General features: G+C 41.7%; 1 protein-coding gene across 2 annotated transcripts; it reads right to left on the bottom strand.

Moving 5' to 3' along the window:
• Positions 1–33,351: 33,351 nt before the first annotated feature.
• NDFIP1 (Nedd4 family interacting protein 1) lies at positions 33,352–89,701 on the bottom strand. 2 transcript variants are annotated; one of them, XM_049648519.1, is made up of 8 exons: positions 89,445–89,701; positions 57,957–58,044; positions 53,024–53,154; positions 48,588–48,675; positions 47,574–47,698; positions 45,524–45,590; positions 42,513–42,618; positions 33,352–34,983 (listed from the first exon to the last, which is right to left on the bottom strand). In XM_049648519.1, the coding sequence occupies exons 1-7, from the start codon at positions 89,505–89,507 to the stop codon at positions 42,515–42,517; spliced, it is 666 nt and encodes a 221-aa protein (XP_049504476.1). In that variant the 5' UTR covers positions 89,508–89,701; the 3' UTR covers positions 33,352–34,983; positions 42,513–42,514. The 2 variants fall into 2 exon arrangements, with proteins under 2 accessions (XP_049504476.1, XP_049504475.1); XM_049648518.1 differs by lacking the exon at positions 89,445–89,701 and adding an exon at positions 67,477–67,868.
• Positions 89,702–143,494: the final 53,793 nt, after the last annotated feature.

Here is a 143,494-nt window from a genome sequence, read left to right as displayed (position 1 = left end):
GCTCACCAGTGCTGCGAAAGCCTTTCACAGGGAGGTGGCAAGCAGTAGAGCTGCTGAATGAGGCCCTGAATCAGAGTCCTCGAGTACGGTATTGGCCCCCTCCTGATCTCCCAACCATCACCCTGTTTCTTTGATGGTGCTGTAAGCGCAGTCCCAAACTGAACTGTCAAGTATAAAGGAGAACAAAAAATAAAAAGATGCTCAGCACCACTCACAGAAAAAACAAGGTATGATTTTTCACTCATCAGATTAACAAAGATGAAAATAGCTGATGATAATCCAACACCAGTGAGTATATGGAGAAATGATCACTCTTGTTCCGCACTGAGGAGGGGAACTTTGAAAAATGAAGGCAATTTTGCAGTAGCCACCCAGATCATAAGTGTGCACGGTCCTTCTAGGAATTAACCTACAAAAACACTTCCACCTGTTTACAAAGCTGTATGAAGAACAAGGACACACACACATGTACACACGTGTGGTAGCCAGTCTCCAAAAATGGCCTCCAGCAATTCCTACCCTCCCTGAAGAGGCACACAGGCTGCTCCCACTTCAAAAGGTAGAGCTGGTCTCCCACCGCCTTGAATTTGCACTTGCCCTGTGACTGGATTTGATCAACAGAATATGGCAGAAGTGACATTCTGGAACCTAGCCCCATGCTGTGAGAAACCCAAGCCGGGTGGAAAGACGAGTCAGAGGAGAGCCAACGTGTTCCTGGTGACAGCCAGCCAGCACCAAAGGCCAGCCACTCAACTGCCAGACCCTCTAGCTTTGTCAATGCTACACAAGGCAGAAGAACCACTCGATCCAGGGAAAAATGAGAAATAATAAATTGTTGTTTTAAGCCACTAAGTTTTAAGGGCTTTGTTCCTCAGCAATAAGAGAAATAATATTCACGGCCACCTTGTATGAAATAGAGACCAAGTGGAAATAACTTCAAAGGCTATCAATAGGCGAATGGTCACAAAAGTTATAGTCCAGCCACTCCAGGAATGCTGTGCAGCCATCAAGAAGAAAACTGAGACAATTCTGAATGTAACACAGAAAAAAGCCCCCAAATGGGGGGAAAAAAAAGCTTAATGGAAAAAAAAAAAGCAAATTTCACAATATGCCTTGTATAATTTTATATAAAACATGTATTATTTAGGTAAATGCATATACACCAAAATATCAATTGTAGTTACTTCTGGGGAGAACCACAGGTTTGACGGCAAAGGAGGATGTAAAACTTCCACTTTTTGATTTCTGCATTAATTTCTTTTTTTGGAATGAGCATGTATTCATGTATTCATTTCATAACCTAATAAAAGATGAAAAACGTACTTTTAAGCTTTTTCAACCCAGTCCATTGACGTCCTGAGAATTTAGGAGGAGCCCAGGTTCATGCTAGCTGTCATTTCACTGGGTACCTATGATAAACCAGGCAACCCATGTATTATATTATCTCTAAATTTCCAAACAACCCAGGCAGGTGGGCATTATTTTTCTTATTTCAGAAATGTGGACACACAGGTTCAGAAACAACAGGCAGCTTTCCAAGTGTCACTCAAGTGAATGGCAGAACCGGTGTTTGGACCTAGGTGGATCCCACTCTAAAGCCTGTGTACCTTTTCAGGGAAGACTGGGTTCTACTCCAAGGAGTTGAAGGTCTCACTGAGGAAAAGAACTCACACATTTAAGAGCACTCATGGACCCAAGTTCAAATTCCAGCTTCACTGCTGACCAGCTGTGAGGCCATGGACAAGTGACAGCCTCCTGTGTCTCATTCAACCTTCAAACAAGCATCTATTGAGTACCTCCTGGGTACGAGGTACTGCTCAGTCCAGGCCTCCAGCACTTCAGAAGGGAAACCCCTGCCCTCATGGAGCTTGCGGTATAATAAGGGAGCCAGATACAAAACGAGTTACTAATAAATACATAATGTGACCACAGAGAGTGATAAAAGCTAAGAAAAGGAAATCAAGAAACGCCTCAATATCCAGGTCTATAAAATGGGATACCAAAGGTACCAACTTCACAGGACTCTTGTGCTCAATCAATAAAACATTTCATTTAAGATGCTTATTGCCAAGCTGAATGCATAGTGATTTGCAATAAATGGGAATTACTTATTATTATTTAATATTATATGTTTAATCATGTATGCACAGGTTGTGATAAAGGCCACATGACAAATATGTGTTAAATGAATGTAACAAAGATGCAACCAACTGGGCTAGAGCAGTCAGGGAGGCCTTCCCAGAGGAGGCATCTCAGAAGATTGTGCTCAAAAGTGGACCAAGCTTTGTTTGCAGAACAAATGCCTCCACCCTGCCCTGGAGGCTCTGGAGTGGCCAAGAAGACAGAGAGGCAAGGTGATCTGCCTGCCACTCTATTAATGTGGCTAGTTAGAGCCTTCTCACAGAGAGGAGCTGAGCCTCAGACACTTGGTGGGGGCTGACCACAGGACCTGCAGAGAAACCAGGCTGGGACTAAGCCTGCTGCTGCTGCCACTGTGAGGGCAGTGGGGGGTGGGGGCGCAGGAAGGCCTGGGGGAGCACCGTATTATTTGTTATGGGGTGAAGAGGAAGCTATAAGTGGTCCTCTGTCCTCCATTAACAGCAGGATGGAGTCAGGCTGGAGCCGCCGGCTGCGGAATCAGCCTTGTTTTTTAAACACACATGGCTGGGCCAGGCCTTTTAACCCCCAAACACCCCAGGGTTCCTGCAGGAAGAAAACAGTAGCCTTTGGTCTAGAAACTCTACAGCTGGGGTGTAGCTTAGGGCATTTCTGTTCAGCTCAGAAACAAACAGAAGATAAGACCATTATGATAAAAGGAACTGTACTTTTATAATGGATTATTCAAAGTCAGGGAGTCTGGGCTGGTTATAATTCTTTATACTTAAGACTACTCCCTGCACATCCTCAAAGCAAAGAGTGAATAATAAAAATGGATTACTTCTGTCTGCAAAGAAATACAAACTATTTTTTTAAGGCTATTTATTTGGGGGGGTGGGGGGTGGGGAGGTGCAGAGAGAGAAGAGAGAGAATTCCAAGCAGGCTCCATAGAGCCCGACATGGGGCTCGAACCCACGAACCATGAGATCATGACCTGAGCCAAAATCAAGAATTGGACACTCAACCGACTGAGCCATCCTGGCACCCCAACCTATTTTATTTCTACCACATCTAGTCTTCTAAGAGTGTCTCCCCACCTATCATCAAAATTTACACTCAAGTATGAGATCTAGAAGTGTTTTTAGCAAAGCCCCTCTGCACCCTCTGAACCTTACTCCCCCACCATATTCTACTGGAACTTTTTCTACAGCACTCTTCAGTGAAATGAGGAAGGGATTAGATCAGTGATTAACTTTTTTGAAAAATCCTGATACCTTGGGAAGCTCAAGAAGGCCTCAGACCCTTGCCCTAGAAAAATGCATGTGCCCAAACCACGGAGAATTGTGCAGCTTCAGAGGTCCCAAGACTCCCCAACCCCCCTACCACAAGCATATTCTAAGGCTCCAAGGATCAGGTTAGGATCAGGTTCTGTCCTTCCCAGATCAGGCAGACTGGTAAGCATCTTATTAGCTCCCTTTCTACAAGTGCTTTGATTCCATTCTATACCTGAGATAATCCTTAGCAATCAGAGGCTACTAACAACAACAAAAAACCCTCAGTGTCTCAGAGACGACCAGGAGAGTGCCAAAGCTCAGGTTAGCAGCATAAGAGATGTTACCATTAGGAAGATCAGGGCATTCAGCAGGCCCCTAGACAGCAGCTCTGAACCCCAACTCCCAGCTACGAGATGGGGAGGGGTCCCTGGGATTTCCTGGGGGCCCAAAAGGATTTCCATGTGCCTCAGAGACCCACTGCTAGGCTCAGGAGGAACCAATGAAGAGGCAGAGCTTCCCCAGTCCCCACTGCCCCCATCCTCTCCAGTGGCTTGGACTCCCACACTCCACGATACAGGTCTACAAACTTGTGCTGCTAAACAGAGGCAGCCCCGCCTCAGAGGGCTGGTTTGGTCCAATGTGGTTTGGTCCCCGAGGACTCAGAGAAATGGCAGAAAGTGAACATATAACATCCACCATGACTCCCATCCAGTCTTGACAAAGACCAAAGGTCTGGAGCTGCATTTCAGCCCAAACCGATCACAACCATGATGGGGAGGTGGTCTTTCCCAGAGCCTTCAGTCTTTATCAAATCAGCAGTCCATGCTACCTGCTCTCTCCCTGCTCCACAAAACCCATCCCAGACCTGCTAGAAAGCAGCACGCAAGGCAAAACCACTGCCCCAAAGGCAGCTCCTTCAGAAACCAAGGTGATCAGGACAAAGTAACTTATGTGAGGCAAGAAGATTAGGATCCAAGAGCCTTTGGTTGGGCTCAATGGGAGCAAGCCAACCCCAAAATGCAGGAATGATTACTAACAGACCATGTCCCAACCTTACACATGTTCCACATCCACAAACTGGAAAAAATGTCGAATTAAATATGAAACAGGAAATGGAGATAAAGAGCTATGCACACAAACACACATACACACACTCTTCTAGTTAGCACGCGGATGAAAGCCAGTGGTGGTGATTGTTAATTAGAAAGGAGGACTAATAGCCGCCTCCCAAGGCCAAGTCATTCATCTCTGAAGGACCAGGCCATAGTTAACCATTGCAGCTCCAAGGTGGAGTTCCTTGCTAGAAATGGCCCCAATGATAGCTCATCAGGGTTTTCTAAGCCTGGCTTGGTTAAGTGAAGAATCTTTAAGAAAGACAGGGAGGAAGGGGAGGGGAGGGGAGAGGGAAGGAAGGAGAGAAGAGGGGCAGGAAAAGGAAGAGGTAGATGGAGGTCAAGGGGAAAAGCCAGTTGACCCCTCCACCAGTGTATGGGCGAAGGCACTTGAAGCCTGAGAGAAAGGAGTCAACTCCTAGCTCTTCTATTTATCAGCTGTGTGACCATGGACTGGTCTCACCGGTTCCCTTGGTTTTAATTTTCCTTGTCTGAGAAATGCAGAAGATAGTATGAACTTGACAGAGTGGTAGCAAGGATTAAATGAGATAATGTATGAAAAGCACTACTTTGCCTGGAACATTATAAGTACTCAAAAATGATGGTGACTGCTACTGTTCAATTAGTTTTATTATTCTTTAGTCTCCGTAACCTGTCTGAGGCAGCCATTTCCTCCAATAACATACAAGGGGATGAGCTTCATTCTGCAGAGACTAACTTTAAAGTGTGGAGGTGGCAGCAGCAGGGAGTAAGCAGTTACTCATTTCATAAACAGTTTGAAACCCCCCACCCCCACCCCATCACCTGCACTGACGCACTGAATGGGAGAGTCCAGGAGGCTGTCCTTAAGGGAACAGCATGGGGTAGTGAGGGGATATCCCTTTCCATCACTGCCCTAAGGAGCATTTGATTTCAGCAAGGACAATACAGGTCCACGGTTTTCTACTTTCTCTTTCCAAGTCTTTGTGAGCCGGAAAATACGAGCCTGGTTCTTTCTAATGCAAAAAATATCACTTGAAGGTAATCAATCAGGAAAGAGCTCTTCAGATCTCCAAGACCACTTAAACAGCTAATGCTAGCTCGGAGAACAGTGCTAGGTGCTCAATAACTATCTGTTGAGTGGCCAAATGGATAAATGTGACCTGGTCCCTACAGTGGCTACTCTTGAGTCGCTCACACTCTAATGAAAGAGATAAAAAGAAAGAAATCGTCCCCCATAGCTTACCAAGTTTCCAAATAGAGGGTAACAACAAGCAGTTAAATTATGGCCTCCAAATACTTTTGTGAATTTATAAAGTTAGTTTTGGAAAGAACTGACTTGTTTTCTCCCCACTCTCTACCTCCCCATCACCATTAGCCACTATTCTTACTAAGACTTTGGATCCAAGACCTGATACATGGCAGGTTCACAATACACATTTGCGAAATAAAAAGTAATTCAATGCATTAGCCGATGTCAAGAGCCACACTGCTGGCCCAATGCAACTGTCAGAGAAAGATGGCAGCAGAGTCTTGAGCAAGGCAGCCACGTGAATTTTCTTCTCTTAGCATCCTGTTCCAGACAGTTTCCTCCTAAATGAGATCACAGGTTCAGACCTGCTTTGGGATTGCAGCATTGCTGACTCACTCCAGCGATTCGTGCCATATGTTTTAGAAAAGAACAATCCACTTTTATTAGTAGTAGAGCAGTGCCAATACTTTACATTATGTGAGCATTTATGTGCCAGACTCCGTGGTGAATGGTTTATATTCAATATACCCTTCAATTCTCACAACAAGCCTATGAAGTAGGTTATATTATTCCCACTCTCCAGATAAAGAAACTACGGCCGAGGGAAGTGAACTCACTTGCCCACAGCCACACAGCCAGTCTATGAGACGCTAGAAGGCTTTCTTTGCCCACCTCTCTGCACTGATCTCTACAAAGTCCACCAGCTCTCTATCCCACCCAATTCTGCCCATTCCTCAAACACTCTGACATCTGTTCAAGCATTTTCCTTGGCCTGGAAAGCCCTTCCTGTTTCACCCACCATGTAGAGGCCCTTCTCATCCTCTAAGACTATGCTCAAATGCTCTTCCTTTCTGAAGCCTCCCCCACCAGATCCCACAGCCAAGGCAGAACAATGGCTCCTTTCTCTGTGCCCTCAGATCAGACAGAACACCATGCTACAAACCCACTGCACTTTTGGGGCAGGTCAGGATGCAGGGCCACGGTACCTCCAGCACCTAGCATGGACACCTGCCTGCCACACAGCAAGAACACAACAAATGTCCCATAATTAGGTAAAATTAAGCCCATCGTTCCCCAAATAACAAAACAGAGAAGTAAACCCTCAACCCAGGGACATGTCCATTCTGGTCCCCTGTCTGCTTAGTAGGAAGCAGCTGACCAACAGGGTGGGGATGGGGCAGAAAGAAGACAAGAGTTAGACTGAGACTCCCCAAACAGCCCGGGCAGGGTCCAGGCACAGCATGAGCCAGCGGGCCTTGTGGCGTGTAAGGTGCCGGTCAAGCTCAGATGGTTAAATGTCATCTGGACCCTGGGTGGTCACCACCCAGCTCTGCCACTTCTGTGGGCTTCCTTCTCTCTGTAGGTTCTCCAGATCCCATTCCTTTTTTCACAAGGAAACCAAGGGAACAAGTTACCTACCGGGCTTGTCTTCAAGCCCAAGGGCTTTCTCCCAGTCTGAACAAAAGGCCATTCCCTTAAGAATCCTGGATTTTCTGATCTCTTATCAGGTAATTCTGAGCAGAGAGAAGGGGAGGAAGGTGAAGAACATCTTCCCATTGAAACACCTGTAAGTAGCTGGACACAGGACCTGTGAGGGAGGCAAGGGGATCTTCCTGGAGGGGCAGGGGGAAAGGTGGGGAGCTCTGCTTATTGCTTTCCAGCAGGAGAATGAATTAAGAGACTTCTGAAAGCTCTTTCAGACCCCTAATTATATGCTCTTTCTAGAGACTGTTATATATACCTGTGGTTCAGGGGGCCCTAAATTTATTGTCCAAACCAACTGGATGCTTTTTAAAATGAAAAAGGGTCAAACAGACATAAACTGGGTCTACCCCAGGCAAGCAGGGGTGCCTCATCTTTCAACCGACAGGGCTGAGGACAGGGAACACTTTCCAGAGTTCAAGTTTGCAAAACTTCAAACCTGAAATCACTGTTCAAACTTTTCCAACAGCAACGGTCACTTCTCAAAGAGATTTTAGCAAACCGCTTCTCTGAGTACATAGTAAGATACATAATAAATCATAATGTAATCTATCTTTTGCCTAATGTCTTCTGGTTTCTCCTGTAGATGCTAGGCACAGAGGGACATGCCTGGGGCCTCCTCGGCGTACAGCAGACGCTCCCAGAGGACAGGATGAGATAACACCAAATGGACTGTTCTACTGAATGGCTGCCAGAAGTACACCCCTTCTGAGGGGGAGGGGAAGGGCTGGGGGCAGGCAGGGCTTTTAATGAACTTTGCCAGGTGGGAAGGGGAAGGAGTCTAGCTAATGAACACCAGCTAGAGCCCCATTAGGGTGCCCCTCCACGCCCCAGGAAGGTGGAGCCGCCGTAGTAAGGAGGTGGTGCTTAATGTCCTTCCCCCAGCCCAGAATGTGAGCCCAGGCTCTGGGATCCCCCTTCTTCCTTCGCACTGGTCCTGCTGTGGGAGCACACTTCAGCCCAGGGTTCGGCTTCCAGGCATGGGGACACAGGGGCTGCCCACCAGCACTTGCTCCATTACTCGATGAGCCTAAGCAGATGCAAGGCTCCCCTTCTGTTAGGTGAGGGGGAATCTGGGATGGGGCCTCACAACAAACTTCTGCCGTATTTCTGCAACCCCTCTGTAACCGTGGGACATCAGGGACAAGAGACTCTTGGTGATCAAGAACGCTTGATCTCCCAGGATAGTTATTTCAGATGAGTGTGTGTGTGTGTGTGTGTGTGTGTGACAGACAGAGGGAGAGATCAGAGATCAAAGGATCAGATGCTGTGGGGAGTCCCTGGAGGCAAGCAGGTTTCTCCAAACTTCAGTCAGCTTTGCCTTGCACACACACCACCTGTACTCCTTTATCCCACATACTCCACCAAATCAAGTCCATTTTTAAACTTAAATATATAGTTTAGCCTTTACTAAAAATAAACACTGTAAAATAATGGATTTTATCAATATATTATTACATAAATAAGATAAAAACATTTAATGCGTGTGTATTTTTTTTTTTTAATTTTTTTTTAACGTTTATTTATTTTTGGGACAGAGAGAGACAGATCATGAACGGGGGAGGGGCAGAGAGAGAGGGAGACACAGAATCGGAAGCAGGCTCCAGGCTCTGAGCCATCAGCCCAGAGCCCGACGCGGGGCTCGAACTCACGAACCTCGAGATCGTGACCTGAGCCGAAGTCGGACGCTCAACCGACTGAGCCACCCAGGCGCCCCTAATGCGTGTGTATTTTAATACGTGACTTTTAAACTTTAAAAAACCTTTATCCACATACAGTAAAACCTTGGTTTGCAAGCATAATTCGTTCTGGAAACATGCTTGTAATCCAAAGCACTTGTGTATCAAAGCGAATTTCCCCATAAGAAATAACGGAAACTCAGATGATTCATTCCACAACCCCAAAATATTCATATAAAAATGATAACAATACTGTAGTATAATACAAAATAATAAAGAAAATACAAAATATAAAGAAAAATAAATCAAACTGCATTTACCTTTGAAAACTTTCGTGGCTGGTGTGATGGAGACGAAAGAGGAGGGTTATTGTGTAGGACAACTTTCACTATCACTAACGGAATCACTGCTGTCTACTGACTCAGTAGAGGCTTTTTCTGCATGGGGACCATTGTATTCGCTCTCACGGATGTTGACCACTGTCCGGTATCGATAAACTCTTGTCATATGCTGTATGTAATGTAACTGGCAATAAGGCAGAAGAAAGAGTCTATATCTGCAGGCAGCCTGACCTGGAATGAAGCGAAGCATTCCTAAGCTTCCTCTTGTATGGAAAAGCAAAGGACTGTCCATAGGTGCTTTGAAGTAAGAAAGGATACACTGGTGCCAATTGTGGGCACCTTCCAACGTTCTGAAAAATCACTAATTTCTGCCAAACACCACGGCCTGAGACCGAACATCTGAGCATAGGAGACAATCACCCACAATCCTGCAGAGAGAGAGAGAGAGAGAGAGAGAAACCATTGGCTCAGTTGTGATCATGTGATGTTAAGCATCACATACTACTCATATTGCAAGATGTCGCTCGTTTATCAAGTTAAAATTTATTAGAAATCTTTGCTCATCTTGCAGAACTCTCGCAGAACAAGTTACTCGCGATCCAAGGTTTTACTCTATCTCCTAAAATCACTTCACCATTTGGGAAAACACAGTTGTAAGGGAGCCAGTGATCTGACCCCAGGGCCCCAGCAAGTGAGAGGAGGGAGAGAGTGGTGGGTGGGAAGTATTTTTTCTCCTGACCCCCTCCCTGAAGAGTCATCTTGGGCTGGCCAGGCCCTTCCCTCAAAGCCACTGCTCCTGTCAGGGAGCTCCCCCATATACCATCCCTTATCAGATCTTGGTACCTGCTCCTTCTTTGCCCTTTTTTTTTTTTTTAATGTTTATTTACTTTTGAGAGAGAGAGAGAGAGAGAGAACATGCGTGGGGGAGGGACAGAGAGAAGGGGGTCAAAGGATCCAAAGCAGGCTCTGTGCTGACAGCAGCGAATCTGAGGCGGGGCTTGAACTCACAAACTGAGATCATGGACTGAGTCAAAGTTGGATGCTCAACTGACTGAGCCGCCCAGGCGCCCCTCCCTCTTTGCTTCTTGAGTCATGAGAGTGGTCAGGGCAGGCTGATGCTCAGCCAGAAGGCTGCTCTATCCTTGTGAGCTCCCCAACCCTGCCCGCACCGTTAAGAAATTCCTTGTATTAAACTCTCTGCGAACTATCCAGCCGAGTGTGCCATCTATTTTCTGTCAAGTCCTGACTCATATATATAAAATATCTCCTATAAAACATAAAACTATTACAAAGACTCCAAGAAGTCACAGGCAAAGCTTAAGAATAGACAATTCATATAGAATAAGCACAAAAAGTAGACAAAGGGTGGAGAAATATTCAAACTACCTAGCAATCTAAGGTATAGACATTAACAACTCTACAGAACCATGTTATGCCTTGTAGGTCAGCAGAGAGTAAAACACAAGCCAAGAGACCACCCAATGCTGGCAAGGTTTGGAAAAATTGCCACCTCATCCACCATTGGTAGCAATGAATGGTGTATGGTCCTTCTGGACAGCTGTTAAGTAAACTGTGTCAAATGCACAAAAAAAAAAAAAAAAAAGTTCAAATCTTTGAACGAGGTAAGCAACTGCTGGGAATTTTCCTAAGAAGGAAGTCACAAGAGGATACAAAGAAAACGGCACTGAAAATCTCACTTAAGCTTTTTTAGATAACAAAAATTAGAAACTGCCCGGATGAAACCCAAAGATATTAGTTAAATAAATTATGCTTTCTTCTTATTTCTGCAATGGAATATTATCTAGTCTTTAAAATTGTAAGTGTAAAGACTTCATGAAGGTGTTTATAACATGCATAAAGCCAAGCAAGAAAACATGAAAAATGTGCTTTGTGATTAACAGTATGTAGGACTACCAACACCCATAAGCAAAGACTAGATAGGAAGACATTTTTGAAACTGAAAATACTTTAAAGTGGTTAAAGAGATTATGGGCATATTTTTTCCTATGAAGACTTTTGTTGCCACCATAATATATTTAATACATTGCTAGTACATTATTAACAATTACATGTAAAGGGGAAGAATTAAAAATTCCAAAGTAACAAATACCTTGTGAATAATGACTATAGTCAGTCTCCTATCTTCTCTAAATTCCTGTGTCTCTTAATAACTGGTAACAGAACACCACGGTGTGGTGAATGGAGCACAAGCTTTGAGACACACGGAGCTGAGCCCCTGGATTGAAGAGCTGTGTAGTCCTGGCTAAGTTATGTGAACTCTCTGAGCTCTAATTTCCTTGTCTGAAATACAGAATGATAATATCTATTTTCCAGAGATTTTAAAGCCAAGTACCTAATACAGAATAAGTGTTCAGTAAATGATTCCTACCAGGCCAGACAATCTACTAGAGTTTATAAGTCTATTTGGGCTATCACTGTTCTCTACTCCACTTCCTATGTGTGAACGCTTCTCCCCCTCCCAAACTAAACAGCGAGTTTCTTAAGGGGCATCTCTTCTGGAGTTAGTCCAAGGATGAAACCCACGGACGATGCTCCATAAATATTAGGTAAATGACATTTACCATTTAGCCCATTGTTAACCATATGGAGCAAGGCAAAAATAAGTAGTAGAAATACTCAAACATTCAGGAAGAGGCTGGTGAAATCTATGATCTCCCACAAGCACAGAGCCAGGAGGAAGAACTCTTGAGAAATAATGACACTCTTCCCTCCAAAAGCCCTCCCAGCACATTCCAAAAATGGAACAAACACAGGATCTGGAAATGAGGCTTACTGCTCTCTCCACAGCTCCCCCTCCCTCCACCTCACCCAGGGAACTCTCCTGGAATGAGAAAAATTCCAAGTAGAGGGCTCCACTGCTGAGGAAGACCTCACGGCCTCACACATGGTGCTTCCGGCCTATTTCTGAAGAAAATAGGAAATAAGAAAATCTTGTGATCTTGAGGGATCACAAGAAAAAGCACAGGAAACAAAGGAAAAGAAACCCCCAACCATCAGTCACATTCATGCTTCAGCCTCCTGAAGATGAAACAATTTCAATTCCTCACTCTGAAATGAGTAAAGAAAAGCACAGAATTTTGCATTATCCCACCTTTCCAGGAGGAACTGAGTTTCAGGGAATCAGTCCCAGGCAAGGAGGGAGAACTCTTTACAAATTCTAGATAATAAATGTAGAAGGAACAAAAATTAGAAAATCATCTCTTTGCAGGGAACATCAGTGGATGCACTGGTTTGAGGGGAACTGGATATTCAACATGGCACCAAAATACTACCCCATGAATTGTTCGCTTGCAAGAGCATAGAAAAGCAAAGTGTTACTTGACACTGGCAGGATCAGGTAGGAGCCTGTTACCCCCAGATCAAGCTCTGCCCCAAGCATTAGAGGGACCCAAAGTGGGACTACCAGACAAGATGAACCCCCTGGTTTGGGGCAATAAAAGGGGTGCAGTGTGGCCACAGGAGAATCTAATCAATTCCTAGGTTTAACCTCCACTGATGGGAAATGTAGCTGATGGGAAGCAACTTGAAACAACACAAGTCAACAACCAGACCAACCCAGAAGGTGGGTTTACAGATAAGCTGCCTGGTTTCTTCAACAAGCCCATGTTATAAGGGTGAGAAGAAGTGAGAAGGAAAGTTCTAGAATAAAAATGTCTTAAAAGCCTTAACAAACAGATACAGTATGTGGTGCTGCTGTGAATAAGCCAGCTGTGAGAGATATTGTTAGGACAACTAGGGACATTTGAACATGGATTGGTATTAGATGATATTAAGGAATTAATGCAAATTTTATAGCTGTGATATACAGTGTTGAGGTTATTTAGGAATATATTCTGAATTCTTAGAGATGTATATGGAAACATTTAGGGAAATGTCATGATGTTTTTAATATACTTTAAATTTTTTTTTATTTTATGTTTATTTATTTTTGACAGAGAGCACAAGTAGGGGAGGGGCAGAGATAGGAGACACAGAATCCGAAGCAAGCTCCAGGCTCTGAGCTGTCAGCACAGAGCCCGACGCAGGGCTCGAACTCACAAACTGCAAGATCATGACCTGAGCCGAAGTTGGACGCTTAACCGACTGAGCCACCCAGGCACCCCTTAATATACTTTAAGATGTACCAGTTAAAAAAAAACAAACCTGGCAAATATAACCAAGTATTAATGACTGTTAAATTTAGGTGGTAAACTTATGTAAGGTACATAGAACATCTGAGTTCATAATGACAGAACCTAGAAGGGTGGTTACCAGGGCTGGGGGGAGGGGAAAATGGGGAGTTAGTGTATAATGAACACTGGGTTACGGTATGGGATGAAGAATATGCTCTGGGGGTGGAGGGTGCTGATGGTTACACAACACTGGGAATGTACCTGATGCCACTGAACTGTATACTTAAAATGGTTAAGGGGCGCCTGGGTGGCTCAGTCGGTTAAGCATCTGACTTGGGCTCAGGTCATGATCTCACCATTCGTGGGTATGAGCCCCACGTCAGGCTCTGTGCCGACAGCTCAGAGCCTGGAGCCTGCTTCGGATTCTGTGTCTCCCTCTCTCTCTGCCCCTCTCCCGCTCGTGCTCTCTCTCACAAAAATAAACAAACATTAAAAGAAATGGTCAAATTTTACCAATTTTATGTCCTATGTACTCTATCATAATCAAAAAGTTTTAATGTTGGGTGTTCATTCTACTACTTCTTTCCACCTTTTCATAACAAACTTTTCATAATAAATACTTTTTTAAAAAGACTACATAGCCCTCTGTGGCACAAAGTTACTTGGTCTTTCCTTTATTCTTAGTTATACACTAAGTCTTTCAAAAAGCCTGTAGGAGACCAAAGCACTTTTTAAAAACTCCTCCTTTTTTCCTTAAAAGTGAACCTGAAGGGGGCACCTGGGTGGCTCAGTCGGTTAAGCATCCAACTTCGGCTCAGGTCATGATCTCACAATTTGTGAGTTCGAGCCCCGCATCAGGTTCTGTCTGTGCTGACAGTTCAGAGCCTGTGTCTCCCTCTCTCTCTGCCCCTCACCCACTCACACACTGTCTCTGTCTCTCCAAAATGAATAAACGTTAAAAAAAAAAAAAAAAAAAGTGAACCTGAAAGACTAATGCCTTTCTGGACCTCCACAGAGTCCAGTTCAGAACAGAATGGAGAAGACCGGTTCTAGAAAGAGCTGTGCCTGATGAAAGAAGACAAAGGGAATCAGAAAAGCTGGAGTCCTGAGAAGGGCAGGCAGGATTCTAAAGCAGCTCCCCAGATACTGCGAGGTCAGCATCATCATCAACTCTTACAGGGAGGGGAAACAACCTCACAGAGATTAAGTAACTTGCTCAAAGCCACTCAGCTGATGTGCAATTCATTTTAAACCGGCATTTTATTTTTTTATTTTTTTTTTAATGTTTATTTATTTTTCAGAGAGAGAGAAACAGACAGAGCATGAGCAGGGAGGGCATAGAGAGAGGGAGACACAGAATCCAAAGCAGGCTCCAGGCTCTGAGCTGTCAGCACAGAGCCCAATACAGGGCTCGAACCCACAGACCATGAGATCATGACCTGAGCCAAAATCAGACATTTAACAGACTGAGCCACCCAAGCGCCCCTTAACAGGCATTTCAGAAATCAGAGCCTGAGTTAACAACTCTCTCCCCCAGCCCCAAGCTTTTCTGCCTCCTCCCCCCAAAAGAGGGTGGGGCTATAATATCCAAACCTCTCAGCCCCACCCCCATTCTTGTCACAGGGTTCAAGGCTGGTTGATCAATTTAAAGGCACTGACCACTACTTAACCATGAACTCTGAACTGAGTGAGGCTCACGCAAGGGTCACAGGAAGAAACCTGGTCTCTAGCCTAAAAGCACTTACAATCCATTTATGAAGGCAACACTAAGAATCATAAGTAGAAGAAATAACATATTACACAGTATGGCACCTGCACCAACACTATGTTTTGCATGAAGTTCCTCCTGCTACTGTATTCACACTGCACTGTGATAACATATTTTAAGAGGGTTCTCTATAGGGGTACCTGGGTCACTCAGTCAGTTAAGCGTCCGACCAGCTCGGGTCATGAACTCACGGTTTGTGACTTCAAGCCCCACAATGGGCTCTCTGCTGTCAGCAAAAAGCCCTCTCCAGATCCTCTGTCTCCCTCTCTCTCTGTCCCTCCCCTGCTTGTGCTCTCTCTCTCAAAAATAAACAAACATTTAAAAAAAAATTTAAAGACGGTTCTCTACCTCTGCAGTTTAGTGACTACAGGCTCCTGAAGATCAACATCTTGTTTTTATACACTAAACACCTACCGTGCTGCCCAGCACACAGAGGGTGTGGGCGATACCAAAAGCAGACGGGAAAGAGAGTGACTAGGTATGCAGAGGGAATCACCCCAATCGCCACCTTATCTGCACAGACCTACCCTTTCCTCCCGGTACCCCAATCATTGTGGAATCCCTCCCGGTGGCCTGGGTTCCCTCCAAATTCTGCCCAGCTGTGGCAGGGGGTACTATTACCCCTGACAGAGCCATGCACACAGACGCTAGGGCTCGCTGGAACCTGCTCTAACTGAAGGCCACCTCCAGCTCGTGGCCTGCCTAGCTGCTCTATCCTTAGGCAGGTGGGTACCTTATCAAGGCCAGTCGCTATTTACCCCAGCCCCTGGCTTCTAGCCAACCAATTTTCCTCTCAGGTGATGGGGACTCACCAGGCAGAAGGGATCCATTACTTACAGTCCAGCCCTTAGACCTGAGCAAGGGGACGATAGCACTAGGCGGCTCCCCAAATCAGGATAAAGCTTTGTGTGCATAGCAGTACTTCTAAGACTACCTCCTGGGTCAAGCCTGCTCCCTCAGCGAGTCCTCTGGGCTCTGGAAAGACAAGAGTGTGATACAAAGTTGGGTCACTTTCTTGGTATTCAGGTCCCAAGGACATGGGTTTCCCTAAGTGTCCCTGGTAGGTGGGTGGGCCAAATGGAGCCGTAGCAAAAGCAGCTGCTCCCAAGGAAATATCCACCCCAATGGCTGTGTCTCTGTGGGCTGGAATTTTTTTTCAATATGGGCAGGCTGCTCAGTGCCACGTTTTCCTGCCTCTTTCCCAAAGATGGCACTGAAAATGCATGATTTCCAGGCTTCAACGTGACTGTAATGACTCCACAGTTTTCTTCACTGTGTGCTATTCATTGACACAGTTTTTAGATCCTACAACATGCACATACTGCCAAGTACATTATGCCTTCCAAAGCCTTTTTTTCATGTTGGTCAATCGTAACAAAATGACTAGCGTCACAGGCAGAATTCGAAGGCTGAAAATTTTTTGAAAAGCACAAAACTGGAATCCCATCCTGGGGTGTTTTTTAAGCTGTACTCCAACTTCTTAGAACGCGTACTCAAGTTTTTGATTGAAGGTTCCGTATTTACACTCACTCAAGATATTCAAAATAGCACAATCTGAAACTGCACACTACCCCAAGATACTCAAGGCAAGCTCCTTCGTCCTACTTCCTGTTGTGACAAATTCATATAAAATCATGCTGACAAGGATGCTACCAGGCCTTGCCCTCTCCACCTCCCCCCAAACCCCCTACCCCAAAGCGGAGGTAGGTGCTGCTGAGCTCACCTAGTCACGCTCAAGCTAGCGGACACACCCGCCCTTTCAACCCCAGAACCAACAGTCAGGATGCTTCCACAACACAGCTTTATGAGGGGAGGGGAGGGGAGGGGAGGGGAGCGACGGGAACTGGGACACAGCCCAAACATCGAATAATAGGAGATGATTAACGTGTGGTGCTGTCAGGTGATGGAATACGATTCAGCCGCTTAAAATGATGTAACATGAGACGATGAAAAAGATGCTCAAGATAGATAGACCGAAACAAAAACCAGGCTAAAAATAGTTTGCACCGTGAAATGCGGTTTGAAAGTTTAAAAAAAAATCCTTTCCCATGCATATGTGTTTCTATATCTGACACCCACATACACATGCATGCACCAAAAACAGACTGGGAGAAGATGCACCAAGATGTTCGCAGGGGCAATCCCTGCGTGGTGGAATTAGGGGGGAAATACAGTACCTTGTTCTCGGTTTTTCTTATCAACAGTATCCTCAATAACGGCCATGCATTACATTTGGAAAGAGGAGGAAAGTAAACGTTAAGAACGGCCTCCTCTCCCGTCTCTCTCTGGCTGAGTCACACATCTTAGTAGAAATGAAGGCAGGCGGCACTACTACGCTTCCCCCGCTGTCTTTCCCCACGCTTGCGTGCGTGCATGCGTGCATGGGGGATGTGTGGGTGTGTGCGCGGGGAGGGGGGGGGTGTGCGTGCGTGCGCGCGTGGGGGTGGGCGTGCACGTGGGGTGGGCGTGCGTGCGTGCGCGCGTGGGGGTGGGCGTGCACGGGGGTGGACGTGCGCGTGTGCGTGCCACCAGCGCTCCTTTTCGGGGGCGGAATGTGTTTCTCGACAGCAGAGCAGGCTCGTCTCGGGGCCAGGATGGTCCTGGCAGGAGTCACTTTCTAACACGTCCCGACATGTGTTTCCAGTAACGCTGTTTGTGGCCGCTTTTTTCTCTTATCGCTCCTCCAGTGACCTTTGCTGGTTTACAGGCTTACTGGCTGGAGCCAGGTGGATTTGTTTGATTTTTGTTGATGGTTATTAGGAAGAGGAAGTGCCAGAAGGGATTACCTCAAGTTTAAACCTATTTCCAGCAGAGTCCCGGGGCCTTTAATTACACATCTCGGGTCTGTTTGGTAAAGAAGTGGTCAAAGATGTGCTTTTTATCTCCCTTGGAATCTCCTGCGACTGGCAGCATTCCATTTGTGCCTGGTGTTGCTGTAAACTCAAGCCACAAGCTCCTGGTGGGAGGAGGGGTGGGGGTGGAAAATGGAATATGAAGTTGAAAGCTGGCGAGGGACATTTTTAAAAGTACTCTACCTGGGAGTTCTTGGTCAGGCCCTGCCATTTTGGGGGGCAGACAGTAAAGGATGACTATTGCACCCCCAGGGAGCTGGAATTTTGTTTGGGGGACCAGAACTACTGCAGCTCCCACAGAAGTGTCCAGGGTCAGCTACTGCTGAACCACAAGGATGAGGACAGTCACAGTGCTAAATGCCCAGCCCAATCCAAGAGCAGACTTTTCTTTCTTGCTTGCAGATGTCTTTTCCCCACATATTGGTACTGAAATATTAACAGCTGGAATCAGCCCAGGCAGGCAATCACTGTGTCTGGAATGATCAAGATAGCAGATCAGCTGTGGGGTAGACCAGTGTCACTTTACTGCTACAGGTGGGTCTAGTCACAGAGATCTGTGGACCAGCTGTCCTTTCCCACTGATGTCTCCAAGCCAGTGAAAGAGAGCAGACTCCCGGAATCCTTCCCCCTCAAAGCATGAGTAGGCTGCCATCCTTTGTCTTGCTTGATGGTTAGAGAGATTGCCAAATTACAAAATTGCTAAAAGTCCAAGACTGGGAAGTTTAGCACATAAAGTGCAACTTTATTGGGGCAAAAAAAGTGTGGGTGCTAGGTTACTTAGGATCTTAGCCCATTTTGAGTATAAACAGTGAAGTCAGGAAGTTAGGAATTATTCTTTAGCTGCTTGTATTAAAGACACAGCAATGTAGGTCAAATGCATACAATTTCAGACAATAAGACTCCAAATCTCTCTTTAATTTATGCCCCAGAGGCAGTAGAATTTAGGAAGGAACATTGGGTTAGGCTGGAAATAGGAACAACTGGAGTTTAGTTAGAGGCCTCTTTCATCCTCGACTGGAACCCTTTACCACCCAAACTCTGCTCATGGCAAGGCCGTGTCTTCCATAACCCCCAGTATCCCTGCACATCCCTTCAGCAGGAGCACACAGTGATGGGGTCCAGATTCTTGCCCCAGTCCCTGGAATCCTTCAGCCCCCTCAAGGCTACCTAAGTAGTAGTCTTTTTCTTGGCCCTGTTGCTGTCTCATTAGAGCCCTGAAAGACAGAGTGTGGTCTCCACCAGAAGAGTGCCTTCCCTGGGGTTGCCCAGCCCCCTCCTGAGGTTCCCTGCACCACTCCCCATGAGGGGGGCCGGGGCCTGGATGGGAAGGCTGCCTGGGGTGGGGTTGTAGGAGTGATTTTAGTTTGCCCACAATTCTATGGCATAGAGACATGCACCTTTACATCTTACAGGGGTTGTTCAACATACAGTACCAAAACACTCACGGTGCCGTAGATAATGCAAGGTGGGACATAAAATCTTTCATTGTAATGGTTATGTACTTATTTTAGTGTGAACTCAAAGAAAAATGAGGTTGGCACAATGGATGGTTGTTTTGTGGATATCGTTCAGGATGAGGCTAAGTGATGATAAATTTAATAACATTTAATGTTTAATTAAATAGTAATTTAACAATATAGATGATATATAAATAGGACAAAATACATGAAGCATGCAAACAGCGTGAAGATGGCTGAAGTTTGGGATGATTCTTGCCAGTTAGAGTTAACCAATGAATGTGTGAAGCTCAGACATGTGTATTAAAACACTAGAGATAGCTGTCCACAGTGCTAAGAGCTCTGGAACCGGGAAGCCCAGGTTCAGATGGTAGCTATATCTTTAAGTTAGCTCTGTGACCTTGGACACATCACAACCCTTTAAGCCTCAGTTTCTTCATCTGTAAAATAAAAATAACAATTCTTATTTCAGGAGATTGTTCTGAGAATTAAATGAGGTAATACTTATAAAGCAGCTTGCAAAGCACTTGGCATAGAACAAGTTCCTGGGAGGAATGATTATAAATGGAAAGGACTCGTTTGTAAAGCAGGCTGCCCATATCTCTCTCCTGAAGATTGCCTTCCAAGAAAAAGCAGCCCAACTAGTACAGGAACATTTGGCCCTTTGGGTCATGGATCCACTCCCGGATAAATGTGCACGCATGCTTGCAAATGCCAAAACTACATACAATTGTAGGTATTCATAGTGGACACCTTCTATAACCACTCCCTCAGCTGACTACAAACCTGGGAAGCTAAAATGGAGAGCCAGGGTCACAAGATGCATCTCCACTACTTCTGCCCCAGGGAGGCCTGGAGTCATCCTAGCTTCTGCAGTCCTCCCGGTTCTCTAAAGCGAACTTCGGTTCCCTGTGGTACCACTTTTTTTTTTTTTTTTTTTCGACAATGGGGTGGGAAGAGAGAATCCCAAGCAGGCTCCACACTGTCAGTGCAGAACCTAATGCAGGGTTTGAATCCACGAACCATGAGATCATGACCTGAGTCGAGATCAAGAGCTGGATGCTTAACCGACTGACCCACCCAGGTGACCCTCTGATGCCTCTTAATACACAGACCACCACGCTTCATTCTCTCCATGGGCAGAATGCAGGTAAGGTCCAAGGACCCACACAAACCCCTGTATTCAGTCACTGACCTATTCTTGTTCCCCTTGTTGTACAGCCTGGCCTTGCAATTTTTAACTCAGTGCTGATGGAGCTGGGTAAACTCAAGTGACTAGCAAATGTACATGGAAAGCCATGGGCCCCGATAAGCTGCTGATACGGTGTGCCTGTGCTTCCGCCTGTTCTATTTAAACACTGATAGACCCTTTAGCAAACAAGAAACCTTTTGTGCTGAGCATCCACAACTGCCATCCAGAGTCCATTCTGCACATGGCCAAGGCTCAGAGCAGGCAGAATGGGGGGTAGGAAAGAGGCAGACTTTTGCTGCACTTTATCAAATAATGGCACACAGGCAAGACCACACTGATCTTCAATCCTGAGCTCCCAAATCTTTCTCCCTGCCCCCTGCCCCAACTCACAGAGACGTCTCAAAAAAGTGATATTGACAACATTTTTTCTTAGAAAATTTACTGCAGAACCTTCAAGCAGGACACATGGGCTGGTTCAAGCCATGACCCAAATAACATCCTACTTGTGAGAGAGGAATGACTCAGCTTACAAAGCAATGATGTGCAAACTGGAGAGTTTACCTGCATGCACTAATATAAACCAAAAAGGGAGTCAAGGTCAAGCCCAAAAAATTCCATGAAAATCAGAATGCTATGGACCCTGAGGACAGGGGTTGTTTCTAACAATCATTTGAGGCTTGGGTTATTTAGCAAACAGTTTGGAAAGTAATAGTTGAATTTGAATTTCTTTCTTGAAAATTAAGTAAGATTAGAACACTGCTCCTGCTTCTCAAAGTTTGGTTCTCCTGGCCCAGCAGTTTGAGCATCACCTGGAAGCTGGTTACAAATGCAGAATCTTGAGCCCCAGACTAGACTTCTGAAAACAGAATCTACATTTTAACAAGATTCCTAGGAATTCACATGCATGTTATAATTTTGAGAGGCACTGGACAAAGTATTTACCATAAAGCTCTATTAGAGGATAGCCAAAGATCAAGGTTGTTTCCCTTCACATTTGCAGTGGATCTTAACCTAAATATCGAGTCTAAAAAAGAATAAAGTTCAATTTTTTTAACTTCATTTAAAAAATTCATGGGAAAAATACTCTTCCCATGAAGGTTCACAGATGTACACATGAGAATCAGTGCCATTTTAAGAGGTTAAAGTACTCCAGATTTAGCCTTATTGACAGAAGGAAGATTTTTAAAAATCAGCATTGACATAGTTCCATAATGAACATGGATTACCTTTGGTGAGAAAAAAGGGAGAAGGGGGAAGAAGTATCAGTTAGTGGTCAAGAGTGTTTTGTTCTATCTGCTGTGTGATATTACGCAAGTTACTGGCTCCCTGAGCCAGCTCCCTCGGTGCAAAATGAGGATAATAAAATGGGGATTTTTTGTTGAATTTTTATAGTATTAAAAAGATATAATGCAGGGCGCCTGGGTGGCTCAGTCAGTTAAGGGTCCGACTTCAGCTCAGATCATGATCTTATGGTTCATAGGTTGGAGCCTTGCATCAGGCTCTACACTGACAGTGCAGAGCCTGCTTCGGATCCTCTGTCCCCCTCTTTCTCTCTGCCCCTCCCTCCCTCTCCTGCTTGCACACTCACTCTCTCTCCAAATAAGTAAACATTAAAAACAAAAAAAGATATAGGGGTGCCTGGGTGGCTCAGTCGGTTGAGCATCCAACTTCAGCTCAGGTCATAATCCCCCGGTCTGTGAGTTCAAGTCTTGCGTCGGGCTCCGTGATGACAACTCAAAGACTGGAGCCTGCTTAGATTCTGTGTCTCCCTCTCTCTCTGCCCACCACCCCCCTCAAAAATAAATAAACATGAAAAAAGAGATATAATGCATGAAAAGCACTATAACAGCATTTGGGCACTAAAGTGCTGAATAAAAGTAAACTGTTAATAGGAAATTAGTATCGAAATATTGTCTCAAGAGGTAATTTGCTTAGTTGGAGAGAATGAAGACCCCTGGATCTTGTCCTATCTCTCTAGCTCTAAGAGCCTGAAAAATCGTTTCATTTGAGCCATGGCTAGAAAGATTCATATCATCATCCAGGCCTGCCTCATTGGCTTAGAAGGAGAATAAATAACTCTCTGGTCCAAGCTGGGGAGTCTGAGGTCAACATTCAAAGACCAGAGGACATCTCAGGCAGGTGTGGAAGAGTAGATGTTCCATGTCTCCAGGCCAGAAGCCCCCCACTGCCACCTCCAATGAAGCCAAGTTGGCAGGCTAGGAGCTCTGGGGGAAGAGAAAGGAATAGTGTTAAAGAGTGGATCAAGAAGGAGGATAAAAAGAGGGGATAGAAGCAGATGCACTCATAGGAGGGACAGGTATCATATCACCATATGGAGTTCATGCTCCGACAGCATGACAGCTATGCTCCGACAGCATAAACCAAATTAGTCTTGGGCTTCCCACTTAAGAGCCCTAAGGTGCAAGTCAGCTAACCTCTCTGAGCCTCCCTTTTTTAAAGTATAAAATAAGGGGACACCTGGGTGGCTTAGTCGGTTAACTGTCCAACTTCGGCTCAGGTCATGATCTCACAGTACATGGGTTCGAGCCCCGTGTCGGGCTCTGTGCTGACAGCAGCCTGGAGCCTGCTTCGAATTCTGTGTCTCCCTCTCTCTGTGACCCTCCCTCTCATGCTCTCTTCCTCTCAAAAATAAATAAACACTAAAAAATAAATAAAGTATAAAATAAGGATAATAGTACTATCTACCTCAAAGGCAATTAAATGAGGTAATATGCATAAAGAATGAAGCAGCATATTTGACACATGGTAAATGCTCAATACATGGTACCCGTTACTGTCTATGATAGGCATCTGCAGCACAATAATGTACATATTTACTGTAAGTTTAATCCCTAGAGACAAAGAATTGGAAGTGAATTTCAGATGTATGAAGAACTTGATCTCTTTTAGACACCCTGTCAATGAAAGACAAAAAGCATACAGGAAGCCTTTACTATAGTTGCTGCAAAAGCCTAGTTATTGTCCTTATCAATGAAATAGTAGAAAGAATTAGAGGTTGGCTTAAAAACCACTATCATTGGGGCACCTGGCTGGCTCAGTCAGTTGAACATCGACTCTTGATTTTATCTCAGGTTATGATCTCATGGTTCATGGGATCAAGCCCCAGGTCAGTCTCTGCACTAACAGAGTGGAGCCTGCTTGGGATTCTCTCTCTCCCTCTCTTTCTGCCCCTCCCCTGCTCATATACACATGTGAGCTCTCTCTCTCAAAATAAATAGACTTAAAAAACACACACACGATAAAACACTATCATTTAGGATTCATTAGAACTCGCTGAAAAGTAGGAAAAGGCAAGAGAATCTCCAGGACAGCAAAAAGACTAAACAATTTTAATGCCTGACATACACAGAATGGCGTAATAAGCGACCTCATCTCAGTAGACTGTACTAGGCTAGGACTACACTATGTTAAAGTGATAAACTTACAAAAACCAGGCTGAAAAAGAACAAACAGTTAATTTGGCGGGGGGGGGGGGTAGAGGAGTAGAGGTGAATTTTAGACTTGTTGGCTAATTTTTGCAAAACTTTTTTTTAAAGTCTATTTTGAGAGAGAGAAAGAGCGCAAGTATACGCGAACAGGGCAGGGGCAGAGACAGAATTTCAACCAAGCTCACACCGTCAGCGCAGAGCCTGAAGCAGGGCTCAATCTCATGAACCGTGAGATCATGACCTGAGCCAAGATCAAGAGTCGAACACTTAACTGACTGAGCGGCCCAGGTGCCCCCAAATCAGGGTATTTTTGGAGACCCCTGTAAGATCAAGAGAGAAAAAAAAAAAAAACACAACTGTATGATGGTCCAACAGTTTCAGGCCAAGTGAGAGAGGAGTTGGGGTGTTCATGTAGGACAGTGGTTTTCCAGCCTTTTCTTTCAGCTGGAGAATCTTTCATAAACAAAATCTTATTGATACCCCAACTATGAAGCAGATAAAATAGTGCTTTTATTCAACTCATTTATATGTTCAATTTTAATTCTCCCTCCACTTAAGACTGTAAATAAGAGCACAGGTATCTACACCAGTTGAATACACATTTGAATAAAGGCATTTTATTCTATTTCTTAAGGATTAAAGATATTTTTAGAAGATAAAATCCCAATTAGAAGCTTGCAGGATCCCAGCGTTTCCTGGAAGGTAGTTCAGAAACATCAACAGGATTCTGCAGATTGGGGCTAGCCAACTGTCAGGTGCTTTCCATAGGGACCTCGAGCTCACCACACATTCCCGTGGAAGTCACTTCTGTTCCTGTAAAGCAAGGAAGAACATGGTGCAGAGGACACCTCGATGTCTTCTACCTAAAGACAAACCAAACTCACACAGAAGGGACATGGAGAGGTGAGCACATGGATCCTGTGACCAGGGCCATATCTGTGAGAAGCTCCCCAGATCCCAAATAAAAGGAGAAGACAGACAGGTTGTACGTGGGCAGGCCTGGGTTTACAGGGCGGAGTGAGGGAGGCACACACACACACAGGCCAGAAGCAACCACCCTGGGAGGGGGGCTCAGGAAGGAAAACAAAGCATAGGACTTTCTTGTTGGGTGGAGCAGTGCGATGGTCAGGAAGGCAGGGAGTAACAAGGCTGACGTGGCTGAGGCAAGATGCAGAGAAAAGGAGGGGAAAGGTGGCTATGGAGAAAATGGCCCTATCTATGGTCATACAAAAGAGATGTGTAGGAATTTAGAACCGGAAAAGGCCAAGAGAAGTAGTCCTCTAAGAAGTACTGGAAAGCTTGTTGGGGGAGGTGCAGGGAAGCAGGCAAAGAAGATATGTGAAGAGTGGGGAAAGTAGCAAAGAATTTAAGGCAAGTGCAGAAAGAAACAAGGAGGATAAGAGGTTCAAAGGACGCTTTGAAGACCGAAATCTACACAAAGATAGTGTATGGGAAATCTTGAAATACAAATGGCCAAAGAAAAAAGGAGGCCAGAATCTCAGCCTGTAGAACTCAGGAAAGGAAATGAGAATCAGAGTTTATTGGATTTATAGAGTGTTTTGATGTGACTGAGTGTTGAAAGATTATTTGCCAGGAGGAGGGAGGTTTTTGTTGCTTGGTGGTAAAGAACGCTCAATAATCCCTTTTATGGTAATCTGTGAGGATCAAATGAACATGTACACAAATATAAGGTCCTCCATAAACACAAGATGGTATTACCAGAAAAGCAAGGGTAAGTCATAGTCTCATTTGGGCAGCAGGAATTTAGGAGGAAAAGAGTGGTCTGATTTATCAGGGATGGGCTAATGACAGCCTTTAGGAAAGAAAGAATGAGGAAAGGCAGAACTTATGGAAGCCACGTGGTCCTGAGAAGGAAATGAATGCCCTTGGTTTGAATTATAGGTTTGGGTTTTTAACGTTCCGTCCTTGGACCCAGTGCTGTAGCTGGCTGAAGAGCTGCAGAGCTATCTTCTATGTGCTGGGCACTTTACCTACATTATCCTATTTAGAACTAAAAACAGGCCTGTGAGAAAATATTCTGGAACACAGGTTAGGAAAACAAAGCTTGGCTAAGGCAAGCGAATGACCTAGGTTGCACAGCTAGGAAATGGGGAGTGAGGGCTTAAGTCCCAGCTCAGTGCACTCAGGCCTACACCTCCCTTTGCAGCTGGTTTTCCAGGTCCCAGACTCACAGCACCCTGAGATGCACCCTCCTCCAACCTTGTTGGCTCTTTGGGCAGCTGTGGCTTCCCCAGGTGGCAATAATCTCTCTTTCCTTGAAGGGTATTTGGTTTTATGAAGATCTTTAGTGCCCTTCTGGTGAAAACGAAATTTGAGGCAGGTAACGTATAAACAGATTCTCCCACTGCTATGCGAGTAAGGCAGAGAAAATTATGGTGTTATTAAGATTCCTGGACAGGAGCCACTGTCTTGTGTCCTGCCCAGCCCTCACCGTTGGCCAGAACCTCCTTGCAACCAGGGGCTCTCTTCTACAAAGCTTGCATGTGCTATAGCCAGTGCAAGGTCATACACATCATAATCAGCTCGTAAATATTTATCAAATAAAGGCCTAAAACATCTGTATCCAAGAAGTCAGAGCACTTCAGCTATGCAAGATGACTAAGTCCTACCCATCTACTATATAGCGTAGTGCCCAGAGTTAACAGCCCTGTATTGTGCATTTAAAATTTTGCTAAGAAGGCAGATCTTGAGGTGCCTGGGTAACTCAGTCAGTTGAGTCTGATGCTTGGGTTTGGCCCACGTCATGATCTTGTGGCTTCGTGGGTTTGAGCCCCACATCAGGCTCTGCGCTGGCAGTGCGGAGCCTGCTTCGGATTCTCTCTTCCTCCCCAACTCATGCTCTCTCTCAAAATAAATAAGTAAACTTAAAAAAAATTTTTTTTTAAAAGGGAGATCTTTTTTGTAATCACCAAAAAATAAAAAAAGAAAGAACATAGATGGTGATAAAGAAAGCAAAAAGAAACTTTTGAAGGTGTTGGATGTTTATGGCATAGATTGACTTATCTCCAAACTCACGTTGTCTACATTAAATAAATATATATAGCTTTTTGGGGTGCCTGGGTGGCTCGGTCGGTTAAGCGTCCGACTTCGGCTCAGGTCATGATCTCGCGGTCAGTGAGTTCAAGCCCCGCGTCGGGCTCTGTGCTGACAGCTCAGAGCCTGGAGCCTGTTTCAGATTCTGTGTCTCCCTCTCTCTGTGACCTTCCCCCGTTCATGCTCTGTCTCTCTCTGTCTCAAAAATAAATAAACGTTAAAAAAAATTAAAAAAATATATATATATAGCTTTTTGTATGTCAGTCATATCTCAGTTAAGTGATTTAAAACTAAAAAGCCAAGGCACAAGGATTTATAATACATAAAAGTAGAACTTTGTTTTCCAAAGTAGTTTTATCAGTTTGGACACAGGTGATCATCTAAACTTCACCCATAAGTCTTTCTGAAGGGAATAAAGCCCTGTAGATGGAGGTAAAGCCAAGGCCATTTGGAATGTGAAGATGTGGGGCAGGTGTCTTGGCTTCTCTTCAGCTGTGTGATGTCACCCAAAGCAGTGCTCCACAAGGCCAGCTTGGATAAACTTATGACCTCTGCTTGGCACTGTGTTCCTAAAAATTTTATGGGAAGGTCACTAATAAACTAAGTGTGTAAATGCTTCACCATCTAGTTAAAAAATAATAGCCTAACCGCTACTGGGACTGACTTACACTACGTATTTTCTGCAGAACACATTTATTTACCTTTCCTTCTAAGAAAATACACCTGGCAATAAATCAAGGGCAGTAAAAGTATCCATGGCTTGCTATTAAAACTTGATATGTTTTAATGACAATTTTTAGCATACTGTTTTTGGATGGATCAGGTATTATTTGAAAATAAGTACCCAATGAGGAAATGATTGGAGACTGGCACCAAGATAAAAACACAATCATTTGTCCTCAGTGTCTGTACGCAGATTAAATTCTCTGACACTTCAATTATATCTCCTGCTGAAAGATCAGATTGCACTTAAAAATGGTCAATATACTTCTACCAATCAGTCACTTGTATAAAAATGCCGCTATGCAACACAGTTGTCTTTTTTTTTTTTTAATTTAAACTACTGTCTAGTGAATTCAGTTCATCATACTCTTACAAAAAGGCTACAGTGAGGGGGAAGAGAGTCTATGGAATTTCAGGGACTTTTTTCTTTCTTTTTTGAAAAGAAAACCTCTCAAGAGGGTATCCAACCACTTCTTGGAGACATAATCATATGTAAAGAAAAGTGACCCGAATAAAGGAGGAATTAAAAAAAAAATCCTTAGTCACTCTCTAAGTTTATTCTTCAATTTAGGCCAATCCTCTTTTATAGGAGGCTCCTAGCAATTAGCTGGCAATTTTATCCTGTGAGTCTAAAGGATTAAAGCAGGAGCAAAGAACAAAAGGAACCGATTTGCTACCCTCTTCTATCAGTCCTTTCTTAACAAGTCAGACTTCATTTCCTCTAGGGCCCTCCTTACCCACCTAATCTGCTTTCTTTCTTCCTCCCATAGTCCCTTAGGGGAAGGATTCGTAAAGGTAACATTTGCTAATACCACCTAAACAAAATTCCCTCAGAATATACAAAGGTTTGAAAAATGGCTTCAGAAACTTGAGGTTGCTTTTTGTTTTCTCATTTTGGAATTCTGAGCAAAGTGTAACTTATTTGATCCTAAAACCTATGTAGTAGCAGGTAATATGCCTCCCAAGTTAGGTTTACCAGAAGTTTAGACACACTCTTCTCCCTCTTGCAGACTATCTAGGACAATGCTCCCATAAGGTCACCACATTAAAAATAAGCATGGCCTTGAGAACAGCAGATGTGACATCTGTCCAACTTACTACTCCATCTGTCACTGACATAGGCCACATACAAACCTCTAGAGCTCTTGGGGATTTTAAGGGGCCCGCTAATCCATTCCTTTTCCTTTACCCTTAAACCATTTCAAACAGACAACAATCTACTTTATTTTAAGGACATCCGAGGAAGAGTCCACAATCATTCTTAGCCAAATTAATTCTAGCAATTAATTTCTCTATGGCTTTCCCAGTTGTTCTGCAAACATACTCCTTCCCACAGTCCTGCCATAAAACAGAGGAAAGTACTGTAGCCATGAGCTTTGAGAAGACCTACAGACCTATTTTGAAGACAAACTAATTCTGATCTTACCCAGCAAACAATGCCCTGAAAATATTCTAATGAAAAATTAACTCTTACTTTTAAGTGTAGGTAGGTACACAGCTCTACAAATTTCTTCTATTCAACCTTCTATGGAAAGTGAAGGCTCAAGATGAGTACTTACCCACCATGATCCTTATTTGGAAGCTCTGTGGTACTGCTTGCTGCAGGAACCAAGTCTGACTATTTACAATTCTACAAGATCGATGTTAGAGAAACAAAGTTTTGTTTCAATACCAAATCTAGGAAACTGCCAAATCACAGATGGGCTTGCGCCAAAAATGGGTGGGAGACCTACCTACAGATTAAACCCCATTTCACACATACAGCCTCAAGGAAAACATACAGAACAGCCCCAAAAAAGGTTTTTCTCATATACATGATATGTTCACAGATCCAGAGTTTGAGAGTCACTGAGTCAAACCTAGAAAAACATGGACTGCTAATTTTGCTTCTTTCGGCCACCAATATCCACTTTTTTAAAAACTACATGCTACCAAATGATGCTCGTAATAAAAGGGTTGGTAAAAATACTGATCCAAGAAATCAAGTGGCTCACTTACTAATAATCTGAAATTCCAATTAAAATATCAACTGGAAAGAAATCTTCAATGTAAAAATCGCTCAAGTTGATCATCAGAGAAGAAACGAACATGCCCAAATAACCAGAATGACATCTGAACTCAGTGACTGCCAAATACAGCCTGTGAAATGTCCCATCAAAATAAAGATGTGAAATCAGTAAGCAGATGGCAAAATTCTTTCTAAAACCTCATATAAGGGGACATTTAAGGCATTTCTAACTGTTGTACAAAAGAAAAGAAGGAGGTTTCATCAAGTGTAACTCTAGCCAAGTTATGATAATAGGTTGCTTCAATCCTCTACTTGGCTCAGGAAGTAAGTGGCTTAAATGGGGGAAGCAGCTCTCAGTAGGGGACATGAATGCAAACCCTAACTCTGCAAGGTGGAAAATCACTGCAGCTCTGGATGAATTTCAGAGAAGAATCAGGCTGTTTCATAGTCAGAGGGCAGCCCGTGCTTAGTTGTAGTTTAGCTGATAATGCTTTGTGTCAAGAAATCACCTTTTCTATTTGAGATTTGTCTTAGGTTTCTGACCCATTTTCTTGTTTCCCAGGCTTTCTCTACCACTCTTGAAACTCCCAGACAACTAATGAACAAGGACTACTGTCTCCTCAGAGCCTCAGCATTTATCTTTGTAAGACTTGAAGGACACCACTTTGGTGTCTATAAACCTGCAATCACACATGGATGGGGAAGTTTGTAAAACATTTCATTTCCCATATAAATGGTAAAAACTAATCACTTTTAGAACAGGAAGAACAACATACAAAGCAGGATTGGGAGAGGTCTGTTTCACACAAATGCATCTCAGTTTCTGACTTGGATGAAACTGGCATATATTTCATACATTTCATATATTCTATATTCAGGTTTAAGAGATTTGCCTTTCAGTTTACATCTTAGTAATTCACCAATTGAACTTAAGAGTTAAAACTCTCACCATCAGAAAACAATGCTTTTTGGTGACGAAAGACTTTTAAGTAAAAACAGGGTTTAAACCAAAACTTGAGTGATATATTCTACAAGTTTCAAATTCTAAAAATAACAGGAGGACTGGAAGGATCAAAATGCCATGCATTAGTTGGATTACTTTGAATTTAGAGACAGGGACACTGTCCTCAGGAGATCAAATCTCCATTCACAGATTTCCCATAAGAACAGGTCTTTCTATAAGGCCATCAAGCTGTAGGTGATACAATGAACTGAGTTATAAAATAGCCTCTTTTTAGATTAGAGATGATACAAAATCAGTTTCTCTAACTCTTTTCTTCCTGAAAACCTTTTACTCTCAACCTAAACCTGTTTTGCCCTCCAGGAATTCCTGGTGTATTTCTTTGAGATATTCTCCACTTAGTAGCAAAGCCTACAGAAAACCATGATTACTAAGAGGCTATCTCTCAAAGAACACTTCTTCTCTCTTTGTGGGCACTCTAAATGACTACAACCATACACATATACAAAGGTATACAGCTATACGCAAAAGCAAGAGTACTTCAATGTTGGTTTAACAAACACTCTCGCTCAATTCGCCTCATGTACCTTATAGACTACAAGTAGTATTTAGGCATTAAAAATATGCAAAACACAATTTTAAGAATGCACCAACCATCCATAGGAGCTTATCTGCATTTTGTTACGCCTCTCATCATTTCTTAAATCAAAGCCTAAAAATGTGAAAATCTAAATAGCTGAAAACAATAGCAGATTCTGAAAATTATTAAACTGCATCTTACAACTTACCTGTATCCATCACTGAGATTTCACCAAGAACCAGATTCAGGTAGGGCACAGGGGCCACAGCTTCCTGTTCATAAGATATTCCCGCACATTTTACAAGAACGTACATCTCTACGTCCAGCCTTGGCATGTCTGAAGTTAAAATTTGATTATTGGGATATAATGGAATCAGGGCCAAGTGCTTTTCCAGTATCTACCACATTAACCTTCAAGGTCGGACACAGAGAAGAGGTGGTAGGGTTGGATTCAAAACTAAAGAACACTCCATCTGTGGGGTACATTTCTGTTGATTCTGACCTCAGAATCTTGCCACCTCAGCAACCACTTAAACTGAATTTTCACTTCTCCTGGCCCTGAAATTCCCTTTCAGTAGTTATTTCTTCCTTTAAATATAAACAATTTATGGCTAAGTAAAGTATATTCTAGTAGGAGAATATAGTGAAGGTCAAAAGAAGTTTCCTATGTACCACGAATGACTCGTGGTGGGCCAGAGCCCAAGTCATACTTAACAAGAAAATGAACAAACAAAAAATTTTAAGTATTATCATTTACTTCCTTAAAAATCTTGTTTTCTTTAAAACTGTAAACAAAATTGACCCCGATAGTAAAGATATTCACTCATAATTTTTTAACAAGATTTTAATAACTTTTTATTCCCACACAAAGCAATCTAATTTTCTGAAAAAAAGAAACTGCTACACAGAATCCTTTAAACATAGTTTGTATAATTCCAAATGAACAGAAGTAAGAGGCATGAGGGACCTCTGTGGTCATAGGTAAGCCCTAGTTGTCCCTTAGTTCAGGATCAAGGGCAGTTTATTCCATCACCTTAGCCAAATAAATGGTTCCTCAGTATCCCCTTTCAAATAGTTCATATGAAAGGGTTATTCTTAATAATGAAACTACCGAAGGGAGACAGAAAAGAATGAGAGAGAAAAACGAAAATAGTACAGTATAAATATTTCCATCCTAATAGTTAAGGACTCTAGGTATCAAATGGTACCAACTTGACATGTCTGAAAAGACCTTAATATTTAGAACATTTAAAAGAAAAAGGAGAAATCATCCTTCTAAGTACTTTGAAAGCATGTCAAACTATAGATTTACATGTGACAAAGTCTTAAGGACCACCAAATATGTAGAAATAGAAATTCCAAATGTTTTAGTCCTTTGAATATACAAAACCAAATAAGGCACAAGGACCTAAAGATTAAACACAAAGCGAGTTTATAATGTTCCAGTTTATGTGGTTTAGAGACCTTCTATTTTGTCCTGTAAGATAATTTCAATAGTTCTCTCTTGCATGCATCCCGATTTATTATGATTGTTGGAGATATATTCATTCTTAAACTTAGAACACGATATAGGCTATAAAATTTTCCAAATTATACTGTTGGCATAATCTAATTCAAAATGTAAAAATCTTCAAAGAGATTCAAAGAGACTTTCATTAAAACCCCCTGCTTATCTACTGCAAAATATAACTTTTGAACAAGAATATATAACTATTGCAAATAACAAACAAGATGGAATGATCATTGAAATGTCCATCCAGGAGGCCCTCAATTCTCCTATTTAGCTCTCAAACAACCTACACTTCTATGCATTACATATTGACACCCCTAAACAGACTTCTGAGGCTGATCCCAGATATTTGCATGCAGGAGATAAAAGAACATTTGCAGCTGCCATACACGCTGGTGATCTGTGAGTTACATGACCATCTTGCTGCATGCTGCATTTGTTCTTTATATTTTATTTAGTAAGTGGAAGAAGGGGGGGGGACACATCAAATGGCTGACATTGTAAGAACCACGGGACTTTAAATTTAACACAACTGGGACAAGAATAGAAACGGAGGAATGAGGAGTCTTTCGCCTCAGCCGGGTTCTCATAGGGCTTAAACTAGTGGATAGTGCTCAAATGAGAAAAAGAGCAAAGGCAAGAAACATGCAGAAAATATTGGAAATAAACTATCTAGGATTAGGTCTAAAAAATGAAGCATAATTGGGAGTTCTGGAGTGATTTAAGATCTCTACAACTCCTCTGTATTTAGTCCATTATCTTTTGCAGAACCAATTTTCACATACATCTTTAGGAATGTACTGAGAGTAACAGAAGGGAACTTTTTGTGCTGAAAAAAAAAAGAAAAAGAAAAAAATTGGCTCCAAACCAATTTTTTTTTTTAATTTAATGAATGATTCTGCATGACTCTGTATGAATAAAGATTAGAAAAAAATTGCCTTGGCAATGAACAAATGCAAACCAAGAAATTAAACACTAATCTACAGCAGAAGTTGCTACACAAGAGACGTTTATTAATGTTCTGTTGTATTTACAGTTTTAACATAGCAAACCAAGGTGAATTACCACTTGGCAGAAAGCACATCATTCTACATTTATAACTCATCGGTTTCTGCTAACACATTATAAAAGCAAGTAGTACTACAGTATGTTAGGGATCATCTCAAAAGTTCCAAACTAATTCTTTCTTTGCTCCTTAGTATCTAATACCCTCCCTACTCCAGCCCTTGGCCTAATCATCAGGAGACAAAAAAGAAAGGAGGAAAGAAAGAAAGAAAGAAAGAAAGAAAGAAAGAAAGAAAGAAAGAGTGAGTAGGACTCTTAATAATAAAGTATCAACTGTAAAATGTAATTAAGCTGCAATTGTCCTTGTCCTTTTTATTTTATAGTGACAACACCTTTACAATTTCTTAGGTACATAACACAGAACAATAAGGTACTGCAAAATTTAGAATACAGACTATAAAAAATTAATGCTTATTATTCATCAATTAAGAACTTAACTTAATCCTGACGACACCTTAAATGCATTTTGCACTATGATTTTGCTTCCAGGTGTTCACAGTACAACTGAATAAATTTCTAGATTAATTTTAACAGCAAGTATGGATTATGCGTAGAAATGCAGTCATAACAAAAATCTGAACTTTTGAGAAAATCCCTTTTAAAATGGCCAGCATTATACATATCTTACACTAAAATACTTAATTCCAAGTTCATTTTGAGATGGAGGATGAATAAAGCAAGATTGCCCCCTACTGACTACAGGGACAAGGCTCATGCTATTTAAAATAACTACAAACAATAGATAAGGCATTATTAATACATCACATACTTGATTGCGAGAGCTTTTTCAAACATTAACCACTAATGATTCAAAGTTTATGGAATTTTGCATTAACTATTAAAATTTTACACCTAGGAACAAATAAAGAGAAATGATCTTTTTCAACAGTACTTTATTTTTTTAAAGCAGGTGATTATTCCTCTGTGTTCTGCATCTTGATTCACTTCCTGCAGGTGTTCTCTTGCTTCTTGAGAGAGAATTCATAAACGCAGGAAGGCCTTTGCCAGAAAACATCTGCCAGAGAAGGATATTGAATATTGAAACTCTAGTTAGCTTGTTATTTTGGCCAAGAGAAGGATGTAGTCACAAAAGAAGGCAGGATGTTTGCAGACACAAGTAGATTTTAACATAGCTTTAAGATTACTCTACACTGACATCATACTATTCAATAAACATTAACATTTCAGTTCTTAAAGTTACCAAGGACTCTAGAACTAGGAAGAACTTGAATGCTTTCTCTAAAGCCCACGAAGCCAGGGATCGATCTGTCTCTCCAAACGTCCTAACAACATAACGAAACGCAAGTAACACTTCCTTCATCCTGCACTTAACCTCCACAGCAATGACTGAAACTTGGGGACTAAGAGACGGTAGAATCCAAGTGCACAGGTAATTTTCCTAATACACCTGAAGCTCCTGTTTACCCTGCCAATTCTGCCAGATCTCACACAAGGAAGATTTCCACAAAGGACGCCAATGATGTCATGCTGTACTTAGAGCACTGCAAAGTTAAAGAATAACTGTAAACTCACAGGTATCACAGATACTTCTTTCAATCAATCAGACAAAAAAGTCAATGTATTGTGGGGCATATGTTTCTGAAAAAATTTGATAAAGAAACTAATTTTTTTAAATGTTTATTTTTGAGAGAGAGAGAGAGAGAGAGAGACATAGCGTGAGCCGGGGAGGGGCAAAGAGAGAGGGAGACACAGAATCTGAAGCAGGCTCCAGGCTCTGAGCTGTCAGCACAGAGCCCGACACGGGCTCGAACTCATGAACACAAGATCATGACCTGAGCTGAATGAAGTCAGGCACTTAATGGACAGAACCACCCAGGGACCCCAAAAAACTGATTTTTAAAAAGGAATATACATGACTGAAATAAACACTCTCAAAACAATGCCCATATACTGCATATTATTTTTAAGTTTATTTATTTATTTTGAGAGAGAGAACAAGAGGGAGAGCATGAGGGGAAGGACAGAGAGGGAGGGAGAGAGAGAATCCCAAGTAGGCTCTGGGCTGTTAACACAGAGCCTGACTCAGGGCTCTTGACCTGAGCCGAAATCAAGAGTCAGATGTTTGACTGAGCCACCCACGTGCCCCATATATTCTGTATTTTAAATGCAGTTTTCATACAATACTTTGAGGTATTTCTGTTTTGGCATAATTAATCATTTTGGTTTTCATGGAATTAACAGGAAAACGTACAAGTGACTCCCTATGTTAATGCAAAAAAAACCACACAACAACACTGAAGACACGCACACTACTTCATAAATATTTGAGAAACAACTGTGTGGTATCATGCACCAAGGGAGAGTTGGATGGGCTCATATGGAGACCCTTAGCTTACTTTTCTACCTGTCCAGGTTACTGTAAAAGCTAGAACTAGCCCTTTCTTTTCTATCTTTTCTGATTAGACTACTGCATAAATCTTTAAAAGGCTGACAAAATGCAGAGAAGCTACAACAGAGGAAATCAATATATGGTTTTTTAAACTGTTCATATTTTTCCAAATTCCAAATTCAGTTGGTATTCAAGTAAACCAGTAATAGTGACACAAGAACAACTTTTCTTTAGATTGAGAGACCTCAGAATGTACAGTGACAAAGACATGAGAACATAAGGAACTCTAAAAACCAAGCAGAAGCAAAAAGTGTATCAGCAGGCCTATGTCAAGTGGAGGTTTTTGCAATGAGGCTAGACTTACTACAATTTTAAGTAACTTCAGCTTTATTACTTTCCATTAACAGATGAAAAATGATGTAAGAGTTCCTATTCATTAAAACACTAGAATTTGCAAGAACATATGATATAGTCCAGGTAACGATCTGACCACTTGCCTTAGATCATGCTGCTTCCACAGAGGTTGATTAGATCCCTCAAAGTCAGAACCACCCAACAAACAATAAAATTCCACTAAAGGAGTCTAGATAGGTTAACAGTGGGTGATCTCAATCACTATACAGGCCCCAAATGAAAATTATTACTGCTCTCTTAAACCTGGAGGCCTGTCCAGACAGACTTGACTCACAAGATGTCACAAAAACAATGGTGGAACACAACTGGAGGAAAGAAGGCTGTTAGGGACTCTGGACATCATTACTAAACTGTAGATCGGATCACTTCAGAAACAAAAGGAACCATCAGCCTACAGATCATTTAATCTCAAGAGGAAAACCACCATTTCTTCTTGAATGTTATATGAACTTTTTTTAGCAAAAATACCACTGGGGTGCCTGGGTGGCTCAGTCGGTTAAGTGTGTTAACTTCGGCTCAGGTCATGATCTCACGGTTCATGGATTCAGGCCCCGCATCGGGCTCTGTGCCGACAGCTCAGAGCCGGGAGCCTGCTTCGGATTCTGTGTGTCCCTGTCTCTCTGGCCCTCCACTGCTTACACACTGTCTCTCTCTCTGTCTTGCTACTTGACAACATAGTCCAACAAATTTAACTTTAACTTGGGGTGAACTTCCTTTAATAAATTAAGAGAAGCATTAAGGAGGAGGGGGAAGTTTATAGAAAGGGAAACATCATAGAAAAGGAAAAATAGCATCATATGGGGGGAAATTTTACATATCTGGTAACTAATAGGTACAGGTCACAGGAATCATTATCTAATTGTAAAGCGTCCTATCTCATTAATGCCAGGGCTTACAAACTTTTCCCTCCTATTTTAATTTTTTTTTAACGTTTATTCATTTTTTGACAGAGAGAGACAGAGTATGAACGGGAGGAGGGTCAGAGAGAGACGGAGACACAGAATCCGAAACAGGCTCCAGGCTCTGAACTGACAGCACAGAGCCCGACGCTGGGCTCGAACTCACAGACCGTGAGATCATGACCTGAGCCGAAGTCGGATGTTTCACCGACGGAGCCACCCAGGTGCCCCTCCCTCCTATTTTATATGTGGTTAAAATAACAACTTAAAATCTTTTGGGCTTCACAGGCACAAGTGCTTCTGGAGCAGCGTCTGATACCAGTTCACTGTGCTACCACATTCCAACTACTGCAGCTAAACCCTCAGTTCCTTGGCAGCATCAGAGGAAGTGGTACTCCATAAAAATTTATTTTCCAGTAAAATGGTAAATAAGAAAAAGTATGAACACAACATTTTTGACCATTTCAGATAAAGAGGTTTCTGAAAGGTATCTGTTTCTTTGGAAACAATACAGAAGGAACGTTCTGTTTTTCTGCTTCCTCACAGTCACTCACTTCTTGAGGCCACCGGGCCTACATTTAGCAGTTCCTTCTGGCTTTTCTTGCTGTGGGGCAGGAGACCAGATTTCCTTTTTAAGCTTAAATGAGCTCCAAAAGGGAACCTGAGAGCTGCCCCTATGATAGCAGTACATGAGCCTCACTGTTCGGCTTTTGTAACATCTACTTTGGCTGATTAGAAAGAGGCCTTCTGGGGTCATTTCAAGGTTTGTTTGTTTGTGTGTCCTGTATTTTGGGTCACCTGAACAGAAAAGTCACTATTCTTGTACCCTTTTCCAGAAAATGGCATACCTTAGTACAGCATGGGAATTAAGTTATTTTTCTGTTACGGCAAAGCTATTTTAAAAAGTACCTACCTGTGTCTTTCTGGCAAAAAGTAAGCCTACAGCTAGCTTTTAACTAGTGACATATATATCAAAGAAAGTTAAGAAGTCTCAGTGAAAGAAAATAAAATCTTCACATCTTCCATGATGGTTTGCTAGCACAATTTCAAACTAAATTAAATTTCCTCTCAACTAGAGAAACATTCTACATTTGGATCTAGATGAACAGTTCTTATCCCTGTCAATGGACAAAGGAAATTCAGTCCCATGGGATATTATGGCTTTTCAGATTCACTCTGGGGATACTGACAATTAGTAAGGAAGTCATTAGAATTCTAAATGCGGCTCTAAGCCTCCAAACCCCTAATTTAGAGCTCTGAATCCTCTGGGCATGTCAGAAATGATTTCAAATCAACTAGACTAGCAAAGTCAGATAGAAAAGAAAAGAAACTTAAGACGCCCTTCACCAGGAGATGCTCTAAGTTTCTGACAACTCCTAAAGCACAATAAGGCTTCTGACCCCAAAATACAGAGAATCGCAGGGGCCTAGAATGTCCCTTCACAATTCCATCAGCATTAGTACTAAGGACTGCCTACTGCAAATCATAATCCCATACTTTGCTTTACATTTAGAATACTCCTATAAAACATTTCAGACAGTTTTAAAAATCCAAACAAAACAATACCAATTTCTATGAACAAAAGCCACTCAATACAGTCTCTAACAATACAGGAAAACTGAGAAGTTCAGGCTTTCTTCCGAACCTGGCTGTTACTGGTTATGTGTTAGAAGCAAGATGAGGAAGGTGTGCAATCCCCTAATAAACATTGAAATTTCCTTCTAACTGAAGAATGAAGAGAATAGAAGTGTGATCTTGGTCCATTCAGAAATTCAAAGCTACCATTTGCCTAGACCTATAGAATCTATTATTTCTTAAAAAAGAGAAATAAGGGGGCACCTGTCTGGCTAAGTCAGTAGAATATGCAACTCTTGACTTCAGGGTTGTAAATCTGAACCCCACACTGGAAACAGAGATCACTTTAAAAGAATTAAAAGGGGAAGAGAGAGACAGAGAGACAGAGAGAGACAGAGAGAGAGAGAGAAAGAAGTCTGTCCCCTCAGGATATATGGGCATCAATGGATTAGGGGAAATCTATGGGTGATTTGGGCACCCTTTGTAAGGAGAACCATGGCAACCCAAAAGAATTAACTTTTGAATCTTTGGCAGGTAAGAATTAAATGTGAGGCTTAGAAATAGTTACCAATTATATGGATATGGATATGGATATGGATATGGATATGGATATGGAGAGGAAAGAAAAAAAGAGGACAATAGTAACTTCATAAAACTACACAGAACATCTGATAAGTCTCTTAAAGTTAGGATGTCCTAGACACAAAAACACATTAGGGCATTAGGCCAGCAGTGTCAACGTCCATCTGAGTCCAGACTTTGTAACCTAATTCAAATTCAGGATATGCCACATACTTTTAAACACGCAATAAATGGGGCGCCTGGGTGGCTCAGTTGGTTAAGCGTCCGACTTCGGCTCAGGTCACGATCTCGCAGTCCGTGAGTTCGAGCCCCACGTCAGGCTCTGGGCTGATGGCTCAGAGCCTGGAGCCTGTTTCCGATTCTGTGTCTCCCTCTCTCTCTGCCCCTCCCCCATTCATGCTCTGTCTCTCTCTGTCTCGAAAATAAATAAACGTTAAAAAAAAAAAAATTTAAACACGCAATAAAACCTACTTCAAATGTTTTATTTCTTTTAAAAAAAAAAAAAGAAAAAAAATCCAGCACATGTGGCACTCTTAAGGAACAAAGTTTTCTTTCAAATCAAAGTACATACTGCCTTGAAGAAATTTACTTTAACCAATACAAGCCTAAGTTCTTTGCATGCTTTAACTTTTGTAAGAAATGCCTTAGGAATATACTCTACCATGCAGGTATCTGACCTCATCTATCACTGTAACTTTCTGTTATTTACATAAATACATTTAATTATACATATGAAATGCTTAATGCAATTTGTCATATTCAAGAAATTCTCATATTATTCTGTTTCTTAAAAACTTTTACCTATTTTTTAGAAGATTTTGTTTTGAAGTAATCTCTACACCCAACACGGGGCTCAAAACCACGACCCCAAGATCAGGAGGGGCATGCTCTCCTGACTGAGTCAGCCAGGCATCCCTGTTGCTTAAAAAGTTTTAATGCTGGGGCGCCTGGGTGGCTCAGTCAGTTGAGCGTCCGACTTCGGCTCAGGTCATGATCTCACAGCTCGTGAGTTCGAGCCCCACGTCAGGCTCTGTGCTGACAGCTCAGAGCCTGGAGCCTGCTTCTGCTTCTGTGTCTCCCTCTCTCTCTGCCCCTAACCCACTCGCATTCTGTCTCTGTCAAAAATAAATAACCATTAAAAAAAAAAAAAAAGTTTTAACGCTGTCTCACATCACCTGGCAAATTAATTATGGTGGGTAGTTTCTTTTCTAGATGCACACATCCTGATACTATCATGAATCTTCAACACAGAGAACTCCACTCTTAGCATCTGATTACTTTTGTTAACTATGACTACCCACAGCAAATAGAGAACAAATTAATGTTCACAAAGGGTTAGCTTGCATTGAACCAACATGTCCCTGGACTTTAAGGGCTGCTCTATGCATTCTACTGTTCCACTGCAAATGGGCTTAGTGCTCAAGATATTTGAAACCATTGTCTCAAGCTGGCTTTGCCAGCCTTGACCTTCAACACTCCTTTATGCTATAATCAAACTGCTGTCCCTTGAGCAAGCTTCATACTTCCTTGCCTCTGTTACACTCTTCACTCTGCTTTAGGTGATTCTGAAATCTACCCCACCCTATCCAATTTCTGCGTATCACCCGTATCCAATAACTGCGTACCAGTTGATGGATGTCAACTGGTACACCCTTTAAAACAAAGCCTTGTCTGATCTTCAGGGGGTGCCTGGCTAGCCCCGTCGGAAGAGCATGTGACTCTTGATCTCAGGGTTGTGAGTTCAAGCCCCATGTTGGGTGTAGAGATTACTTTAAAATAAAATCTTTAAAAACAAAAAACACACAAAAAAAGCCCCAAAGCCTTGTCTGATCTTCAACTAACCTAGCCCCTAGGGTGGTTCGAGATTCCTCTCCACAACCCACCCATCCCAAACTTAAAGGAACAAAGTGAAGTCTAAGAAGTCCTATCAGATCTTGTTACCAGAGAGGACTCTCTCTGGTATACTCTTTCCCAAGATTCCATAGCTCTTCCTTTTTGCAGCTAAAGATGGAAGATGGAGCTAAGCTCTGGAGAAAACCACATAGGAATCAAAGAGGAGACTTAGCAGGGCTTAGTCCTCCTCTTCTAGGCAGAGGTAAAGGTCCGTTCCCCTTCCTTTCCTTGGGTTTGACCCTCCTTACCACCAGAGTGGTAATGTCAGGGTGTGAACGTGAAGAAGGGCACCAGGAAAGTCTCCTGACTAATTTTAAGAGATGGAAGCCTTAGTGGGCTTGTAAGTAGCCTAGGCAAAAGGAGTTCCTCATGCAGACAATGGTTTCTTCCCATAGGAGCTCTGGGGATTGGGGGACCTATGTAATTACAGCCAAGTGATTAGGCCTAAAAGGCTCCTTTTCAATGCTATCCTCTGGAGCTGGTACAATAAGCAGTGGCTTCAGGATTCAGGATTCAAAGATCCTGGACCCCATAGTTACAGCCAAATATCCTAGCTTCCCAAAGACTATGAAGACCCCTGCCTCTTCTATACTGTCAGAAGATGAGATAATGTTTTCTCCTATGGTAGTTTTTCCAACTTGCCCATTTCAATAGCTTTTAATGAAAACACGCCTTAACTAAACTAAAAACTGCCAAAAAGGCAAGGACTATGGCTTCCTTACCTTCTCTATATTTCCAACTACAGGGGGCATACTCTACTCTGATCGTGGAGAAAAACTGGCAATGTATCACATGATTATACCGGGACTAGAATAACGTTTTGTGTAATACCTTTAATAAATAAAGAGAACTCTGGTCCTAGGGAGATTTGAGAACGTTTCTGGCATCTTCCGAACTTTTGCATAATTGATAAATCCTCTGAGAAACAGGAGAAAACCTGATTTAAAAAAGAAAAATCAAGAATGAATTTATAATTTCTGTATTAAGTACACCCTCCCCACAGAAATATCCCTATTGATAGCACTATTTCATCATTTTTCTGCTAAAAGTTATCAAAACATGAGCAATTTCCAAAGGATTTGCATACAAAATTTTCCATTTCTCATTGAGAAGACATAATCTTGAGAGCCCAAATGAAAATCTTTTTGCACATTCAGAATCTAATTGGTCTAAAAGGGAAATAAAAAATAAGATAGAGCTAAACCTCTATTATTTGATAACCTCACTGAAAGGCATTATGAAAACTTACCTTCTGGGTTCCAAAACAGTATTTCAATAATTAAGCCACCCAAAAAAGACAGGTTATAAAATATTTTTCTCAAAAAAAAACAAAAAAAAAACCAAAAAAAACCCCATCCCTCTTGTCAAGGTTTTTTTTTTTTTTTTTCTGTCAACTGTACATATGCTGTCCACTAGGTGTCAGGATCCCCTTAACCTATTACAGCAATTCTTTTTATATTTTGTTTCGTTTTGTTTTTGTTTTTACAGCAATTCTTACATTCTCAACTCTAAATTTAATTTCTCTATTCTTAAAAATATATGTACAAGTAGGGTTCACTCTGCCCTTTATTTCCCAGGCACTGAAGGAGTGAGGCTGATTTTCTAAGTCTACACCGAAAGCTATTTACATATTCAGTTTTCACCTCTTGTAACAACCAACCCCCTCCTCCCCCCGGGAAGGGGGTATGCCCCCTCTAATGACAGCTCACTCTCTTCTGACCTTCCTCCTTCAGAGCTCTTCCCTGAGTCTTAAGAGACATTTTAAAAACACCTTTATGGTGATAAAATTCACATACCATAAGCTTCACTCATTTAATGTATACCATTCACTGGCTTTATTTAATTTTAGTAGAAATATAAAGCTGTACAACCAAAACTATTATCTTAACTTGAGAACATTTTTATGACCCCTAAAAAATCTGTACCCATTCAGCAAGCACTCCTCATTCCCATTCTGTTTGGCAGCAAAAGTAGTAAGTGACTAGAGAGCAGGGGTTACCCCATCACGTGCTGGGTTGTGGAATCCTGGTGAAATGAGTGGTTAATATGGAGTGGATGCCTACAACTCAGCTCCAGTCAAAGGGTGGGGGCCAGGTGGAAATATAGGCCTGTTTTGCTAGATATTCCAATTTTTAAGAAAAGTAAAAACATTGAGACGTTTTATATGGAAACTCCTGATTTGTAAGTGACGGCAACTAATTTTTAAAAAAAACCTCTGAAAATAACTGTAGAACAAATTATAACTACAGGCTAGATGTAGCTCATTGAGTGCCAGCTTGAGAGCTCTGTGTAGACTTGTTCCTAGCAAAACAACAACCAAAATAACAAAACACCCAAGAATTGGTTCTCTCTGCAAGAGAAATTCCCAAAATGATCTAAACATTGGATCCAAATGCACAAGTTATATCCTAAGTGTCACTGTTTTTTCGCTTACTAGTAAGCAGTAAGATAAACAGAATGACTAATTACAAGTATGGTAAATTCTTCTCCCAAGAAACTTTAATAAAGGAAGGAAATCAGTTCATTAAGTTTCTATAAATTATCTATGTTATCAACAATCAACCTAAAAATACATATTTAATGCCTCTCCTTTGGTCCATTCAGGACTTGTCTGAATTTAGGCTTGGGGGATAAAGGAAAGTCACCCTTTTTCGTAAAGATACATTTTCAAGAATAAGCAAGCCAAGAAACTATTCCTCCAAAGTAACTCTTCTATGGGTCATTTTTATTATTAAGTGCCTTAAGATTAAGGGGGGGGGGGTTATGATTTATCTTTCCTTAGAATTCCAAAGACTATTAGTAGAATAGATGATGCTACTGGGGAAGTGGGGGATGGTGTGATATAAGATTTGTATTTTCTAAGTAAAATTTAGGTTCACCAATGCATGGTCTATCACCTTGGGCAAAGCAGGTAGGTCCTGAATATATTAAGCACCTGTTGGGCATGGGTGCTACACTGTGCTAACTAGACCCATTAGTAGCGTTGCCACCAAGGATCTTGATTAAGAAGGTAACAAGGCGGCCCAAAACAGGAGACAGGAGAAAGCGATATCATAGAAGTGGGCGAGGCAATTATACTATCTTGAACGGGATGATCCTGCTACGGTTCTAGAGAAATGACAACAGTGATGGTGGTCAGTTATTGTATCATAAATATTTTCTTCACGAAGAAAGAAGAAGCCAAAACTATTCACCCCACTGTTCATTTCTTTGCTTTAAAATGTCTTAGAAGAAAAAATTTTTAAATACAGAGTAAAAAAAGATAATCTTAAGGTGAACAACCTGAAATGCCTAGCATATTATATTCTTTTAATTGCAAAATCATTCTTATTCTCACCAGTACTGAACTAAAGAGTTCTAGAAACCCAATAATGATTCTTCCAGAAGTTATGTCTAGTAAGACTATACATTTTGTTTCTTGCTGACAGATCTGACTGATTGGCCACATACATGCCTGAGTAGTTAGTTCAATTTGTTAAAATATACCTATAAATAATTTGGGGTTAAGTTTGTGAACCCTTTTGTCATGAATACTCTCAAGGGGAAAAATACTCGCAAACTATAAAGTAAGTCCTATTAGCATGCCCCACTGGTCACATGGGAAACCTGAAAAGTATATACGAATGGGTTAGGAAAAACCTACCACTGAGAGACCTTTTATTAACCTGCTTGTTACTCTAATGGTGACAACAACCTAGCCTTTAAGAAATGTTTTACAAATTATACTTACTATTGGTAATATATTACTGTATCATAAGCAAGATAAGGGTTTACTAAAAGCAATTTTACTTCTAAAATTAAAAATATCTTTTCTCTCCTTTGTCTACGTTAAAAGCACTTACCTAAAACCAGGAACACCCACCAGAGCCAGTACTGACCATCAAAATATCCAGGGAAATAGGTGGAAAACTGAAAAATAAAGCAAACAATTTTATAGCAGCTTAGCAAATACAATTTCACGTTTCAACTTAAGGGCACACAAAACACAAGACTTTTGCATACCAATGCTATCATTTAGCTCCTGCAAATTTTTAAATGAAAATATTTTATGTATTACTGACCTGAAATGGTTATGACATATGCAGACACGTTTCCTTTCATGGAAAAGCAATCTTGAGATATGATTTTGTCTTATAGACTCCTTGTTTTGCAGTGCTCAAATCTGTTTATTTTTTACAAGGTTTTTTTTTTTTTTTTTTTTTTTGCCCCTTTAATTTTTTTTTTTTTTTAAAAATTTTTTTTTTTTTTTTTTTTTTGGCCCATGTAATATTCATCCTTCTAGAAATACGTTTTGATGACCCTTTGACTTTGCTTACCCAGTGACAGAACCAATTATTTTGTTCCTATTCTTCCAGGTATGCCTTCACTTTGCAAGCTTTATCATGTACAACACAATAATTCGACTCCTTTGCCAAATAATGGCACATTCTGGCCAAAGGGAATTGAGGGCTGCTAAGGTCTTCTTGCATGTGGAGAGAAAAGCAAGAGAAGAAACAGTTGTCTTTCTTCTGCTGAGCACTGCTGTGCTTCTGCTGTGATGCCTTGAAACTGCTATGGCCGTTTTCACCCTGAGGGAGGAGCAGCTGTACTAACATGCTGAGCAGAAGTGGCAACTGTCCCTAATGATGTCAATGACACCCTGATTTAACTATCCTCCACGTCAGGGCTTGTTTTCATGGGAAATAAATGTGCTCCACGGTTTTCTAAGCCATGTTGAACCCGTTTTCTGTTACAGACCAGGCCATCCTGATACAAGTTGATTCACTCAATTCAGTTTTAAAATTTAGTCAGCTCTGAAAATTTTAGTTAAAAAAAAGATTGGTAACTAATTTTATCTCTGTTTTCTACTGGGGGCTTCAGTGTCCAAGAATTTAACACAGTCTCAGTGTTAAAATATAGCATTTTATTTCCTAATAGAACAATTTAAGACAGAAGGAACGAGAAACCACTTTAGGACTCAGGCTCTTAACCTGAAGGCTTGTCTCAGATGAATATATATTAGCCATCTGGGGGAAAAGTCCTTAACTTTTACCAGACTCTCAAAGGAACTTGCAATCCTAAAAATGTTAACTGGTTAAAATAAATAAATTTGAAAAACTCCAGCTGTCAGTCAACACCCATTAATTAGTTTATAATGCCAATTTATGATGGATACATTGATTTTATCTATAAAAGCAATAAACTTATATGAAATCGCAGTATACTTTAAGAGACTAGATTTTTTTTTAAGTATAAATTACTTCAACAATTGTGACTACCTGATAACTCCCAGATCACTGATGATTTCTCTCTAATATACTGTAGAGATAAAGTCCCCTAATGGAGTAGCACTTGTTAAACAGTTTCAGCTCCCAGACATTTTGGTATAACCACTGATGCTACTGATAAACAACCCTGGAGGGGAGGAAGAGAGCTCTGAAGAGAGGGAAGAAGGGGGGAGAAACAAAGTGAAAGAAAGAGGGAAGAAGAAAGATAAACTAAAACTTTAGTAGAATTAGTGAGAGGGTGAGAGGAATGCCTATTTTTAATGAGACACCAAAGAAGTGTTATCTTTCTTTTTGTCATAAAAACAACTAATTTCAGAACAAACAAACACACATATTATCCTATTATAAACATTAAAAGCAGAGAAAGCAACTTGTGAACAACCTGTAAGATAGATACCTTGGGGCCACCAATATTCACTAGATTTAAGTATAAGACTTGCATGCATGAACCAACTGCAAATGATTTAGGTTCAACTTCATGAAGCCAGAATAAAGACAAACCTAAAATCCTTTTAAATGTAGAGATAATGCTAAGCAACAACACATGAAAAAAAAAAGTCAAATATTCAAACTTATTCCACTTCTTGTTTCTCAAAAGGTCTATCTTTTCTGGTATACAACTTACCCTGACAATTAGGATCCACTTAATTAGAGAGAGACCAAATCCTGAAATGGCCCCATACCTTCCTGCAGCTGAGGTGGTCAGACAAAAAGACAGGAAAAATCCAATCCAGTTAAAGAGGAATGCCACTGTAAAGGCAGAGAAGAAAAAAAACAAAACATGTCAAACATGTCCTGTTATTATGGTAAGAGTGCCTTCTACACTTGCTTTTGCTTAAATGGTTTTTCCAAGGATAAAAGCCCAGCCCATCCACCATAACACTTCCCTTACCTCCTACATCCATTCTGTCTTCCTCCCAAAAGCAAACAAGAAAACATATCTATTGCTATTCACTTTCAAAAATGCCTTAACATTCACCAAACTGTATACTTATGACTTGTGCCCTTTTATGTGTTACACTTCAGTAAATAAAATAATCTGATTCAAGTTATTCATCGTCCTACTTCTATGAATCTTGACAGCTACATAGCATCGCCTCTAAAAGCACTGCATTTCCTTTATATCTAATCTTTTTAATACCGCAAATTAAAAAAATGGTTGCTCACTTCTAAGTGACACTCAGGAACAGATAAATGCAAAATAACATCAAGGAGGGGAAAAAAAATTCGGCTGACTTTGATCTGTCAGAAAATAGAAGCTTGCAAAAAAAAAAAAAAAAAAAGGCAAAATCAATCAGACTAAGGTCTTCAATTCCTACTCTACAGGTCAGGTCTGAGTAGGAGCAATGCCAAGGATCCTTGCAGACCTAAAAGATGAGGCTTACTTATTAGCTCATGTAAAAATACAGCATCCCCATAACTACTTCAGTTATATTTTCTATAGATATAAGAGAAGACAAACAGAAGGAATATTAAGAAAAATGTATACTAAGTTCCTGAACATCTCAATAAGAGGCATCAAATGCATACAATGTATTAAAATATTAGTTCAACTAGTCACTTTAATTCAGTCAGATACGGCCATACTTCAAAGCACTCTGGTTGGTGAGAGGTGGTCCTACTATGTGTATTTACTTACTGAAAAAAGTTAACATGAAAATCCCATCATTTCCTATCCTCAGCTGGTCAGCATCATCAAAGTCATCCCGACCCACAAAGTCTTCATCCTAAATGAAAAGAGAAAGGTAAAATCAAGATGAATTATTTGTAGGCAAATGAAAGGCATCAAGAAAAATAAGGAAAGGAATAAAAGTGAGTACCAAGGAGAAAATTTACCGCTTTGGCTCAATTCAAAATAATGAGCATTAAGGTTCAGTATGTGTTAAAAATTTCATTTTGTCTTTTAATAAAAGATACAATTAGAGAACAGGCAAATCTTTCTTCTATCTCTATAGTTTTCTAAATGAACTGTTCATTTTATAACCCAAGTTCTTTAAGAATACACTTCAAAAATTATAAAGTTCAAAGAGAAGTATTCACTCAAATATATCTAAAGGAAAAATACATATTTGGCTTAAATTTGCCTTACATTCTAGAATCAGTAACCCAGGGCCTGCTGAGGGCCCAGATATTAGTAATCCAGGACCTTATTAAGAAGTTCAAATTTTTATAAGACATGGGAGAAAAAGAATAGCAAGATCACACATGAAGAGGCTGTGGGGCTGCCCAATGCTCAACTTTACAACCATTTTGTTCACTTTAGTATAAAGGTCTGAAACAACCTTACTTCCAAGCTTATTGGCGGAGAGGATCCTTTCCATCCTAACTTGAAAACACATTACTCCAAGTCTAGGAGGAACAGGACCCTGACCACCATTAACCATGTGGCCCACCTTTTCAACTGATGTATGTTATGTGTTGAAATACTGAAACACATATGAATATACACTTAAAAGTAAAAGCCAGATTTGTACACAGTCCAATGAAGGTTCCTCAAATGCACAAAAGGAAAAAAAGGGAAAAAAAAACCCTTAGGGACAATCCAAACTCACCCTACACAGACAGAAAGGAGGCTGGGAAATCCATAACAAGCTAGGGTTCACCTGGGGAGGGTGTACTGGAGAAACGGAAATGTAAGGGGCAGCTTCCATTTCAAACTTAACACACTTCGTCTCCTGTTAGAAATTTTTACAAGAGGGGCACCTGGATGCTCAGTCGGTTAAGTGTCTAACTTTGGCTCAGGTCATGATCTCACAGTTCATGGGTTTGAGCCCTGAATCGGGCTCTGTGATGACAGCACTGGAACATGCTTGGAATTCTCCCTCTCCCTCTCTCTCTGCCCCTCCCCCACTAGTGCTTTCTCTCTCAAAATAAATGAACTGTTAAAAAAAAAAAAAAAAAGGAGGGGCACCTGCGTGGCTCAGCCGGTTAAGCATCTGACTTTGGCTCAGGTCATGATCTTGCGGTTTGTGAGTTCGAGTTCTGCATCAGGTGAGCGTGAGCCCTGCTTTGGGTGAGCTCAAGCCTTGCTTCAAGTAAACCCTGCTTCTCTCTCTCTGCCTCTCGCTCACTTGCACCCTCTTTCTCTCTCAAAAGAGGAAGGAAGGAAGGAAGGAAGGAATTTTTACAAGAATGTGTTTGTTTTGTTTTGTTTTTAATACTAAGTACCCAGTTTCTGACTTCATATTAGGAAAAATAAGGCCTTGCCTAATTAGAAACTAATTGGGTTGTTTTGTTTTGTTTTGTTTTTGCATAAATACTCAAAGATAAACTACAGAAAGACAGGGAAGTAATTTCTAGTAATACTGCAGGTGCCTTCTTTTAAAAAAAAAAAAATTTATTTATTTACTTTTGAGACAGAGCACATGCACAAGCCGCAGAGGGGCAGATGGAGAGGGAAAGAGAATCTGCACTGTACGCGCAGAGCCTGACTCAGGGCTTGAACTCGTTGTGAGAACATGACCTGAGCCTAAATCAAGAGTTTGATGCTTAGCCAATTGAGCCACCCCAGGTGCTCCTTGTAGGTGCCTTCTAACTGTTCTTCCTGTCCTTGGTATCTGTACTATCATTCCTCCTACAAATTGCTGCTGGGTTAATGTTTCTAAAACACATACTTGTCTTATCATATCCCTGCTCAAAAACTTTCACAAACATTCTGTGTGACCCACACATAAGCCTACATGCCTCACCCTAGCATTCAAAACATTCTACAGCCTATAGTCTGGTCACAAACTCTTTGCTCAAGCAAAATCAATTACTACATTCATAGACCCTTTCCCACACCGGCTAAATTCATGTCTGCTTTCTGGACTTTTCCTTTTGGAATGTTCTTATCCATCAAAACTCAGGATCCACTTCAAATCCCATTTCCCCCACAATCACATAGTAAAAAGTCACAGTTCTTAATGCTCACGGCACCTGTGCTGCTTAGATATTGGTATTTGGGGGCCTTTTCCCCAGCTGTCTTTAAGTTCTTGTATAGCAGGAGTACTGCCTTATTCAAAACTTTCTACCTATCCATTACAAAATACATAGCACATTGTAAAAAAAAAAAAAAAAAAAGAAAAGAAAAAAAAGTGGTCTATGCGTGTTTGCTAAATAACGTTTAACAGGTTCCTAAATATGTATCCTTGTCAAATAAAAGTATTCTAAGGAGTTCTGTTATTAATCAGAGCTAATCTCCTGGTCTATTTCCATGGGACAGTTACCATATAATCTAAGGGAACTACAGAATACACATAGGACTTTAGAGTCTAGAATACCTGGGTGTGACTCTCACCTGTGCTACTTATTAGCTATTATGACTGCGCAAATTACTTAATTTCTCTGGGCTCAATTCTGTAAAATGGGGATAATATAATCTCTATCTTGCAAGGTTGTTGTGAGAACTGGAAACAATATACTAGAAACTGAGTACATGCCAAGCATGTCGTTGGCTTCCAGTATTACATGAAGACTGTTTTGTCCTTAGACAATAAACTCCTTGAAGGTTGGTAGTTTCTCCCTGGAAACTACAAGAACTGAGCACACACTACCATATGGCATCAGCCTAGTCTAGGCTTATGAACTATTATTTCTATCAAGTAGTGGTTTTAGGAGCCGGACTCCTCATAGTAGATATGGTCTGTCAACAGTCCTCTACCCTAAGGCCTGAACGTCTGGGGCCTATGCCATTGCACTGTCCCGGCTAAACCTCTGTTTTTGTTCTTATTGTTCACTCTAGTTTCCTCTCGGGATGAGTCTGGAACCCTGACTGCCCCTACTCTACATTTTCCCAATACTGGCCCAAGGCCCTACCTGCATCAGCTTTAACCTGGATGAGTATTTATGAAATCACATCTAGTCACTTGCAGATCTGACATCAAGAACAAAGAGTGCCTTAAAATCTCCCACTGGCTTTCATCACACCCAACCTACAGGATCCGAATTCACTATGTCCTCACAGACACAGGAGTGGTCTGGACTGCTGGTGACATGAGGTTCATCTAGACAATTGCTGGGGCCCTGTTATAAGTTTCATAAGTTTAATTCTATAAAGATGAACTTACTCTCTCCATAAATCTCCCTATCTACCTAACGCCAAAATATGAAATGTGTAGATCAAGGCAAAGTCAGTGTATTTCCTAAATCAGCCCCTGCTCTAAGACGTTTCAGTTAGGGCAGGAAAGTTGAGAAAATGGTGGTGGAAGGAGAGATACAGGGAAAATTTAAACTGGCCTGACTAGTGATTTTTTTTTGCTGATTTGTAACTTTTACCACATCATTTTCAGGAAGAGGTAAGAGTTTGTTATCCCAAAAGAAAATATACTTGTTTTTTTAAAAAAATAGCTGTACTTTCTCAAGAAACTAAAAATAGAACTACCCTATGATCCAGCAACTGCACTCCTACGTATTTACCCAAAGGATACAAAAATACAAATTCAAAGGAGCACATGCACCCCAATGTTTATAGCAGCATTATCAACAATAGCCAACCTATGGACAGACCCCAAATGTCCACTGACTGATGAATGGCTAAAGATGTGGTATGTGTGCATGTGTGTGTATACACACATATACACACAATGGAATATTACTCAGCCATCAAAAAGAATGAAACCTTGCCATTTGCAGTGACACAGATGGAGCTAGAATGCATTATGCTAAGCAAAATAAGTCAATGAGAGAAAGACAAATACCTTATGATTTCACTCGTATGTGGAAGCTAAGAAACGAAAGAGATGAACACATGGAAGGGGGAAAAAAGAGGGAAACAAACTACAAGAGACTCTTAATGATAGAGACCAAACTATGGGTTGACGGAGGGAGGTAGGTGGGAGATGGGCTAGACAGGTGATGGGTACTAAGGACGGCACTTGCTGCAATGAGCACAGGGTGTTGTATGTTAGTGATGAATCACTGACTTGTACTCGTGAAACCAACACTGCACTGTATGTTAACTAAAATTTAAACAATAAAAAATTAACTGTACGTTTATGAATTAGTACAATCATAAGCAATAAATCAAAAGTGGGTAATGAAGAGAACCTAATTCCCATAAAGCAGCCAGCAAGTAACATGGTAATTTGGACTTACTCTTCCAGGAACCAAGGGGATAGTAGCCTCAGCCTTTGTTCTCTCAGCTTCATCATAACTGGGCAGTGTTGTTGCCACATTGTAAGACGGAGGCTTTGGAAATCCAGACTCATCTTTGTAGTCAAAATATGCTGCAGAATAAAAAGGAAGTCATAATTAACTGACCATTAGCTAAACGCAGGAAAAAAGATGATTTCTACTAACTCTGGAAAACAAAAACCAGCCATACTTCTAAGGGTACATACAGAATAATTGAACCAAACTGTTCATATAAGAATATAAGAGATTGAGAATGATTTTTAAATTCATCTACCTTTTAATTATTTAAGCAGATTCATTGAAATCACTTTGCCTTCCCTCCCAAATGCCTTGGAACACTTTTTTCAACTGTCACTTGATATGTTCACCAAAGGCACTCAGTATTAACAGTGGCATAAAGACAACATTTAAGCCAAAAATACATCACCTGTGTGTCTGTAAGCTATACCATAGTTTCCTCCCAATTATAAAGAGGAAAACCAACTTAATAAAAAAGTTAAAATTCATTTCTCACGAGTTTATTCTGGCACTTTGATTCTTACCCATTAGTTTTACCAGGTACTGTTTTCTATGATGTGCCTAATCAGTTCAGGTAACTAATTCAGTTACAGGTAACTGAACTGAGGTAACTAATTCAGTTACAGAGCCATCATTTATCTGAATTAAATCTTTCATTTCCTCTTTTTAATGTATCTTCATTCTCATTAACTTCTATGATAAGGAACTCAATATTTATTAGAAAAGATGTATTTAAAAATCTATTAAATTTCTACACCATTTTTTTTAAAAAAACAAACATTTTGGAAAAAGTCCTATAGTTCATCAAGATTAACATTTTTCTCTCTTCTATTTCTTCTGGTTAATTGTAATTAACTTCCAATTTTACTGTAATATATTACTGAAATCATCAATTCACCTCATTAACAGAAAAAAGAAAAATTCTATTGTATTCACATGGACACAAAAAGCATTTTACACAATTTAACACCTACTGATAATAAAAACACTTACCAAATTAGGAATAAAACTTCCTTAATTTGATCATAAGTCTCTACAAAATACCTAGAGTCAATATCATAATTAATTGCAAATTTTTAAAAGCTTTCTCCCCTAAGATTAGAATTAGACAAAAATGCCTACTGTCACTACCTCCTATCAAACATTACCTTAAAGATCCTACTAGTTCATATAATATGGCAAGAAAAGGAAATACAAGACAGAAGTATTAGAAGAGAAGAAATAACTGTCCTTAATCATGGATGACATGATTATAGACCCAGAAAATTCAAGAGTATCTACAGACAGCCTATTAGAATTAATATATGAATTTAGCAAAGTCTCTGGATGGATATAAATCATCAATTGTATTTCCATATACCAGCAACAAACAGAAAGTAAAATTATATATGGACCATTTTTTACAACAACATGAGAAGTAAATCTAGTAATAAATATATAAGTACTCAATGTTGAAATCTACAAAATACTACTGAGAGAAATTAAATAAGATCTTAATTACATGGAGAGATATATCATGTTTACAGACTGGAAGCAGTATTATGAAGATGTTAATGCTCTTCAAACTGATCCCAGATTCAGTGCAATTCTAACTAGAATTCTAGCAGAATTACTGTTTTCTTTTGTTACAGTTTATGGAAACTGACAAGCCTATTTAATTGTAAAATGTATATATATGCAAAAGGCCAAGAAAAACCAAAGCAATCTTGAAGAGCAGTTAAGTGTGAAGGACCTACATTACCAGATACCAAGATTATAAAGCTCTACAATTAAAATAGTAGGGGATGGACATAAGGATAAGTAAACAGACCAAAGAACAAAAAAATGAGTCCAGGGGTGCCTGGGTGGCTCAGTCGGTTAAGCATTCAACTTTGGTTCAGGTCACGATCTCACGGTTCATGCATGGGTTCAAGCTCTGTGTCGGGCTCCATGCTGACAGCTTGGAACCTGGAGCCCACTTCGGATTCTGTATCTCCCTCTCTCTGCCCCTCCCCCGCTCACTCTATGTCGCTCTCCCTCAAAAATAAATAAACATTAGAATACTGAGTCCAGAAAGAGATCCACACATATATGGTCATCTGATTTACAACAAAGGTGACACTGTAGGGCAGGGAAGAAAGAATGGTCTTTTTAATAAATGGTGCTGTACCAACTGCCGATCCATACAGAAAAACAAATTCATCTTGACCACTATCTTACACTATACAGAAAAAAACAATATCAGTTGGAATATAAATCTACATATGAAAATAAAATATTAAAGCTTTTAGAAGAAAATATAGGAAAATGTGTTATTGAAACTAAAGCTGCCACCTAACCCAATTTAAAGAACTTGTTTTTTTCCATGTCAAAATTGCTATTTAAGATACATGCACACACATACATTATAATATATACATTAATGTAATATATACATATATAATTAATGTGATACATACATTATAAAACACTGCATAATCTTCTATTAAATTTCTTTTTATTTCTCATCAAGTCAAACTAAGTTATTACAAACAGAAATGTACAATTTAAATTAGCCTACTGCCATAGTAATTCTGAATACATGAATAAAACTGATACCTACCACCTTAAGTTGAAGAAAATTAACAACATGTTTATTTCCCTATTTCAAAATATTTTGTAATGGGATCCATCAATATACATACTCACATCATTTTAAGTTACCAAGAAAAGTTTAGTGACAATCTTTCAAGTTTATTTAATATATTCAGAACAACAACAACCAATATTTGTTAGACTGTTCAATTTATATATCACAAATTAAAATAGGTAGAGTGTGCGAAATAATGACTTGTGCTCTTTTTTTTCCCTACCAACATGCATGTGTCATTTTGTTTCTCATCACTTTCCTCATAAATGGAGTAACAGGTACACATAGCATTTATCTAAAAAAAAAATTAGCAATGTTAATTTAACAACAAAGGGGGAAAAGGCCATTTAAACCATTTTAGAGGTTTCCTTTTTAAAAAAAGTCAAAATGGAAAACCCCAGTTCATACACAAAAAATTAATGTTCTTGAGTAACTTATGATCCCTAAAAAAGATTTCCCTGAAACTTCACTCATCTGAAACTCAAAGAGCTCAGTAGAGACTGAGGAAGTTAAAAGTTTGGTTGTTTATTTTATTTTATTTTTATGTATTATTTATGTATTTTATTTGTTTGTTTGTTTTAAAGGCTTCTGTGTAGTTAGACGAAATGCTATAAAATCCAAAGACTTTATTCATAAGAGTATTCTTCAGGCTCTATTCTAGAAGTAGTTTACCTCTACTTTACACCCAATCTCAAGAAGCTTTGTTTTTTGCTGTTGAGGCCCACAGCAAGATTAACAACAACAAAAGAGAAAGATTAAAGGGACTTCTGTAAGGACAGCTATGGGAAATACCATCTGACAGCTAAGGGAGAATCTGATTCTTGAATCAAAGTTCTACAAATGTCAATGAATAAAGGCATCACTATAGTATAGAACAGAATATCTTCCAGATAATGTTTCTGGTTGCAATCCCTAAATCATAAGAAAAAATGTAAACAAAGAATATGAGATATAACTGAATAAGGGAGGGAAGTGTTTGAAAAAGATTTGTCTCAAAAATGGTTCTAACTTTTTACAATTACGGAAAATACAAACTCAGATATTCAGGAAAAAAATTACCTCTTAATAATTCTGGGTAGCTAAATATAAAAGACTTTTATCATTAAAAAAACAGGAACCAAATTTCTTATTAATGAGTTAAATTTTCAGTGGATGTATTTAAAGGACAACTAGTACTTATAGTCTGGTAGAAATGAGTAAATACGGCATGGCTTTGCAATTCTTTCCCAAGTCTTGGTGTTTTCATCTTAATTTGATTCAAGGAGACACCCTGCAATTCCTCAAAAACCTGAAGTTAGCATTCTTAGTTTTAGATGCTTATAAATAAAAGAATTTTAATACAAGGATACAGAGTTCAAAATTTGAAGCCAGAGTAGAGGGAAAAAACTTTCTGACCCATGTGCTTCTTAATTAAACGGCAGCTTCAGGGCCCCAGAGACTACCAACCAAAGTAAGCCCTCATCAACTGACAATAGCTGCCCAAATACTGTATTGAAAAGGATTATGAGGCTCTTTGGGATAAATGCTGTCTTCAATTTGCCTATCTACCCTGGCAGTAGGATGGGTTCAATGGTGGCACCATGCACGATTTCATGCCACATTTCTCTTTTAGAGAAAATGAAGAGGTTCCATCAAAACTGGTCCATTTTCAGCAATTAAAGCAGAACTGCTTATCAGGAAGCTTTAAACTACCAAAAGTCCTCAACTGTTGAGATTTTCTTTCTTTTTCCCCATCCCTTCTATGTATATATGTGAAAATTAAATAGATAATCCGGCGTAAAATGTGAAGACAAAAGATTATTCAAGGAGGGCTTGAACTATGAGGAATATTATGAAAGAACTGAGAGACTTTTAGTTTTGGTGTTTTTTTTTTTTTTTTTTTAATTAAGAATTCACTAGCACAAATCAATCAAATGTACTATGTTCCAGGTCGCAGGCACTAAAATCACAAAGAGCAAAACAATTAATGAGGAAACTACAAAAAGAACAAAAAATCAGGTGATCACCTAGTTCGTGAATTTCTACTTCCTTTTTACGAAGGGCCTATTGGAATGAAATGGAGTTCCATAAAAAAGACACACTGAGATGGAGTTTTAAGTGTTTTTCAGAAAAGTAACATGAGTTTTTTCCACTTCCGGCTACAAACTACAAACAACGTCAAAGACTTCTTAAGGAAAGCTGAAGCAAAGGCAAAGACAAACACACACTGGACAAGTCTCTGGCTAAGTGCATTTCATGAGTTCAAGAGTCACCTTGCGGGTTACCTACCTGCACTCTCTGCAGAGATGCTGCTGTAAGGTGGAGGAGCGTCACCTACAGCCTGTTCTGGCTCTCCAGGCTCTTCCTCATTCTGCAACTAAATAAAAATTGCACATTTTAATCCAAGTATAAAGCCAATTAGAGAAGAAACTGAAAACTGGAATGGCCTTTCTGGAAAGCTATTTGGCAATGTGTTTCAAAAATCTTAAAACGGACAAATCCTTTACAAAGTACTCTACTCTCAGGAGCCTGGGTGGCTCAGTCAGTTGAGCCTCCGACTTCAGTTCAGGTCATGATCTCACTCACGGCTTGTGAGTTCGAGCCGCGCATCAAGCTCTGTGTTGTCAGCTCAGAGCCTGGAGCCTGCTTTGGATTCTTTGTCTCCCTCTCTCTCTCTGCCCCTTCCCCACTCGTGCTCTTTCTTGCTCTCTCACTGAAAAAAATTAAAAATATATATATATTTTTTAAAGCAAGAAACAAAGTACTCTATTCTCAGGAATTTATCCTAAGGAAATAAAGGGGCAAAAGGGTAGATATTAATGTTACTGCGGCAAAACATAGAAACAACCTAAATTCCAATCATGGGGGACTTTTAAATAAATTATAGGTCATCTCACAAAGGATTACTAAGCACCCATAAAAATAAAATGTGATGGCTTGAATGGGTATTTATGCTGTACATGAAAAAAAGCAAAATTTACCAAATAGCAGGCAAAACATAATTTGCTTTTGAAAGACAGTTAAGTGAAGACAAGAAAGTTAGAATGACAGACATCTACAGTTTACAATGTTTATCTCTAGCTGATACAATCATAAGGGAATTTTTCCTTTTTCTTGTTTATATGTATACTGAATTTTTGGTAATGAACATTTACCACTCGTGTAATTTTTTAAGTTAGAAAAACAATCCAATAATCATCTGTTGAAACAAAGCTAAATCATACCAAACCAAGGTTTACCATTATATTCAGTCTGCACATAGAAATTAAATCTTAAATAATTAAGACATTTACGAAAACATTAAATTCTACATAATTCTACAAATAACCTCTGTCAGTAAATCTCCCTCTTCCCTATCTCAGAGACTTTCTCGGTCAAATCTACAGCCCCAGTTACTCCAAATAACTCACAATGAAAAGGGTGTCTTCCTGTCATTGCCAGTCTGGACAATCTACTCAAACTCATCTTCATAGAACAAAGACGTTAGATTTAATTCTTATAGTGTGACAATAAAATACAGCTCATTTAAAAAAGATGAACTGGCTGAGAATGGGAGTCCATCTGTAAAGTAATAACCATATTTATCGATGTAACTGACTCAGGGGTCTGGGTCCTGCTGTGGGCCATCATGATACAGGGAACCAACTGAGCCACTCGCAAAACACACACCCTTCTAAACCAACTGCTACAAAAAACTCTACGTTGAATTCAGACAGGAAAACAGAGAGCCTGACTGGTGGTAACATGAAGGAGAGCTCCCGAATTTCTTAAATTTTAACTAACCATCTCAGTCTCCAACCCCTATGCCGTTCAAAATCAGAAGCCAACAAAAAACTTCTGATTAATACTGCAATGTATTCAGGAGTGCCTGGGTGGCTCAGCTGGTTAAGCGTCCAACTGTTTGTTTCAACTCAGGTCACAGTCTTGAGTTTCATGGGGTCGAGCCCCACATCAGGCTCCAAGCTGACAGTGAGGAGCCTGCTTGGGATTCTCGCTCTCTCTCTCTCTCTGTCCCTCCCCACTTGCTCTGTCTCTCTCAAAATGAATAAATAAAAACTTTTTTAAACATACTGCAATGTATTCAATTTCAGAAGAATTCTGGTGCCAAATTATCAACATCTACCATCTGGGCACATTTTTTTGAACCCTAGTATTCTAACGTTAAACTTAAGGCCCTCCCCAAAAAACTGTATGATAATGTAAGATGAGTTTTCCTTTTAAGGAAAGCATATAGGGCAAAATAGCTATAGTAAAGCCACATGATCCTAGGACCTCCCCACCCCCCATCAGTAAATTATTTAAATAGAGTTCCTGGGAGCACCTGGGTGGCTCAGGCAGTTAAGTGTCTGACTCTTAATTTCAGCTCAGGTCATGATCTCAAGGTTTGTGGAATGCAGTCCTGCATCAGGCTCCCTGGTGACAGCACAGAGCCTGCTTGGGATTCTCTCTCTCTCCCTCTCTCTCTCACTTTTTTGTTAAGCTTATTTATTTACTTGAGAGAGAGAGACCAGGGAAGGAGCAGAGAGAGAGAGAGAGAGAGAGAGAGAGAATCTGAAGCAGGCTCCATGATGTCAGTGCAGAGCCTGATGTGGGACTGGAACCCATTGATCTTGAGAACATGACCTGAGCCAAAGTCAGTCTGAGCCACCCAGGCACCCCTGGAATTCTCTCTCCCTCTCCTTCTGCTCCTCCCCTGCTCAAGCTCTCTATCTCACACACAAATTAAAAAAAAAAAAAAGAAAAGGAAAAAAAAAATGACACTGAGACACTATTTTTTTTTTATCTTTCACAATCTATTTTTTTTTCAATATATGAAATTTATTGTCAAATTGGTTTCCATACAACACCCAGTGCTCATCCCAAAAGGTGCCCTCCTCAATACCCATCACCCACCCTCCTGAGACACTATTTTTTAAGAACACATAAATTGAGTTCCTGGGGCCATGGTTCACTTGCAATACTTTTTTTTTTAATGATTTATGTTTTTGAGAGAGAGAGAGAGAGAGAAATCATGCACACAAGTGGGGAAAGGGCAGAGGGAGAGGGGACAGAAGATCCAAACCAGGCTCCACGCTGACAGCAGCGAGCCCGACACGGGGCTCAAACTCATGAACTGCAAGATCATGATCTGAGCCGAAGTCAGAGGCTCAACCCACTAAGCCACACAGGTGCCCCCACCTGCAATACTTTTAACATTATATGAATCTCTAGATAGGGTATTCTCAGCCTACTCCTGCGTAACCACTTTTGTGCCCTGAAAATGCCACAAAAGAGTCAGCAGCAAAGAGAGGCAAATATGGACTTTGCAAGAATGATGCCTTAATATACTGCAGCCAGTAATGTTCTTTATTTAAACTTAGCTTGGTATTTTTGACCCGTTTTATATTTCCTGAGCTGGGTCATATAATCATGTTGTCTCTGCATAATTTAGGGTTTAGAAAAGAAGCATGACAATTCTGAGAAATACAGAAGTCCAAAGAATAAAGAGATCTTATGTGCCAATATCTGCAAGATAGGCTGCCTGTCTCCTAGCAACCTGGAAATGTGGAATTTGATCATCCCACACCAGGGGAAGAGATAACAGAGCAAAGAAATTCCAATGGTCTCAGAAACCCCCATTTTCTCTTTGGTGAGGATAAAAAAACAAACATTTCCAAGTAAAGTTTTTTGCTCCATTAAAATTCACCACTTTAGGGGCTCCTGGGTGGCTCAGTTGGTTGGGCATCCAACTTCAACTCAGGTCATGATCTCACGGTCCATGAGTTTGAGCCCCGCGATGGGCTCTGTGCTGACAGCTCAGAGGCTGGAACCTGCCTCAGATTCTGTGTCTCTTCGGTCTCTCTCTGCCCCTCCTCCATTAGGGTTGTCTCTCTCTCTCTCTCTCTCTCCCTCTCTCTCTCTCTCTTTCTCTCAAAAACAAACATTAGAAAATATTTTTAATTAAAAAAATTCATCACTTTAGAATCATGTACTAATACTATTTCCAACCAAAAACAAAAATGACAAAAAACACCCACTATGACTATGGAGGCTCCACACTCTGGGATGAACCCAGGACCTCACTGTTTAGGCTTCCCAACACTGGCTTATTTTCTATGTGCTGGTCTTAAGTTTAGGCTCCATCAAGAAATGTGTTTAAAATAAAATAATACCGGGTGGAAAAAAAGAGAGGTAACCACCTGCAAGAAGTATTTAGTGACCACCATCTGTGTGAAGAATAACTTGGTAAACAACAGAATCCCTAAATATATATGTTTTTACACTTTGGGGGATATCTATGGCCATTAATGTGGCTCTGCCAGCAAACAAATCGGGCACTCGCTAACAAGGCGGAGGGGCTGGGATGCAGTGGCACCTTTGGCTCTCTCCCTACTATGCTATTCCGTGTGGTGGGTAGGGGGATCCTCTGATTGTGTGTCTATGACAGATAATAAATACCTGTTGGGACTGATTCTTTTCTTGACAATTCTGATCAATTTCACTTATCTCTAAATAAGATTTAAATGGCATTTTTTTTTTCCAAATAGAATTATACAATTACCTATGCATGCCATATAAAGTACTGAGTTTAGTACAAAACTACCTAAAACCACCCAGGTCTCCAGCCCTGAGAGAGGAATAATCCAATCATCTGAAAATCCGGGTGGCCTTTCTCTTTCCACCGCCCCCCATCCCCTCCACTGTGCCCTGGCTCCCACTTTCCTTATCACCCATGTTCCACTGCATACTCCAAGCAGACTCTGTCATGGGTCCCTAAAAGAACCCTAAAACTTTGCATATCACAATTTGCTGTGGTACCTCTTGGCCTTGATCACTTTCTATTTTTTTAATATGTACCTACAAATAGATGCTAATAATGTTCTGTCCTCCAGATTCAGCCAGTGAAATACAGCACATCTAACATAAAGGCTGTGATGACTCCTTACTACATTCCACTGTGTCCTATCTATATTGTTGCTATGAGAAAGAAATACATGGTATTTTACCTAAACAACAGTTTAAGGACTCTCCCATACAGAAATCATACACAGCTGTAGTTCTAAGAGAAGCAAACTTGAATTTAACAAGTTTTTTTATTAATGTTTAAAAAAAATTTTTTTTTTAATGTTTATTTTTACTTTTGAGAGAGAGAGACAGAGAGCACACACGAGTGGGGAAGGGGCAGAGAGACAGGCAGACAAAGAATCTGAAGCAGGCTCCACGCTCCAAGCTGTCAGCACAGAGCCCCATGTGGGGCTCAAACCCACAAACTGTGAGATCATGACCTGAGCCAAACTCGGACGCTCAACCAACTGAGCCACCCAGGCGTTCCAATGTTTATTTATTTTTGAGAGAGAGAGAGAGACAGAGTGCAAGCAGGGGAGGGACAGACAGAGGAGGAGACACAGAATCTGAAAAGAGGCTCCAGGCGCCAAGCTGTTAGCACAGCTGGACACGCAGCTGGAACTCATGAGCTGTGAGATCATGACCTGAGTTGAAGTCGGACGCTTAACCAACTGAGCCACTAAGGTGCCCCTCTCTTATTTTAATGGGTAAAGTTGTTCCAACAGTTCACAGATCGAGGCACTCATTTATTCACTTGATGAGTTCCACTGTGTGCCAGACATGAGGAATATAGTGGGAAACAAGGCAGATGCAATGAGGACCTCCTCGAGCTCACATTCTAGCGAGGAAACCCAGCATAAAAGGGACTCCAGTGAAGTGAGTGTTGCAGTGAAGTCCAGGGTATCATGGGAGTTAGATAATAGGGACCTTTGGGGCCTAAGAGACAGGTAGACTTCCTGGAAGTGGAATTTATATTCCTAGTGAGTAGGGAAAAGAAGATAGTTTAAAGACACTTACACCCTGCAGGTTTAAATTCTTATGAGTTCACACCCCAGCAAAAAGGCCTCATCACTCCTCTCCCCTGAGTCGTTCTAAAGATGGTCTTCCACTTATTGTGGGGGGGGGGGGGGGGAGAGACAGAGAGAGAGAGAGAGAGAGAGAGCGAGAGAGAATCCAAAGCAGTGGAGCCCAAGACGGGGCTTGATCTCACGAACAGTGAGATCATGACCTGAGCTGAAATCAAGAGTCTGATGCTTAACTGACTGAGCCACCCAAACAACCTGAAATGAGCTGTTTTTAAGCAACAGCAGAGTCAGAGCTATGATTAGGCCTAAGTAAGGGGCAACATTCACAAATGTACTGGATGGCAGTACCTAAAGGCACTTAAACATCATTCTTTGGGGGGGTGCCTTGGTGGGTCAGTTGGTTAAGCATCCAACTTCAGATCAAGTCATGATCTCACGCTTGTGAGTTCAGGACCCACATCGGGCTTTGTGCTGACAGCTCAGAGCCTGGAGCCTGCTTTGAATTCTGTATCTCCCTCTCTCTCTGCCCATTTCCCATTCATGCTCTGTCTCTCTCTCTCTCTCTCTCTCTCAAAAATAAACATCAAAAAAAAAACTTTTTTAAAAAGTCATTCTTGGTTTCTATTTACTATGGATGGAAGAACAAAAAACCCTACAAAAGACCCAAAAAGCCTTATACATGACAGAATGTACCAAAATATACCTCATAATTCACACAAACACAACAAGCATGTGGAAAATAATGCTGAACTAGCCAAGAAACCCATAATGTTACAAGTATTCGCACCACTCATTTTTTTTTTCTTGGTTGGGTCCTATTTAAACAGCAAGAAAATTCCTTTTATGTTTTAAATCCTTTTTTAGTTATTAACAGTAAGTCTCAGAAAACCCTGGATCAATGCCTAAACTCTAGCTTTAAATGTTACTTACTATTTCTAATTTTAGAGTTAAATCCTAAATCTTTTACCTTATAATGCAATTTTTAAACCTCTCATTACCAGCCCACTACTTCTGCATACTCTAAATCCTACCAGATGAGACAGTATAATTAACAGAAAATAAATAAGCACATTTCTTTAGGTAAACAACTGAGTATGCATTTTACTCTGTTATTCAGAAATAGCCAAAGTTTGTGGGGTGCCTGGGTTCCTCAGTCAGTTGAGTGCCCAACTTCAGCTCAGGTCATGATCTCGAGGTCCGTGGGTTCAGGCCCTGTGTTGGGCTGTCTGCTGTCAGCACAGAGCCAGCTTCAGAGGCTCTGTCCCCCACTCTTTCTGCCCCTCCCCTATTGGTTCTTTCTCTCATTCTTTCTCTCTTTCTCTGTCTCAAAAATAAATAAACTTAAAAAAAAATAAATAGCCAAAGTTTGTGAGGACTAGGAATTTTCTATTGTACACAGTCTTAGATTTTTAATTGTATACTGACTATAAACTTTATTGTTCTAACATCAACAAACTCTTTATATTCAAGAACAATTCTCTATTATATTGCTAGTAATTAGGGGATGATATTTAAAATAAGGTAAATACTTCTGATAAGGAGAAACCTGCCAATAAAAAAATCCAATTTAAAAACTAGCACAGAGGCACCTGGGTGGCTCACTTGGTAGAACATGCAACTCTTGATCTTGGGGTCATGAATTTGAGTCTCATGTTGGGTGTAGAGATTACTTTAAAATAATAAACAAATAGGCAAAGACTTTAAAATTTATTTTTAATTTTATTTATTGATTTTGAGAGAGAGAGAAAGTGCATGCGAGTGAGGGAGGGGCGGGGGGGGGGGGAGAGAGAGAGACAGAGACAGAGACAGAGAGGGAATCCCAAGCAGGCTCTGTACCACTAGTGCAAAGGCAGGACTTGAACTCCTGAACCATGAGATCATGACCTGAGATGAACAGGACACTTAACGAACTGAGCCACCCAGGCGCCCCAGGCAAAGACTTGTAATACACATTTCTCCAAATAAGATACACAAATGAGCAGTGTACACAAGATACTGAACATCATTAGTCATCACAGAAATGCAAAATCATACCAAGAGATACTACTTCTAACCCACTAGTATGGCCATAAAAAAATAAAAAAGGAAAGTAACAAGTGTTGTTGAGTACGTAGAGAAATTGGAACCCTCATACACTGCCAATAGGACTGTAAAACGGTGCAACTGTGGAAAAGTTTGGCAGTTCCTCCAAAAAAAGTTAAACAGAGTTATAAAAAGATCCAGCAATTCCACTCCTAAGTATATGCCCAAGAGAACCAAGAGCACAGTTTCACAGAAAAACTTGTACATGAATATTCATGGCAGGATTACTTACAATAGCCAAAATGCTCATCAACTGATGAACGGATAAACAAAATAGGGTATATCCCCCTTCCAAAAAAGTACTGATGATGAGGAAAACAAAAGCAAGAGAGATGTAGCTTAAATTAAATCTCCTTACAGCCTGCAGCCCAGTGACAGACACCTGAAACATGCAGAGCGTGACCTTCCTCAAGGAACTCATGGCTCCCTTAGTGCCTTAATGTTTTTTATTAAAAACTAAAAGTAATTTTATCTTTTTTATTTTTTAATGTTTATTTTTATTTTTGAGACAGAGAGAGACAGAGCATGAACGGGGGAGGGGCAGAGAGAGAGGGAGACACAGAATAGAATCGGAAGCAGGCTCCAGGCTCTGAGCCATCAGCCCAGAGCCCGATGTGGGGCTCGAACTCACGGACCGCGAGATCGTGACCTGAGCTGAAGTCAGACGCTTACCGACTGAGCCACCCAGGCGCCCCTAAAAGTAATTTTATCTTAACAGCAGCTAGCCCCTCAAGTTCTTAAAAGTCCTGCTTCCAAAATTCCTTAGAAACCTACTTTATCTCTACCCATCTTCCTCCACAAACTTAAAAATATATATAATCACTCACTCCTCACAGTTCCAGGGCAGCTCTTTCTGCCCCCAGGTCCTGTCCCCCTATAATAAAATCACCTTTTTGCACCAAAAAAAGAGAAAGGTCTCAAGAATTCTTTCTTAGCCGTTTGCTCACAAATCCCACTTCATAATTTCATCATTGATACATGCCAGAATGCTGAGGAATCTTGAAAACAGTATGCTAAGTGAAAGAAACCACTCAAAAAAGACCACATATTTTATGATTCCCTTTATATAAAATGTCCAGAAACAGCAAATCCAAGAGAGACAAAGATTAGTAGTTGCCAGGGGCTAGGGAAGGGAAGAAGGGGGAGTAACTGACTGCTAACGGAAACTGCCAGGTTTCTTTTTGGGTGATAAAAATGTTCTGCAGTTAGATAGTGATAATGGTTTCAAACCTTGTGAATATAGTCAACATCCATGAACTGTATACTTTAAAAAGGTGAATTTTGTGGTATGTGAATTACATCTCAAAATAAAGTATTCTCTAATTTTGAAAAGGCAAACTTAATGTAATGTAAATTTTATTTAAAACAAAACTGAAGGGGCACCTGGGTGGCTCAGTCGGTTGGGCATACGACTTTGGCTTCAGTTGTGATCTCACAGTTTGTGAGTTGGATCCCCACATGGGGCTCTCTGTTGTCAGCACAGAGCCGGCTTTGGATTCTATGTCCTCCTCTCTCTCTCTGCACCTCGTCTGCTTGTGCTCTCTCAAAAATAAATAAACATTAAAAAAAAAAAAACTCTTTAAAAAAATGAAACAAAACTGAAGAGCACTCTGCACACCCACTGGTCTGCTCTTGCGCCGGTCCTTCTGCCCACACTGCCACCAACACTCCCGCCAAGAGGGAGATCTTGCACTTTGCAGACAGGCCAGGGCAGCAACCACATCTGCACCAAGTTCTGTAAGGTGATCAGCAACGAGCCTGGCACGGACCTTACCGGCACTTACCACAGCCACCTCGACCTGCAGCTGGAGCAAATTTACATGTATTACAAAGAGGCCACAGGTGGCAAGTACGTGCCCCGCACTATGCTCACTGACCTGGGAGCCCAGTACCACGGACTGCATGTGCTCCAGGCCCTCCCGGCAAATCTTCAGGCCAGATAACTCCATCTTAGGTCAGAGTGGTGCTGGGAACAACTGGGTCCAGGGCCCTACATGCACTGTGCAGAGCTGGCCGACTGGGTGCTGGATGTTGTGAGGAAGGAGCTGAGAGCTGTGATTGCCTGCAGTGCTTCCAGCTGACCCACTCCCTGGGTGGGGGAGGGGGGAACCGGGTCTGGGATGGGTACCCTCCTCATCAGCAAGATACGGGAGGAGTGTCCCGAAAGGATCACGAACACATTCAGCGTGGTGCCCTCAGTCAAGGTGTTGGACAGATGGCAGAACCCTACAATGCCACCCTCTGGGTCCACCCGGCTGGTAGAAAACACAGATGAAACTTACCGCACCGATAACAAGGCCTTGCTTCTGCTTCTGTGACATCTGCTTCAGAACCCTAAAACTGACCACACCCACCTACAGGGACCTCAACCACCTGGTGTCAACCACCATGGGTGGGGGGGTCACCACCTGCCTGCACTTTCCTGGCCAGCTCAGTGCTGACTCCACACACTGGCTGTCAACATGGTGCCCTTCCCCCACCTGTACTTCTTCAGTGCAGTGGGACTTTGCCTCACTGACCAGCCAAGGCAGCCACGGTACTGGGCCCTGATGGTGCCAGACCTCACTCGGCAGCCGTTCAATGCCAAGAACATGATGACCACCTGGGACCTCCTCCACAGCCACTACCTGACTGTAACCCTAGTGTTGAAGGGCCACATGTCCATAAAGGAAGGTGGACGAACATACACTTAACGTCCAAAACAAGAACAACAACTACTTTGTGGAGTGGGATCTCCAATAATATAAAATCAGCTGTGCCACCCCACCCTGGGGGGGGCTAAAAATGTCTGCCACCTTCATCAGCAATAGCACGTCCATTGAGGAGCTGTTCACATGTACCTCAGAGCAGTTCACAGCCTTGTTCTGGCATAAGCCCTTCCCGCACTGGTAAACAGGTAAAGGTTTGGATGAGATGGACTTTACCAAGTAGAGAGCACCATGAGTGACCTGGTGTCTGAGTACCAGGACACCACAGTCAAGGAGGAAGGTGAGTTTGAAGAGGAGGCAGAGGAAGAGGTGGCCTAGAGCTGATACCCAATAAAACGTGGACGCTGTGTGAACTCTGTATCCACTCATAACCAGTTCTCTGATAGCTACGTCTCTGTGTGTAGCCATGTCTCTTGCTCTTTTTCCTGCTGTGATCTCATATGCTGTACAGACACCACCATTAAAGCATTTTCATGGGGGGGGGGGGGGGCTGAAAATTAACTGCTCCAAATCATCATTCTCTTACTAAATCAATGTCTATGCTCATAAATGGGAGAGAATGGTCCTGATCCCATCAGTATCCTCAGATCTTAACACGGAACATCTACTTGCAAACAGACAAAAATAAAGAAAAGTAACACAGTAAATTACAAGCTAATTGCAGTAAAAAAAAAAAAAAAAATTCTTAATGTTCTCCCCTCCTGATAAGAAAAATATTAGGATCAAGAAATCACATAGGTTTGGGGCGCCTGGCTGGCTCAGTCAGTAGAGGACACAATTCTTGACCTCGGGGTCATGAGTTCAAGCCCTACATTGCGTGTAGAGATCACTTAAAAATAAAATCTTTAAAAAAACCCAAAGCACTGGGTGTTGTATGGAAACCAATTTGACAATAAATTTCATATATTGAAAAATAAATAAATAAAATTGTGTAGATTAAAAAAAAACAAAACAAAACCAAAACAGTTTGGCTAACAACCTATTTTAAGAGCTGAGAACGGATAGCATTAATTTATTTTTTTCTACTTCAAAAGTTTCCCCAAAGATAATTTTAAAAATAAACCACCAGAATTAGATTATCCCCAATAGTATGTCTCATGTCAGATGGAAAAAATAAATGCAAATCCTCTTAATACCATAATAAAAACATAATTAAAAGTCAAAATTCAGCAAAGCAAAAGAAGAGTAATCAGAATAATGCCTTAAAAAGTCAATGCAATAACAGAGGAAAAGAAAACTAATACCACAGTAAATCCCCTTAGAAAGGCCATCAGTTCATAAAGCTTTTCACTTAAAGATTTTTGTGATGGGGATGCCTGGGTGGCTCAGTCATTTAAGCATACAAATTTTGGTTTCAGCTCAGGTCACAATCTCACGGTTCATGAGTTCAAGCCCCACATCAGGCTCTGTGCTGACAGTGTAGAGACTGCTGAGATTCTTTCTCCCCTCTCTCTTTACTCCTTCCCCGTTCATGATCTCTCTCTCTCTCTCTCTCTCTCTCTCTCTCTCTCTCTCTCTGTCTCTCAAAAATAAATAAATAGGGCGCATGGATGGCTCAGTCATTAAGCATCTGGCTTCAGCTCAAGTCCAGATCTCGTGGTTCATGAATTCGAGTCTCACATTGGGCTCTGTGCTGATAGCTCAGAGCCTGGAGCCTGCTTCAGATTCTGTCTCTCTCTCTCTCTCTCTCTCTCTCAAAAATAATAAAAACATTTAGAAAATTTAAAAATAAATAAACATTAAAAAAGTAAAGATTTCTGTGATGATCACTATTACATATATAAATACAACTGATGAATAAAATTTGGATTGGAAGGAGAGAAAATACTTTCTGTATTTATGCTAGTCCTTAGAAATGAGAGCAAATATTATGAACTATAATATAACAACTTGTGCTTTCTTCTTTCTTCACCTGATATGCAAGTAACAAGGAATACCATCCAGAGAGATAAGAGGAAGGCAAGATAGTAGCCACTCACCTCCAACTTCAACCTTCCTAAGAAGCCAAGGTGCTAGGAGAAATCACTCTTCAGGACATCTGGGGGGCTCAGCTGGTTAAGTGTCTGACTCATGGTTCTTGAACTGAGTTCTGCCCCACTTTCGGCTCTATGCTGACAGCACAGAGCCTGCTTAGGATTCTCTCTCTCCCTCTCCCTCCGCCCCTCCCCTGCTCAAGCTCTCTCCCTCCCTCCCTCTCTCTTTCTTAAAAAAAAAAAAATAATAATAATAATAATAATTACAATAATAATAAACTTAAAAAAAAGAAATCACTCCTCATCCACAGAGATACTAAATTAGCCAACTATGGCTATGATAGTAGCACTGTGAGATTTTTGGGTGGGACAAGAAAATTATGATTAACCTGCCAACCTCTGGGATCCAATGTCTTATGCTCAAGTATTTCCACCACTGATAGCAACACCAAGACAGCATCAAGTAAATGGTGCCTGGTGTTTTCTGGCACTTAACTTCAACAAAATCTGTAGCCAAGAGCCTTCCAAGTTAATGATATGCCCCACCCTCCCCATGCTTCATGATTTTATAAAGACTGGGGAAACAAGGAGGGACAACCATGCAACATTTTCAAATAGGTCTCTGTGCCTCTTTTAAGAAGTAGCAACCAAACTATTTACTAACAATGTGTCCTCCATAACATCCTGAGTCCTACCTCTTCTCCATTTCTTACTTCCTTAGAAAACTCAGGTTTCAGAGCTCTAGGGCCTACTTAGAAAAGTAATTAAAATTCCTGGCAAAGATAAGTTGAAATGGACAGTAAGCACTTGGCTTAGTCCCCTTGCTTTTGACAGGATGATAGAAACCATTCATCTTTTGTTTACAGAATAATCAACGTAAAAATAGTAGCTAGACCAGACTCACTTTTAAATAATTTATATCAAATCTAGTCCATAATTTCAATGCAAAAGTGGTGAATACTGCTCATGCTTTTATTTTTAAACCCGTATGTTGTATTTAAGATATGTTACAGCTCTAAAATACCAACATGGAAGCAAAAATGAACTCCTAATTATTCACCACTTAAAATTGTACATTAAGCAATGCCTTAAAAAAAAAAGTTGTCCCAACAGAACATGGAATACAACTGACATCTATTCAAGTATGCTTTTTTAAAAAAAAATGTTTACTTATTTTTCAGAGAGAGAGATGGATCACGAGCACAGGAGGGGCAGAGAGAGACAGAGACTCCCAAGCAGGCTCCGTGTTGTCAGTGCAGAGCCCAAGAGGGGGCTCAAACTCACGAAATCTAACAATATATTTAATTAGTTTGATTTGTATAACTTTCTGTAAAACAGCTCAACCACACAGGAGTACTTAAACTGTAAACACTATTACGGCACCTGACCATCTCAGTCAGCAAGAGCATGAGGCTCCTGGGCTCAGGACCGTGAGTTCAAGCCCCATGTTGGGTGTAGACATTACTTAAATAAACTTAAAAAAAATAAAAAATAAAATGCAAACACTATTAATGTAGACATAAAACCTAGAGTATAACCAAATGTAAATATATTGTGATTCAAGCTTTCTGTTCTATTACCTTTTCTTCTGCCATAGCCCACAACAACCTTCTCCTCATGGAGAATCATAAATTTAAATATCTCACTCAATAAAATTTTATCAAGCACTAATACATGCCAAGATCACATCAATTTTTGATTATTATCCCCTTAATGTTCCTGAAAGAACATTTCCATTTTTTCCATTTACTAGGAAGACTATTAGTTTAAGTTGTAATAATAACTTTGGAGGTTAAAAAGTTAATTTGATGAGATGTGTTTAAGGATGCTTTATGTATAACTATGAAGACCAAGATCTGTCAGCAAGGATGAAAAAACTTTTTCATTAAATCTACCGACAGAAGCACTATTCCTATATACCATTATATTAAAATAAAATACCAAAGGAAGTAGTTTTTTAGGTCTAGCAACTGGTTTCTTCTGGGCTCTACCTTTTTGTGTGTATGTCAATATTCTCTAACCGATGGTTACCTTAGTGTTTGGGGCATCACAGGGGATGGCATATTTTTATCAGCAATTTCCTATAGAAGTGGTACACATCGATCCTACTGCTGTTCTTCAAAAGCAGACTACCAATTTCTTCCTTTACCGTTAGCTTTTTTGTGTCCAAAGACATAAAGAAGTTCACCCACATTTGCTTCTCATATTAACTTTTATTCATTCAAAAGACCCGATTAAGAAAATGAAGACAACCCAGAGTGGCAGAAGATGTATTTTTCAGACAAAAGACTCAACCAGCATACATACAGAGTTTCTAAAAAACAAGAAAAAGGAAAAACAAACAAAAAGGAAATCACCCAACTGAAACATGGTTTAAAAACTTGAAGAGACAGTTCCAAAAGAAGTTATCCAAATGGCCACTAAACTTATTAAGAAGTGCTCCACTGTATTAGTCATAAAGAAATGCAAATTAAAACCATAGATGATAGTTAAAATACAAAAGCAGAAAACACCAAATGCTGATGAGGACATATAACAACCAAACTCTCAAATTGGGACTGTAAATCTGTACAACCACTTTAGGAAACTGTTCAGCAATTATCTTATTTTTTTTTTAATGTTTATTCATTTTTTGAGAGAGAGAAAGAGCGCGTGCGAGTGGGGGAGGGGCAGAGAGAGAGGGAGACACAGAATCCAAAGGAGGCTCCAGGCTCTGAGCTGTCAGCACACAGCCCGACGCGGGGCTAGAACCCACAAACCGTGAGATCATGACGTGAGCTGAAGTCACCCATGACCAAGGCAATTACCTATTAAAGATGAATCTGTATACTGGGGCGCCTGGGTGGCTCAGTCGGTTAAGTGTCCGACTTCGGCTCGGGTCACGATCTCACAGTCCGTGAGTTGGAGCCCCGCGTCGGGCTCTGGGCTGATGGCTCAGAGCCTGGAGCCTGCTTCCGATTCTGTGTCTCCCTCTCTCTCTGCCCCTCCCCCGTTCATGCTCTGTCTCTCTCTGTCTCAAAAATAAATAAACGTTAAAAAAAAAAATTTTTTTTTTTAAATAAAGATGAATCTGTATATACTCTACAACCCAGCAATTCCACTCTAGTTATATATCTAACAGAAACACATATGTTCACCAAAAGACATACCAGGACGTTTAAAACAACATTATTGTTGTTTTAATTTAACTATCTAAATTAAATGTCCATCAATAGCAGAATAGATAACTAAATTGTGGGATCTCCATACAGTGGAATACTACACAGCCATGTGAATAAACTATGACAACATAGAATGCATGGGTGAATCTCCCAAAAATAATGTTGAGCAAAGGAAGCCAGAAACAATAGCATTAACTGTATGATTATATTAAATAAAGATCAAAACCAAGCAAATCTAACACTCCAGTCAATGCAGAGAAGGTAACTGGAAAGGTACGTGAAGGGGGCTTTTCGAGTGCTGATAATGTCATTTCTTGATCTGGGTACTAGTTAAAAGTGCACGTTCAACTTCTGAAAATTCACTAAGCTGTGCATTTATGATCTGTGCATTTTTCTGCATGTAAATTATATTTCAATAACAATTCAGGAAGGGGAGAAAAGGAGACTAGCAAAGTATCCATGACACAGACGGGGACCTCTGCATGGTCTATCTCTATATTCACCATAGCATTTAACACTGAGTGGCACATCACAGGTACCTTATCAGCACATGTTACCTAAAGCAGGATGGAGGTGTAGTTTTAACATAAATCTACCTAAAGAAATGGCAGCTTATCTTAATGCCCTCTTAACCGACCAGTTCACATGTACCTAAAATATTCACATTACTTTACAATCACCAAATAAATGTACAGATGAGGCATGGAGCCACATGCAGATGAGTGCTGAACTGTGGAAGGGACAGTGATGACAGGTCCGTGAGTAACCAGCAGCAGGTAGCATCCCTATCACTACTTAGCACCAGGAGCACATAAAACACGGAGAAAACTGATGAGAAACCAGGCTTTCTAAAGCAACAAAGACAAAAGTTATTCTCTCTTACTGGCTAGTCTAAAAGCAAGGAGGTATGACACACACACAAAAAAACCTTCCAAAAAGGACTGCCAACTCACAGGTATTTGATTTATTTGCAGGCTTTATAACCTTATGCGTTACATGTATTCCTTTTGTATGTACCGTGTTTCATAATAAAAATTAAAAGAAAATTGTGATTCTATAATTACCAATTTTAAAAAGAAATAGGAACAAAAGTGCAAGAAGCACAAAGGAGAAACTGGCATCTTCGACCTTCAACTCCTGAGAAATAAGAAATGTGTAACATTTAGTATTCCACCTATAACACTTAGCATACTGTACTAGGTACAAACAGGTATTCAATAAATGTTTGTGGTACAAGTGAAAGAAAATTAGTGTTTTAATCACACTAATTCCTAGACTGTTTTTTTCTTCTGAAAACAACTGGCATAGCAAGAAATGGAATATTCTACATTAAGAAGACAGTAAAGTCAAATGTCCACACACTAAAAGTGACAGACATGCCTAGAACTCAGGCACTAGCTCTGACTACAGCCTGCTTGGCCCTGCTGGCCCCAGGAGCAATGAGAGCTCTCTCAGGCTGAGTTCCAAAGCTATGCTTGCTTTTTACCATATTATTATTATTATTATTATTATGCCTAGACTAGAGCATGCTAGGGCACAGGTTAGGGATGGCAAAAGGTGTTCAACAGAGTCTGCCTAAACTTAGGCTTGGTCATGAGGTCCCCTTTTCCTCCAAGAACAATGAGAGCCAAGATAGAGAGATGCATTAAGCATCTCCTATCTTTCCCTCCACCTCATAATCCCAGAAAGTTCCATCATGCAAGTGTTTTAACTACTAGAATAATGTAACACCACTCAATGTGTTAACAAGTCTGGCCATGATTGGTGTGGGGTAAAGGACACAACAGCGAATGTGACTGCTGTTTTTAACCTAAGTATGCAGTTCATCAAAGAAAAGACCATCAAAAGAAGTAACTGCAATTTTAATATTCTACTTAATGATTAAACACACACATTTACTCCATAAATAATCCTTTAGTAAATGTAAATGTTAATGTAATGTCAGTAAAGTTTTGTTAATTTTAAGTCAAAAAAATATATAGAGACAAGTACCAGGAGAGGAAGCAGCAATAAAATCCCAAAAGCCAGAAGCAAGAGGAAAGGTGACAACTACCACAGAGGACCCAAGAGGAGTGAATCCTAAACCAGAAAGCAGAAGAGCGACATGTCTTGCACTATATCCTCAAAAGGCTCAAGAACTGGTGGCAGCAGTTACTGGTAGAAGTAGGAATGAAAATGAGATTTAAAAGCAGAAAGAAAGGTGACAGACTCAGCCCAGAATCCAGTTCCAGGATCCCCACTAGAAGACTAGAGATTTTTTTTTTTCTGACCAGTGTAAAAGCACAGAGTTTTGGGCTGGAGACACACAGTTTGGGAGAAAGGGTAGCAAATCAGAAAAGAGTGACTGAGAGATTTATGTACCAAGTGTTGAGATCTCCGAGCTTTCTCCCCACTTAGCTCCTTTCTTTTTTTTTTTTTAATGTTTATTTATTTTTGAGAGAGAGAGAGAGATGAGCAGGGGAGGGGCAGAGAGAGAGGGAGACACAGAATCCAAAGCAGGCTCCAGGCTCTGAGCTGTCAGCACAGAGCCCAACGCGAACTGTGTGATCATGACCTGAGCTGAAGACTGAAGCTTAACCAACTGAGCCACCCAGGTGCCCCTCAGTTCCCTTTTTACTAGCAGTCAGGCCTATTCTCTGGGGGAAACTAAGCAGCCCAGAAGAAGAGACCTAAAGACGTCCACTCAAAGAAACAGTCTAGTCAGATTCAACAAGAAGCTCCATCAAACATCCTGAGCTTTTTGAGGTGCCTGGGTGGCTCAGTCAGTTGAGCGTCTGACTCTTGATCTCGGCTCAGGTCACGATCTCACGGTTCTTTCTAAGTTTGGGCCTTGCATTAGGCTCTGCACCGACAGTGCAGAGCCTACTTGGGACTCTCTTTCTCCCTCAAAATAAATAAACATCATTTTAAAAAACAGATATTAAAAATACTGCAATGAGTTAGAATCTAAAAAACTTGTTTAAATTTACCAGAACTGATAAACATGAGCTTCCAGACCAAAAGGGCCTTCTGAATGCCTGGTACAGTGGACAAAAGTAGATCTCAAGGTACAACACAGTGAAATTTAAGAGCAGTGGGGACAAAAAGCTCTTAAAAGCTTCCAGGGTGAAAGAGACAGAGAGCTGGAGAAAGTAGGCAACATCTGAAGAATCAGACATCAAAAGTGGCTTCAGGCTTCCTAACAGCAACAGAACTTACAAGGCACTAGAGTAAATGCCTTCAAAATTCTAAAGGAAAACGTTTCTGGACCAGAAGTCTAAGTGTGACAACAACATAAAACAGCCTTGGATGTGCAAAGTGTCAAAAAAAAAAAAAAAAAAAAAAGGAAGGGGGTGTTAACTTCCCATGCATTCTTCCTCAGAAAGACACTGTAGGCTGTGTTCTAGGAAAATAAGGCAATAAATGGAGAGAAAGAAAGAAGTGAATCAAGGAAAGGGGCTTCAATCAAAAAGTCTGGGAAAGGAAACCCCCAGGATAACAAGGAAATGGCGGACCTTGGGAGCAACCTTCCAGAATGGGTCAAATGGCCAGAAAAGATACCTCCCCACCCTCAACAACAGCAATAAAATATCTGATATGTTTGAACATATCAAAAAAGAAAAAGAAAAACAAACAAACAAAAAACCTATGGAGAATATTAGGTCAAAGTCTGAGGATTAATTAGTGCTATTAGCAATTTCTGATATGTACATAGAAATTGAGCAAACAAAAAAGTAATTACTTTATAAAATTTATTTCAATTCTAGTATAGTTAACATACAGTGTTATATTAGTTTCAGGGGTACAATGTAGTGATTCGGCACTTCCATGCATGACCTGGGGTGTTCATCCCAGCAAGTATGCTCCTTAATCCCCATCACCAATTTCACCCATCCCCCCACTCCCAAAATAATTACTAACTTCAGGGAAAATAAAGTACTATTCAGGCAAGGACAAGTAACCACAGTACAGTACATATTTCAGCCCTGAACAGTGTTTATTTTTTTCAATTACTGTAAATGCTGAATATTGATCTAACCACATAATGGACACAACTATATCAGAAAAGTGAGAAGAAAGGAAGCAGGAGTACATGCAGCTGTGGGAGGGTGGTAAAATAGAGATAAATCCTTACCTGCCATAGCAGTTAAGTCAAATTTTTTTTAAACACTGAAAACTGAAAAATCAAGAAGTAGCACACTATAAAATGTTATGTAGCTACAAGGATAATAGCAAAACAGCAAAAGAAACAGTTAAAAGAGTTAAGACATAGGCAACTAAACAGGAGACTACTGTTTTTAGTAATAAGCACATGAGATCTATTTTACTCTAACCTATACACCTATATATAACTTTGATATGAAAACAAACAAAAAAAAAAGTTTAAAACATAAAACATGATTACAAAATGTGTCACAAAAGGGGATTCTCACTGTGCTCAGGAGAAACTAACCTACTGGGGGGAGTACTCAAACCCCCTTTTGGACAGACTACCTAAACTAAGCTGGGGGCTAGGTAAGAGGAGGCCTCCAGACCAGAGGGTGATGCACTCTAGACCTGAAACATGTTCCCCATGGGAAACAAGTCATGAGACTCCATCCTTCCCCCAAATACTTGTCTCCCCCATCTACATCTTACTCATCCTTCAAGGCCAGGCTCAAGTTTCACCTCAGAAGCTTCCTACCTAGAACCAGGTACTAGGTACTACTCTTCCACCTTAAAATGATGTCTTTCATCTGCTATCTCATTCTCTGAATTAAAGTAATTAGTATTACACCAATACCATAATACGTTCTCTTTAGTCACTCAATAGGCAAAAATATAGAAATTGAAAATAAAAACCACAATAATCCCATCTTTCAAATATCCTTCTAGCCATTGGGTGAATATAAATAATCGAATAAGCTTTTCATTCACTGCATGGTGGAATTTTTCTTCATCATTAAATAACCTTTTCTAATATCACTATAGTATCTGAAACCCAGTGTACATTTTTTTAAAGGGAAAAAAAGTTCATTTCTCGAAGTAACTACAGCATTAACCAGGGACAATTAAATAATAATTAAAGTAATCTGGTAAGAGAAATACAAAATCAGGATTAGAAGGTATGGCCTGGTAATTGTTGAGATCCTTTTCAACACAATTACAGATTCTTACTTTAAATATTTTCACTGAAATGTGAAGTCAAACTTAAAATGGCATTTGGATTACATTAAACCTGACACATGAAGATATTTTAACCTTCCAAATAATAGTAGATGCTAACATAATAAGCCAATGATTACCTTTCACACCTCCCATAACTTTCTCCCCTTCTACTCAGCTGATCATTTTGGTCACAGCTGAAAGGTGGCAAGATGGCTGTGAAACTCACAATATCAAGTAACTGTGATCACCTCACTTAACTCAGCCACCTGAAATAAAACTCGGCCAACACGCTTAAGACAATTAATGCTGCTACATACATGACTGAGTAGAACTGATTTTAACCACACCTTAAAATACTCCATCTGTGACAATTCAGTCACAGAAGGACAAAACTGCTGAAAACAACCTAGTATCAACCATCAATCACGTGTAAGATCCTCAAGGCTACAGATTACCCTCAAATCATTCTTCTTATCCTATTTCAAGAGTAACATGACAATTTCAAAATTTCTGAAAATGCTACTACTAAAAGCAGTGAATAAGAGTACTATAACTCGGGGCACCTGGGTGGCTCAGACGGTTAAGTGTCTGACTTCAGCTCAGGTCATGATCTCACAGTTTGTGAGTTCGAGCTCTGCGTTGGACTCTTGGCTGACAGCTCAGAGCTGGAGCCTGTTTCGGATTCCGTGTCTCCCTCTCTCTTGCCCTCCCCTCCTTGTGCACTCTATCTTTCTCAAAAATAAATAAATATTAAAATAAGTTAAAAAAAAAAGAATACTATAACTCAAAGAGCCAACTTCTTTAAAAAAAAAAAAAAGCTCTAGAACTTTTAAAATTAGTAGCTTCTCACTTTTACAAAGACTTTATTAAAACATCTCATCAGGGGTGCCTGGCTGGCTTAGTTGGTGGAGCACATGACCCATGATCTCAGGGTTATGAGGTCATGTCCCACATCAGGTACAGAGATTACTTAAAAATAAAATCTTTAGGGGCCCCTGAGGGGCTCAGTCAGTTAAGCATCCGACTTTGGCTCAGGTCATGATCTTGCCATTGATGGGTTCAGGCACCATGGTGGGCTCTGTGCTGACAATCCAGAGCCTGGAGTATGCTTCAGGTTCTGTGTCTCCCTCTCTCTCTGCGCTTCTCTCTCTCTCTCTCCCTCCCTCTCCCTCTCTCTCTCTCTCTCTCTCAAAAATAAACATTAAAAAATTGTTTTAATAAATAAAATAAAAGCTTTAAAATAAAACCATCTAATCAGTAATAGTCCAGCTTCTATCACAAAGAAGTAAAATTGTGTGACAGCAAGTGATGATTTTACTGTGAACTTAAAATTGCTCTAAAAACCAAAGTTTATTTGAAAAAATTTTAGTTATGATTTCTAAAAGCATTATTAATTATTTTCTGGGACATACAATATTTGAAGCTGACCAGAAGGGAAAGATTTACAAACAGAATGCTTTGACTAGTACTGTAAAATTACAAAATGGTATTCTATACTCAATGACCCATCTGTTTTTAAAATATACTATTAAGATAACATTTTCTATATTTTTAAACAATGTATAATTTCTTTTATCTTTTAGCATAAACTCACCATCTATATTTACTGACATCACTTTTAAAAATAATTATTCATGAGGCACCTGGGTGGCGTGGTCGGTTAAGCGTCCAACTTTGGCTCAGTTCGTGATCTCACGTTTCGTGGGTTCAAGCCCCACATTGGGCTCTCTGCTCTCAGTGCAGAGCCTGCTTCAGATCCTCCATCCCCCTCTCTCTCTCAAAAATAAATAAATAAACATTAAAAAAAATTTTAATAATTATTACAAAAGACGTTTGCTAAATCATCAATAGAATGCTGTCTCTTTGGATCAAAGCCACCAGCTCCTATATGCAAAAGCAATCAATTATAAAGCTGGAAGGAATCAAAGTGATAATAATAGTCCAACTACTTCAATTTACACAATACAAAATAAGGCTAGAATAAGAGGTTAAAATCCTCACCCACAGTCACACAACCTCTTACTTCATGATAGAAGCTGGAGTATTACTGATTAGATGTTTTAATAAAGTTCTTTTATGTTCTCCTAACCCAGTCTCTACTTAGTGCCCAAAGTGAACCCTCCAGATATAAAGTCTACATGACCAGCTTCAAAAACTGCTTATTGGAGTGCCTGGCTGGCTGAGTTGGTAGAGCTCTTGACTTCGGGATCATGAGTTCGAGCCCCATGTTGGATATAAAGATTACTGAAAAACAACAACAACAAACCTGCTTATTAACGCAGAGGTATGTGAAGAGTTTGGATGCTACAACATAAAGCTCCTAAAATGAAAGCTTCAAAATACTAACACTGTATTCCCGATTCCCTAGTTCACAAAATTTCATCTAAATTTAACAAGGACAAAATAAATTAAGAACAATTTAGTAACAAAGAAAAAAGCAAAATAAGCAGAGAATTCTATAGAAAAAAGACCGTAGAGGTTAAAGGGACTTGGGTTTTACCTACAGTGCTTTCAGTTTTTACAGCACTGTATGCATTGTTAATCAGACCTTAATGCTTAAGATGAATGTGAGTAATAAATATACGTCTTTATTTTATACTATTCTTGCAACTTGTAAGTTGAAACTATTTCCAAATTAGTTTGTAAAGCAATTTTTTTACAAGCAAAACATGACTGGGGCACCGCCTGGCTCAATCGGTGGAGCATGTGACTCTTGATCTCGGGCTTATGAGTTCTAGCTCCACACTGGTGGAGAGAGTCCTTAAAAATAAAACCTTTAAAAAAACAAATAAAACTGGGGTGCCTGGGTGGCTCAGTCTGTTAAGTGGCCAACTCTGGCCTAGGTCACGATCTCATGCTTCATGAGTTCAAGCCCCGTGTTGTGCTCTGTGCTGACAGCTCAGAGCCTGGAGCCTGCTTTGGATTCTGTGTCTCCCTCTTTCTCTGCCCCTCCCCTGCCTGTGCTCTGTCTCTCTCTCTCTCAAAAAAAAATGGGTAAACATTACAAAAAATAAAAAACAAAAACAAAACGTATAAAAAATTTAATATAAAAAGCACATGATTATTAACAAAAATTTGGGAAAAAAAGAAATCACTCTTATCATTTTTCTTAACAATCTATTATAAATGTATGAAACAACCCCACTAAAGATGAGGGGAAAGGTACGACCTAAGCAACTTTGGAAATGAGTAGTCTGTAAACCTAAAAGCAAAGAAACTGTACATATGCCCTGTCCTCTAGTTGAGAAAACTGTTTCCCACAGAGGAATAGGTTAACATTTGTGACACCACTCCACACGTATGTTAGAATTAAAGAATTAAGTAAATGGATGGCGGGTAGTGGGAGCAAGGTTTCTCACTACTGAATGGGAATTTACAGAGGGGCCAGGGCAGGAGGCTAGAGTGATCCACATAGTAATGGGTTAGACTTGGTTAGCTTTAGATACAGGTGATTACATATAGAAATGCATACAGATAGGTATACACACATATATTTCTCTCCTCTGTCAACCGAAAGGGCCCAGTAGCAATGAGCACAGATCTTGGTTTCTAACACCATTCTCCAATTAAAGGAGCCAGGGCTCCCTGGAGAAATGGCTGATTCTAGGGTGGCACAGGAAATACACATGATGATCCTGGTGCCAAATGCAAGGAAGTGCTTAAAAAAACCAAAAGATGGAGCCAGGTCAGAGGGACACAAGTGCCAACTGAAAGAGTTCCAATGGCCAAAAGTGCAACAATCTGAGGCATAAAATAGTACTGGATTATAACTCAAAGAATAAAATAACCGAGTCCACACTGATATCAATGAATAAATAAATACAAAGAGATAAATGTTGCACACAGAAAATTTCTGAATAATTTATGCAAATACTCTGCCCTCCACAAGGTGGAGCATAACTCTTCAATCCTTAGGTGCATATGGTACATAGACTGCGACTTCCTTACAAAGAGCACAGCATGAAAGGCAGGGAGTGGGGGAGTAATTTTACAGTAGAGAAATCTCACAAACACCACGTCAGCCAGGTGATCAAGGTCAACGTCAACAATGTTATGTTGGTTGTATGCATTCTTGATATGATATGATGGAAATGGCACTTTACATCTGAGGTCTTCCTCACCAAAACCCACAACCCCAATTTAATCATGAAAAAAGATTTAGACAAATGCAATTGACTACATAAGCAGATGGACGTTAGGTAAACCTATTGTAACTGCTTCAAAATATATGTAAATAAAACCACCGTGCTGTACACCTTAATCTTATACAGTGATGTATGTCAATTATTTATCAATAAAACTGCAAAAAAAAAAAATAATTTGAGGGACAGTCTACAAACACCTGATTCAAACTCCTCAAAACTGTCAAGGTCATCAAAAACAAGGCAAATTTGAGAAACCATCACAACCAAGAGGATCCTTAGGTAACATGACGACCAAATGTAAAGTGGTAACCTGTATGGTACTGTGGAACATAAAAAGATTAAAAAATGAAAATCTGAATAAAGAATGGATTTTAATTAATAATAATGTTTCCGTATTGGCTCGTTAATGTCATAAACATACTATGCTAATAAATGATGTTAATAGGGAAAACTGGTTCTGGGGTACATGAAAACTGTTATCTTCTCAATGTTTTTGAAAAATCTAAAAATGTTTCAAAAATTAAAGTTTATTTTAAAAAAATGTTTTAAAGACTTATTTTAAAAAGTAAAGGGAAGGGGCATCTGGGTGGTTCAGTCAGTTAAGTGTCTGACTCTTGATCTCAGCTCAGGTCTTCATCTCAGGGTCGAGTTCAAGCCCCACGTTGGGCATGGAGCCTACTTTAAAAAAAAAAAAAAGGAAAAGGGACATTTTTTTAAATATTTATTTATTTTTGAGAGAGAGAGCACACACAAGCACGAGAGGGACAGGGAGAGAGAGGGAGACACAGAATCCCAAGCAAGCTCCAGGCTCTGAGCTGTTTGTGCAGAGCCCAATGCAGGGCTCAAACCCACAAACTGTAAGATCTCGACCTAAGCTAAAGTTGGACGCTTAACCAACCGAGCCACCCAGGTGCCCTGGGGAAAAAATTTGTAAAGCCTGAAGAATGCACACAAACTTGAGGGGCAGTTACACCGGGAAATCAAGCTTTCCTTTACAAGTGTTCTGTCTGGCTCTAGTATACGAAGAGTATCTGTGTACCATTGTATAACAACAAATGTTTAATTTTTTTTCTTCTTTAATGCTTATTTTTGAGAGAAAGAGACAGCATGAGCAGGGGAGGGGCAGAGAGACAGGGAGACACAGAATCTGAAGCAGGCTCCAGGCTCTGACCTGTTAGCACAGAATCCGATGCGGGGCTTGAGATCATCAGCCATGAGATCATGACCTGAGCTGAAGTCAGACACTTAACTGACTGAGCCACCCAGACACCCCAACAAATGTTTAATTTTAAATGACACACTTAAGCATGGAATAATAAATAAAATCAAAGTGTTATTAAACAGAAGCCATTCCCTAAGCTCTTATATTTCTGTTCATAAACCATCCAATTTCCAGAAAAACCTCCAAATCCTATTCAAGCAGCTCATTAACTAGTAACTGATATTACTATAATATATGAATTTAAAAGAAAAACTGTCAATATTGCTAAGGGGGATAAAAAAATACATCCACACACACACAATACATACATATATATATACGTATATGTATATATACGTATATATATAGATATTCACACATGTGAAAGAAATTGCTTTAATCAGTAAGAAAATATTTCACCTGAAACATTCTGAAATTGATCAGTATTTAGACCCAGTACTTATAACTTTTAATATAAATTGTGTTATTCAAAAAAAAAAAATGAGTCATCCTAATTTTTACAGCAGGATGTGCTACATGATGTCTAATAACACTCACTTTATTACTATACTTGGTGAAGGCAACAACCCATAACTGCATTTCTATCTAGATAGCTACTAGAAACAGTAGCAACTGGAGTATGTAAAGCTCAACAAATTTAATACGTGATATTTAGCAATTGCCTATAGTGGCAAAAATGATCTGAGAATAAAGATAAGATCATCAGGCTGGTTATCAACATCAATCTCTAATTAAAGTGTTAGAAGCTGCTTTATCTAAACAGGCACCATCGACTACTACAAGTATATGATTCCACTAAACAGTTGTACTTGTTCAAAGACAATGTAAGAATAAATTATTAAGAAACCAAAGCAATTATTTTAAAGCCCTAAGAACAAATAAATCAGAAGATGGCACCTGAACCTCTTCAGGCCTTCTTTTTTTTTTTTTTTTTTTTTTTTTTTTAAGAATACAAAGTCACTCTCATAGGATTTATTTCATAATACAATGTTATGTCAGGTAACATGATACATGGGTGTCTAGCATAAAGTAATGTGAAGTTATGTTCAGGCAAACCAGCCGGTGGCATCAGTTGAGATGATGCCAGGATTTCCTCAATTGGGCCTTAGTCCCTACCCAAACCAGGGAGTTCTGCCTTGTTTAAATCTGGTTAAATCTGGTTAAACCTGCCTTGGTTAAATCTCCCCTAAGAAGTGGTCACCAGTAGGACCAGACAAGAAAATAACAAGGGATCAGCAAGAATCATCGCTGCTACACAAAAAACACTCACTGCTTACCAAGAGGGAGTCAAATACCAATCATAGTTGTAATCTACAGCTCCTGACACTCACAAATCCTGTTTCCATATTCATAATAAATTGCAAAAGTGCCCTCATGATATATTTCTCATGGGATACTATCTGCTTACGTCTTTTAGAGTTACAAAAAAAAATTTATGGATGTAATGACATCCATTCTAGGATTTGCTTCAAAATAATGGTGGGGAGTATAAATGAAACAATATTACCCATTTGCTGATCAATGCTGAAGCTGAGTGATGAGTACAATAGATTTATTACACCATATTTTAGTATGTTTGGAATTTTCATGGTAAAAAGTTGAAAATGTAAATATTATTAAGAAATGACTCTACTACAACTCAACAAAAAGCAAACAACCCAATTCAAAAATGGAATATACATTTCTCCAAAGGCATACAAATGGCCAATAAGCACAAAATCCTCAACATCACTAATCATTAGGGAAATGTAAATCAAAAAATAAAACTTCATGCCCATTAAGATAGCTTTATCAAAAAAATAAAATAACAAGTATTGGGTAAGATGTTAAAAATTGGAACACTGCCACACCGCCCCAAAAAATAATTGGAACTCTCACACACTGCTGGTGGGAATGTAAAATGGTGTAGGTACTATGGAAACAACTCTACCCATCTTCCAAAAGTTTTGGAAAAGTTTTCTTTGATCATTGGCCATATAGGCCACCAAGACAGCAAAATAACCTTAAAATCTGGACATAACATCCCAAGAGGCATTCCAAGTTATAATTGTGACTTCTGAAAATAAAAAAATAAAACCGCATGGGCACTTTTCACCCTTCCTCCAGGATCGTGACTTCATCTAACACGTTAGCATAAATATGGTTTGGCTTGGAAGAGATGAAATTCTTTCCGTGATCTTTCAAAACCTTCCTCCGCAATCCTGAAAGAATTTATCCAAAAAGGTATCATTCCCAAAGCTGCTCTACAGTGTCATCAGACGATACAAACTTATTAGTGATGCTTATAAGCGGTCAACTTCTGCAGCAGGCAATGAGTGAAGTCGAAAGCTAAACATTCCACAGTCTATTTTTAGGCCTATATGGCAGTGTCATTGTTGCGCCCTGAGATTAGATTCAAATTCAAAGATCTCAAAACATTTAGGAAAGTATCTGGCAAAATTCATGATACAGGCAAAGATCCATTCTAGTGAGGCCAAGAGTCTTAGAATGGATGAACAGGAATAAAAGTCTGCAGAGAGAGCAATACATAACAAGTTTCTCGGGCTTACCTAGACCCTCTGAAACAGTGCTTCTGAATGTTTGGATATACAATCTGTTCCAAAATGCAAAAAGGGAAAAAAAAAATAAAGTCACAGGGAAACTATGAGCTCAGACTTTCTGTGCATCATGATGCTAAGTTCAAGTTATGCACATGGTGTCCTACTGATAAAAAGACCATAAAGGCAAAACTGTGTTTGTATTTAGTAATGAATTTTACAGTCTTCCACTGCATTTACTTTACTAGAGGACCAGCTCAATTTGATTAACCAGATCAAGCAGAAGTCAGAATGGCCTTTTGTGACAACCAGAGTATCATGCTCCTATCAAGTTGCCTGGACAATTCACCAACATTCTATAATGCAAAAGCCTTTTAAATATGTATATTCTCTGACGAAGCATTTCCACCTCTAAAAACTTATACTAAGGAAAAAATTAAAACACAAATAAAATTTATACTAAGGAAAACAGATGATGTATATAAAAGAAACTTCAGTGAATGAAAAAAATTATGAACATACTTCGTGACCAACAGGCAACTGACTTGAACTATAGCACAGCCATAATTACATGCTTTGCAGGCATTAAAATACTAACCCACCTTATATTACCTGTATTGTGTGCCTCTGTACATAAATACGAACATAGACACATATATGCAACTCTGTGAATGCACTTGTGTCTCAGAACAAGATACACAGGGGCACAGTCAGTATGTAAACATACACATGTGCACCTATGCACAAAATGTGTGTAAGTATAATCAGGGGCCCATAGAACAGTACAGGTGTGCAAAGATGTACCTCTATATATACACGTATGGGTACATGAGAAAATACATAGGCACATATATATCTGCTAATGCACATGCCTATATTTGGAACGTGAGCCTGTGTTTTAAGCAGGTGAGTGTGTATTTATCCTTGTAATCACTACTTAGAAGCTGTGACCTTGAGCAAGTTAAGTAGCCTCTTGGAGTCTTGACTTTGTCATCTATACAATCATACCAAACACTGCCTCATGGGGGTTTTATGAGGATTAGTGAAATAATGGATGTAAAGCACTTAGTCCTGTGATTGCCACAAAGTAAATGCTCAATCAATATTAGCTTTCCATATCTGTACAAATGTATACTGATTTATATTTGTGTATATTTACATACCTATAAGTCCACAAAGATACACATCAAAATACTAACTCTGGTTACCCATGGGGTATAGGTTTCATTGTGGGGTTTTTTAAACGAGGCTGACTTTCATATTTTGCAATTTTTCTAAGAAGATTATTTCTTTGTCCATGCTGTTTTTGGAAGTTATTTCTCCAAAATAATGATTTTTAAAAAATAAAATAAGGACAGCCTGTCCCTGGCATACTTCAATTCTGCCTATTTAAAGCTATTAAGTACTACACCAAGAAATATATACATAGTTTTAATACTCCAGCAGCAAAATTTTTGTATTCCAGCAATATGTCAGCATTACCTAATGGCTCAAGAAGATGGCAGTACAAAGAAAAGCCACAGCTTTTTGCTTGTTTGCCTTACCCAAGGCAGGATGAAAAGAATTAGAACACACTGTGGGGTACATGAGCTTTTTGAACACTGTGGTGACAGTTAAGTGACAACTGTCACTTGTATTTGATTAAACAGGGAGGAACCCAGAGCCATGCCCAAGGTCATACAAAAAAGCATGTACCAGACCCCAGACAGTGAGAGATGGAAGGACTAGACTGCACTGCCAGTTTGGGCGTGTTTATGAAACCAAGAAGCTAAATTCTTAACCAGTCATTTCAGGAGTCCGGCTGGAGGAGGGAGGAAATTACAACACAGGGCTGATGACAGCAAAACAAACTGGTAACTGGCCGCATTGGGTTAATCTAGATGTTTTAATCATACCGGTTCTCCTTATTTCTAAAATACAAAACTGTAGATCATCAATGATAGGACATTTAATTTCATAAAAGCACGACGGACATCTGTATGCAAATTATACCAAAAACATCTGAAAGGACAAGATGCAAGCAGTTATCTGAGGTTCCAATCAACACCAGTTACTACCCGGCTTAATTTCCACAAATACGAAGTATTAGGTTAAATACCACTAAAAACCCTGCAGACTGTGAATTTCCGAGGGGAACCCAGCTACATACACAGGCAAGTAAAACAAGCAGCTCTTTTCCCCAGGGCCTCAATTTATAAATTATGACCCAGATAATACTCCAATCATCCCCTATACATTTCCTCCCCAGCCATGCTATTAAATCTCTTTAAACGTCATTTCCAAGCTTTTAAAAACACACACCCAGGCACACGCCCTGCAGCATTCAACGAAGCTCGACATTTTGGGGCTGGCCCCAGCTAAAAAAAATCGCCTTTTTCCAAATCTACTGCAAACTGTGGACTTGCCTCTCGTCTCATTTTTGACTTTTGTCTGAAAACAGAGACGAGGGGGATGGGTTTCCACAAACAGACTAGGCTCTGAAACCCTGAGCAATCGCATCTCGCTGCGGGGAGCTATCGGCCGCAGTAGCAGCGATTTTAATCTTTTCTCTCCACCTAGTTTCCTTTTCCATCTCAGGCGTGTTTTTTTGTTGTTTTTTTTTTTTTCCTTTTCTTTTCTTTCCAATGACATCAAACCAAAGGTGGAAAAAGGAACACTGAATGCCCCCGGGCCGATGCCTCCCGAGGGTCTCGGGCTCCGACCCTCGGGGTCCTCGGGGACCCGCCCGCTGCGGGAACTGCGGAAAACGCTGCGGGGCAGAGGTTTTCCACAGCCCGAGTGCCGCCCCAGGTCGCCCAGGGATGGGCCAGAGCCTCGAATCCGAGCCCAGGGCGCGCCCGGCCCGCCCAGGCCCGGCGCGGCCTGTCAAGCCGCGGCGTCGCGTCGGCCACAGGCTGGGCCGGAGAGGCCTGAAGCGGCCGGCGGGCAGGGCCCTGGGTCCGGGGTCCGGGGAGGGATTCGGCGCCGCTCACCTGCTGGTACCGGCTGCCGCAGGCCGGCTCCACCGCCGCCAGCGCCGCCAACGCCAACGCCATGGCGCAGCTGGCCGCAGAGAAGAAAGGTGAGCAAGCGAGCTCAAGGGACGCGGGCACAGCGGCCTGGGAGCGTGGAGGCCGAGAGGGTCGCGCCTCGGGTGGGTCTCGATGGCCGCCGCCGCTTCCAGGCAAGCCGCTCTCCTCGGGTTGTGAGCGCCGTCGCGGAGGCTCCGACGCGGCCCCTGGGGAGGAGGCGGGGACGACGACGACGCGGCGGCGCCGCCGCCCCGCCCCCGACTCGCGCCGCGCCGCTCGGCCCGGCCCGGCCTCGCCCCGCGCCGCCGCCCTGGTCCCGCCGAGCAGCCGCTCGGGGTGGGGGCCGCCCCTCCTCCCGCGCCCGGGGGGATGAAGCGTCCGAGGCGTAGCCGCTGAAAAGGAATTATTCACCGAGGAGCACCTCGTGTGAGCTTTGAGATTCGCCTGTGTGTTCTCATCTAACCCTCATCTCACACCCCGACATGGGGGCCACAGCCCCGTTTAAGAAGTCATTGGCGCTCGAGGAGGTTGAGACTCTGGCACAGCAGCGGTCTGATCCCTGATGCCTGCTGTGCAATCTCCGTTCTTTTCCAACTCCCTTCTTGTCTGCCATTTTCGTAGATCAGGGGTCTGTCAACCGCGGGGCAGAGGCCAAATCTGGTCCAGTGTCGGTAGAAAGTATAAGAAATTCAAATTTCATTGTCCATCAGTTAAGTTTTATTGGAACACAGCCACTCCCATTTGTTGAGTGCCTTGCAAACCCTAAATTACGTGCCATCTAGCCCGTTACAGAAAAGTTTTCTGACCCAACATCCTCCAGAACGCTTTAGATTTCAAACAAAGCCTAGTTAGGGTAGATGATAATAATAGCATACTCATTTTTATTCAGTCCTTTAGTATTTTGACAGCCTCATCTGTGGACATAGACATGCTATTTTTCTGAACCAGAGCGCTCTGAGGAGGTGACACGAATGGCCAAACTCTAAAGATTCAGCCATGCAGAGAGCTTTCCAGGTAACAGGTATATTTGCAAAGGCAGTGAGGGGAACGAGAGCTTGCCTAGTGGAAGAACTGAAAGGAAGCAGGCAGAACTGCCATATAGGAGATACAATTATCAGTGTTTTCCAGGTGAGGAAATTATGCTTGAAGAGCTTAAAAATCTTAACCAAGAACACAGAGCCAGTGAGAGGTAAAGCCGGAATGTAAAACCAGCGTTCTTAACCATTATCATGCAACTAAATTATAAACTCTGTGAAGATGAAAGTATGTATCTTTTAAATATTTTTCTATCTCCTATAGCACCTACCACAGTATAGCTATATACCAGGCATTTGAGGTCTGCTGTTTCTGTCACACCCAGCCATCTGGAATTGCTTCTACCCATGAGTCCAACACAGAAAAAACCGCATCTTTGAAGCTTGTTGCAATTCCCATTTCTTCTTGATTGCCTTCCCAAGTCAGTAGTCTAGGGTTGGCATTAAGATGATCATTGTTTTAGCTTCTGATTTTCAAGTTTAGTTAACTACATATTTTTTTTTAATTTTTTTTAACGTTTATTTATTTTTGAGACAGAGAGAGACAGAGCATGAATGGGGGAGGGGCAGAGAGAGAGGGAGACACAGAATCGGAAGCAGGCTCCAGGCTCTGAGCCATCAGCCCAGAGCCCGACGCGGGGCTCGAACTCACTGACCGCGAGATCGTGACCTGAGCCGAAGTCAGACGCTTAACCGACTGAGCCACCCAGGCGCCCCATTAACTACATATTTTTAACCAGAGCTGCATTTGAACGTACCCTGAGGGTTCTGCATATACAAGCCGATTGTAATCAATAAAAATTCTAGATTTTTATCTTCCTCACTTTGAGTTCTCTACCAGTTTCCAAACTCCTACACATCTGTCCCAATACCCAAGTGTTAGGCTCACATATTTACACCCTGGGGGGAGCAAATCCAGCAACCTGCCAATCTGAGAGTCTCAAAGTGGCACGCTCCTTATTCTGTCCCTTGTTTTTAATCCAGAAAAACAACCTTTAAATGTAATAAGGTACCATCAATCATTCCACACATAATGCCCTATCTTGTGGTCTTATATAAGGAAAAAAATGTCTAATTTCAAATGAATTGAAATCTCACCAAGAGAAAGTAGAAATCCAGATTTCTTTGCCCAGATTATCTCAATGTACGTGTAAGAGGGAATAAAAAAGATGTCTGTGCTGCCGCATATGGCGTTTGGAGCAACAGCTGCCATCTTTACGCAGGTGTACAGCGCTGTGACGTTTGTGGAAAAAGATGTTGCTACCCTTCCAGTCTACCTCTTTCCTAAATTACTTTCTCCCTCAATAGCTGTACACTCCCTGCATATGAACATAATATAAATACTGGGCTTTCTCACTGGAATATTTTCTTTTGAAAGAAAAAAAAGTTCATCTGCAGCCTCCAATCTCCCTTTCCGACTCCTTTTCTGATATCCTGAACCGAAGTGTTTTGTGTTAACAGTAAAGACTTGGTCTTTTTTTTTGCCTCCGAGTTCCCCCAAGAGCTTTTGAGAAGTAAACGGAGATGATTTGTGTTGATTCAATGGAGGGGTAAATTGGGAAATTGAGAAACTGAGTCACCACCGTATAAGGTCTCCAGTTGGCAAGCAAACTGTACAGTGAAGGGGAAAACTCTGAGTTTCTGACTCACAGATCCATGCGTGCTGCAAGCCAAGCAGACAGAGAAGATAATCCAAGGCTATAAAAATTGCACTCTTTGGCTTCATCTCGAGATGTTGTCAAAGAGAGTTTCCACAGAGAAAGTTATTAATTTCAGATTGCTGCACTTAGAGACTTATTTCCCCACAGAAGAGCAGTAATACTTTCCATGTGCAATACTTTTTATGTGAATTGCTGACTCTGAGTCATCCATCCTGAGAGAAGAGAAATATTATGGACGAGTAAAAGCGTCTGTTTCCCTCCCGCTCCCCAATTGAGATAAGAATCTCTTCCAGAATAGATGTGGTCTTCTGTCTCTCACATCCACCTGAGGCCTGTCCTAGGCAGTACTGAGCTCAGTAAGTAACCAAGAAGGGTTTGTTAAATTTTAAACAAAGCCTCCTTGGTCTAATATCTCATTTCAGGCCTTGAATGTCTCCAGCTAATCTTTACAGGGCTCCAACCGAACCATGCATTTCCATTTCCACTTACTTACTACTTCTTTCAATTCTCATTACATTACTGAGTTTCATTAAAGGCAAAGGTAGTACCTTCATATTATAAATAAAGACATTATCTACTGATAATTACCATTGTTTGTGGAGCACCTCCTGGGTCTTGGACCCTTCCCTACATCATCTCCTTAATCCTCATAACAGCCCAATGCAGGTAGAGAGATTCAGGAGACATACATCACTTGCTCAGCTAGCAATGGTGGAACCACAATGCAAACTTAGATCTGTCCGATAACAAAACTTGAACACTTCTCCATATGTAGAGGAGAATATAAGACATAGAGGGACCAGCCTCATCCTTGGAGTCTTCACAATGAAATAGAGAAGACGGTAAACACATATTCAAGACCTGTTTTTAAAATCTAACATTTGCAAGTTAATTACAGCTGTCTTGGGCTATATTAACTAAAGATGGTAAAAAGAATTATGGGATCAGTTGTGATAATCCGGTAAGGATGGAAGAGAGAGGGTTTTGAATGAGGAAAAGGCTTTCCCATGATGGGGGGAAAGGCACACCAGGTCATGAGTATGCTTGTACAAAAACTTAGAAGAGGGGTCAGCAAACTTTTACGTAAAGAGATACAGAGTACTGTAAATATTTGGGGCTTTGTGAGCCACAAACTTTCTGTCATAACTATTCTACTTTGCCACTGTGTTGTGAACACAGCCCTAGACAACACCAAGCAAACTGGCATGGCTGTGTTCTAATAACATTTTATTTATGGACACTGAAATTTGAATTTCTTATTTTCACGTGTCATGAAATATTATGCTTCTTTTGATTTTTTTCAACTATGTAAAAAATGTAAAAAATTATTTTTAACTCTCAGATCATACAAAAACAGGTAGTAGGCTGGATTTGGCCCCCAGGCAGTAGTCTGCCAAACCCTAGCTTCCTAGCAGGACAAAAAAAGTTTATCCACTAAGAGCTGGAGTGGGAAATTTAAACCACAGAGTAAGGCAGAAGGCCTAATGGAGAGGCAAAGGAGAGAGAAGAGGATGGGAATTTATAAAAGCTCTTAAAATATAAATGGCTTCTGCAAAAAAATAAGCCAGAGGAAAAATGTAGGTCAGTTAGGGATCCACCATGAGATTTCTGATTCCTTAGCTTACCTTCTTGCCCCTGGAATGCAATTGATTTATTTATTCATTCAACAAATATTAATTGAGCACCAATATGGGCAATTGTTGTGGCTTTCTGCCTAAGACCTGAAACTATAAAAAGAATACTGTGGTTTCTCATTTATTCTCCAAAATGAAATTAAGAAATGCTAAGGGTGGTTATTTAACATATCATAAGATTTGGCATGTTATGTCTTTACTTTTATTCATTTCCATGTATTTTCTAAATTTTTTAAAGTTTATTTATTTATTTTGAGAGAGAGAGAGAAAGAGAGCATGGAAGAGGCAGAGAAAAAAGGAGAGAGAGAATCTCAAGCAGGCTCTGCACTGTCAGTACAGAGCCTGATGTGGGGCTCGAACTCACAAACCATGAGATCATGACCTGAGCCAAAACCAAGAGTTGGACACTTAACTGACTGAGCCCCCCAGGTGCCCCTCATTTCCAAGTATTTTCTAATTTCACTTGTGATTTCTTAGACCCACTGGTTACTTAGTATGTGGTCTAATTTTGACTTATCTGTGCATTCCCCGCATTTGTTTTTGTCATTGATTGCTAACTTCATTCCATTGTGATTGGAGAACATACTTTGTATTATTTCAATCCTTTTCAGTTCATTGAGGTTTGTGGTATGCCCTAGCCCTTGGTCTGTCCTGGAGAATGGTCCATGTTCATGTGAAAAGAATATCTACTCTGCTATTGTTGGGTAGATGTGTCTATAGGTGTGTCTATTAGGCCTAGTTGGCTTATGGTGAAGTTCAAGTCTTCTGTTTCCTTGTTGATCTTCTGCCTAGTTGTTCTAGCCATTATTGAAAGTGGATTGTTGAAGTCTCCCAACTATTGTAGAATTGTCTATTTCTCCTTTCACTGATGTCAGTTTTGCTTCATATAGTTTAGTGCTTTAGTGTTAGGTACACATATGTTTATAGTGTTTACTTATTTTATACACTATCTTGATCCAAAAAAGATTTAAGTGATTGCAATACAAGTAAAAAAAATCGTATATTAGAAGTAGATAAGAAAGAAAAAGCAAAACAAGAATAACAACATGAAATAGACCTTGCCTTCTTGTTCACTGTTATCTCCATAGGAGCAGAGCCTGACATATAATAGGCCCTTGTAGGATTGAAATAACATCAGGAATGAGTTTAACACAAAAATGAAGTTATACACGTTACAAGCTCACCATAAATTTGGCACCCAATAAGCGGAGACCTGATTGGTTATACATCTGATAGAGAAGGAACCTGAGCAAAATAAAACGAGATACCAAGACCAAGAAATAAATTCGTTCCAAGAGCCCTCACTAACATTTAGTTATAAAGATGCTGAGCTGACCCCTCTGTCCTAAACAGAATACGCACATGCTTTAAGTTTTGGGGAATGTATTGACTGCCACATCTGATTGTGTAAATTGTGCACTGACCCACTCCAGATGTAGCCAGGCCACTATAGTCTATGCAAACAACACCCCCCACCCTGCATTTGGGCAATATACATTTTATGCATTCCCATAAAATCTTTAAGTGATCCCACCCCTGACAAGTGGCTCACCATACATTTAGGGGTGTTGTGGGTGACCAAGAAATGAGGAATGAAGAACAGTGAAGTGTCCACAGGGAAACCAAGTGTGTGATTCTCATTTTTGGACACAATGTACCAACCAAATGCTCGAACTAAGTGCCTTGAGCACAAGAACAAGGTGACTAGGGAAACCCCTTAATTCTCCAACCCTCAGGCTGATTCCTAAGGTAAGAAAAGGGTTTCTCACATTTCCCAAGTGGGTAGTTTTCTCACTGTGTTTAGGGAGTATCATAAGAAACAGAATTACACAAGGGAAATACTGAAGCTAGGAGATCTGCACTGCCCGTGGTATGTCAAGGGAGAAACAGCTTGTGCTAATTATGACACCAAAGACAAGCTACCCACAGGGACCCCCACTGCAAGAAGCCGATGTTGGCTTAAGCTCAGCCACAGCTTGTGGGCATGCATACTGGTTGCCACGGGTCTTCAGGGAACTCTGTCTGGGTGACTTAGAGCAGGCCTCGGGCAAAGAACAAGGGAGACTCTCTTGTTCTAAATAAGATTGCATGAGGACCAGGAAATCATACCTTAGTTTTAAAGCAGTGTTGAAATCCTGGCCAAATGATTCAGGAACTCCTCTAACATTATGCCTGTGTGGGGCTCTCCTTCATTCACGACATCTTCAGTAACAAAGCCCGGAGATAGAGCCTTTGCTCTATGCCAGATTCCTCCCCTAGAGTCAGCTGTACCATGGGAGAGTAATAGTGCAAGGTGGGACGGCCCCCTGGAACTCAGACTTTCCAGAGCTGATTGTGACCAGACAGGTCACAAAACCACCAATTTCAATTTCAAATAGTACAATTGTCCACCAACTTGGCGTCTGAATGGAAGTTGTGTTTTTCGTTCTTGAAACACCAAACATCCTCTTGCCTTGTCGTTCCTTTACCGGTTGAGGCAGCGTCACTCTAAGCAAACATGGCCAATATACTAGTCTACAGGTCATCCAGAATATCGGCCTAAATTGCCATTGATGTTTCTTACCATAAAAATTTAAAGACACACTTTTTATTGTTCACTGCCCTAAAAAGGTTACCTCTAATGTCACTGCCCCCAAGAACACTACTTTAATAACTCATACACACTGAACACGTACTTTATGCTGGAGACTGTGCCAAACAATTTACATTTTCTGTGTTTCATTAAAAAAAAACAAACAAACATGAGTTGGAGCCTATTTTATCTCTATTCTCTTGAGGAGGGAACAAGTTGCTGGAGGTAGTTATCTTGCCTATGTGTGTACCATAGAAGATGAGAGGGGAAAGGGCTTTTGAAATCATTTGATTTGATCCTTCATTTTACAGATGTGGAAGCTGAGCTCAGAGAGGTTAAGTCACATGCCTGTGATCACACAGCCAGGAAGTGGCAGAGCTGATCCTTAACATAAGCTTCCTTCCATCCTCGAACCATACAATCTACCACCTTGGGTTAACACACATCACCCTCGCCTCCTGTACTCTGAGAGCTTGTGGCCCAATCTTTTGTGATTTGAGGATTTGTGCCATCCCCAATGTGCTGTCGTCATGCAACCAAACTGTGACTCAGGAGAAGGGGGAGGGGGGCATCGTGCTCTTGCTGCATCTGATTGATGACGAAGTCAAACTTCATGACTCACAACACGCTGAAGCTCCCCGCCCTTCACGCCTTTCCCCACAAGAAACCCACCAGGTTCTTGGTTACCTTTCAAGTGTTTCGTGGGTGGCACAGAACGTATCCAAAAATAGATCTGTCCCCAGCTCCCCGAGAAGAGACTTGCAGCCTAAAAATGTCACTCCGTCTCCCTTCCAAAACAGACATCACTGCCTGGGGCGTAGCCCTTCCTGCCCAACCTGGTGGCCTAAAGATGAGCTTTCCTCCCATCTGGATATTAGACTTCCTTCTTGGGGAGGGGAGAGAAATGCCTGTTGCCAGCAGGAAAAAAAAAAAAAAAAAAGACCTTTCATGCAATCTTTGGCAACAATTGATCTGAGGCAGCCTGATTTCAAGCAAACAGGTGTGGTCTAGTCTTTTACCTTCTGAAGACCAACTAAATGGGACAATGTACGTAAAAGTACTTTGTAAATTGCAAATACCAGGAACTATCACGAGGCTTTGCATGTGTTCCCTGAATCTTCAAAATCCAGGGAGTGGAAGGGATGAATTCTCTAGTGATACCTCTGGTGACACAGATTTTCCAGCCACAGAGACCCAGGGAGTTTTCCTGGCCTCAGCTTTCTGTGGATAACTCCTTGTGTGCCGAGATGAGATCAGGATGGCTACGAAAACAGTGGCAAGCCTGGGCTCATGACGGCTGCAATGGGGCACAGGGTGCATGAAAGAGTCAGAAAGAGTTTCCATCAGCCAGCAGAATTGAGGGGGCAGGGAGACAGCGTCGTCTGGCTGTGGGAGGATTGCCCAGTTGAGTCTCTGCCCCTGCATTGACCCGGAGCTTGTCTTAATACAAAGACATGTTTACTAGCTTCTCGCCAGGCTCCTGTGATGCTTGAGCTCCATGAAGCATCTTGTCACAGTAGAGGTGTTTCCAGTTCTCTTATTTTATTCATGCAATCACTCATTCAGTGAGCACATATTTAATTCTTACTCCATGGGCAGCTTTCTCTGCTTAAAAAAATTCCTCCATTTTCTGCCCACATATAAAGCCCACATACAGTGAGCATAGCTTGGAGGTAAATAGGTTTTGTTTAAATAAGAAAAGTAAAGAGGGGCTTATTTCTATTGCATCCACTCCCTGCCACCCTCCTTGCCCCACACCAGAAACGAGAGGTCAGGTTTGGGATTCTTTTTTTCTTTCTTTCTTTCTTTCTTTCTTTCTTTCTTTCAGAGAGAGGGCATGAGTGAGTGAGGGGCAGAGAGAGAGAGAGAGAGAGAGAGAAGCAGGGCTCACCCAAAGCGGGCCTGGAGCTCACCCAATGTGGGACTTGGACTCACAAACTGTGAGATCATGACCTGAGCTAAAGTCAGATGCTTAACGACTGAGCCACACAGGCGCCCTGGGATACTTTCTGTTCCTGGGAACCATTATGCTCCTGGAAAGCATGAGTTTCAGAATGTTATCATATCCTTTGAATAGGGTTTTTTGCATTATTATTATATCACTTATTGGGTACCCTTGTGCATAACTCCATGGAAGACTCTGAGGGGACAGAAAATCAGTAACAGTAGTAACAACACAAACACATATCAGTAAGAAGAACAAGAAGTGTAAGAAGTGGTGCCCAGGCTTTGGGTGCTTATACTGGGATCCCCAAAGGCAGGGGAGATGCATGTGACTCACGTCACCTTTCCTGTGTGCACGACAGAGAGCCACAATTGCCCACAATGCTCCCACTGAGGTCAAGTGCAGGTAAGAATTCTTAACACAGGGCTCTGAGGGGTCATTGCGGTTTGTCTGGAGTTGTAGGTAGGATGCAAATCCACCCACCTCCTCTTTCCATCCGTGTGTTTTTGACCAAATTCAAGAGAACTTCAGGAAAGGAAGGCGCAGTCATAGGTGCAGGAGTGGTCGGGAAACATGCCACACGGGAAGGCAATTTTAGCTTCATTCTGAAGAATTCATCAAATTTGGGTAGAGTGGGTAAATAGGGAAGAGGGGAGAGGAAGAATTTTTGCTGTGCTGAAGTTTTTTGTACTTTCAAAAAATGTAATCAAATCTGTGTCTCCTTTTTTTTTTTTAAATGACTTCTGGCTTTAATTTAGGAAACTCCTCCTTCACCCCCAAAATCATGAAAACACTCACCTGTATTTTCTCCTAGTACTTTTCTTTCTTACATAGACATATTTGATCAAGTTCAGTTTATTTTGGGGTAAGGAATACAGTAGGAATCCATTTTTTTTTTAAGGTTAGCTAGATCTCATACCATTTGTTGAATAAGCATTTAAAAAGTGTCCATCATATACAGAATCTCCTTACATACATGTGCTTATTTCTGGAACCCTGATTCCTTTTTCATTCATCTGTTCATATGTATATTGTGAGTCCTGCTTTTTAGAAAACTCAATTCAGAAAATGCTTACATACAAATTAGGTATCTAAGCAAACAGAATTCTTCAAACTGCAGCCAGCAAGCTGACCTAACTGTCCTGAAATGGCTTAATTTTTCAAAATCTTAAATATATACTCCTTTTAAAAAAATATAGCAGCTTTACTAACATATAATTTCAGCTTTACTAACATACAATTCATCCATTTAAAATGTACAGTTCAGGGGCACCTGGGTGACTCAGTTGGTTGAGTGTCCAACTTCAGCTCAGGTCATGATCTCCCAGTTTGTGAGTTCGAGCCCCACATTGGGCTCACTGTTGTCAGCTTGTCAGTGAAGGGCCTGCTTGGGATCCTCTCTCCCCATCTCTCTCTGCCCCTCCCCCACTTGTGCTCTCCTCCCCCCAAAATAAATATTAAAAATAAAATAAAATAAAACGTACAATTCAGGGGTGGCTGACTGGCTCAGTTGGTTGAACACAGGACTTTTAATCTCAAGGTTGCGAGTTCAAGCCCCACGTTGGGCTTTTAAATTTTTAAAAAAAATAAAATAAAATGTACAATTCAGTGGTTTTCTGTATATTTGCAGTGTGCCACAATCAATCTTAGAACAAAAAGATACCCTGCATCCATTAGCACTCATTCCCCATTTCCTCCCAACTGCTCCTCCTGCCAGCCCCTGGCAACCACTAATCAACTTTCTGCCTCTATGTATTTGCCTCATTCAGTCATTTCATAGAAATAGAATCATACAATGTATGACCTTTTGTGTTGGCTTCTTTCCCTTAGCCGAATGTTTTCAAAGTTCATCTGTATTACTGCACGTGTATCCAGACTTCATTCTTTGTATTTTTGAATAATCCATGGTATGGACATACCACACTTTGTTTATCCGTTCACCAGTTGATGGACATGTTGGTCATTTCCACATTTTGGCTTTTACGGACAATGTCACTGTGAACATTTGTGCACAAGTTCTTGTGTGAATTACATACTTTTTTTTTGATGCTTATTATTTTTGAGAGAGAGAGACAGAGACAGAGTGTGAGCAGGGAAGGGGGCAAAGAGAGAGGGAGACACAGAATCCAAAGCAGGCTCCAGGCTCTGAGCTGTCAGCACAGAGCCTGATGTGGGACTCGAACCCATGAACCATGAGATCATGACGTGAACCCAAGTCGGAGGCTCAGCCACCTGAGCCGAAGTCAGATGCTCAATCGAGTGAACTGCCCAGGTGCCTCAAATTACTCACTTTTTTTAAAAAAGAACATTGTCTTTTGCATAAAATTATATACTTCTTTGCAAGACTAGTCCTGTGAGCTATCTTTTCAGGATGATTAAAATGTTTATTTCCTCACACTCTTGTTTCTTTAAAGCCACATGTAACTTGATTTGTGGAGGCCTTAATCCTGTCAGTCTACGCTGTTTGAACCACCATTAAATAAAATAAAGAAATTAAGAAAACTGCAATCTGGTAAAGAACATGACTGGTGGGTGCTGCAAAGAATCCAGTGATAAAGGTGGAATGTATGGATCACTAATATCACTTTTAAATTTCTTTTCTTTTTTTTTTTTAATGCTTATTTATTTTTGAGAGAGAGAGAAAATGAGAATGAGTGGGGGAGGGGCAGAGAGAGAGGGAGACACAGAATCTGAAGCAGGCTCCAGGCTCTGAGCTGTCAGCACAGAGCCCAACTCGAGGCTCGAACTCAGGAACCACGAGATCATGACCTGAGCCGAAGTCGGACGCTTAACCGACTGAGTTACCCAGGTGCCCCAAGGACCGCATCTTTGTTTGTGGTAGGCCCAACGTAAATATACTGTATTTGTTAATTACAAGAATGAGGGAAGTTGTGTCCTGAAGCAGATTTCTAGCCTTTGCCCCGCCCACCTGCTCCCACTCTGTTGTTTATGCTCTCCCTGGAGATCCCAGCCTCACCCAATTCTAGGGGACAAGGGACAGATCAGGATTTATCTAAAGCAGACGTAGTTGGAAGACTGTTTTTAGCATTTTGAGGAAGGGAGGGGTTGGCATCAACTAGAAAACCAAACGGATCCTGTTTGGTCAGTCCTTTATCTGCTAGTTTTGAAAGAAGAGAAATTTCTCCATACCTTGGAGCCTTACTGAACAACAAAAACAAACTGTAAAGAGTTTAAATACTAAATCACACTGACTTGGCCAAATCCCAAAGGTGGCTGTGGAAGTGAACAGACCTTGCCTTGGAGAAAGTCTCTAACGCTCCGTTCAATTGCAGCTCGGGGAGAAACAGAATGAGCAGACCTTTCAAAGCTGGAATTTTAAGCACCAAGTCCAGTTGGTCAATTCTGGTGGCCCACACCCACTCGGCCCGGGAAGCACCTTCGTGGACCTGACAGCCAGATACTCCACCAGACACATGGAAAGCAAACTGCAGGGACGTCCAAAAAGCCCCTTTCAGGAAAAGGCCTCTTTGCTCCTCGTTGCTTAAACCTTGGCATACAGGGGGAGCCTGGGTGGCTGAGTGGGTGGAGCCTCCGACTTCGGCTCAGGTCATGATCTCATGGTCTGTAGGTTTGAGCCCCGAGTCGGGCTCTATGCTGACAGCTCAGAGCCTGGAGCCTGCCTCGGATTCTGTGTCTCCCTCTCCCTCTGCCCCTCCCCTGCTCGTACTCTGTCTCTCTCAAAAATAAATAAAACATTAAAAAAAAAAAAAAAAACCTTGGCAGACAGGCCACACCTGAGGTGATAGGTTTGACCTGTAAGTGCCTGAAACTTGCCACGGGGCTCCCAGACACTCAGGCCCGACTAGAAGCAGCTGCTCGTGGATGTGACTATGACTGGCTCCTCTGTATTACTTGGTAATCAGTTCAGACGTCACCTACCTCTTCAGAGGGGGCTACCCTGGTGCTTCGCAAAGACCTCAAGACCCTACAGATGAAACTGCCGTCGGTCTCAGCCCACACAGCGCTCTAGTTCTCTCTCGCTCCTTAGCCGCAGAAGCTCACTGAGGATGAAGCGGGGCAGAGCCACCATCTGAAAGGAGGTGGTGGTGGTGCTTCTGATGAGTTGGTACTCCGTCTTTCCTCCGGTTTTATCTTCTATTCTGATGAAATGACGGTGATTGTCCCTCTGTTCCAGAACAAATAGAGCTGCGGCTTATGTTTCCCACTGTTCGTTGCTAATTTCATGCACCATCAGGTTTTGTGTTTCATGTCTCCATTAAACCTGTTTCCCCCTCTGGGTTGCTGGAACACTGTGGGTAGCATGTTGTCTTGTGCTGGCATGCTGGGGGTTGCAGGGAGGCTGGAACTAACTTGGGGAGCACCTGTCCCTTGGTGATACCCACCCACGGGAAGCTTGTTCTCCAGACTCCCCACCCTCACACCGGGGCAGCCATGGCTCGGAAACGGCCTCTGAGCTAAGCCCGGAAATGGCCTCCCAGGCCCTTCTCAACCCCACACCAGGTGGCCACCACCAATTGAACTTAATTGGCACTGTTTGGCAGTCCTGCTTGATTTATTACAATAATGGAAAAAGCAAAAATAAATCTGTCCTCTGGAAGCCTCCGGATTCACTTACACTCTTGTTCAGATCATGTTCCCCGTACACATAGGGCTATTTCATGAATTTTCCCACCACCAAAAGTCTGAGAGGACCCCTCGTTCTTTTAAGGAGGAAGGACATCTCTCCAAAGGCATCTTTTTAAAAATAAGTTTTAACGTTGTTCAGGCATGGGAAGTACAGAGAAGAAAACATTTAGTGACCCATGTTTTTACTGCCTAGATCACTTCTGCTGGTAATAATTGTAACACTGGACTAGTAGTCATACATAAAATTTGAGACTTTAATGATTAAAAACTATAAAGTTACAAGTGAGAACATCTGTTCCCACCCTTTCGAATGGTAACAGCTATTATTTATTAAGAGTTTTTTATGGGTCCTTCCAGAAGGACCCTCTATCTATGTGTATATACATTCTTCTAAATTTACTAAAAAATGCTCTACATTATGTTCTGTACCTTGCTTTTTTTCTTTCTTACCAAATAATACGCCTTGGCATTCTTTCCTGATCCACCTCATTTTATCAGCACACGGTTTTTCAACATAGGGATGTCCCATAATTTACTTAATCGGTGCCCTATCAATGGCAAAGCACTTTTTAAAGACTTCATTGGGCCCCTGGGCAGTTAACACGCTATTCACCAGTAAGAGAGTAGAGATCCCTATTTCATTCGTTTACTCAAAATCCTACAGCTCCAAAGATGATTCAGCTTGGTCCACAACATCTGGCAAATACAACCACAGAGCAAAGCATCAGCAAAGCTGGGGGTGGAAGTGTGGTATAAAAAGTCATTTGCAATGCATCAGAATGAAGATCACTTGTAACGATGTAAACACTGTCAGTTCTGGAAGAATCAGTCATGTGACCGGGCCAGGTGGTATTGCCCTGGGTGACATCGATGCAGCAATGCTTTACACAGAGTTCAGATTAACAATGTCTCAGAAGCCTTGCCACACTGAAATGCCTTATTTTATTCAGAACGGGTGTATTCTCTAGAGCTGCTGAGTCCACAGAGCTAGCCCTGTTTTCCTATCACCAAGCTGCCTTGATAGTAGAACCATCTTTTATTTATATGTGTGTGTGTGGGTGTGTATTTTTTTTTTTTTTTTTTAATTCTCCACAGAAAGAGACCTTCGCATTGTCCAACTTTAATTCTACCAGGGAATTGGGGTGATCATTTCGGGTAAAATCGAAACTAGCCTCTTTTGACCACTGGCCAACTTGGTGTCCTAGGCATGTCACCTAACCATTCATTCTAAGCCTATAAAATGGAGTTAATGATGCCTACCCCATGGGGTTATTGGAATGATTAACTGGACAATATACGTCCACAGGAAACATATGGCATGCCCCCACTTGTATATTTAAACACACATCTAATACGTTAATCTGCAAAGAGGGATGTCTGAAAAGATGTTCACCAAAATGTTAACCCTGTTTTTCTCTTGGGGTGGGATTTCTGGAGGTTTTTTTTCTTAGTTTTTTTTTTTTTTTTTTTTTTTTTTCCATACTGCTTGGTTTGCTTGTTTGGGGGATTTAAAAAAATTTTTTACAATGATCAGGAAATAATTTTACAAAACACATAAAGCCATTTTCAAAATGAGATAATGCAAATAAAGAAAATCACACAGTAAGTGCTCAATCAACGGTAGATGTTATTACTGCGAAAATTTATCATGAAAATATGGGTCCTTCAATCCCAGAAAATCATCATTTAACTATCTTTAAGACCCACAAAGCTCAATCTTTAAGAACATGGTCTTTGGAATCAGACAGTTCTGGTTTAAATTCCAGTTTTGTATCTTTTTTTCCCCTTGTCAAAACCCTTCACCACTTATAGTTGTGATTCCTCCATCTGTGAAATAAAATCCTTTTCTCTCATCCAATCACCCAAATCCTACACAACCTTCAGAGCTTTCAGTGTTTCCAGCTGCCCTGAAAACAAGGAATTCCTGAAGTACTTGCAGACTTTGTCATTCTTGAGGGCCCTGGATATAACAATGGAATGTGGTCATAGCCAACAGAGCTAACTCCTTACACAATATCTATTCTTCCCTCTCTCTTTACCAATAGGTCTTTAATTTTATGCAAGGCAGCAATGTGCATGGTATTCCTGATCAGAAAGGATGTGTTCAACTTTCATATATTCTTTGCCCTTAACTCTTCCCCCTGTTCCCGCCTAAAGCAAGACCATGACACTTAAAGGGTCAGTAGCCATTTTTGCAACTGTAAGAGCCACCCACTAAGAATGACAGAACAAGAGAGCAAAAGAAGTCAGGTCTTTGATGACTTCAGGGAGAGGCTATACAACTCCTAGACCACATCCCCCAACCCCCTGTTTCATGAGAAAAATAAACCTTTACTGTGTTAACCCACTGTTGTCAGGATTCTGTTGCATGCAGCCAAATGCAATCCCAAGTGAATATACTAATTATATGCTTACTGTGAGGATTCAAATAAGATGTTTGTTGAGCACTTAGCCTAGTGCCTGGAGCAAAGGCATAAGTTAAATACATATTTGTTGATGAGTTCCAGTCTTCCTTCCTCGTAAGAGGGAATTAGGAATTGAAAAATACGTCACAGACTGTAATAGAGAGTTGGGAACTTTATTTATTCGGTCATTTGGAAAGTTCTTAGAATCATGCTCAGCAGACAAGAAGCGCTTTATAAGTATTTGATAAATAATGAAATGAACAATAAGCAAATAAATGAATACATAAGGAATTGTCATGAAAATAAAAGATGTTGCAGTGATAGAGACACAGAGCCCCTTCTGGGGGGTACACAGGGAAAGGCTCTTGGAGGAGGTGATAATGAAGGTAGGACCTGATCCATAAGAAGGGGCCAACTATGCAACTATGCAAAGGTCTGGAGAAGGACACTGCAGCCAAAGGGAGGCCTGTCCAAGGCTCTAAGATAGGTGAGTTTGTTATGATGAGGGAATAGTCTTCCTGAAATCACCAAAGGTTTGCATTTGCAAGCAGAGAGAGGAATACATAGGGTATTCCATACAGAGAGTAAATCCACATTTTGCACTGCCTGAAACTTACACAGCTTGGGAGACCCTCTTTAAGGAAAAGAACATTAAAGTACAAATATGAAATGGGGCTTTGGAAGGGAACTTTGCAAGCAAAGTGAGTGGCTCTGGAGCTTAAGCTACATGAACTTCAGAGAAAATCTATTTCAGGCTGGACCTGAGGTGATAGAGAAAAGTAGACTTAACATACAAATTATTCAGTCTCTTTTGGTACTCAGAGACCGATTTGAAGCAGATGGAGTGAAAAAGTTGGCCTTTATGATAAGGATCCAGGATAGCTCACTGGACCCAAGGATGAGAACCCAGCTGGGTCAAATATATATGTTGCAACCAAAGTCTCAGACACAAGCAGGACTCCCCCTATTTTATCGCTTTGTAAACCTACACAGGTGCTTTATTCTTGTTTTTCTCTTTGCAGATCAACTCCATGTACTTTTCTGACCCATGGAGCAGAAAACCATGGCCACCCACGTTACCTGCCACGCCTCCAACCACCAGTTCCCAGTCCAGCTTCCCAGGGAAGCAGTCTGAGTGACAGACTTGAGTCAGGTGTACATCCTCAGGTCAAAAAAACCAGCATGACGGCAACAAAGAGACCACTCAACCCTGAGATGCAGACGAAGGCAGCTGCCTGAAAAAGAGGAATCACTGGGAGCCTGGGAGCAAACCCAAGAGGTGTCTGCCTCACCTGTTAGTCTCTGACTACAGAGCAGGACTGTCCAACAGAAATATAACACCACACACAAATGTGAGCCGCATACATCATTTGACATTTTCTAGCAGATGCATTACACAAATACAAAGAAACAGATGAGATTGATTTTAATGTATTTTATTTAACGCAACATATCCAAAATATGATTACTTTAACATATGCAATATATAAATATTTTACATTCTCTTTCACATACTCAATCTTTGAACTCCAGCGTGTGTTTTACATTTACAGCACATCTCAACTCGGGCCAGCCATATTTCAAGCGCTCAATAGCCACATGTGGCTAGAGGCTATCAGGGTGGACACGCAGATCTAGATTTCTTGGCTGAGATCAGGTTGATGCAGCTACTCACGTACATCACGGCAGACCCAAGTCTGTAATGATCGAACAACATTCTCTTGGTTGATGCAGTTATCATTACAGTGTGTCTGCTCTTAGACTCAGCTAAATATGCAGGATTAATCATCGCTGGCTTTCAAAGTGCACATAGCTCAAGCACATTTGCTGCCAAAATGCAATTACAGAGTTCTTTCTTTGATGGATCCAGAGTTAATGTCTTTGCACTTCCTTTATTCCAGAAATGAAATTAAAGCCACACACACACAAAAGGCCCACAGAAACCTACAGCTCCATCAGCAAATTGTTCAGCCTTGGTAGGAAGGTCATTAGACTGGTTTTATACAGAGTCCATAAAGCATCGGAAAAACAGATAAATGTCAAAATCCTGGTTGCTTGGTTGCACTTCAGCTCAGCCTCCCAAAGGTAATAAATGCACCTCTCCAAAGTGTATCTGTTTTCAGTTTGCTGCATCCAGGTAAGTAAGCAGTGCAAGGACATATTTCTTTTTCATTACATGTATTATTCCCCCAAGTTCTAGCCAACACAGATGTATATACAGGTTAGATCTGCTCCACCTCACTTGGAGAGGCTAGTTTCTATTCTGGCTATTGATTTTTCAGAAGGGTTTGGATGAAAAGACAAGATGTGATGAGTTTAGAAGTCTCTAACTTTTCTGCCCAGAGGCAGTTTGTGATGGCTGCCTCGTAAATTGATAGCTGTTATACATGAAGCATTTCTTACGTGCCAGGCAGGGGTGCTAAGCCCTTACAGACATTATGCCATGCCATTTAATTTTGCAACAATGCCATGGGTTAGTACTATCATCAACGGCCCCAACTTCTAGAGGAGGAAACTGAGGTTTCAGAAATATTAAGTGACTTGCCTGAAGTCACAGGGTTACTAAGCAATGAAACCAATATTTGAACTCAAGTTGCTTGACGCCAAAGCTTTAGTTACTAAGGCCTGCAGAGCAATTAAGGGTGATTTCTGAAATAGAAGGCCATCCAAGTCTCACTTCCAGGGGCCAGACTTTTCACCAAAAGAGAGGATAGTGGAATGAGGTCACCAGTGGGCAAGGCTAAAAGGTGGCACAATGGAGCTCCTCTTTCATGGGAAAAATAAAGACAGACGTGCAAATGCCTGAGGAGGAAGCAAGTGACCAATCCTGACAAAGAAGGGTTGGACTCTACTCTGCCACAAGCTCTGACCTCGCGCAGCAGCCTTGAACAAGCCACCTGGCGTTCAGTAATATAAAGATAATGGCTCTGCCAGGCCTCCCTGAGGGCCTATTTGGATTAACCAGTTAATGGTTATATACTAGTTAGAGTAGGCAAAGGGCCCAATAAAATCTCTACCCAAGCCTTTTTAACATAGAACTGAGCCCCTGTAGATGATAAAAAATGTTAAAGGAAGATCAAGTTCTTTCAGTTTTACTGCTTTAATTGAACCCTTTGGCAGTCCTAGGCCAGTCAAGAAAATAATAGCATGCCCATGTTAACTAGACAAATTGACTCTGAAAGACAACACTAGTAATGTTCTTAAAACCTGAATTAATTTTGGTAACCTCAAGTGGAGGGCAGGCATTGGATAAATATTTTTTGAAGGACTAAATGCACAGATTCAATGTTTAGCCAAGCACCTACTACGTGCCAAACAGTGGATTACAAAGATCAGGATTTAAAAAGCTACCTTTCTGGGGCACCTGCATGGCTCAGTCAGTTAGGCATGTAACTTCGGCCCAGGTCAAGATCTCATGGTTTATGAATTTGAGGCCCCCATCAGCCTATCTGCTATCAGCAAGGAGCCTGCTTTGGATCCTCTGTCCGCCCCCCTCCCTTCCCCGTGTGTGCACATTCCCTCCCTCAAAAATAAAATAAACATTAAAAAAATAATAATAAATAAAAAGCCACCTTTCTGATGTCAATATTTTGCCTGGAGATTGGGAGTGACACCATATCACTCCAAATGTGGATTTCTCCATCAACGAGTTCTTGCACAATCAGCAGTATAAAGCAAACTATCAAAGTAAAGAAAATTATCAAAAAATTTCTCAAAGCAAAGAGAAATTGAAAATTTGATAGCAGTTCTCTTGGCAGAATGGCCCTGGAAGACAGAAATCTACATTTGCCAAACACAGGAAAAATCACAGAATTTTCAGGAGCTATTTTGATAACAACTATAAAATTTAAAATATGCAGAGTATTTTCATCCTTTAAAGGACTATATCTACCCAGATTTCCACAATGCAAGAATAAATAAGTTCCCAGTTGGAGGTGAAGGTCACATCTCAATTACGTAACACTCTCTTGTCAATACTTACCTGTTTGGAAAAGTATGTGAAATGTGCAAGTTTCCGTAGAAATAACCAGGCATTTGTCCAGCTGGTTTCCAAACTGGCTAGACCTTGTCAATCAGTTGATGCCTTACCTCCTGTGAGATAAACACATGAGAAGTCACTGTCAGGCTACTGTATTTTCTCAAACCCTAATTTGTTCATGTTTCATTCATGTCTAGAACAACGTCTGGCATACAGTAGGCCCTCAATTTATTTTCGTTGAATGAATAAAAGCATGAACAAACCAAAGGTCACCTGTCTTCCTAGAACGTACATTTTAGCAAATGCTTTCAATTCCTAATAGAACCTAATAGAACCTAAAGTGTGCTTCAACTGGTAGTTTTAACAAAATGAAATAGCCTTTTGGGCTAGTACTCAGATTTCCTTATGTTGATTCACTCTCTTGGCAAATACTAACTACTGGGCTATCCCGAAACAATACAAATATCTATTGAGATGGCAATCATGATTTCAAGGGAGCTCACTGTCTAAATGGAAACACAAGACATTTACAACAACGACAACAACAACAACAAAAACAAAGAAAACACAACCCAACACTACAGGGCATTAAATGCCATGAGCAAAGTGAGTAGAACACTGGGAAATTTCAGAGAAGAAAATTCATCTTCATGGAGAAGGTAACTAGGAGGCATCTGAATTAGGATTTAAAGGATGAGTATGATAAGCACAGGCAAAACGAGAGGAGGGTGGGACACACTAGGATAAAGGATTGTCTGTAAATGATCAAAAGTAACATCTTATTTTCTTGAGGCGCCTGGGTGGCTCAGTCGGTTGTGTCTGACTCTTGATTTCACCTCCTGTCGTGATCTCATGGTTCATGGGACCTAGTCCAGAGTAGGGCTCTTCACGTTGGGATTCTCTCTCTCCCTCTCTCTCTCTGCCCCTCCCCTGCTTGCAGGCACGTGTTCATGTGTGCATTCCCTCTCTCTCTCTCTCTCTCTCTCTCTCTCTTCCAAAATAAATAAATAAACAATTTTTCTTTTTAAAATAACATCTGTGGGGCTGGGGAGGGGGGAGCTCAGTTGGTTAAACGTCCAACTTCAGCTCAGGTCATGATCCCACAGTTCGTGGGTTCGAGCCCCGCGTGGGGCTCTGTGCTGACAGCTCAGAGCCTGGAGCCTGTTTCAGATTCTGTGTCTCCCTCTCTCTCTGCCCCTCCCCCACTCCTGTTCTGTCTCTCAAAAATAAATAACATTTTAAAAGTAACATTTTCTTAAATATGTGATGGTGAAACAAATCTCTGAAAGCTGCTATGGATTGAATGGTTGGGTCTCCCCAGAATTCATATGTCGAAGCTCTACTCCCCAGTGGTCCTGGAAGTGGGGTCTTTGAGAAGAAATCAGGTCATGAAAGTGGAGCCCTCCTGATAGGATTAGTGCCCTTACAAAAAGAGTCACAAGAGAGAGACGATCTCTCTCTCTCTCTCTTCCTGGTGAGGATACAGCAAGAAGGTGTCATCTATAAACCAGGAAGAGGGCTCTCACCGGAACCCTACCATGCCTGCACCTTGATCTTGGACTTGCAACTTCCAGAACCCTGAGGAATAAATATCTGTTACTTAAGCCACCTAGTATATCTTGCTACAGCAGCCCAAAGGGACTGACACAAAAGCAAACACTTCAACCTTGCTTTCAAACTTTTTTATCCAAATCAAGTTTAGAGCAGTTGTTGTCTTCAACTCAACTGAATGCTCAGGGTCAACCTACAATGAAAAGTTAAGGGTGGAAAATGGGTTTCTTTCTTTCTTTTTTTCTCTTCAGTTTATTTATTTATTTTGAGAGAGAGATAGAGAGCAAGCAGGGGAGGGGTAGAGAGAGAAGGAGACAGAAAAGCCCAAGCAGGCTCCACAATGCTAGCACAGAGCCCGATGCTGGGCTCGAATAACTGTTGAGATCGTGACCTGAGCGGAAACCAAGAGTCAGACGTGAAACTGACTGAGCCACCCAGGCGCCCTGAAAATGGGTTTCATCTCACATGTTCACTATGGAACTGGCAGCTAGAAGTACTGTGTGGCAAGTAATTCTGAGGCTTCATTAAGGGGCAGCAGGAAAGGACCTGTGATTGATTACTGATGTCTGCTGCAGGCACAGGCTTCAGATGTGGTGGGTGATTTATTTGCCATCCCTGGGTTAAGATCAGACATCTGATTTGCTTAGGGAGGAATGCTGTGTCATAGTGGTTTTTAAACTGTTTTAGCAGCAGAACCCTTTGTTCAAATGAAATCTTACTCAAATTCCAATAGTTTGAAGAGGAGAGCAGTCCTCATTGAACAGGAAAGTTGGATGTCTAGAGTCCCAACCTCCCCCTCCTCATTCACAGTGGCACCAGGAGCACAGCCTGAAAAACCACCACTTTATGAGACTGTTGCTTTCTGGGTTACAAGACGAACAGCATTTAATTTGTTTGGCTCATATTCAATTCCACCAGAAGGAAGATAATCCTATTTTACAGATGCAAAAACTGAGGTCCAACGAAGTTAACTGATAAACCCGAGGCTGACAACAGAAGGTTACTAATGAAGGCAAGAACCAGAAGCCAGGCCTCCTCCCTCTTACAGGACCATGGTGTCACCGTCTGTGACTCGGCAGCTCTACCAGAGTTTGCCATGGGCTGAATACCAGAGACCTCTGAGGAAAAGAGCTGGGTTGAGTTGAAATAAACATGAGAAAAAGAAGATGGTCCTGCCTCTCTGTCTGAAATTCTGCCTCGCTCTGCCCTCCCCTACATATCTTTTCCACCAGCCCTGCTGTCAGTGACACTTTAGAGGTCTGTATCCCTGAGCAGCTCAGGGCCCCCGGGGGCTCAAGTTTCCTTCTCACTTCCTGAGACTTACAGGAGAGGTAACAACCTGAGCATGACCCCTCCTCCTCTCTCCTCAGCTATTTCTTTTCTTTTTTTTAAGTTTACTTATTTATTTTGAGAGAGAGAGTGCGCATGCGTGCATGCACGAGTAGGGGAGGGGCAGAGAGCGAGGCACAGAGAGAATGCCAAGCAGGCTCAGTACTGTCAGCACAGAAGCCCCAGGAGGGGCTCAAACTCATGGACCTTGAGATCATGACTTGAGCCAAAGTCAGACACTTCACTGACTTAGCCACCCCGGCACCCCTCTCCTCAGGCCCCAAAGGGCTGACGTAGGGTGGTCACAGTGGGTCCCCCACGTAAGCCACTTTACAAATTATACAGCGCTTTTCTCGTCTCCCCAAGCCCACCCCACCACCTCATCACTTGTAGCCTGGACTACTGTGGCAGCCTCCCTCCCCACCTCTTCTCCCCTCTTGGGCTCTGGCCTCACCATGTTCCCTTCAACTTCCCACACTGCAGGAAGCCATCTTTGAATAATGCAGATCCGGTCATGCCTCTGTCTAAAACCCTCCAGCAGCTTCCCGCTGTCCTTAGTTCCTCATGGAAAGACCATTTAATTAGGACAAAGCGTGTGTGTGCATGTGTTGCAGTGTGCACATGCACTCTCAAAAAGGAGGGTGGTTTACGATATTTAAACTGGGACACGAAAGTACTATAGGCAAAAAAAAAAAAAAAAAGTACTATAGGCTCCCTAGGATACACAGCAAAGTATATTTATTTAGGTCCTGACTCATTCCACAAAGGAACTGGAGCAGCTGGGTATATAATATGTCTCCTGGGCAAGCAAAAACAGGATGCTTTCTCAGCTATGTTTTGGAAACGTCAATTCTGTGGTATGAACCAACTACAGTGTAAAATAAAAACAAATTAGCGTCTTATTCTCTTAAAAGCCCTGAAAGGAAAGGAAAGGGCATATATCTGCAGAGGTGCTCTATCACAGCATCAAGATGATTTCTGGATCACTGAATGGGCATTCTGAGGTGCATTAGGAGAAACGGAGTCAATACCTAACACAGTAGCCTGTGTGTCAGTATTTTCCTAGCACTGGCTGGCCCCTAGGTCCTAAGTCAAGAGGGCTGCAAAAAAGCAGTTGAATTAAGACATGGGCAGAGGATCTGAAGAGACATTTTCCAAACAATACATGCAGATGGCCAACAGGTCCATGAAGAGAGGTGCTCAACATCACTCATCAGCAGGGAAATACAAATCAAAACCACAATGGGATATCACCTCACACCTGTCAGAATGGCTACTATCAAAAAGATGAGAAAAAGAAAGTGTGTTGGCAAGGAGGTGAGAAAAAGTGAACCTTTGGCACTGTTGGTAGACATGAAAATTGGTGCAGCCACTACAGAAAACAGTATGGGAGTTCCTCAAAAAAAATGAAAAATAACCACTATATGATCCAGCGATTCCAGTTCTGGGTATTTATCAAAAGAAAATGAAAACACTGACTCCTCTTCATTGTAGTATTATTTGCAATAGCCAAGACATGGAAACAACCTATATCTATGGATGGATGAATGGATAGAGAAAGAGAATGGGTGCGTTATGTGTTTGTATATGTACACACAATGGAATAGTATTCAGCCATAAGAAAGAATGAGATCTTGCCATTTGCAACAGCATGGATGGAGCTTGAGGGCATTAGGCTAAGGGAAATAAGCTAGTCAAAGAAAGACAAATACCATATGCTCTTACTTATGTATGGAATCTAGACAAAACAAAACAGTAAGTTCATAGACAAAACAGAATGATGGTTGCTAGAGGTGGGAGGTGGGAAGCTGGGCAAAATGGGTGAAGGGGGTCAAAAGATACAGACTTTCAGAAAAAAAGCACTTACTATAAATTAGGCAATACATAATATTTCAAAATTCCAAAGGTACAAACATGCCTGTAATAAAGCCTCCTTCTCATCCCTGTCTTTCAGCTGCCCTGTTGCCCTCTTCAGAAGCCCTCTTCAGAAGCATAATAGTCCATGCATACATTAGCCTGCATATTCACAGTTTTTATTTTCATTCAAATAGTGGAATTATATTCCCAGTGTCCTTTGCCTTGTTTTTTTCCCCCTACCTTGCTTTTTCACTCAACCATTTATCCTGAGACCCAGTTTCATTACATGTGACTGTCATGAACAGTGACTGGGCTGTGTCCTTGGGATTCTTCTTGGGCCTGAGGGATTTTGTTCCCACTAAAACAAAACTGTCTGACTTGGGGCTGGGGACTTGGGCCCATATTTACTCATATTCACTGACCCTGGAGCTCATCATCTAGAGAAAGGCAGTTGCTGTGCGGGACCAGCAGGGCAGTACTTGGGGTCAGACAATCAGAACCAGCCCTCCTCTGCACATCACTCAGGGACACTGGCTTATTTTTTAGAGCTTTTAAATAATTTTTAATTACATAGGAAATGCACAAATATATTTCTGTGGAAAAAAACGTTTGAAGAATTCAGTTGAAGTAAAAAAGCCAGCCCCTTTGACTCCCCAAACACATGTTCACTGTCTACACAGAAGGGTCTACCGTAGCTTGGGTGTTTTAAGACTTTTGCTCTGTGGGGAAGATTGTTTTGGTGTGTTTTCCTACGTGGGAATCATAGTCTTTACACCGTACAAGTTGCTTTTCTCATTTAACATTTTGTCTTGGCCCTATTTCCACTTCAGAGTATGGAGTGGGTACTTTGTCCTTTGTAACCACCACATTACGATTCTATTGTATGAATGTATCATAGTTGATGTAAGGATCTTCCCTCTGATGAGCATTTAGGTTGTTACTAATTTTTCAATATCCACATCAACTGGCTTCTTTCACAGCATATGGGAAGGCAGCTCCCTTTCCAGGATTTCTGAAGATTCCAAGCCACTTTCTGTGACCAAGTCCTGGTCACTTTCTGTCCCTGTCCTGTTCTTGAATCCACTAGGGGCTTCTCTATTCTTGCCTCTCCCCCCATGCTCATTATTGCAACTCTTGCTTCTTTATCATCCCAACACCAACAATTTCACTAAGGTTTGCTGGTAAAGGAGAGGGGTCACAGCACAATATTGAACAGGAAACACATTACAACAAATACCAGGCATCGTTCTTCTGGAAAACTCCTTGACCACTGTACCTTGGGGAGGAGCCACTGGCTGAACTTCTCGGGCCCCTACAACTTGCCAGGTTATCTCCTCTCTCACAAGGGCCCTCTGCCATCTTTTAAATTTCATTGGCCAAGGAATAGCTGCTCAATTCCTAGTGCTTTATTCTTACCTGGCATGGAAATTTTACAGCATGGTTAACAGTAACTCTGCTACTTGCTTCCTGTGTGACCTTCGATAAGTTACATAGCCTCTCTCAGCTCCAGTTGCTTATTATGTAACAGAAGCTATATTAGAATGTATTTAAAGCCCTCAGCACAGCATCTGGTACATTAGCTCATATCATATCCCTGAGGCTATCACCTCTCACACTGGGAAATGACCCATCAAGGTGTTTCCCTCTCGAAAGAGCAGTTACTGGCCTAAGTGAGTTCTACCACCAAACTATGACATCCAGCAGGTGTTGTGTGGTTGTTTTTTCTTTTTAATATTTTATTTTTAAGTAATCTCTACAGCCAACGTGGGGCTCAAACTTATAACCCTGAGATCAAAAGTTGCACACTCTACCCACTGAGCCAGCCAGGAGCCACCCCCTCTGCTTTTTTTTTTTTTTTTTTTTTTTTAGATTTTATTTTTACCAGCAGCAGGTTTTGAAAAGAAGTGTTTTCTTCTCCATTAGTGGGTTGTAGAAAAGCTCCTTTTCAGCTTTACTCCTTACAACTGTTGCTTATGCAATGCATGAGTTCTTGGAGGTTCATGGCCAGCATGAAAAGAGGTCTTGGGCAACTTAAGTGTGCTGTATCCAGGCCACAGAACCGAGATTCAATGCAGTCCCTCCCCTTCACTCTCTGCCATCATCCCTCCTCCACCCAGGGGTTCAAGGCAGACATCTGGGAGTCACCCTTGAGTTCACTCTTCCCTTACCCCCACCCTTAGGCTCCCACCAAACCCGGCTGGGGTTACATGCAGATTCTACAGCCCCAGTACTCTGAGCCAGGACACCGTAGGCTCCCCCACCCCCACTCCCACCGCTGCGGCAGTCCATCGTCCGCCAGGCTAGCAGAGGCATTCGAAAACATAAACCAGACCATTTCCCTGTCCTGATTAAAACCCATCAGTGCTTCCTGTGGCCTTCAGAGTGAAATCCAAGACTCTGGCCAATCCCCTCCTACTGTTTCTCCAGCTCCGTCTTCTGGGGCCCTTACAACTCACCCCCCTTCTCCTCCTCTAACCACCATGCCACCCGCTCTGGGCCTTTGCACCATCTCCTTCCTGGAGCACACCTCACGGCCACAGCTGCCGCGGTGGGTCCCACTCAGCTTGCCAACTGCAGGGCAGAGAGGCCTACCCTGACCACCCACTCTAACCAGCCCACCCCTCCAATTTCTCTGGCTCAAACCACCCTGTGTATCACCTTCCAGGTCTCTTCTTGTGGATGTGTTTACTGTCTGCTCCCCACAAAACAGGGGGCTCCGCGGAGGCAGACACGTTGTCTTGTTCACTGCCCTGCACCCCGTGGGGTGCACAGTAACCACACGGTATCTAATGGTTGAACAGACAAACGACTACATTTACAAAGAAAACGAAGAGGAAATCTCCAGAGGAATGTGTAATTGGAAGACACACGCCAAAGGAGGGTCCCGTGGGAGCTATCTCTCCATACTGGAGCCTGGAGCCTCACAGTGAGACAGGTGTAGGTTGGAGCCAGGAGTGAGGTCCCAAAGTCCCAGGGCCTCCCATGGCCTCCTGAGACGGGAGAGGGAATGTCTCCCCACCACTCACAAGTGCCTTGATTGGCACAGCCAAAGGGCAGGGTTGCTGCCTCCACTGCTGATTTCCATGCAGCGCGGCCCTTCTTCCACCCACCAGAGAGCCCACTGAGTTGCCATAGCAACAGAGGACTGCACCAGGTCCAACAGGGATGTGTGCATCTCCCAGCACTTCCGTGAGGGCGAGGAAAAGGGGGGCTCAGTCCAGAGTTGTGCCCTTGCTCTGTCTGCCTCTGGCCTGACCTGGTCTAAGCAAAGCACTCTCCTTGGCCCCTCCAGCCCTACCTCATGGGAACATCAGAGGAAGCTCTCCCTTCACAGTCCTCTCCTCTGTTTTCTCTCTCCCGCTGTGGAAGGAAGGCCTCATCTCTGTATCCTGTCCAGGCCCACAAATTGGCCAGAAGAACAAAGGAGAAGGATTCTCTGATGGCACATAACCCTCAAAACAGTCTCAAGTATGTTTTCTTTTTAAATACAACTTTGTTAGTCTGAACGGTCATCTCCTGGAGTTTTCGAGTCTCTGTTGGCTGTCTTTTCAGTCCCCCTGAAGAAGGCAAACTGGCTTTTTAATCCCCAGACGCTAACAGCCCTTTGAGCAAGCTGCTGTGAAGCAGTTTGTAACATTCGTCAAAATAATGACAACATTATTTACCACTCTCTGAGTGAGTATGGGGCGTGCCTCACCTCTCTCAATCCTTACATCCACCCTGAAAGAAAGGCATTATAGTCCCTCTTTACATGCAAGGAAACTGAGGCCTGATCTGTCCTGGAGTCACACAGTGGCCGAGAGGCCAAGCCGCCATCTGCACACTGCACTCTCAGACTCTGAAACCCAAGCCATTGGCCACCGCTCTGCATCGGGAGGCAAAATCAGCAACATGGAGTGACACATTTTGTGTCCCCAACTCCAGCCAGCCCCGTTAGTCCTCACGCGGCCCCCTCCCAGCCACCATGGCCAGCAGTTGTTGGCTCTGGCCCCATGCCACATCACCCCCACAGGGATCTGACAGCAAGTAGCTCAGAGTGGGAACAAAGGCAGCTTTTTCAGCCCCTTCTTTAGAAACCTTGACTCCTTGCCACGGAAGCGCTCCGTGGATTGGCTGCTACCATGGCAACTGGCTGCTGGTCTCTGTCCAATTATGTCAGTCCAGAACTGCGGTGCCTCCGTGTCCATTTCCTGCCCAGGCTCCCAGCCTGCCAGTCCAGCCCTTCTGACCTCCAGGCAGTTTTGAATGCCTACGCTTTCTAATTACAGCTGCCTTTCAATTCCCTGCTCCTGATGAAACCTTTGTAATCTGCATTGAACTTCTCCTCCCCGCAGCCCTTTGTCATGCTCGGCTGCTGGCTCTTTATCTGTGGTTTATGAAGCACCAATTGTGTGCCCAGCCTTGCCTCCAGCATACTTGTGCACCTGATGGGCAGATAACTTGGACACACAAATTTCAAACATCTGGGACTCAGTGTCTAGCACCAAGCTCTGCTGCAATTGTGACCTGGTAGGAGGTCTATGGTGGCCTGATTTTAAGCCCAGATTTCTTTGTTCAATGACTCATGAGCACCTACTATGTTCCAGGCACTGGGGATACCATGTTAAACAACTCAGCATGGAACTTCACGTCTTCCTAGAGGAAAGGGGTGATAAAAGTAAACAGGTAAACAAACATGACTTGGGGAGTGGGAAATGTAGTGAAAATAGAAAGGGGCTGAGGAGCTCTGATCCTGGGATGGACATTTTCCTCTGTCCTCATCTAAGCTTCTCACTTCCAGAGGGAGGGGCGCACCTGAGGAAGCAGGGGGTAGGAAGTGGTGCTTGGTGCCCAGGGGGCATTTCTGGATGCAAGTGGCAGAGACTAAACTTAGGGAAAAGGATTTTTATTTAGGCAATGATGCAACTGGGAGTCTGAGGCCCCAAAGTCATCAGGACTCTATCACCATCTTTTCCCTCTCTCTGGCAGCCAGCTTCCTTCCTTCTCTTTGCAGTGGCTTTTCCCACAAGACAGGCAGCATGGCTGCTGACAGATCCTGTGAGCTTTACTTTTTCCAGCCGCAGTCATGGAAGACAGCCTGACCTCAAGCATTCTCCCATTTCAAGACCATAAGACTGTAACTCCAGGCCACTTGTTGGCCTGGATCAGAAGTTCCCAGCCTGACTAAGCAGCCAAGGCCAGGGATGGGATCAGAGTACTAACAAGGAGGCTCCTGAGTTCTTTGTAGTTAGGAAAGGCAGACAGTACCAGGGTCCAGACCACCCTCACAGAGGGAGACCCATCAAAGTGTGTGCCCCTCCACCCCCTTCCCACACTCCTGGTTTCTTATTTTTATGGTCTCAGTTCTGTTCCTGAGAGGTAACTTTGCCCCTATGGCCTGGTTCAGTCCCAACTCAAGGTCACACTCTGCTCCGGGGACTTCTCTGCCCATCTTATCTTTGTTACCCTCATGTGTAGTCCCACCAAACCGATGCAGGACCCAAAGTCACCACTAACTCTGGTTGTTGTGTACAGCAGGTTTGACTGAAGGCCTAGGGGGTAACAGATGGGAAACACTCCATAGCTCAGAAGAAGACCAACATATGCACCACACATTGAAACAATTCTCAGTGCCTTCTATCCTTAGTGCTTACTATGAGGAAATCACATGATTTCCCTTCCTCTTTGATCTTTCTCTTGGAACTCCCAGCAGGAACTGTGAAATTCCTTATTACTTTCTAACACAGAGGTATTCAGCTATCTACCTCCACTCAAGTCAGATTCCTGAACTGACCCTGGTGTATCGTAAAAACACGTGAAGGTGCTTTGCTAAATAAAAGAACCTTCATTCTAGGGTGCCTGGGTGGCTCAGACAGTTAAGTGTCTGACTCTTGTTGGCTCAGGTCATGATCTCAGGGTTCATGAGGTCGAGTCCTGAGTCAGGCTCTGTGCTAGACATGGAGCCTGCTTGAGGTTCTCTCTTCTCTCTCTGTCCTGCCCCCTGTTTACACACTCTCTAATAAAGAGGAAGAAGAAGAAGAAGAAGAAGAAGAAGAAGAAGAAGAAGAAGAAGAAGGAGAGGAGGGGAGGAGGAGGAGAGGAGCTTACAGAAGTCAGGAGAGGTTTTCAACAGTCATTATTTGCTTAGCTTATCTACCAGCAAATTCTTAGGGATCCTATTCCCAATGGCCAGAGCAAGGACAGGAGGTCGGGGTGGAGGGGTTCATTCACAGAGCCTAGTTTGGCCTCAGGATAACGTGCTATCCCCCTCAGTGCTGAGCTTGTGTAAGGTTAGGAAAACTTGCATGTGGTATATCTTACCACGTCTCCTCTGATGTTAGATGGGGTTGCATGCTTATCCCTCAGATATCTTTTGAGGGATGGGCTCAGCAGGTCATACACTGGCTCAACATCCTGACGGTGACACAGAGGAAGAATGAATGGCTCCCAGACTGTAGAGGTTAGTGATGCCTCAGCAAGGGACACAAGATCCCATTCAGAGAAAAGAAAGGGTAGCACAGACCCTCTCACCCAATGTCAGCTATATTTTCCAGCTGAGAAAGTGCAGTTCCATGCTTGCATTCCCAGGACCTGCCTTTTTCACTCTCGCTGGGGTGGGGATCCGAAAATGCTAGAATTCTGACAGAGTTGCTGCCTCTGAATCTCCCTACTGGATTTGTGAAGATTCAAAGATGACAGTCATCTGGGAAGCCGTGCCCTTACATGTTTCCCGCTGCCTGAAGCTATTTCTGTGAACAATCAGAGCTTTCTTTCTCTATGGCCTCAAAAAACCTACACAGGGGTAGTCTGCCCACGTAGGGCACTCATGTAGCAAGCCTTGTCTTAGAGACCAGTTTGAATGTTCTGGAGGGATGGGAGCCAGAGACAGGGAAAACAACTGTCCATTCTGCTTCTGTCCTATTCTCCCCCAAAGATTTCACATGAGGAGAGTTACAAATATCTTGATGTTCACTCCTTGTAAGTCTAGGTTCTTCTCATTATCTCAGACTTCTTGGAGCCTGACCTATTAGTGGACTCCTTCTGACTTTGTGGTCTCATCAAACTGCAGGCTGTTTCTGCAAATGCATTTGACTTTGAATATAGGGGCTAGGCTACATAGTCACTGAGATCCTTTCCCCTTCTTACAAAAGGGAAGTACTAAGTTCATGGAATGAGCACTGGGCCACAAACCAGGTAAGTTTGGGGATCTGGTCCTAGTTCTGATAAGGTGTGACTTTGCTCAAGTCACTTGCATCTTGGGGCCTTTGGTTTCTCATCCATCAAATGCATGGCTCAACAGAGACAGTTTTCTAAACCCTGGCCTTTCCTCTGTACCTTTGTCCTTTTTGCCACACCCGTGTATCACCTATACTATCATACATGGAATTCAACATTAATATGTTGAATTACCTTTTTAACTTGGCTTCATGATACGCAATATATCCACGATATCACATATTTAATGTGCTATTTTAATTTTTTTTACCATGTGCTAAGACAAATACTTATTTTTAATTATACTCATCTGTATAATCCCTGAAACCTTCCTGAGTACCATACACATAAACCACCTTTGAGAAACACTGAATTGGAACATAACTTTGAGAATGCTCTTTACCCTTATTGTGAAATGCTAATAATCCTCAAAAGGAAAAGGAATTTCAGAAAGGAAAAAATTTGTCATTCCTAAGCCAACAGCCAGCATGACCCTTGGAACAAAATGGTCATGTTTTGACAACTTTTTCTTTCCCATCGCAGGTAACAGGACCCAACTCTGATTTTAGTTTCTGGAGGCTGAGGAATCTATAGAGCCCCGCCCACTGCTCTCCCCTTGGATTTCCACAAGGCCTACTGAAGACCACAGTCCCCAAGTAGCCCAGGCCTGCCCCTGTGCTAGGTGGTGGGACTGCTGTGGCCAAGTGGAAACGGCTGACTCAAATGACAGGAAGGTTGGCCTTTCATCCTAAGCACGCGATCCCAAGGTCAGAGCAAGTCTTGTTGGCTGGCAGCCTCCTCCAGTTCCCTTCACCGGCACTGCTTCCTGGAACTATTTGGATGACATAATGGAAGAGACTCACGGGGATCCTCGGCTGGAACTCTCTTCTCTGGTAAGGCACTGGCAAGCAAGAGAGAGGAGGGCTGGGCTCCTCAGGTGAGAGAGGGAGAAGAGATAACACTTCCCTGGTGAAAAAGGATACTTGCACAATGAAAGAAAAAGTGAACAAATCATCAGTCGTCAGGGGTGACCTTCCCCACTACCTCAGGGATTCCCAAATCTGGCTGATCATCAGAATCACTTGAAGTGCTTTTATAAATAAAATTCAACTATCCCTATGCTATTATACAGCAACTCCACTCCTTAGTATTTACCCATGAGAAATGAAAACATATTTGTGGCACCTTTAGTCATATTAGCCGAAAACAACACTAAAAGGCCCGTCAGTAGGTAAAGAGAGAAACAAACTGAGGTATAGCCATAGGGTAGAATACTACTCAGCAAGAAAAAAGGATAAATCCCAAAAACTTTATGAGAAGTGGAAAAAAAACAGACACAGAAAGTGAATACTGCATGATTATGATTCTACGGATATGACGTTCAAGAACAGGAATGACTCATCTATGGTGATAGAAATCAGAACAGTGGCGATCTAGGCAGGATGGGGATTGATTTAACTTTCTGGGGCTGTGGAAATGCTCTGTACCTACACATTTGCCAAAATTCACCCAATTATACTCTGAAGATCTGTGCATTTCCTCATAGGTAAATTTTACCTTAATTTAACATACATATAGATTAAAAAAAATATATGTGGATATAGATATAGATTATAGATTATAGATAATATATAGAGATAGATTATAGATTTTATAGATTATATATTATATAACATAATATATATAATAATTATATTATATATTATATATATTATATATTATATATATATATATATATATATATATATATATATATATATCTCCTTCCTTTGGCCCCCATCCAATTCCTAGTAAATCAGCATCTCCAGAGGTAGAATCTGGAAATTTATATTTAAAAAAGTGATTAATCAGGTTTGGGAACTTTTGGATCCTAAGAAAGCTTTGACTGACTCTCAGATACCAGATTTGGGGTAATCTGCTACTAGAAAGAAAGACTAAAGTAACAGCTACTGCTTATTGAACACTTATTATGTAATAACCCCACAAAGCAGGTATCATTTTCTCCATCTTACAGATTAAACAAAACAAAACAAAACCGAGAGCAAGGCACTTGCCCAAATCACACAGCTGTTAAAGAGCAAAACTACTTAGCCTAAGTACTCTTTACTACAGATACCTCATTCTTTCCACCATTCATTCATTTATTCAAATAATCCAAGCCAAGTAAGTATTGTGTGCCTTCTTGGAGCCAAGCACTCGGCCGGGCATTATGCCATGTCAACCTCTCTGAGAAGATAGTAAGGAGGACTGATGGGTGAGCAAGATGAAGTCTATAAGGCAGCATTTACCTTTGCTTTATAGACTTGGGGAGGAAAAGGGATCCAAGTCCTCTTCTAATTTTCATTATTCAGATGGTCTAGGGAAAGTCCGGGGGTTTATAGTTATATAAGCATAACTAAAGGAAGCCTCTGTGCTGCTTACTTTGGGAACATTCCAGAGCTAACACCAATAGCAGGTAATGTTAAAAAAATGGGCTAAAATCATTACGGGATTATGAATAATTCACAGGCACCCCCTTTACCCATTACATTTTGTTCTACATAATTGCTTCCTGGGAATCTGCTCCCAGGGCAGGGAATTGGGACTATGCATGAAATTGAATATTTCTGCCTTTGACAAGTAAATTTAAACAAAATTGTGAATTAGTTTCAGTCCCCTGCTGCCTATCCCCTTTGAGTCGATAAGACAGGTCCTTTACCGAACAAAATAACCGTGCAAGCAAAAGAGTATAGTTCTTTTGAAAGAGAAGCGAGCCCCCAGTTCCTATTCATACGCAGGAAATGTTCCGAGGGTTCTAAATATGCTGGAGGATTTGGGGTATGATGGGGGACTAGAAGAGGGATGGCTAGGAGAGAATTAGAGTCAAACCAGAAAAAGTACTCTGGATAGTATAAAGATGGGACTGACCAGGATAAGAGTAATCCTTCTTTAAAAATTGAGATGGGGCACCTGGATGGCTCAGTCCATTGAGTGTCTGACTTTGGCTCAGGTCATGATCTCGTGGTTCTGTCCCCCTCTCTCTGCCCCTCCCCCACTTGTGCTATCTCAAAAAGAAATATTTTTTAAAAATTGAGATGTAATTCACATACCAAAAATTTACCTTTTAAAGTGTACAAGTCACTATATCCCAGCCCCTGGCAACCATTGATCTACTTTCTGTCTTTGTGACTGGCTCCTTTCACTTAGCATATTTTCAAATTTCATTCACGTTGTCTCACGCATCAGAAAGAACTTCATTCACTTTTATTGCTGAGTCATATTCTATTGTATGGATATACTACACTTTGTTTATCCATTCATCAATTAATGGAAGAAGTTTGGGCTATTATGAATAATCCTACCATGAACATTCGTGTATAGGTTTTTGTGTGAATATATGTGTTCAATTCTTTTGGGTATATAGCTAGGAGTGGAATTGCTGGGTCATAAGATAACACCTGTTCAATATTTAACTTTTAAAAAAATTTTTTTTTAATAATTATTTATTCTTGAGACATAGACAGAGTGTGAACAGGGGTGGGGCAGAGAGAGAGGGAGACACAGAATCCGAAACAGGCTCCAGGCTCTGAGCTGTCAGCACAGAGCCCGACGCGGGGCTCGAACCCATGAACTGTGAGATCATGACCTGAGCTGAAGTCAGACACTTAACCGACTGAGCCACCCAGGAGCCCCAATTTTTAACTTTTTAAGAAAATTTATTTATTTTGAGAGATAGGGAGAGAGCAAGTGGGGGGGAGCAGTGGGGGGGGGAGGGGGGAGAGAATGAGAATGAGAGAGAGAGAGAGAGAGAGAGAGAGTATCCCAAGCATGCTCTATGCTGTCGGCGCAGAACCTGACACAGAGCTCCGATCCCACAAACCATGAGATCATGACCTGAGTCAAAATCAATAGTCAAACGCTTACCCTACTGAGCCGCCCAGGCATCCCAACGTGTTCAATTTTTTTTAACATGTATTTATTTTTTGGGGGTGGGGGGACAGAGACAAGAAGCTGGAGGAATCAAAATAGGCTCCAGGCTGTGAGTGCAGAGACCAACAAGGGGATCAAACTCACAAACTATGAGATCATGACCTGAGCCGAAATCAAGAGTTGGCTGCTTAACTGACTGAGCCACCCAGATGCCCCACATGTTAACTTAAAAAAAAAATTATTATAATTCCAGTACAGTTAACATACAGTGTCATATTAGTTTCAGGCGTACAATATAGTGATTCAACACTTCCATACATCACCAGGTGCTCCTCCGGAGAAGTGCCTTCCTTAATCCCCATCACCTACTTCACCCATCCTCACCTCTCACCTCCCCTCTGGTAGCTATCAGTTTGTTCTCTGGAGTCTGTTTCTTGGTTGTCTCTCTCTTTTTCCCTTTGCTTGTTTGTTTTGTTTCTTAATTCCACAACACAAGTTCAATTTTTGGCGGGAAGTATCCAACTGTTTTCCATACTGGCTGCACCATTTTACATCCTCCCAACAGTGTATGAGGATTCCCCCTTTTCTAGCAATAACCTCTAGCAATACTCTTGCTTTATCTTCTTTATCAAAATTTATGTTCTATGTAGTAGTCATAGCTTATCTGAAAACCTAACCTACATTACTGGTCTCATGTGTCATCCCTCTGGATAACACCTTTACAATTTAAGAGAGCTTCCTGGAAAGAGCCTAAATGTCCATCAACTGATGAATGGATAAAGAAGATGTGGTCTATATATATAATGGAATACTACTTGGCAATGACAAAGAATGAAATCCTGCCATTTGCAGCAACGTGGATGGAACTGGAGGGTATTATGCTAAATGAAATAAGTCAGTCAGAGAAAGACACATATCATATGTTTTCACTCATATGTGGAACTTGAGAAACTTAACAGAAGACCATGGGGGAGGGGAAGGGGGGAAATAGTTACAAACAGAGAGGGAGGGAGGCAAACCATAAGAAACTCTTAAACACAGAAAACAAACTGAGGGTTGATGGGGGGAGCAGGGAAGAGGGGAAATGGGTGATGGGCATTGAGGAGGGCACTTGTTGGGATGAGCACTGGGTGTTGTATGTCAGCAATGAAACATGGGCATCTACCCCCAAAACCAAGAGCACACTGTATACACTGTATGTTAGCCAACTTCACAATAAAAATTATGTAAAAAGAAAAAAAAGAGCTTCATGGAGGTACACTAGTACATTATTCAGGACACTTCCAAATTCAAATTATCTGAAGCAAAGAGAGGATTTATTTACTCATGTAGCCGGGAAGATAATCAGGTAGGCCTACAGAATCTTAAGGGGAAATTATAGGAACCAAGGTTTCAGCTTCAGGAAGAAGTTGCCTCACTTTCTCTCTTGCCCCTCCCCCCTGAATCTCCCTCTTGTTTCTCGTTTCTTTGGTGTCTTCTTTCCATGACACTCTCTCCACCTCTCATCTCTGTCGCCTCCACTTGGCCTCATTCCGTATCAGGTTCTTTCCATGTACGAGAAAGACGGCTGCCCGCTGCTCAGACCTACATCCTCCCAGTTTAGCAGCAGTGGGGATAGTTTAGACTTAGGGACGGAGACCTTCTCGCCCACCATCATGTAAGTCATGCCATCCTCGTGTCAATAGCATGTCCAGGAAAATGAAGTCTAAAATGTGTGGCCCCCACTGGCTCCCACACCCACATCTGGGGCCGGATCAGAAGAAGGGGACCTTCTCTGAGACTCACCACCTAAGCTAACTACCGCCTCCTTAGTCATTTCACCCTGTTGCAATTTTACTTTTTCCAAATGAGTGGAATGGAATCTTTTTTTAGAAAATGGAGGAACAACTTCAGTAATTGAAAGCACTTTCTATTTTACTCTCAGTGGATTCCAAAATCTGAAAAGGACTCTCAAGGGACTTCCAAAACTTCTCAAGTTAGGTTAAACACCTATTAGAGCCCACATGTTAAAAAAAAGAAAACGAGCTGAATCCTTGAATGTTAGAGCTGGAAGACTCTGTGGCGACCGCCTAGTCCCCCAACTCATTTTACACTGGGAGCAACTGAGGCCCAGGATTGGTAGGGTTCTGTCTGGTCACACAGATGAAAAGTAGTAGAGCTAGCCCCAAACCCTGATGTCCAGGCCATGCCCTTTCTTCTTGACCAGGCTTCTTGTCTGCACCCTCCCTTAGGCGCACACTCAGATAAAAAAAAGTGGGAGTGGGGGGTACTCCAGATTCATAGTAAGGGCATAAGAAGGACGTGCTGAATGTATGTACAGACTTCCTAGTTGCAATTTACTCTGGGCATCGCAGGGACCCAATTTATGCTGTGGGGAGGATTTCTTGCTGAAATCAGCACTGCCTGGGCCATAATCTTGCTGTGAGTCACAAACTGCACAGGAAGTATCTGAATGAGATTTCTTTAAGTGAGAGAGAAGTGAAGGGTGAGGAAAAGAAATATATGCAGGCATTTTGGGAACTGAAATGAAGAGCTGCAATCAACAGACTCACCCAACAGGAGTCCCACCCCTGTGTAATGCTCTGTGGGCAGTGCAGACGCCGTGGACACAAGCTTCTCCTTGCACACATGCTATTCAGAGAAAAGACAAACTTCTGGGACACATTTTAGAATCTTCCCCCCCCCCCCCATGAATGTGTAAGAGCTCTTTATATGAAGAGTTTCATTCTTGTATATCTTGTAAGTGTCCAATATTTCTGCCCAGCTTTCATTTCTCTTTTACTTGTTTTTATCTTCTGCAGTGTTTAATTGTCATATGTGATCTTATCAATTAATTATTTCTTTTGTGCTGGCTAAGCTTTGATGTCATAATTCAATATCCTTCTCTACTTCATTTTTTTTAACCGATGAAAGTCATTTCTTATAAACCCATTGAAACTTCCCTTAAAAGCCCGAGTTTGCAATAATTTGAACAAGACAGACTCCCATATCCATTCTACTTAAATGTATCCAAATTTTCTTCCAGTACTTTTGATTTGTTTGTTTTGTTTTTAATGTTTACTTATTTTTGAGAGACAGAGAGACACAGCATGAGCAGGGGAGGGGCAGAGAGAGAGAGGGAGACACAGAATCTGAAGCAGACTCCAGGCTCTGAGCTGTCAGCACAGAGCCCGACGCGGAGCTCAAACCCATGAACCATGAGATCATGACTTAAGCCGAAGTCAGGCGCTTAACCACCCAGGTGCCCCTCTTCCGGTACTTTTGTACACTTAACTATTTCAATTATCTGGGATTCAATTTGGTGCAAAATGTGAGATAGGGATCTAAGTTTTTGTTTTCTTGTTGTTTTTTTTCCAAATGGCTAATCGGTTATCATAATAACACTTACTAGTAATTCTCTTCACTTCTAACTAGTAATTCTCTTCACTTCCACTAATGTTTTCTAGCGGTACAGACTGTGAGGATGCATGCTTGGTTGCTGTTGTTTTAAAATATGTGCATAAATCCATGCCACTTTTCTCTTCAAAGGATGGAATTTAACTCCCCTCCCCTTGAGTGTCAGCTGGTCTTAGAAACATAATAAAGTAGGGGCGCATGGGTGGCTCAGTCGGCTAAGTGTCCGACTTTGGCTCAGATCATGATCTCACGGTTTGTGAGTTCGAGCCCCACATTGGGCTCTGTGCTGACAGCTCAGAGCCTGGAGCCTGCTTCGGATTCTGTGTCTGTCTCTCTCTCTCTCTGACCCTCACCCACTCATGCTCTGTCTCTGTCTCTCTCTGTCAAGAATAAATAAACATTTAAAAAAAAGAAAGAAAGAAAGAAACATAACAAAGTATAATGGATGGTGTAAGTGCTGGTGTGTGACTCATGAGGCTAGGTCATAAGCGACATGCAGCTTTCTTCTTGCTCTTTCTTAGATCATCCACCCTAGAGCAGGGCAGCTACCAGATTCCACAGCCCCCACAAGTGCAACAGGGAACCTCTGCTCCCTCAGAGCGCCCCAGGTCTGTCGGGGAGGCACTGAGAAGAGCCTCACAAGAGCACACAAACCAGCCTATCTCTGTAGTCACCAGGCAGGTTTTTTCCCTTTTTTTTTTTTTTTTTTTTTCTCTTTAGCACCACTGCTTCCTGACTGTGGCTTAGGAATCCCGTTGGAAAAGCATCGCTTCTGCATAAACCATTGAGAGAGGCCTTGGAGCAGAGTGTTTCCTGGAGGTTGAGGATGCAATTGCTTCTGAGCTACAGCAGGCCACGTGGGTCCTTGAGTGTCTCTGCTTTGCCCTGAATTTTGGGGTGTCCAGCTTGAATTGCTCTATCAGTTTCTTTCTATAAGTCCCTCTCTCTGTAGAGTGCTCAAGGCAATCCAAAGGAGTAGGTAGGGACACAAGTCCTTGTATCTGCTTCCAGACATTTATCGTCTCTCCCACAGAGAAATGTCCCGTTAATTAGATGGAGACATGGAGCTCCATGGAGATATGGATTAGAGCCCTAACAGCAACCAAGACGCAATGCTCTGTTATTCCCCAAACCCTTTTTATAGACCTCACCTAAGAGACTCCTTTGGTCTCTCTATCTCACCTAGTTAGCATTTACCTTCTCACAGATACACATTCCCCTTCCTTGGTCCAGATCTCGCTTCCTTAAAAAACCCAGCAGCTCCCTCTCTGCCCCAGGCACATGACCTGCCTGAGTTTCTGCATTAATAGCTGACCTAGCATTCTTAGAGAACCAGTGTCTCTTGAGCATCAGATCTAGGAAGGAGCCACTCTGTGTTCTAGAGAATATTCTCTTGCCCTCTTGCCTTCAAAATGGCATTCACTGAAAAGAGATAGGGTTTTGCTGTCAAGACTGGGGTCGAAGCCGCTCAGAGAGACAGACAGGCAGCCTTCAAAACATGCATACAAGCCTTTTTAACAAGCAACTCCACTGTTGGAAAAAATTTAAAGACAATAACAAAGATTTAATGGCAAGGGTGCTCATTACAACACCGTGTATAAGAGTGAAAAATTGCTAATAGCCTAAACGCTCAAGACTAAGGGTACTGATAGATTATGGCACATCCATAAAATGGAATACCATTTAGCTTTTAAAAACTGCCCTGTAGGGGCGCCTGGGTGGCGCAGTCGGTTAAGCGTCCGACTTCAGCCAGGTCACGATCTCGCGGTCCGTGAGTTCGAGCCCCGCGTCGGGCTCTGGGCTGATGGCTCGGAGCCTGGAGCCTGTTTCCGATTCTGTGTCTCCCTCTCTCTCTGCCCCTCCCCCGTTCATGCTCTGTCTCTCTCTGTCCCAAAAAAAATAAATAAAAAACGTTGAAAAAAAAATTTAAAAAAACTGCCCTGTAGATGAATGTTCATGGGCATGTAAAGATGGGCATTGTACATTGTTAGCAAAATTTACTGTAGCATGTCATTTTTTTCAGTATACACACTAATAAATGTAGGATGGATATTTATCAAAGATTAACAGGAGATGACTTGAGATGATGGGTATTTTTATTGTCTTCATTTTGCCTGTGTATGTGTTCTACACATCCTCTAGGTGGGTGTCTGTCACCTTTTAAAGAGAAGAAAATTGTAAGAATTATTTTCAACTCAAAATCTGACTGCCTCTCTACTAGACCAGCTAAAAGCAAAAGGACTGGCAAGACCAAGCACCAATGAGGATATAGGACTACCAAAACTCTCGTCCACAGCTGACAGGAGTGCAAAGTCTAACCACTTTGAAAAAATGTCACAGGATATTACTACAGCAAAACATGCATCTACCCCATGACCCAGCCATTCCTTTCCTGGGTATATACCAATAGAAGTGTCTGTTTATGTACACCAAGTACACACGCAAAATCATTACAGCTTATCAACAATAACTTTACTAACAACAACCCAAATCTGGGAAAACACTAGTGTTCATCAGCGATAGACTGGGTGAAATAAACTGTTGCCTACTAATAACACAGAGTACTACAGAATACTGAAAAAATAAACCTCTACAACATGGTAGAACATGAATGAACTTCACAGATCTAACGTTGATCTGTGTACACACATTATTCTATTTACATGAAGGCCAAGAACAGGCCAAATGAAGCTACGATAGAGATCAGGATAAGGGTTACCTGGGGGGTATTGATGCGAAAGGAACATGAGGGAGCCTTCTGGGATGCTGGGAATGTTCTATACCAGCACTGTCCAAAAAACATATAATGCAAGCTGTATATGCAATTTAACATTTTCTAGTAGCCATATTTATTTACTTTTTATTTTTTATTTCAGAGAGAGAGTGTGAGCCGGGGAGAGGGGCAGAGGGAGAGAGAGAGAATCTTAAGTAGGCTCCACACCCAGCACAGAGCCTGAGGTGGGGCTCAATCCCACGACCCTGGGATCATGACCTGAGCCAAAATCAAGAGTCAGACACTCAACCAACTGAGCCGCCCAGGTGCCCCCAGAAACCAGTGAAGTTTAATTTTAAGGATATATTTTTATTTAATATCCAAAATATTGTCATTTGGACATTTAATCACTAAAAATTATCAATGATATATATTCGTTTTTTTGTACTAAGTTGTTGAAAGTGTATTTTATACCTATAGCACATCTCAATTCTAACTAGCCATGCTTCATCTGCTCAATAGCCACACATGGCTGGTAGCTACCATATCAAAAGCCACAGGACTGTAGCTTGATTTGAGTTGTAGTTTCATAGGTATATACTTACATAAAAATTCATGATACTGTACATTTAAGATATAAAAGTGATACTTCAGGGGTGCCTGGCTGGCTCAGTCAGTTAAGCATCTGACTTCAGCTCAGGTCATGATCTCCTGATTCGTGGGTTTGAGCCCTGCATTGGGCTCTGTGTTGACAGCTCAGAGCCTGGACCCTGCTTTGGATTCTGTGTCTCCCTCTCTGTCTGCTCCTCCCCCACTCATGCTCTGTCTCTCTCTCTCTCAAAAATAAACATTTTAAAAAATGTTAAAAGTTATACTTCAATAACATAAACAAATACATTTTTATTTTATTTTATTTTTATTTATTTATTTATTTTAACGTTTACTTATTTTTGAGACAGAGAGAGACAAAGCATGAACGGGGGAGGGTGAGAGAGAGAGAGAGGGAGACACAGAATCAGAAACAGGCTCCAGGCTCTGAGCCATCAGCACAGAGCCCGACGCGGGGCTCGAACTCACGGACCGCGAGATCATGACCTGGGCCGAAGTTGGCTGCTTAACCGACTGAGCCACCCAGGTGCCCCAACAAATACATTTTTAAATAAACCTTTAAAAAAAGAGGGTTTAAGAGACACTTCGAGCCAAGAGAAGCAGCCTACGGCTGCCTAGCTCATTTGACCAGCCCTCTCTGGAACTGAGGATACCGGTCAGAGTTCTAAGGGCAACCTTGCAAGTCAGCTGACTTGACTGCACTGCACAGGCTAGATCCACGGTGTGGTGGAGCAGGGTGAAACCAGCAGGGTAATAGAAGGAAAAACAGAAACTTGTGGAGAAGGCTCCAATGCTAATAGGAGTGTGGGATGATTCTCATAAACAGAGTGCCTTCTTGCTGGGTTTGCCCCCCGGAGTTGAAGAGCATGCTGTGGGACTCACATAGAATATGGCCAGGAAAGATCCCAACCCACTGGCCAGGAAGGTCCCCATGGCCATGGCTGACATTGGTTCCACTCAAGCCTGACAGAATCTACCTCTAGAGTTTTACTTGGAACACCATAACTTACGCCTGTGCTCCTGAGATAGAGTAAATATACCTGATGATTTCTGTAACATTTTTCTCACTAGTTATGTACTTATTTAAAATTGTGTGTGTAGGGGCTCCTGCTTGACTTTGTTGGTGGAGCCTCTAACTCTTGATCTTGGGGTTGTGGGTTCAAGTCCCACAGTGGATGTAGAGGTCACTTAAAAATAAAATCTTTAAAAAAATGTGTGTATATAAGTACGTGTGTATATAATGGAACATGAAATCTATGATTTCATAGATAACAACTGATTAGAATAATGCTAAAGTTTAAAAAATGACTAAAAAATATTAAGTAATAACACAGACAGTACATGGATAATAGCAACCAAAAAACTAACGAAGTGGCATGCAATCTTTGAATTTTAGAAAACAGTGCTTTATATACAATCCTCCCTTCATGAAATGATACTGGATACCCAGGCTTTTTGGGGTGGGAGAGGCAGAGGTATTTAAGGGACTGGTCCATGTGGATGAGTCAAGTAGAAAAAAAAGATGAACAATTTGTTTAGAATGTCTGTAAAGAGGCATCAGAAACTGCCTAGTTGGGGGCTGCCTGGCTGGCTCAGTCGGTTAAGCGTCCAACTTCGGCTCAGGTCATGATCTCAACCGTTTGTGGATTCAAGCTCAATATAGGGCTCTGTGCTGAGAGCTCGGAGCCCGGAGCTTGCTTTGGATTCTGTGACTCCCTCTCTCTCTCTCTGCCCTTCCCCTCCCCTGCTCATGCTCTGTCTCTCTCAAAAAATAAACATTAAAAAAACAAAAACAAAACCCACAACTGCCTGGGTGGAAGTCAAAGGCAATTTTCTAGGCAAACCCAGGCCTCAGAGAAAACAACCGGGGCAGGTTTCTTCAGAGGGGTTTATGTTGTAGTCATGATAGAAATTCTTTGTTCTCCTGGGGCAAAGGACAAGGCCCCGACTCCTCACCCAACCAAAGCCCAGAGCCATGCGTTTTCCAGATCAGCAGATCTCTAGACATGGCACTTCCTGTTTGTCCGGGAGCCCTCAGACAAAACGACTGCTTGCAGGACTGATCCACGGCTGAAGGTCTGACAGAGAGCAAAGTCAGGGGAAGTGCACATCCGTAAATACTGAATTGGTGAGCAAAAACAAAGAGCAGTACCCTAACTTTGAGTGGTTGCTCCCTTTTTTAGTCTGTTAGTACATCGATTTTGGGAATTTGTCTTTTCCTATCAATATTCTGAAAGTCTTTTCTTTCTGATCTTTTTTCCTGGTTCTGACCAGAATGCTTCCCAACTTGGAAAGAACTAGCTTTGTATATCAGGGCCAACCTGCAGGGTCTTTCGAGGAAGCAAAGAAGTAGGGGTTTTAACTGGCATTGAGTTCCTCAAGGGCCCTCAGCATCCACTGAAGAGAAGCCTGTCCACCTCCAATTCAGAAAGTGCACAGGGGTTTCTGCTCTATTTCTCCATGCCCTTTGAGTCTAAAGCCCTGTGTGGAGGAGCCGCTGAAGGAACACAAAGATGTCACCACCTTGTTCTTAAAGAAGCTCAGTCCAATTGGGAGCAGAGGAGAACAAAAGTGTAAAAAAGGCAGAAGGAAGCCAAGAAGGAAGGAGCGGGCTGAGGAAAGAACCAGCCACCTTCACAGCCCCAGTCTGGTCCACAGGACAGATTTGGGGGATGAATTTTATATCCCCTCCTCCGAGCTCCCCGCCATATGGAAGAGTCCATAACAGTCGTGAAAATTTGTTTCTATTCATTGTCCATTTACAGTGTGCCAGGCACCGTGCTGAGTGCTGTCCATGCACTATCCCATTTGGCAGAGAGGTTGCGAGCACAGGCTCTGGAGCTACTCATTCAGCCAACATGTTTTATTGAGAAACTACTATGCGCCAGGTGCTATTCTAGGTACACCGGAGAAATGGCAGTGCCAAGGCCAAGTTCCTACCCTAAGAAGTTACAGCAGAGGCTTCACTTGGACCAGATCTGTGTTTCAAACCTGTCTCTGCTTTTCAGTGGATGATTGATCATTATTAGCTCCTTGAGCCTCAGTCTCTAAATCCATGAAATAACCAAAAAAAAAAAAAAAAAAAGAAGAAGAAGAAGAAGAAGAAGAAGAAGAAGAAAGAAAAAGATTTGCCTTAAACGTCTGTGTGAGGATTACATGAAACACATGTAAAGTTCTTAGAGCAGCACCCAGCAGATAGCACAGGCTCAATTAATACTGGCTATTATTTACAATCCCTGAAGTAGGTACCTTTATTGCCCCCCCTTTTTTTTACTGTAGTAAAATATACATAAAATTTACTATTTTAACCATTTTTAAGTATACAGTTCAGTGGCACTAAGTACATTGACACTGGTATGCAAATGTCACCACCAGCCATCTCCAGAATTTTTTCCATTTTCCCAAACTGAAACTCCCTTCCCCATTGCTTCCCGTCCCTGGCAACTACCGTTCGACTTTCTGTCTCTGAATTTGACTACCCTAAGTACCTAATATAAATGCAATCATATAACATTTATCCTTCTGTTACTGGCTTATTTCACTTAGTATAATGTCCTCAAGATTCATCCATATCGTAGCATGTGTCAGAATTTCCTTCCTTTTAAAGGCTGAATAACATTCCACTGTGCGTACAGACCTCATTTTGTTTAACCATTCATCTGTCAGTGGACACCTGGATAGTTTCTACCTCCTGACCATTGTGGATAATACTGCTAGGAATGAAGGTGTACAAGTGTCTTTTTGAGTCCTTGCTCTCAATGCTTTTGGGTATATGCCCACAAGTAGGATTGCTGGTTCATATGGTAATTCCATTTTTAACTTGGAGGAACTACCATACTGTTTTCCATTCCCACCAGCAGTGCACAATAGTTCCAATTTCTCCACATCTTCATCAACACTTCTTATTTTCTTTTTCTTAAAATAACATCCCATGGGTATGAGGTGGTATCTCATTGTGGTTTCAATTTGCATTTCCCTACTGGTTAGTGATGGTGAGTATCTTTTCATGTGCTTATTGGCCTTTTGCATATGTTCCTTGGAGACATGTATATGCAAATCCTTTGCCCATTTTCCAGTTGGGATTGTTTGTTTTTATTGTTGTAACCAAGTTGTAGCAAGGTGTTTTACATGCATTTATTCCTTTCTTCCTAACAATGCTCCTAGAGCCTCCTCTTAATCCTCCTGCCAGGCACAGACTCATGCCCAGCCTCCTCTCCTGGCACCCCAAAGCAAGCCAGACTGATAAATGAAACTTGCAACAGCAGCTGGAGAAAAGAAAACAAAAGCAGAAAGAAGGGAGGGAAGGTCAGCTAAAGAGATAAATAAACAGGCTTCAATTCTCTCAATCCAGGGCATGCTAAATTAGGTCCAAAATAACAGCACCTCAAATCCAAAGGAAAACTGATTCATGTGAATTTCATCTTTGAATTTCACAAGGGAAATGGGTCTTTCACATTCTAGGAGCATTCTCTCTGCCTCCCCTATGATGAAAGAGTAGCAGCAAAGACCAAAAGAAATGAGAAAAAGGGTGAGGGGCCTGGAAGGAGGGTAGGTCCTATGCAATCAGCCCCTGTGAGCAGAATCGTGTCTGGTGGAAGGAGGAGGGACAGTGATCGCTCCCCCATTGCATTCTCCAGAGGTGTACCCTTAGAGCACTAATGTAATAATTAAATTGATGTTAAAAAGTCAAGTGAGGCCATGATGAAAAGCTGTTGCAAGGAAGACATGTAAATGCAGAACAGAAGACCCCTAGGGGGTGCCTGGCTGGCTCAGTTGGTAGAGCATGTGACTCTTGACCTTGGGGTTGTAAGTTTGAGCCCCACACTGAGTGCAGAGACTACTTTAAAAAAAAAAAGAAAGAAAAAGAAAAAAGCATCTAAAAAGATGGCCATCCACAAAGGATTTTTTAAACATAATTGCTCCTCGTCGTGCCTGGGTGGCTCAGTTGGTTAAGCATCCAACTCTTGATTTCAGTCCAGGTCATGATCTCATGGTTCATGAGTCTGAGTCCCACATCAGGCTCTGAGCTAACAGTGCGGAGCCTACTTGGGATTCTCTCTCTCCCTCTCCCTCTACCCCTCCCCCCTGCCTCAAAAAATAAACTAAAAAAAAAATAAAAAATAAAAATAGTTGCTCCTCTTGTGGTAGGGCCCCCTCCTTAAGGAAAGAAAAAAGAAAAAACAAACCTCAAGGCAACCTGGCTATATGCATATGTGACAACACCCCTCATGACCTTGTAACATGAGACCACTTAATCAGACTACATGTTTGTGTGTTACTATACATGGGAGACAAAGAAGTAGCAAGTATATAAAAAACTACACCACATGACATTCCGGGCTCAGTTCTTTGGGTACAAACCCAACTGAGCAGTGCTGGCCCGAATAAAGTTGCTTCCTGGAAAGAAAAGACTCAGTGTCACGACTCTGTGTGAGAATCCTGCTACACTCTGACAGTGACCCCAGCCTTACCCTAGTCTCTTTGTTCTTGATATTAGAATTAGACTATAGCTCTTCACCAAAAAACATGTTAAATGCAGGTTCATGGGCACCATCTCCAGAGATATGGCCCCCGTGTGCCTGAGATGGGGCCCAGGAACCTACCTTTTGGCCGAGCTGCCCATTGTGACAGTGATGTCAATGGTCAGAACCTGTTCTTTGAGCCCTTCTGGCTACTTTCAGCAGCAGAGACAACCCTGGGCTTTCCCCAGTCTATGGGACAGCCATCATGGTCTCCACATCCCCTTTCTCTCCCCAGATCCCAGATTCCTGAGATTGCAAACAGAAAAATTAGGGGCCGATCACTTATTTACCCCACGACAACAGCATTTTTTCCTTCTTAAAAAAATTTGCTTAGAGATGCTTTTAATTTTTAAGCACTGCCCCTAAGTCTTTGCCGCATAAAGAGTGTGAGGGGAAAATTTGGCAGATGGCATTTGGGGGAGAGATGGAAAGCATCTAAGAGCCATGCAAACTGATCATCACTGAGCAATGAAGATAAAGGGAGAATCATAACCTAAAGTTACAGTAAGAATAGGATTCTACATACTGGTCAAGGTCACACCCATTATACTGTAATAATGGCTCATGAATCTCATGCCAGGCCCTGGGCTAAGTGCTTTTCACTAATTTATTAAAAATATATTTAAATATGGGGGCACCTGGGTGCCTCAGTCAGTTAAGTGTCCAACTCTTGATCTCTGCTCAGGTCTTATCTTAGGGCTGTGAGCTCAAGTACCACATCCAGGGTGGAGCACACATAAAAAGAAAAAAAAAAATATATATATATATATATATATGAAAAATATATATATATGAAAAAAATATATATATGAAAAACTACATAAATAATTATAAAAATGTAAACAGAGGCTGCATTTACAGATGGTCTCAGGTCATTCAAGCAATGTAGCCTTGTGGTTTTAGCACATGAGCTGTAAACAGCCTTAGGTTCAAATCTTGGTTCTGTCATTCATCAACTATGTGACCTTAGCAAGAAACCTCTCCTGGCCTCAGTTTGCTCATCTGTCAAATAAAGAAGCATGTAGCTCACAGGGCTGCTCTGCTGATGAAGTGAAATGATAAATGCAAAACTCTTAGCATGGTCTCTGGTACATGGTAAAGCAACTTAAGAGTGTTTATTACCATTATTGCTGCCAGAGTAGAGTGCAAGTCCTGACCTAAAGTAGGGTGTGTTGGGCCAGTACCCACTTCTAACTTCATACATCTCCAACAAAGATCTAGAGAGATCCAGGGAACACTGCTAGGCCAGAGTAGTCACTGAGGTGGCACCCAGAGCTGGAAGCTGGCAACCTCTCGTCTTCATGCTGGATGACCCTCCCTTCACAGATGGCATGGCCCAGAACTGGCAGAAGACCTTATAAAATAGGTTGCTTCAAGAATTAAATAAACAAGCAATGCCTGGCACATAGCAAATGCCCAATCACCGTTAAGCATTATTATCATCTATAATTTTGTAAGACATTTGCTAAGAACACGACCGCAATAATAACAATTAGCATGATTGTTAGCATAGACTCTTGGAGTTTGGACGTCTTGGGTCTGGAAGCCCAGTCCTTTCACTGTTCCCTAATAACAGCATTCCACCTTGTTTTGGACGAACTTCAGCCCTCCATCCCACGGTCCTGGCAGGGCTGCCAATCACAGTCCTCTATTCCAGACCCTGACAGTCCTGTTAAGCCTCATCAGCCAGAGGCCACCAGGAAGGAGCCTGCAGTGATGCAATCATATCTCTTGCCTTGATGTGGTGAGGTGGGGCCTTCCACAGGACTGCTCGTGTTACTCTTTAGGACTCAGGATTGAGAAAAGCAGAGTTAACTGGGGATTGAAAGCTGTTGTGTCATGAGGGTGGCTGAGTAGTTGGTTGTCCTCCGTAATAGATGAGAATGGCAAAGAAGGCCTTTGTCACAGATCAGAAAGCATTGGTCACCCAAAGAGAGGTCCTTATGACATTTCATAGTTTCTACGTGACTTTGGGAGAAAGTGTTTCCTGTTGGCTTTCCAGCTGGCTTTATCTTCTCTGTCCTCCTGGCTTCATTCTTGGGCAGTGCAAGCTGATTTTCACTGTCAGTCCCAGACCCAGTTTTGCTCTTTCAGCCCCAGGAGTGACTTCAGACAGAGACACTTTTGCTCAAGACATGTTACTGGGATTTGCTAGAAAATTGTCATAATGAGAATTCAAACCTCTGATGACCATAACATGAAGAAACCCGCAGGAGTCGTGCAAAGACCAACCTACAGTGACAGGCAGCACCTGTAGTGGCACTCAGGCCCTGAGCTGTGGCAGGATGCTCCGGGAGCCGGGCAGGGCGCCCTCAGGTGGAGACGAGGTCGGAGCATGGGAGCAGAGCCCCAGGGGGGTGCAGATCCATGGCTGCTGGTGCTAACATGCCTATAACGGCCTGGTGTCTTCCTGGCCTCCTGGAGGGCTGAGTGCTTAGTTACTTTTTCGATTCTGGGAGCTATTGTAATCTTTTTTCCAGGAATATCTGTTAAACCAAGCCACTCAGTTTCTGCTGCTTTCCACTCCAGAACCCTAAATGACATATCTCTTTCTGTAGGCCCTGTGTTTGCTGCTGGGGATAGAGAGGAATGGGCTGCAGTCCTGCTTGGACATACTCACTGACTACTTGTGATTAAAGGGAGTCATTATGCTCATGACAAAAAGATTCTTGCTTTCGGGGCCCCTGGCTGGCTCAGTTGGTAGAGCATGTAGACTCTTGACCTCCGGGTTGTAGGTTCAAGCCCATGTTGGGTATAGAGATTATTTAAAAATAAAATCTTTAAAAAATAAAGATTCTTCTACTCCTGAAATCATTGTTGCACTATATGCTAACTAATTTGGATGTAAATTTTAAAAAATAAAATAAAAAAAAATTCTTGGGGCATCTGGGTGGCTGAGTCGGTTAAGCATCCGATTCTTGATTTAGGCTCAGGTCATGATCTCACAGTTTGTGGGTTTGAGCTCTGTATCAGGCTCTGTGCTCTCAGCACAGATTCTTGGGGATTCTCTGTCTCCCTCTCTGTCTGTCCCTGCCCTGCTTACTCTCTCTTTCTCTCTCTCAAAATAAATAAGCTTACAAAAATCCACTCCTGGGTCCTCCCCACTCCACCCCATTTTCCTTCCATAGATTCGATGAAGGCTTTCTCTGACCCCAGCACCTGGCCCACAACAGCCTCAGCAGATGCAGTGAAGGGATGGATGGATGGACGATGGGATCATCTCCATTTCTACACATAAGGAGACAGTCTCAAAGAGGCTTACAACTAGCCCACACACCTAGTATCAACAAGTGGTAGAACAGAGATTCAAAACTACGCCAGCCTGTGTCTTCACTACACCACACTGTGTTTCTCTTGTTCGCCCTGGAAAGGAGCTCTCTTCTTTGCTTGGATAGGAGAGAGCCAAGGTACCAAGAAAAGACTCCAATGTCAAAATAGCACATTCCAATTTGGGGGTTCCTCAAAAAGGTAAACATAGACTTACCATGTGACCCAGCAATTCCACTCCTAGGTGTAAACCCCAAAGAACTGAGAACAGCTACTCAAGTACGTGCACACACATGTTCACAGCAGTGGTTTGAGTGGTTTTTTATTTTTTAAAATTTACTGCACTCCAGCCCGTCCTAACAGTTAGCTTGCTTCAAGCTTATGCATTCCTTGCTTGCTAGCCTGTCCCTTGATGCACAGCAGAAACGACTTACTTTCCTTGACATTTGCAGACCACTGGTTGTGGGGCACGAAGAATCAAATTTTCCAGAAGATAAGCCTTCGAAAACAGCTGCCACTGATCCAGCAAGTCTGTGAAGGGTCATGTCCACATATGAGTAACCACCTGGGCACCTGCTTCTCTTGGGTGTAGCCCCCCCCTACCCTTTTCCCATGCTTTCTCCTTTAAACCCTACAGCTTCCCCTGGACAGGGAAGATGGTCTTTGACACATTAGTCTACCATCTTCCCAAGTTGCCAGCTTCCTGAATAAACCAACCTTTCCTTTCCTTCCATCATTCCTCTCTTGATTTTCAAGCGGTGAGCAGGTGAACCTAAGTTTGGAACTGGTTCTCTGTCCTGTAACATTTATAATAGTCAAAATGTGGAAATAGCTCAAATGCCCATCAATGGGTGGATAAACAAAGGGTGGTATATGATATTATGGAATCTAATAAAAGAAAAAAGCATGGAGTACTGATACCTATTACAATGTGGATAAACCCTGATAACAATATACTAAGTGAAAGAAGCCAGACACAGGTCATATATTTTATGATTCAATTTATATGAAATATCCAAAATAGGTAAATCCACAGAAACAGAACACAGATTTGGCGGCTAGAGGGGCTGAGAAGAGGGAAGAATGGAGGGAAACAGCTTAATGAGGAGGTGGGTCCTTTTTGGGGTAAGGAAGATGTTTTGAAACTAAATAGAGGTGATGGCTATACACTGTGATTGTACTAAATGCCACTGAATTGTTCATTTTGAGATGGTTAGTTTCATGTTATGTGAATTTCACCTCAATTAAAGAAAATCACATTCCAAGAGTCACACTAACACTCAAACATCAAATGTCTCCCATGGTACCTCTCCCAGTCCCAGGCACACAGTAGGTGCTCAATGAATGCTTGGTGCTTTTTAACTGGTTTTTAGGCTGTGTTGGATAAGCCCTCTTTTGGAGGAAGTATGATTGAATGGCTAAGACTGCCGACAGCTGGGTTCAAGCCCCAGATCATGACCTCAGGTGAAATTCTAAACCTCTGTATACCAGTTTTCTCGTTATTAGAATTGGAATAACTGTGCCTACCCCATAGAGTTGTTCTAAGGACTGACATGATAATGCATGCAAAGCACCTAGCACAGTCCACATAACACAATACCTTCTCAGCGAACATCAGCTCCTAGGATGACAGTGATTATCTGCTACAGTGGGTTCTGCTCCCAAACTCTCTGTTTTCCAGTGCTTATCATACTCTAACACATTCTGTGCTGTAGAAAACTGGTTTTTCCAGGAAAGAAGCTATTCTTCTCAAGTCAGACTGACTCTCCAGGGAGAAGACTTTCAGCTATGAAATCCCAAGGAGGCTACGGAGTACCCTTCTTGTTTGTTTGTTTGTTTGTTTGTTTCTCTCCATCAGCAACAGAGAGCTCCCAGGAAGTGAACTCTACACAGAATAATGAGAATGGTTCCCGTTTCCTTTGGCTGCCTGTGAAATTTAGTGCATTTACTGTGAGCTCTGTTTCTTGGTCATATGCTATGTGGGATGACATTGCTCTCCTTCCAGCCCCAGGCTGCTTCCTGTGCTCTGTGATGTGGAAGAGACTTGGAGATGTGGGAAACATCCCACACAGCTGGTCCACCAGCCTCAGAAGTCCACCCTAGAGCAGAAGGGTCACCAGGCTCAGGAAACATCCTGTCCACACCCTCAAACGTATCAAACCTGTGCCTTTTGTCTATGCCCAGGTTACACACTTGATTTTTGAAACCACTGTTTTAAAAATAATTACAAGTGGGACATCTGGGTGGCTCAGTCCGTTAAGCATCTGAGTCTCGATTTTGGCTCAGGTCATGATCTTGAAGTTGGTGAGATTGAGCCCTGCATCGGGCTCTGCGCTGACACCGCAGCACCTGCTTGGGATTCTCTCTTTCCCTCTCTCTCTCTCTGCCCCTCCCCTGCTTGTGTGCACATACACTCTCTCTCAAAATAAATAAACTTAAAAAAAAATAAAAATAATCAGAAGCATTTAGCATAGGTGATGCACTCACAAAGGATAAAAAAAATCAAACAAGGGGCATCTGGGTGGCTCAGTCGGTTGAGCATCTGACTCTTGATCTGACCCTGGGTCATGATCCCAGGGTCATGGGATTGAGCCCCACATCAGGCTATGCACTGAGCGTGCAGCCTGCTTGATTCTCTCTCTCTCTCTCTCTCTCCCTCTCTCCCCAACTCATGCCCACACACACTCTCTCTCTCTCTCTCAAGGTAAAATAGATAGAAAAATTTTAAAAATCAAGCAGTATGAAAAGGAAGACTTCCTGCTCCTTTTGCTTCAGTTTCCCAGCTTTTCAGTTCTCCTCCCCCCAAGGAGATCACCACAACTGTTC

The sequence above is a fragment of the Panthera uncia genome (genome assembly GCF_023721935.1).
Source record: "Panthera uncia isolate 11264 chromosome A1 unlocalized genomic scaffold, Puncia_PCG_1.0 HiC_scaffold_17, whole genome shotgun sequence".
Classification (NCBI taxonomy): domain Eukaryota; kingdom Metazoa; phylum Chordata; class Mammalia; order Carnivora; family Felidae; genus Panthera; species Panthera uncia.
This window is presented reverse-complemented; position numbering and strand designations above follow the sequence as displayed.

What these genes read in the sequence shown, in the direction of transcription:
- NDFIP1 (XM_049648518.1), bottom strand. Translation starts at nt 67,548, where the DNA reads ATGGAGTTATCTGGCCTGAAGATTTGCCGGGAGGGCCTGGAGCACATG. An exon ending in TTTCATGTTAACTTTTTTCA is followed by an intron (nt 47,699 to 48,587) that starts GTAAGTAAATAC and finishes CTGCCTTTACAG; the next exon opens with TGGCATTCCTCTTTAACTGG. An exon ending in AGTGGATCCTAATTGTCAGG is followed by an intron (nt 45,591 to 47,573) that starts GTAAGTTGTATA and finishes TTTATTTTTCAG; the next exon opens with TTTTCCACCTATTTCCCTGG.